This window comes from Mya arenaria, chromosome 11 (assembly GCF_026914265.1).
Source record: "Mya arenaria isolate MELC-2E11 chromosome 11, ASM2691426v1".
NCBI classification, from domain to species: Eukaryota; Metazoa; Mollusca; class Bivalvia; order Myida; family Myidae; genus Mya; species Mya arenaria.
The window spans coordinates 10681597-10825775 of NC_069132.1; the positions used below are offsets into that span (position 1 = coordinate 10681597).

At 35.7% G+C, this 144179-nt stretch overlaps 7 protein-coding genes across 9 annotated transcripts in view; 5 read left to right on the forward strand and 2 right to left on the reverse strand.

Moving 5' to 3' along the window:
• The first annotated feature begins 15892 nt into the window (after nt 1-15892).
• On the forward strand, nt 15893-29534 carry LOC128208312 (protein crumbs homolog 1-like). The gene is made up of 12 exons (XM_052911869.1): nt 15893-16028; nt 16326-16375; nt 17154-17267; nt 25156-25269; nt 25524-25608; nt 26306-26458; nt 26693-26741; nt 26966-27060; nt 27886-28032; nt 28269-28315; nt 28543-28556; nt 28907-29534. Exons 1-12 carry the CDS (start codon nt 16021-16023, stop codon nt 29168-29170), a joined length of 1140 nt encoding a protein of 379 aa, XP_052767829.1. The 5' UTR covers nt 15893-16020; the 3' UTR covers nt 29171-29534.
• Nucleotides 29535-37430: 7896 nt separating this feature from the next.
• Nucleotides 37431-59700, forward strand: LOC128208313 (uncharacterized). Its single transcript, XM_052911870.1, has 33 exons — nt 37431-37529; nt 37792-37953; nt 38069-38202; nt 38424-38597; nt 39506-39673; nt 40323-40369; nt 41371-41487; nt 43156-43200; nt 43824-43922; nt 44762-44781; nt 44909-45027; nt 45433-45615; nt 45994-46037; nt 46299-46324; nt 47307-47407; nt 47608-47739; nt 48134-48189; nt 48521-48631; nt 48852-48965; nt 49379-49416; nt 49541-49644; nt 49952-50110; nt 50467-50510; nt 51002-51027; nt 51388-51506; nt 51762-51939; nt 52459-52532; nt 53590-53745; nt 54784-54945; nt 57499-57636; nt 57801-57850; nt 58945-59016; nt 59555-59700. The coding sequence occupies exons 1-33, from the start codon at nt 37431-37433 to the stop codon at nt 59698-59700; spliced, it is 3417 nt and encodes a 1138-aa protein (XP_052767830.1).
• Nucleotides 59701-63222: 3522 nt separating this feature from the next.
• Nucleotides 63223-82146, forward strand: LOC128208314 (fibropellin-1-like). Its single transcript, XM_052911872.1, has 33 exons — nt 63223-63379; nt 64077-64190; nt 66129-66242; nt 66668-66781; nt 69848-69961; nt 70154-70267; nt 71353-71466; nt 71681-71794; nt 72107-72226; nt 72437-72550; nt 72743-72856; nt 73062-73175; nt 73306-73419; nt 74413-74532; nt 75106-75219; nt 75479-75592; nt 75722-75789; nt 76051-76154; nt 76633-76809; nt 77158-77189; nt 77454-77467; nt 77641-77780; nt 78335-78475; nt 78854-78918; nt 79053-79169; nt 79403-79490; nt 79791-79955; nt 80184-80247; nt 80343-80440; nt 80704-80850; nt 81086-81150; nt 81304-81317; nt 81667-82146. Exons 1-33 carry the CDS (start codon nt 63223-63225, stop codon nt 82048-82050), a joined length of 3762 nt encoding a protein of 1253 aa, XP_052767832.1. The 3' UTR covers nt 82051-82146.
• Nucleotides 82147-86100: 3954 nt separating this feature from the next.
• LOC128209245 (RNA exonuclease 1 homolog) lies at nt 86101-89979 on the forward strand. 2 transcript variants are annotated; one of them, XM_052913195.1, is made up of 7 exons: nt 86101-86221; nt 86391-86522; nt 86789-86878; nt 87048-87115; nt 87422-87538; nt 87893-88034; nt 88249-89979. In XM_052913195.1, exons 1-6 carry the CDS (start codon nt 86215-86217, stop codon nt 88010-88012), a joined length of 534 nt encoding a protein of 177 aa, XP_052769155.1. In that variant the 5' UTR covers nt 86101-86214; the 3' UTR covers nt 88013-88034; nt 88249-89979. The 2 variants fall into 2 exon arrangements, with proteins under 2 accessions (XP_052769155.1, XP_052769154.1); XM_052913194.1 differs by having other exon boundaries at nt 87893-88008; nt 88251-89976.
• Nucleotides 89980-99172: 9193 nt separating this feature from the next.
• LOC128208187 (serrate RNA effector molecule homolog) lies at nt 99173-116478 on the reverse strand. Of its 2 annotated transcripts, none has more exons than XM_052911621.1 (22): nt 116420-116478; nt 112503-112628; nt 111513-111677; nt 111013-111147; nt 110606-110779; nt 109544-109713; nt 109164-109275; nt 108800-108854; nt 108392-108493; nt 108042-108183; nt 107334-107414; nt 106239-106411; nt 105638-105778; nt 104772-104966; nt 104297-104384; nt 103855-103931; nt 103388-103541; nt 102786-102895; nt 101805-101957; nt 101329-101533; nt 100466-100598; nt 99173-99700 (listed from the first exon to the last, which is right to left on the reverse strand). In XM_052911621.1, exons 2-22 carry the CDS (start codon nt 112616-112618, stop codon nt 99625-99627), a joined length of 2757 nt encoding a protein of 918 aa, XP_052767581.1. In that variant the 5' UTR covers nt 112619-112628; nt 116420-116478; the 3' UTR covers nt 99173-99624. The 2 variants fall into 2 exon arrangements, with proteins under 2 accessions (XP_052767581.1, XP_052767580.1); XM_052911620.1 differs by having other exon boundaries at nt 101314-101533.
• A 42-nt stretch (nt 116479-116520) lies between these two features.
• Nucleotides 116521-132077, forward strand: LOC128208188 (DNA replication complex GINS protein PSF1-like). Its single transcript, XM_052911622.1, has 7 exons — nt 116521-116672; nt 123494-123558; nt 123803-123898; nt 129193-129283; nt 129607-129723; nt 130185-130259; nt 131231-132077. Exons 1-7 carry the CDS (start codon nt 116598-116600, stop codon nt 131297-131299), a joined length of 588 nt encoding a protein of 195 aa, XP_052767582.1. The 5' UTR covers nt 116521-116597; the 3' UTR covers nt 131300-132077.
• Nucleotides 132078-135863: 3786 nt separating this feature from the next.
• LOC128209471 (adenylosuccinate synthetase-like) overlaps nt 135864-144179 on the reverse strand; it is a 19142-nt gene continuing 10826 nt past the window's right edge. Inside the window, exons 6-13 of the mRNA XM_052913514.1 lie at nt 143942-144003; nt 143695-143776; nt 142633-142756; nt 142057-142211; nt 141769-141893; nt 139775-139875; nt 138378-138527; nt 135864-138044 (exon numbers count right to left, since the gene is read on the reverse strand). Coding sequence (XP_052769474.1) covers nt 137992-138044; nt 138378-138527; nt 139775-139875; nt 141769-141893; nt 142057-142211; nt 142633-142756; nt 143695-143776; nt 143942-144003 — 852 coding nt within the window. The 3' untranslated portion in view covers nt 135864-137991. The remainder of the gene's footprint in view (nt 138045-138377; nt 138528-139774; nt 139876-141768; nt 141894-142056; nt 142212-142632; nt 142757-143694; nt 143777-143941; nt 144004-144179) is intronic.

The following is a 144179-nucleotide window of genomic DNA, read 5'->3' on the forward strand; positions in this document are numbered from 1 at the left end:
AGCCGTCCGAAAAAGACAACTTATCTACACACAGGTCAAGCTTACTAATTTGAAACACAATTGATGGTTTTGACTTACTTATAATCAACGCAGAAATTATATAACGATTTTTGTTAAACATGCAAAGCAAGATAACTACAGGTAACTTTTGTAACAAGTCATTGTGAAATTTAAAAATATCCTAATAAAAAACAATTGTTAGCATTTTGTCTTCATCTAAAGACCTCATCCCAGTCATATATTCAACCATAAATATTTCGAACAATCCTATCAGTAATGCAACATATTCTGAAATGCCAATCATGCCTGAATTCGATATGTCACACCAAGATGTCAGTGATTCATCACAGGTTTATAAACCGAAAAGGCAACTTGAGCTTATAATGATGCAACTAAACGAACAGTATGGTATATATTCATCATATGTTGTTGTTCATGCTTAATGTATATAAGGTGTGAATATTCTTTATACCTGACAAGTATTGCATATATAATTTAAACAATGTGTTCGTGTCCGATATGGATAGACTAATCAGAAGCAAGGGCACAAACGGACGCAAAAGCATGAGTTTTTCTGTCGGACAATTATCATTTTTTATTTATATATAAAACAAAATCGACAAATTGTCACCAGTGTTAAATTCTATATTCCTTATAGTCAGTTATGATAACAAACTGAGCTGATAGCTATATAGTTTTGCTTAATTTGTTTCTTCTTGAAACCTAGCTTGAAACTATTTTGTACATTTCAAAAATTAGAGCGCGTGACGTTGACATCATGCTATTGTCTTAAACAGGTTTTATTATAATTAATGTATTATGCATTTTATAGTATATTAAAAAAAAAACAGTTTGCCAACGTAACGCTTTCAGTTTTCCACCGTGTAGATGTTCATAAAATAAGTGGAGATTTGTTGATGAATTACCTGCACGGTTAAATCAACAGAAAACAGTGTGAGCAGAAACCTGAGTTTTTTTTTCTTTTACTTGTCCAGTTCCTTGTTTGAAATTAATGTTTAAGACATTTGTGCTAAACATCTTAAAGGGTGCAAGGAGCATGGTGTTTGTGTCGACGGAAGTTGTCGTTGTGGAATCGGGTACACAGGAGGGCAGTGCGAAATAGGTACACATTGAAGACATGTCCTCTTAATGTATAAAAATGGAGTAAATATCTTTGTAGTTAGCATAAAACGCATTGCAACGAAATATTTGATATTTACAGTTATTATTAGCAAATAATGTTTGGTTTCTCTTACACTTAAGGTTTTATTACTTTTGTTTTACTTATGTGATTTGCATTTTTTCAGGTACCTTGACTTTAGTAGTTTAAAGTACAAATTTGAACTATATACTAATTATATCAATCTTATTTTAAGGTGTTGGCGACATATCTACAACTGTGGTATGTAACATATTAATAAGAGCTTTAAAGTTGTCTTTTGAACCTTTGTGAAAAAATACAATGTAATGTATACTATCTCAATAATTGACAAAGGCACATTTAGTATAAGTCGAAGTATATACATATAAATGAACAGATATCGTATTGATTTTTACTGCCCTAGATTTTAAAGTCATTACAGCAAGGTGTTTCATTTGTTCAACCAACTGTGAATTCCGGAAGCAAATACGTGTGTATCATTGATGATGAGGACCGCCTTAAAAACTGTACTGTAACTTTATACATGGCATCTAAAAACGGGTATGTTTACAATCGGTTAACAATTAAAATTGATATACTAATAACTACTAAATATTGAAACATAGGTATGATTATTTAGTTTAAAGTATATTGAACAAGTGAACGTTTTTCAATCTTTAAAAGCATACGTCTTTATTTCGAAGTATTCAAGATATTACATTTCAGTTTAATTTTAGTTTTAAAGAGTAAATTGCTCAAATGTGCTGGGCGGATCAATGTCGACACAATCGCCCGATCGTGACTTTTATAAGAAATATTTGCTTACAGCCTTGCACCGACGTTGAGTATTCTGGCTTCCGACAGTCTCTTGGAAACATCAGCTGGTCCAGTAGAAGAGCAGAACGTCGTTACAGGCATTTCCAAGCTTTTTACCAGTGAAGTGCTTGTCGAAGGAAAAGTTTCTGAAAAATCCGGACAATATGTTTGCTTTGTTATTGCGGACAGGTAAACTTAAAACCTATGATTTATTGAAATGTATCGATCTACTGAACTAAATCTATTGGTCAACGTTTTTTGTTATACCATTTAATTTAAAATAAAGAAAACGCCGAAAAATAAAATAAATATTTAGCTAAAGAAATTAAAAACAAACAACCTATAATTAGATGAATTTAGAATTCAAGGTTTCGAACCATTAAATGATAGTGGCTTTTACTCCGCAAAAAACAAGTTGATTTAGAAAAACGTTTAAAAACTATGTTTACAAATAAAATAAACACCAAATACCGCTTTCAGTGATTCGCAGTATTCTATTACGCATCATGTTGAACTTTCGTTTTAAAGATGAGGTCTATTTAGGCCGCAAAGCACACCTTCATGCACTTTTTGCATTTGCTTTCATTTCAAACAGCCAAGTTTATGTTCGCGTTTCTTTTGGCGATGTACAGAAAATGGCAGAGGATTCTAGCATAATGTTCTGTATAAAACCAAAATGACCATCTTAATTCTTTAGTGGGCGCACTAATTTGACTGACTAGGTCCGCCTACTATGAAGGCACGTGATATTTCGGCGTGAAAATTACATTGCCTAGTCGTAATAGCTTAATTAAATCAATGTTTGAGTATCATGCGTTGGCAACTTTTCACGTCTTTAATATTTCATAATCGCAAATAAAACAAATTGTTGGTGGTAATAAAATGGTAAAAAAGTACCGACAGATTCACCTAGCCTTTTCGTTAAAAACTAGCATGTTGTAGGTACTTGGATTTTATCATTGCCTTGATACTGTTGATTAGTACAGTTACTGGAATGACAACGTTAATTTTGTCATTAAAGTGATGTATGTTTTTTTTAATACGCTATTCTGAAATAATTCCGAATGTGAATGAATATAAACACAAATGTCATTGGTTCACAAACATATGCTTACATCAAATCTTTGTGGAGTTGAATTAGTTTTCTTGAAGTCGCCGTAGATTGTCTAATCGGTGCAAAATGACAATTATAGCCCGTGAATCTGATTGGGGACCACCTCTAGCTAAGTTTATTTGCAAACAGTTGTGTAATAATTTCGAACATGTTTGACCTGGTTTGGATTGTCAAAAGAGTGTTATTTTTCTAGGATAAACGACACCACAACAAGTGAAATGTGTATTGAAATGGAGTTTGTGACACAAGGAGGTATTATACGTTTTTGAAATCGACTTACATTTTGTATTGCTCTCTTTTATACCTATTTATATATAATAATGAATTAACATATCTAGAATGATTAATTTTCCTCAACATAGTCATAACAACAATATATTTGTCCGTTTGCAGTCCTAAACTTTATATGAAGTTTAAATAAACTAGACAATAACTATTTTGAACTTTAGATAAGATGGTAATAAACCTTACATCTAAATATCAAAGATATGTTCAGTTCGTAATTGTAGTTAGGTACGGGTTGTGTCTAATTATGTTTCATTATAAACTCGTTTGTATAGTATAATACTTGCATTACAAGTTCTGAGATGAATACACGAATTCATTGATCATATTGATTTAACTTAATCATATGATATGTAACATACTGAGGTTCTGAATAATTTTGCTTCTTTTTAACCACAATATTCATTTCTATCGTTACAGGTTCATCACCAGTTGTAAGTACTCACGTTAACACAATTACAAATTCTACAATCATAACTAAAACATATTTATTATTTTCGTTTTAAATATGGAAACCGCTATTTCGATACATTTCAGTCTTGCAACAATTCTTTGTCAAGGTATGTTTTGTTTTTCAGACCCCTGCGTTCATTGCACCAACACTACTTGAGGACACTCGATTTATATGTTATACCAATACACCGTGCAGATTGTTTCTGTATACATCCTCAATTGATAGTGGATGGTAAGTCCCTTCATATCACAATAATTCCAAACTATATGCTAGCTTACTTGCTAGCGATATACAAATGTACAATGTATTCTGAGTGTTGAATGTTTCAGTAACAACAGTTTTTTAAGTTTTATAGTTGGTTCAAATATTTAATAATGAAATAAAAACTTTGGCAAATTTGTTATATATAGCATTTCATTGAACAAAACTATATTAGGTATGTTGCTGATTGGAAGGTCATTGTGGTTTGTTTTAGTAACAGCAGTTAATGTTTTATAGTTAGTACAAATATTTAATAATGAAATAAAGACTTTGGCAAATTTGTCATATATAGCTTTTTATTGAACTAAACTAGATTAAGTATATTGCTAGTTGGTAGATCATTGTGGTTTTCATTTTATTATTACCTAAACGTGTATAATATTTCTTTGAACTTCCAGTGAACAGGTAATATCCGCCACTAAAGACGTCACCGTGTTCGAAACCCACCTACATGCCGGAACAAGCGTTTGCTTAACTGAAATCGCGTATGAACCAACACACGCCGCGGACAATAAGATATGCTTCCTTGCAACACAAAAGTGAGTGGTTAATGGTTATTCAATTATGTGTTATTACGATGGATGCTGAAAAATGAGGACGTGTGAACATATGGAAGTATCATATTAAAAAGAAAATATTTTGTGTTTCTGTTGCAATATTATCTTTATAAAAATACATGTACATTCTACAGGACAACAAGTGACAAGAGATGTTTTAACGTAAGCGTATTTGAAACCGGAAAAGGTATATAAAGAAATATTTTTGTATTTGTTTTTTAACATTAAGGTGTGTATTTTCAATAAAAGCAATGTAAATAAAAAAAAATCAGAAAACATTGGTTTTATTATATCATAACACATGATCTATAATATATTTATATAAGGATAGTGACTGACGTTTAAAAATATTTTTATGAAGAACAGTCCGTTGCCAAAAAATATTTACGTCGACTTCAAGTGCATACAAATTATGTTGATTTATGAATGTCAATAATTATTTGGGCACAGATCCCTGTGGAAGGAGTGGCAGCATCGTGCATGGAAGTTGCCAAAACAAGGGCATGTGTTTTATGGTGGACAGAAATACGGACAAGTGTATATGCCAGCAGGGAAACACCGGGGTCAAATGTGGAAAGGGTTAGTTAGCAAATTGTTGACGTGTCAATGACCAATTTCAAATTGCTTTCATCAATCTTGAATTAATATATATGAAAGAATAACTACAATTCGATAGCCTCACTTCGTATGACAGTCTTGTGCTACTAATTTCTTTTATCATGAACTTACACATTGTTATTAGGTCAGTGCACAGCAGAGCTAAACAATTGCAAAAATGGCGGTTACTGCCTCCTTTCTGGCCAGCGCACAAACTGTATTTGCAGAGCTGGATACGTAGGGGATGAGTGTGAGCTGGGTGAGTATATAATACAACTTGAGAGCTGGATACGTAGGGGATGAGTGTGAGCTGGGTGAGTATATAATACAACTTGAGCCTCGTTTCTACATTCCAATATCTTACAGTGTTATAAGAAAGAAGTTGATAACAAAACACACTTGACAAAACTCAAAAGTGTGACAAGTTTAATTTTGAAAAAAATCAGGAATGTATAAACATCATCCAATAAAAGTTTCAGGAGAGGTACATTATAGACGTATACATATCTTATGAAATAAAAAAATATTGCAAAACAATGTTTGCAAAAGAAATAAATACAATCGTAATAATAACTTAAAAGAAAAAATGCAAACAATAATGAACCATGAATCATTTTGTGAATTTTACTTTTTTAACTTAGTATGCGTGGTTTAACCCTTTCCGTAGACAGAAGTTTGGCAAATGTGTTTTTATGAACGCCCATTAGCGACATAAAATTATTTATGCGACTGAAACAATCTAATATCGATCAAAATGTTACTTACTTGTTAAACAGGAACACTTTTGCATTGCGAGCATTAACGTTTCCAATGAAATTTGTACAAATTTGAAAATGTTATTTGAAATGTTTCATATACGTTTACTCGTTTTTTTCTGGATAATATTAATGAATGTTTGAAATAGTGTAAAACTAATTTAAACCCAGCTATACAGGTTTTATGCAGTACATAGCGCCACCACTTTGGAACGGGTAAACATTATGTTCACGGTACTTAAGTGGAATATCATGCATACAAAACATTGTCAGGTAGTAGGTCGGTTATTACACTTTATAATATTTTAATATTGCAAAGAAAATTAAACCATGTGAAAATTTAAAATGTGCATTTAATGGGTTTGGCTATTTAACGCACTGATGTCATTAAATGTCCGCCCATGTAAACAAAGTTGTTCATTAGTCGCTTGCAACTGACTGTACGTGTATTCCTCAATGAGAGTATTTTCGTAGACTTGGACCAGGATATCTTTCAGGCCTTATACTGCCAAATAAATAAATCTCATATGGAAACACAAAAAGAGTGTTATCTTTGTGTGTAGCCAAATTTCAGCCTTTGTCTATCTCATTTTTTTCAACCATATCTCATTGGTATTAACATTATGTCACAAGTTTTTATCTCATTTTTCAGAGGCTGTGTCTGTTTTGCAAGACTCATCAATTAGTGGAGTGAGTGGCAGTCACATTCTTTCTATTGTTTTATTGTAGATAAATAAATTTCTTTTAACAAATAGGAAAGCGCAGTTTTACCAATATTCATACGAAAATCTACAGAAACAAGAACAGTAGTTTAAACATAAACAACTTTTAATGACACAGGGTGAATGGCAAAGACATATAACACAAACACAATCAATCACAACCCCGAAACACTGATCAACAGCACAAAGTTCCACTCCAGACACTTCAGTTAACTACATAACAACGGGTATACTCAAAGTCTTTAGGGTAAGAATTGATTATTTTACAAAAGCTATCGCAATAGAAGATAATTAAGCACCTTTGTTGTTTACGTTATTTTATTCAAATTTCTGCTGACTACGATGAGAATTAAGCTCTTGTATGAGACAAGATTATGCTAATAAATAATATGATACCGATATATTAATATCCTACTTTATGAATATCTTTTCTTGTAGCGTATTTTGGGTTGCGATCGTTTTACCTTTATACAGGCATTGTAAATTAGTTGACTCTTTTGCGTGTCAGTGTTGTTAACATTATTATGATTGATAAATGTCCGGCTACCGGCACTCAAAGATATTTCATCAGTCAGAATTAAACCACATGATCCGGAAATCTGAAACGTATGGAAGACAACAAATTAAATGTGGATGGAATAAGTACAAAATTGAATTTTGTCAGCTTCTTGTTATTAAGTTATTTAATTGTTTAAATTCAGGCGAAGTTCGACATTTTTGCAAAGCCGGTGTTCGTTAACTGCAACAAGAACAGAGAGTGTGGGTTGTATGCATCCTTAATCGGAAAATATGACCACGAAATGCAAGTCTTCATTTTTAAATGTGTCTGTCTTTGATCACTAAACACTGATAATACTGGAAAATGAATACAATGCATCAATCCGAGGAATCTTTAGGACTATTTTTAGTCTTAAGAGAAATTTGTTTTTGATCAACCATGACTGTCGTCAAATGACCTTATAGTTTATCAACATTTAAATAGAGCTGTCATAAATAATATGTTTATGAAAATTTGTTAGAAATATGTCGATTTCTCTATCACTTGTATTTCGTTTTATTTCAGTCCTATTGTTGAACTTGGTTTTGTCAGTCAGCAGCTGGAAATAACATCCATAGAAACAAAGCCGTTGATGAATGTAAAAGGGGGCTACCAAACAACTATGACCTTTGTACCCCACGAAGTTGGCAAATATCATGTTTGTCTGCAAACATTTAACAAATTAAGGTATTAAGACGAATCTCTTATTCTATTTTGCCAGGTTGTTTGATAACTGCTTCCGATCTTAACGAGTTAGTTCATTCAATGCTATGTTGGTTGTATTAATACTTTTCATTTTTGTTGTAAGAAATCTTACACACATACGTTATATTATAAACGTGCTTGAGGGGCATGGCGCTCTTATTCGGATGTAAGATGTCTCTTCTGGAGTTGTCATTTCTGTTGCGTTTATCCTACTTCCATGTTTCTAACAACGTTGTTTTCCTTTTGTTTTCTTTTAGAATTAACAAGGATGAGGTCTGCTTTACTGTCACAGTAACCAATGGTAAACCTCCACTTAGAATATTTATCATTCCACATTCAAGAGTAGAAAAAAACTTGAGTATTAAACTAAAAAGTCTTCAATAACTTATTCATGCATGCATTTTAATTGCCATAGCATCACTGTTTATATTTCAGGCGTTGATTTGGTATACAGTTGGCAAGTACGTAAACTAATTTCAATTATTAATAATACAAACTTACGTTTTCTGATCAATGTTGAATTTTGAAAAAAAACAAAAAAAAAACAATAAGAGTAAACATTAACGACATTGCTAAGTAATTTAAATAGAAATGTGTATTATCTCATCATGCAGTTTTCTTAAGTGCCCAAGGCATAAGTGAAGTGATTTCATTAACAACATGTCCTTTGTTCGTAGTAAGTAAGGTGACTTTCTTGAAATCCACAGGACCTTCCGTACTTTATACAACCAAGTCTTCAACAAAAGACGGATGTGAAATGCAAAGCGGATGATGTTTGTCACGTGACATACACAATCACTCCTGGGGCTGAACATGCAAATGAATGGTAGTATTTAGGAAGTGATTTTAACTCATGATAATATATTTTATTATACCTCACTTGTCTACAATGGTAAGATCCCATTAACAGAAAAATAGATATTTTGACTATCAGAAACATTTTCAACCTTTTTGACACGTGACCAAGTGAAAATTCACTCTCAGGTCATGTGACTGCAGTGATATTTTGTATGTCATACAAGGGCAAATAACTGCTTCAATATTTTAGCTAAATCATGACGTGAATGCATCCCTTATACACATACAGCAGTGACGTCACTAATCAATGTGTACACAAAAACATCAGACGACAGGAACTGTCAGTTTTTGGAAGGAATTTTAGAATAATTAACGGTGGAATTTTGTTCGAGATATAATTATTTAATTATGTTATTTTTGTTTACCTTGTAAAACCTGTTCAATTAAATGAATTACAAACATTTTAAAACATTTTATGTACATAATTTGGTTCAGCTTACGCCTCGGGTGACATTCTGTTTCGAGGGTTGACAATATCAATGTCAAACATGCTGCCATATGATAAATATATTATATCATTCTTGAGGGTGGCGGATTAAAAAGTCAAGTTTCTTTTTATTGAATGGCACAAAGAAGTCATTATATTTTGTAAACTGGAATATGTAAATAAATATGATGCCTCTCGTATTTCGGCAAACACATGCGAATGGCAAGTTTGTAAATAAAACATCTACCTTCTACATTTTACCTGGCCAGCATTGGTTAACGTTTTAATTATGTTTATTTCCAGCATAAAAGTTGGCATAGTTGATAAAAACTCATCTGGTTTTGAGAACATACATGCGTTTTCAACGTGTGAACATTGTGTTGATGGAAAGACAACGAACCAACACTGTACACTTGATGTTGCCTTTAAACCGAGTTCCGACGACAACAACCGTAAAATATGTGTGGAATTATCATTAGCAAAGTAACTAAATCATCAATGTATATACTATGTTTTTCGACCTAAGTCGTCAAAATGTTATGTACGGAGCACTCGTGATGTCATAAACAAGTGTAACTATGGTGATAACCTATTTTTCACTGATTTTATACCGAAATAATCAAACAAAGTTGTACACTAACAGGATTATATTTGTAAAGAGAAGTGCTTATACTCGTGTATAATGTACAACACCATTCATGTTTTATTTACCTTGTCGATGTAAGTCAAATTAATTTGAAATCTTCTACAGGGGTGGGAAATCTGGCGAAGAACGATGTTTCACCATTAATGCTTCAAACGTTGAAACTTCAAGTAAGGAATTAAAGTCCTACATTTGTGTTACTATGTGTTGAACGAATCTACTTCAAACGTAAATTTCAAAAATGTGTTTAAGCGAAATTTATCTTCCCTGCCGAGTAATACGAAGACGACGAGATTTATGATATGCCTCATTTTCATTTTATGTTTTCCTCTATATTTATCAGTTTGTTGTTAGATAAGTCCACCGTACCTCGGTTTCACCTACCAAAGAAACAGCCCGTGTGGCAAAGAACTAACGAAATCGATTACATACTCTCTTTTCCAGCAAAAGTCGGTTGTCAAGGACTCGAATGTTACAATGGTGCTTTCTGCGATGGTCACAAGCCTTTAAATCCAGAATGTTATTGTAGAGCAGGATTTTCTGGACATAACTGCTCACAAGGTGACAAAAATATATAGCATCTCGGGAGTAGTAGATATTAGTAATGTGTCGCTTTAATGTATTTCAGAACGCTGATTTAAGAAATAAAGATATATTTCTGATTTCCGAGTTTATAATTGTTTTTCAATTTGTTAATGTCCTGTTATATCTTAAACTATGTGTATTAGGCATCACAATATTGCAGTATGATTGACTTTTTCTACTTTAATTGTAGCTAACCAGTCCTGTGTGGAGGTTAGTATCCCATCTTACGTAACATTAAAATCCAGTCGCGCTTACACTTGATGATAACCTTACTGACTTCCATACTATTAGTACATTTACAAAATGCATTTGATAGCTATTGCAATGAACTTTTATAATAAAAGTGATTTGATTTGTTTATAAATATTTCAGAGTTTTCCGAAAAGTTCAGTGCAGGGGGTCATATACTGTCAAAAAGGAGAACAGTGCTTGTATCCGTTCCATTTTTGTGCAAAAGACGGGTGTGTGAATCATTCATGTCATTATGTAAAATAAATGAAGCCTTATCAAATATGATGGAATTATCATTTTCAAGTTTGATTGCGTTCATAGGAGCGAGTGTATTCCTTTTAACATTGTAACATACGATAATCAGACAAATGTCTTAAGTAAATATTACATAAGAAGACAATATGACGACTAAAGTTTTATAGCACTGGGCAAGATGTGACGTGTTTTAAAATCATCATGGTACTTTTAAGGTAGCTGACGCTTCGTTTTCTGATAATCATGTTTCACATGATGCCCAAAACCGATATTTTAAAAACAAATACTATAAAACCACTGTTTATTCCAGTTACTATAAATTAACCGTTGTATACATATAGATTTTTTTATTTATACTTGTAATACTTTGGAACTTCTGTGATGGCGATATTTGCTGTTTTCGTATTACAAATTGCCATAAAAGGACAGAATATTTTTTTTTGCTGTTTTTTTAATTATGAAATGTTTTACTCGTTCAGGCAACACAAAAAGCTCATGGTCGGAAATAAGGATCCTTGCCTGTTCGTCAGTCAACCTACATATATCAACAATAATGCCGGCTCTGATTGTCTCTGCTCATTCGGATCTGTTAAACTGTCCCCTTCTGTGCAAGCAAATTCTACTATGCAATTTTGTTTGCAAATTATTGATTCGGAAGGGTAATGTATTATTTTAACCCTTTTTATCCATGATCTAAGTCATATTTATCTTAAATTCGAATCTGAGCACATTATTTATAGAATAATTGTATTCGTATTTTGTCAATACAACATGAATAGTATTTACTTATTGAATTCTAGATGTATTGTTTGTATATCAGGACATGCGTATATTAATACATAAACACATATATCATAACGATTAAAATTCCAAAGCCTTGATATGGTTATGATTCAAACTAGTATGTCTAAACGGAATGTGTAAGTATTTAAAATAGTATTTATTTTAAATATTGTAGGGTAGTAAAGGATGAGATCTGTCCAAACGTCACCTTGTCAGGTATGTGTTCACGTTTTGCTGCAATCAAATTTTTACATCAAGAAACGGAATAATATATTTATTTGCATACCGGACTGACGTATTTATTCAAATTTAATCTAACATGTCCATTTGAGAAGAGTTACTTGGACATGTATACGGGGTACAGTTTTCCTGAATATTGGCTTTTTAAACCAATGTTGGCATTGCGGAAGTTCCTTAACGCCTTCCATGAAAAAAAATATATTTGCGTTCATTATTATTTTGTATCCTAGAGAATATATGTTATGTATTTGTTTCAGAAATTCCTCGGGAAAGCGTTATAGAAACGGTAATCTGCAGATAACTATAACTTACTTTATTATATACTATTGAAACAAAATGCATATAATTATTTTAAAAAACATGTTATCTTAATCTTTCGTTCGTTAGAAAAGCTCGTAACGTTTCTATAATCTTTTCGATAAACATATATAGTATGTACCCGGTACAGTAACAAAACTATACTATTATTGTCTTATATTGTAATTCAAAAATCATGCTTCAAATAAATAAGCCTATATTGTTAAACTTACCTGTTCTTAGGAAAAGCCATTCTTCCGGTCACCAATTTTAAAAGACGTCGATTGTGTAAAAGGAGCTGATTGTCACTTCGACATTCGGTACACAGATGGGGCTAGGTTTCAAACATCATTACCGTGGTATGTAACTTAAATAGTGTTTCTGTGTGTTACAATTGAACATAGTTATATTATGTTCTTATTGAAGTAGGTCTCATATCGGTCGGAAGACAAAAGGACGCTTGATCAAAGATAACTTAAATTTGCACATTGTTTCTCAAAGATGCAAAGTTGCGGATGCACCATAGTATTCTTGAAATGTGCTTTCAAAATAAAAAATTCTAAACATAAGATATTTAGAATATGAAGAAAAACCTTAATGCATTAATTTGCAAAATTGCATAACTCACCTTTCGTGAAATATACTTCGCTTAACTGCTAATATTTAAGCTTTATTACACGGTTGTAGTCCAACACTAAGTATTTCAAAATACATGGAAAACGTTCACATCTTTCCTGCCGACCATCACGTCTGGGAGTGTGTAAGCGATGTGTCCTATAAAGTTCCATCAACTGCAAATGTTGGTGACAAACAGAAGCTCTGCTTGCGACTGTCGCTACCGCGGTATGACTTATTTTTTACACTTACGCTTTCATGTAAAAATAAACGTTTATCATATCATGTCAAATTCTGACCATTATTCCGTCGCTTCAGTTTGTTTCAGTATAATTACCTAAGGTACATCATTCGTATGTATATGTTGCTGTGTTATTTATGAGCCCATTATTTAAATGGATAAATAATGGTTAATGCATTATAACGGTACAAATTTTACCACATTTCAAACTTTGCTTTACAGGGTACATGGAGAGGAGCATTGTATTACCATCAACATCAAAAACTCTCCCCCATCTTCGCCAGGTATTCATTATATTTTGCTTTCCACGAGTCATACTGATTAGAGTATAAAGATTGCTAAATATATATCTTATTTACTAATTATAATGTGTTTATATAACATATGTCTCACAATGTTGTATTCCTGAGGTTTTATGCGATTTCAGCTATTTCAGTCGTTGGGCCGTGCCAAAATTCAACCTGCAGCCATGGAGCACTTTGTATAGCAAACACAGCTGTCGATACAAATAAGTGCATTTGCCAAGACGGATTTAATGGAAGTGATTGTCGTGAAAGTAAGTAATACAGCAATACCAACTACACAAAACATAATTTCCCAATTCGTAGAGAAAGTGAAATAACTGCATGTCGGTCTATATGTCTATCAGTAGTATATTACTGTGTTAGCACAGTTCGACAATTACTTAAAAGGTTGTCATTCATCAGTTCATCCCTTAAATTCATTATAGTAGCAACACTTCCATATACATACATCCTACTGTTTATCGTTCGTACCGGGTACATTAAGCGTCGTCATTTCATTTCAGTTCCCTGTTCGTGATTCCTCTTAATTTAGCTTTGATTTCCTTCAGATTTCCCAAGCAGTGGTTTTCTTCCTGGTGTCGAGAATATAAACGCATCTTTAGTTATCAACGGACCGAGGTTTCATTATTCTCGAGGTGTATTAAATAAAACTGCCTGCTTGGCAAACGAGAAGTGTACTTTTGTTATACCTTATTTCGGGAACCAAAATCAACGGTAAGTAGATACCTCCACAATAATGAGTTCGCGAGTATTGTTCCCGTTTTTTATATTAAACACAAGCATAATTTGAGCATATATTGGCAAATAATAATACACCGTAGTTGGACATACTTTATTATATTGATGTTAATAAATGAAAAATACATATATGTCTTAATACCCTTGGCGAATTTCAGTTTTACGATTTTACGAAATCAACTTCTAGAATTGGCGATATCATAAGAAATTGAAACCGTGAAATCGTAAAATAATTTAGTTGAAAAGCCACAACTGGTCTTATGCATCATACACAAATGTGAATGCCAACCCTTGAATATAAAACGTTTAAGTATATGTTTATCTTATTAGACCGGTGAAAAGATACTGCAACACGTCATTAACAGAACAACCTGGAACACATGTGATCACCAATGTGGCGGAAACACCTGACCTGAAGTTGTTGTACTCAACATTCGTGGGATCATCTGGAACAGACGTATGTTGTTACCAGACAACCGTGGACGGATCTGAACACGGGTACGCCCGTTAAGAGTCCTGTATCTATATTGGTTTTGACATTTAACTTTAATTGTAAACCTTTCATGTGTAGTTGGAAATGATCATCTTTGTGTTTATATGCGCAAGGTACAAATATGTCCTAAACATATAAGTAAATAAGTATTATGTGTGTTTTGTTATAGCATGATATTTCTCTTTTGCAGCATGAATGTAGACGAGTTTTGTTTCGAAGTTGACATATCACTAATCACAGGAGGTACGTATATTTATGTGTTCGAATTGCAAGTACTATTTTGTTACAAACAGTTAATGTATGTAAATGGTTTGTTTTGTTATTGTTTAGCTTGTTATTAATCGCATTTATATTTTTCTCTTCAGGCAATATTCCAGTAAATGCTAGTAGTCAGGTTTGTTCGTCTTAAAATAAGTTGTTTTAAACCAATAAATTAACAGTCATCAGGACAGTAAACGAGATAGATTTTTTGTTCCAACGTGCAATAGACACAGTTTATAGTGATTCGTATAACAGTTATATCATGTGCTTATAATAAATATGACATTTGTTTCATGGCTTATGTAAAGAATATATAATCATTTTGTTTATTATGTGACAGTTTGGAAAAGGGACATAACTGATGTTAACAAAACTAGTAGCCCAATTCCTTTTGCATGACCATTCAAATATGAAGTGTTACACTGCACTATGTTTTGTTTCTCTTTTGTTGGTTCTTTATCATATGTTGTGTAAATGTGTCGTTATAAAATAATGAAGATTAAATTATAACATTGTTTTATACGGAAATACTTAGAAATGGTTTAATGTATATCCCTTTATTGGTATTACGAAACTTCAGAAGTGAACCGAGTTTTAGAATGTGTATACATCATTTTAGGTCACTCGATTTATATCACCAGCAAAGAATTCACTATACATTTGCAAGGAGAACAGCGACTGCTATATAACTGTTATTACGGAAAAAACTCAGTTATGGTAACTTGAATGCTTATTAAACTCATGTTCAATAAGTTTACATCACATCAAATATATATATTCTAAACATTTTTAGATTATGTTCTTCTCAATCATAATAAAAGTCTGATCAGCAGCTGGAACCATTCACTTTCTTTTAGTGATATCTTTTTTTAAATAATCGGATTCAGCATTTATAAAAATCGCACAACTGGTTATACTCCTCGCTTGAGAATAACTAAACACAAACATGTTTATTTCCCCATATAAACAGCGACCAAGTGATACATTGCTGCAATAAAGGAGACGACATTCACATCTTCGTCACGAACGAGCTGAACGACGTCTGCGTGACTGAACTCGTTGTACACACGTTGAATGAGGGACAAGAACAAACCATTTGCGCAATGGCTGGGTAATTAGCAATAAGGCATTCCTTTAAGTAGTTTGTTTTCATTAATCTGCCATACACGTTTTGAGGTTAGTCAATGGTTGGTCTCCAACTATCTTAAACACTATATTAATGAGATTAAATTTAATATAAGGGCAATACACTACAAAAGTATGTTGTGCTAAGGCATTTTGTTGTTACAAAGCATTTTTAAATGGTCTTTCGTTTTAACATGGATATTCTTGTTGATTGAGTGTTTATCTGTCTTGAACACTCGTAAACATCTTAAAGAAACAGACAGTTTTTTTCTCCTTTTTTCAGAATAAGCGGTCCTGAAATCACCTTTACAGTTCTTGCATTAACACCTGACGGTAATTCAAAATCATTTGATTTTTAATACGGAGTCTGAGAAGCTGTTATTTGTTACATACAGAAAACACCGTAACTATATGTTCAATCCGTTTTATTTCTGGACTATCTGCTCCATATGTATATTTCAAGGAAAGGTCCTGGTGCCGACGCATCTTAAGTCATTATTTACTTTAAAAGTCGATTTATTGAAAACAAAAAAGTCAAACTTAGAGAAATGTATAGACTTTTTGAACATTCACGTGTGTTTTTTTCAATATAGTGAATGCAAATATTGTATTTTATTTTTAAAAGTTATGAAGTGTGTCTATCATATGACTAATAAGATTCTGAAATAAGGAAAGTGAACTAAGTTGACTCGTAAATTGCCCTTTCAATAAATGATCATAAAGCGATAAGCTTATATAGTTTTGTGTTTACGCTCATGTGTCTACCAATGTCATCGCACAAAGATATAATAACATTAATCAGTCGCTCACGAAAACAATCAAACCTTCATTAATTAATTGATAGAATTTATTAAGAGAGGAGTTTCGCACATGCGCGCTGGCCACTTTACAAGCGCTTTCACTAACATTTGGTTAGTCTTTATTTAAGTTTTCTTTCGTAAACAATAATAAATAATAATAGTTATAATAATAATAATAATAATAATAATAATAATAATAATAATAATAATAATAATAAAGGTCATCGTTTGTTCGTATGTATCCACTATAAGTAACATAAAATAACCTAAAGGAACGAGCCAAATTTCTACCTAAAAAGAAAACATTTCAGGATTTGGTCCGTGTCAAAAGCGGCATTGTGAAAACGGAGGAACATGTGTGTCGGAAAACGGGAATGCATTTTGCTATTGTGCCCCCGGATACACAGGGGAGACGTGTGAAACAGGTATGTAACACTCTGTCCTTTAAGTAATCAGCACCCCCAGTGCTCCACAATATACAGGGATGATTGTGAAATAGGTATTTTAAACTTTAACCGTGAGGTAATCAGCACCTCAAGTGCTTCAAAATGTACATGGGTGAATATGAACAAGGTATGTTACAATATGTCCGTAAAGTTTCCTGCACTTCAATTGCTTCACAATGTACACGGGAGAATATGAACTAGGTATGTTACACTATGTCCGTAAGGTTATCAACACTCCTAGTGTTTCACAATATACACGGGAAAATATGAACTAGGTATGTTGCATAATGTCCGTAAGGTTTCCAGCACTTCAAATGCTTCACAATGTACACTGGAGAATATGAACTAGGTATGTTACATTATGTCCGTAAGGTTTCCAGCACTTCAAGTGCTTCACAATGTACACTGGAGAATATGAACTATGTATGTTACATTATGTCCGTAAGGTTTCCAGCACTTCAAGTGCTTCACAATGTACACGGGAGAATATGAACTATGTATGCTACATTATGTCCGTAAGGTTTCCAGCACTTCAAGTGCTTCACAATGTACACGGGAGAATATGAACTAGGTATGTTACATTATGTCCGTAAGGTTTCCAGCACTTCAAGTGCTTCACAATGTACACGGGAGAATGTGAACTATGTATGTTACATTATGTCCGTAAGGTTTCCAGCACTTCAAGTGCTTCACAATGTACACGGGAGAATATGAACTAGGTATGTTACATTATGTCCGTAAGGTTTCCAGCACTTCAAGTGTTTCACAATGTACACGGGAGAAAATGAACTATATATGTTACATTATGTCCGTAAGGTTTCCAGCACTTCAAGTGCTTCACAAAGTACACGGGAGAATGTGAACTAGGTATGTTACACTATGTCCGTAAGGTTTCCAGCACTTCAAGTGTTTCACAATGTACACGGGAGAATGTGAACTATGTATGTTATATTATGTCCGTAAGGTTTCCAGCACTTCAAGTGCTTCACAATGTACACGGGAGAATATGAACTAGGTGTGTTACATTATGTCCGTAAAGTTTCCAGCACTTCAAGTGTTTCACAATGTACACGGGAGAATATGAACTAGGTATGTTACATTATGTCCGTAAGGTTTCCAGCACCTCAAGTGCTTCACAATGTACACGGGAGAATATGAACTAGGTATGTTACACTATGTCCGTAAGGTTTCCAGCACTTCAAGTGTTTCACAATGTGCAATGGAGAATATGAACTAGGTATGTTACACTATGTCCGTAAGGTTTCCAGCACTTCAAGTGATTCACAATGTGCACGGGAGAATATGAACTAGATATGTTACACTATGTCCGTAAGGTTATCAACACTCCTATTGTTTCACAATGTACACGAGAGAATATGAACTAGGTATGTTACATTATGTCCGTGAGGTTATCTGCACCACAAGTGTTTCATAATGTACAGGGGAGAATATGAACTAGGTATGTTACACTATGTCCGTAAGGTTATCAACACTCCTAGTGTTTCACAATATACACGGGAGAATATGAACAAGGTATGTTACATTATGTCCGTAAGGTTATCAACACTCGTAGTGTTCCACAATGTACACGGGAGAATGTGAACTAGGTATTTTACACTATGTCCGTAAGGATTTCAGCACTCCTAGTGTTACACAATGTACACGAGAGAATGTGAAATAGGTATGTTATTCTATGTCCGTAAGGTTTCCAGCACACCTAGTGGTCCACAATGTACAGGGGAGAATGTGAAATAGGTATGATACACTATGTCAGTAAGGTTTCTAGCAGACCTACTGCTCAACAATGTACACGGGAAAATAAAATCTAGGTATGCTACACTATGTCCGTAAGGTTTACAGCACACCTAGTGCTCCACAATGTACACGGGAGAATATAAACTAGGTATGTTACATTATGTCCGTAAGGTTTCCAGCACTTCAAGTGCTTCACAATGTACACGGGAGAATATGAACAAGGTATGTTACACTATGTCCGTAAGGTTATTAACACTCTTAGTGTTTCACAATGTACACGGGAGAATATGAACTAGGTATGTTACACTATGTCCGTAAGGTTTCCAGCACTTCAAGTGCTTCACAATGTACACGGGAGAATATGAACTAGGTATGTTACATTATGTCCGTAGGGTTTTCAGCACAGCTAGTGCTCCACAATGTACATGGGAGAATGTGAACTAGGTATGTTACACTATGTCCGTAAGGTTTCCAGCACTTCAAGTGCTTCACAATGTACACGGGAGAATATGAACTATGTATGTTACATTATGTCCGTAAGGTTTCCAGCATTTCAAGTGCTTCACAATATACACGGGAGAATGTGAACTAGGTATGTTACACTATGTCCGTACAGTTTCTAGCACTTTAAGTGCTTCACAATGTGCACGGGAGAATGTGAACTAGGTATGTTACATTATGTCCGTAAGATTTCCAGCACTTCAAGTGTTTCACAATGTACACGGGAGAATATGAACTAGGTATGTTACATTATGTCCGTAAGGTTTCCAGCACTTCAAGTGCTTCACAATGTACACGGGAGAATATGAACTAGGTATGTTACATTATGTCCGTAAGGTCTCCAGCACTTCAAGTGCTTCACAATATACAGGGGAGAATGTGAACTAGGTATGTTACATTATGTCCGTAAGGTTTCCAGCACTTCAAGTGCTTCACAATGTAGACGGGAGAATGTGAACTAGGTATGTTACATTATGTCCGTAAGGTTTCCAGAACATCAAGTGCTTCACAATGTACACGGGAGAATGTGAACTAGGTATGTTACATTATGTCCGTAAGGTTTCCAGCACTTCAAGTGTTTCACAATGTAAACGGGAGAATATGAACTAGGTATGTTACATTATGTCCGTAAGGTTTCCAGCACTTCAAGTGCTTCACAATGTACAAGGGAGAATATGAACTAGGTATGTTACACTATGTCCGTAAGGTTATCAACACTCCTAGTGTTTCACAATGTACACGGGAGAATATGAACTAGGTATGTTACATTATGTCCTTAAGGTTATCAACACTCGTAGTGTTCCACAATGTACACGGGAGAATGTGAACAAGGTATGTTACACTATGTCCTTAGGGTTTTCAGCACTCCTAGTGTTTCACAATGTACACAGGAAAATGTGAACTAGGTATGTTACACTATGTCCGTAAGGTTGCCAGCACTTCAAGTGTTTCACAATGTGCACGGGAGAATGTGAACTAGGTATGTTACACTATGTCCGTAAGGTTTCCAGCACACCTAGTGTTCCACAATGTAGACGGGAGAATGTGAACTAGGTATGTTACACTATGTCCGTAAGGTTATCAACACTCGTAGTGTTCCACAATGTACACGGGAAAATGTGAACTAAGTATGTTACACTATGTCCGTAAGGTTTCCAGCACACCTAGTGCTCCACAATGTACACGGGAAAATATAAAATAGGTATGTTACACTATGTCCGTAAGGTTATCAACACACCTAGTTTTCATAATGTACAATGGTGAATAGGAACTAGGTATGTTACATTATGTCCGTGAGGTTATCTGCACCACAAGTGTTTTATAATGTACAGGGGAGAATATGAACTAGGTATGTTACACTATTTCCGTATGGTTTTCAGCACTTCAAGTGCTCCACAATGTACAGGGGTGAATGTGAAATAGGTATGTTACACTATGTCCGTAAGGTTTTCAGCACTTCAAGTGCATTACAATGTACAGGGATGAATGTGAAATAGGAATGTTACACTATGTCCGTAAGGATTCCAGCACTTCAAGTGCTCCACAATGTACAGGGGTGAATGTGAAATAGGTATGTTACACTATGTCCGTAAGGTTTTCAGCACTTCAAGTGCATTACAATGTACAGGGGTGAATGTGAAATAGGAATGTTACACTATGTCCGTAAGGTTTCCACACTTCAAGTGCTCCACAATGTACAGGGGTGAATGTGAAATAGGTATGTTACACTATGTCCGTAAGGTTTCCAGCACTTCTAGTGTTTCACAATGTACACGGGAGAATATGAAATAGGTATGTTACACTATGTCCGTAAGGTTTCCAGCAATTCAAGTGTTTCACAAAGTACAGGGGTGAATGTGAACTAGGTATGTTACACTATGTCCGTAAGGTTTTCAGCACTTCTAGTGTTACACAATGTACACGGGAGAATGTGAAATAGGTATGTTACACTATGTCCGTAAGGTTTCAAGCACACCTAGTGCTCCACAATGTACAGGGGAGAATGTAAAATAGGTATGATACACTATGTCCGTAAGGTTTCTAGCACACCTACTGCTCCACAATGTACACGGGAAGATAAAATCTAGGTATGCTACACTAGGTCCGTAAGGTTTTTAGCACACCTAGTGCTCCACAATGTACACGGGAGAATATAAACTAGGTATGTTACATTATGTCCGTAAGGTTTCCAGCACTTCAAATGTTTCACAATGTACATGGGAGAATATGAACTAGGTATGTTACACTATGTCCGTAAGGTTTTCAGCACTTCAAGTGCTTCACAATATACAGGGGAGAATGTGAACTAGGTATGTTACATTATGTCCGTAAGGTTTCCAGCACTTCAAGTGCTTCACAATGTAGACGGGATAATGTGAACTAGGTATGTTACATTATGTCCGTAAGGTTTCCAGAACATCAAGTGCTTCACAATGTACACGGGAGAATGTGAACTAGGTATGTTACATTATGTCCGTAAGGTTTCCAGCACTTCAAGTGTTTCACAATGTAAACGGGAGAATATGAACTAGGTATGTTACATTATGTCCGTAAGGTTTCCAGCACTTCAAGTGCTTCACAATGTACAAGGGAGAATATGAACTAGGTATGTTACACTATGTCCGTAAGGTTATCAACACTCCTAGTGTTTCACAATGTACACGGGAGAATATGAACTAGGTATGTTACATTATGTCCTTAAGGTTATCAACACTCGTAGTGTTCCACAATGTACACGGGAGAATGTGAACAAGGTATGTTACACTATGTCCGTAGGGTTTTCAGCACTCCTAGTGTTTCACAATGTACACAGGAAAATGTGAACTAGGTATGTTACACTATGTCCGTAAGGTTGCCAGCACTTCAAGTGTTTCACAATGTGCACGGGAGAATGTGAACTAGGTATGTTACACTATGTCCGTAAGGTTTCCAGCACACCTAGTGCTCCACAATGTAGACGGGAGAATGTGAACTAGGTATGTTACACTATGTCCGTAAGGTTATCAACACTCGTAGTGTTCCACAATGTACACGGGAAAATGTGAACTAAGTATGTTACACTATGTCCGTAAGGTTTCCAGCACACCTAGTGCTCCACAATGTACACGGGAAAATATAAAATAGGTATGTTACACTATGTCCGTAAGGTTATCAACACACCTAGTTTTCATAATGTACATGGGTGAATAGGAACTAGGTATGTTACATTATGTCCGTGAGGTTATCTGCACCACAAGTGTTTTATAATGTACAGGGGAGAATATGAACTAGGTATGTTACACTATTTCCGTATGGTTTTCAGCACTTCAAGTGCTCCACAATGTACAGGGGTGAATGTGAAATAGGAATGTTACACTATGTCCGTAAGGTTTTCAGCACTTCAAGTGCATTACAATGTACAGGGATGAATGTGAAATAGGAATGTTACACTATGTCCGTAAGGATTCCAGCACTTCAAGTGCTCCACAATGTACAGGGGTGAATGTGAAATAGGTATGTTACACTATGTCCGTAAGGTTTTCAGCACTTCAAGTGCATTACAATGTACAGGGGTGAATGTGAAATAGGAATGTTACACTATGTCCGTAAGGTTTCCAGCACTTCAAGTGCTCCACAATGTACAGGGGTGAATGTGAAATAGGTATGTTACACTATGTCCGTAAGGTTTCCAGCAATTCAAGTGTTTCACAATGTACACGGGAGAATATGAAATAGGTATGTTACACTATGTCCGTAAGGTTTCCAGCAATTCAAGTGTTTCACAATGTACAGGGGTGAATGTGAACTAGGTATGTTACACTATGTCCGTAAGGTTTTCAGCACTCCTAGTGTTACACAATGTACACGGGAGAATGTGAAATAGGTATGTTACACTATGTCCGTAAGGTTTCAAGCACACCTAGTGCTCCACAATGTACAGGGGAGAATGTGAAATAGGTATGATACACTATGTCCGTAAGATTTCTAGCACACCTACTGCTCCACAATGTACACGGGAAGATAAAATCTAGGTATGCTACACTAGGTCCGTAAGGTTTTTAGCACACCTAGTGCTCCACAATGTACACGGGAGAATATAAACTAGGTATGTTACATTATGTCCGTAAGGTTTCCAGCACTTCAAATGTTTCACAATGTACATGGGAGAATGTGAACTAGGTATGTTACACTATGTCCGTAAGGTTTTCAGCACTTCAAGTGCTTCACAATGTACACGGGAGAATGTGAAATAGGAATGTTACACTATGTGCGTAAGGTTTTCAGTACTTTAAGTGCTTCATAATGTACACGGGAGAATCTGAAATAGGAATGTTACACTATGTGCGTAAGGTTTTCAGTACTTTAAGTGCTTCATAATGTACAGGGGAGAATGTGAACTAGGTATGTTACATTATGTCCGTGAGGTTTTCAGCACTTCAAGTGCTTCATAATGTACAGGGCAGAATGTGAAATAGGTATGTTACACTATGTCCGTAAGGTTTTCAGTACTTCAAGTGCTCTACAACGTACAGGGGTGAATGTGAAATAGGTATGTTACACTATGTCCGTAAGGTTTTCAGTACTTCAAGTGCTCTACAATGTACAGGTGTGAATGTGAAATAGGTATGTAACACTATGTCCGTAAGGTTTTCAGCACTTCAAGTGCTTCACTGTGTATAGGGCAGAATGTGAAATAGGAATGTTTCACTATGTCCGTAAGGTTTTCAGTACTTCAAGTGCTCTACAATGTACAGGGGTGAATGTGAAATAGGTATGTTACACTATGTCCGTGAGGTTATCAGGACTTCAAGTGCTTCACTGTGTATAGGGGAGAATGTGAAATAGGTATGTAACACTATGTCCGTTAAGTAACCTCAGCACCTCCAGTCGTCCACAATATTCAGGAGTGAATGTGAAATAAGTTAGTTTCACTATGTCCGTGAGGTAATCAGCACGTCTAGTGCTCTACAATATACAGTGGAGAAATGTAAAATAGATATGTTACACTATGTCCGTGAAGTACCAGTTCTTTACAAAATACAGGGGTGAATATGAAGTAGGAATATAATAATTCCGTTTATAGTTAGTATCAACATAATGATAAGAAATTTCACTTTTTGAGGTATTATATTTCTTTGACATTGCTATTTCAGCATTACGCACTCATGAATTAAATGCAAACTGCCCTAACAATAAGTTCAAATGTAGGTTACCTATCAACTACAATCAGCCATGCTAATGTTATTTAAGTTATAAATAATGATTTAAGATTATTATTAAGTTTCAACCTAAAACGCACGAGCTCCGGAATGCGCTTGTCAACCCCTGTAGCCTTAATGCATGGACATATTTGACATGATAAGCTATGGCTTTCCTATCGGATTTCCGTGCTTATTGTTATCTTGCTTTGTAAATAAATACGGAAATATGCACACATATTAATTTATCCTTGCTGACAAAAGATTACTGGCTTTCGATTGTTGGTGTAATCCTTCTTTCTTATACTTGCTTTATCATGCCTTGTCAGATTACTCTTAAATATATTGTATTGATTGTCTTATCAATATCTTGACAATATCGACAGTATGGATAATATAAACGTTTGATGTGCTTACTGACTGGTCTCCTGCAGATATCGACGAGTGTGCCTCAAATCCTTGTTTCCACAATGGGACGTGCGTTGATCATGTCAACGGGTACACGTGTGTCTGTACAGAGGATTACGGAGGGATTTATTGTCAAATAGGTGATTATCAAGTGCATATCATTTAAGGATTCGATTTGCTTTGTTGAAATTGAAACAAGCATTTACTGTTCATTTTAAATGACAATATGTTGAAAATTATGAGTTGTAAATAAGAAATTTTATGTTTTTGTTTTTATATTTTTACTGTATTTTGATCGGGGACAACTATTTCAAGTAAAATAAAAAATAAATACAGTTATTCCTTTATTTTGAAAATGAAAACCATCCTATGTGTGACCATTTTTGTTTTTTAGATGGAGTTTGTGCCATAGGGTCTGCTCCAGTAAAACTCGTCTGTAACTCGTTACCATGCTCCTTTGAGTATACCGTACTTGGCAGGTATAGTGAACAGTGATATTGTAGGTGTTTGTTCAGTCTTTTGGGTATACCGTACTTGGCGGATATAGTATAAAGTGGCATAGTAGCTAATTTATGCCCCTTTGAGTATAACGTACTTGGCAGTTATGTGACTAGTATATAGTGTATGGTCCTTTGAAAATACCGTACTTTGCAGGTATAGTCAACAATGCCATAACTTGTATTGCAATTTGAATATACCGTTCTTGGCATGTTTAGTCAACAAGTACATAATATATCTAGTAAGTTCCTTTGAAAATACTGTATTTAACACATCGAGTAAAGGTTGACCAAGAAACAATTGAATGATTTTATAGTATACCGTTCTTGGCATATATAGTAGCAGTAACCTAGCAGTTATTGTATGTTTTATTTAGTTTACCGTACTTTTCATGTATAGTAAATAGTTACATAGTATTTATTATATGCGGTTATATTACTTTTCAAATAAACAAATTGACTTGTTTTCAGTAGATAGTTATGTTGTGCATTGTGTGTAAAATACGCCAAACATGTCTATGTCTCAATATACCAATTGTCATTAGAAAGCATATTTCATCGTCATTATTGGCAATGAAGTAAACACAATGGTGTAGAAAACACAGTGTAGTCTGTTTGTGTCTTAATAATAAAGGACTTTAGAAAAAACAAGAAGTGTATAAACATTCCTGTGTTCTAGTTTGATGGTCCCTGATGTATCAGAGGTTCCCGAGACAGTCACAACACAAATCACAGCCCATATATTTAATGAAGTGCAGAGATACTTTGTATCAATAAAGCTGACAGAAGCCCTTGACTTTTGCCATACAACGTATGTTAACGGAAAACATGGGTAAGTACATTCCTCATTACACATGAATGCATTCTGTTCGGAAGATGGACTTTTTGCCTGTTCCATCTAGTTATAATACTTTGCATAGGATAAGGTAAATGTTTCCTACTTTACACATCGAGTCCTGAGAGCGAGACGGTTTTAAGTGACATTTATTTAATGTACCTTAATATTCTTTATAAAGTTTCCTTTACAATGTACAGTTAATGTTTACACACAACTATATTTTAACAGGAACTGTTCAAGAACACAATGTACATCCATTAATTATCGAGATAAACTGGTAAGTAATAAATAATATCACTGTTTGTCCGTGACCTTAAAAGATTCGCGAGCTAGAACTTTGATACCGTGTCAAGTTTTGTCTTCTAGCGAATTTGCAAAAATGTAAAATAGATGCTTGTGTAGTTTTCTTTCAAACCCGCCCGATATTTATAGTCTTTTAAAAGTATTAATGATTGGTATTATAGGGAAAAATAATGGTTCAAGAATGTTTTATCATTTCAGAAAAGAACAGATGCTTTTTATAATTGTTCATCTACATCACTTGGCGACCGAATTCCCCATGTTATGAAAATTGAAAAGGGACTAAATGACACATGGTAACGAGTTGCTGTGAATAATAACCTGCAAAAAATAACATGATAAATGGCTGATTGGGAGAACTTTGTTAAAGTTAACAACGTTGGTACTGCTCTTGAATGAATTCTCTTTTGATCTGATGTATTTCTAACAATTTGACACAACAGTTTCAGTTCTTTTTTATTTATAGTATCAAATGTGGGCGAATCATAAAAAAGTTCACGTTTAACAGTTAACAACGATGTCGTCAATCTCTATGTTAACTTTAACAAAGTTTTGAATAATCGTCCTAATGTATGATTGTTCATTATACCAATTACCATGTAGGAGAGCTGTACAGGGCTTCCGCATTTATACACTTAAATATAAATCAGGCGTATTTGATTCATTTTTAAAATATCGAAACTCAATTCTAAATGTAAATGTCGAAATACAACTGCAAATGATGTTTAAGCGTTGCAACAACTTTAACTTACGCTACATATGCTATGTTCATGAAAATATATTGCAATAAGCAATGCATATGCTACCATATTTTTTCCTTGTATTAGTATTCAACGTGTATTCGCAGTGCATGAAAGGGTGTTGTGTAGGTGGTACCAATAAAACAAACGACAAATTGTAAAACCAGATTTTGGTATTTGTCAGACACGACTAATGTGACATCTCATTTAAAGGGTTAAACAAACATAAATAACACTTTCTTGACAACGATTGTCGTTTAAACAGTCTACAAAACTGTATCTTTAGATATCATTGTAACAGGACTTGAATAACTAATACAGATTACCTTTCGGTTGAATTGTATAAATGATATGGCTTCTATGATGATTTATGTTTTTCAGCCCAAGTCTTTCGGTATACAAGGAGACAACAATGTTTGATTATGAAATCATGGAGAACGAGAAGGTGGAAGATGGAGTTTGCTTTGCTACAGTTTCCGGGTTCGAAAATGTCACAAATGGGACAGTTTGTCTCAGGGACGATTACGGGTAACTCTCTCTAATTACATATGATAAAGCACTATACAAATCTATGCGATGCCCAAATATAAGGACACAAATACATCGTTTTAATTTGTTTTAACATGTACTATAATTCATTGTTGGAATAGTGTCATTGGATCTACTTTATAATCGAAACAGCGGTGATTGTACTATCCACGTGCAGTTTTTGATGAAAGATGATGCAATATCATACACTTATATTTTTATAACTTATATTGTAGGGTGGTAAGATGCATGTCTTGCTTAACTGGCTGTAATCATAAGAAAGGTAATATAACTTGATGCAATAAAGTCTTACAATACTCTCAAAATAGTCTAAATCATGTACAATAACTGTTGTTGTGTTTTTGCATAATTTGTTATGGATTTCAATCATGCTGTTGTACATGTGTCGTTTGTAACGCTTACACTAAATCATAAACATACACTTGTTGTTATTCTTTCTGCAGCATATGTTATGATTGTCATTAACTATGTATCTATTGTTGATTTCAGCAAGTGAACAGGCTGTAAGTATGAAATGAATGACATCAACATAAAGAATATTTTTCACTTTTTGAATGAAATAAAAATAAATGTTTATATCATAAATGGCATCGCAATCATAGCATGACGTCATAATTAATATACACTAATTTTACCCTAATAATCACGCATTCCTAATTACTAGCTGAAAAAATAAAATGAAACAAAAAAAGAGATTTAGAAATACTGAAATACTTATTTCCACTTGATCCACATGATATAATGATTTGAACCTAGCTTTCAAAACATATAATTTTTCACGAGAGAAAAGATAAATATTCGAAAAAGTAACAACCGTTCGATACAACGTATAACCGTATGGTCTCCTCTTCAGCGCTCTATAGTGTCTGCTGGATACGCCAACTGCTACTGTTTCACGGATAGCGGCGAGAAGATCCACATCATCAAGAAGCGGCCGGTACCCAAGAGTGGTTCCCTTGCAAAGGCTGCGGGGTATGGTGCCACCAGTCTTGTTGGCACCTCGGGCATCGGAACAGCTATCTTCTTTGTTCTAAAGTTCAAGAGCAAACTGTTTTCGAAAAATAAAAAGGTGGATATTACAAGTGACCAAAATCAGGTTGCTTCGGCGGAAAAATGAAGAAAAGGTTTTCGATACCATGTGACCTATTGATAAACATCGACACTTTCATGATAGAGGGTTATGGTGGTCATTTCTGCTGTTCTTTTCATTAGCTACTGCAGGTTTCTTTTATTTTAAATATCCCTTTTTAACTGCGTGTTATTTTTATTGTTATATTGTATTACTTTGCACTACTATATAAATTGTACGTTAAATGGCTGCTGTGTTGAAAATCAGCTTTGCCTGTTGCGGTACATGCATGTGATGTTGTGACGGACGTGAATAAAGCTCATTTGTTTATTATCCAAGATATACCGTAGTTCAGAAAAATATGTTGTGGGTTTTTGTTAACTATTTATCATTTATTGTGTTGCCATTTTTTATCCAAGAAATAAAGAATATATATTTTTTGTTGATATTCTATTCCGTTTTACCGGTATTTAGTAAAGTCAAAAAAAATAAAAAAAATAGCCGCTATAACATATTACGGTTATTATCTACTGGTGTGATAAGGATATCATAATCCATTTCTTACCTAAAAATTGCAAAATATTTCAATACAGCCGTCTGGGTTTGATTTTACAGCTGCGAGATGAATTTTGGGTTCATTGTTTACAATACGGATTTGACTCCGTACTTTGAGAGTAACAATGGCGTGTCTGCAAAACGTTCTCAATAAAGTTCAGGAATTGAGGCTAGTACATCAAGGGATTTTATGTAATGTATTCCTTTTCATTGTCAACACTCTACATTGCCTATTCACGTCTTATGAATTTAACATCCCGAAATATGTACAAATTATGTAAAGCGACACTCTAGCTACTCTGGATTTTACCGTGTTTATTAATACTGTATCGGACATGTTGTGCAGGCGATTTTCTAAGAAAATGACGTCATCATTTACAACGTAATGACATTAAATTCATTTCAGTATATACCGAGAATATCGCAAGTTCGATATGGAAGTTGATTATGGAATCGATTTATTTCTATGATCTTTGGAACAATACTTTTCGTACATACCCTCATCGATCGTAACTAATTTTCAAACACAAACAACAGCAATAACGTGGAAAAACACACACTTTAGTTACGGCAGACAATAAGACGACATCAATATATATGCAAAAAGCTACAGAAACATGCTCAGTAGCAAAAAGTTTAAACATAAACCCGGTTTAGTGGCAATGGGCAAACGCCGAAGACATAGAACACAAAATCACAAACAAGAAACATAGAACAGCACAAAACTATAGAAATGGCACAGTGCATAAATACTATGTATATATATAAATAAATAATCGGTATGTTTATCAAGAATTGTTAGGTACCGCCTTGGAACGGTCAGTAAAATGTAAATTTACTGGGGGTTTAAACCAGTTTATGTGCACAAACCTCACTCTTATCCCAACAATTCTTAATAAAGATAAAACGCAAAAGGTAAATCTTATCAAAGTATGCATTAACTTGAGCAAACTTATCAATAAAACAAATAATAATACAAAACGAAAAGGTAAACCCCAAGTACTTCAATGATTAGAGATCCCAACTCTATCTGCAGACGGAGGGAAAAAATTCAGAGCACCTAATGCAAATACTTTTCAAAGATACGATGCAGTCATCAAATCGAAACGACTCCTGTTTCTTGTCATTAAGCATTAAACATCACAGTTGTAGAAGATACTTTGATTGTATATCTTTCAAAGTGTAATGTATCTAAATGAAATGAGTGCCATTCGTGTAACCGACCGATATGTCTGGAGACTATTGAGTGCTGCACAAATAGCAAGGCATAGGCTTTTAGATTTGTCTATTTGTCAATGTGAGAAAACGCCGCGATATCGAAAACCCTAAAAAGCTTGTTACAATATATCGTATGTATGGATTTAAAGTTTTAGTTTAATCTTTGAATTTTAAATTATACAAGAAACAAGGTGTTAGTAAATTAACACAAAATGGTGAGTCCCCTACTATTATAATGAAATTATAAAAAAGTCTAACAAATTAGAACTGACTAATATGGTCATTTGGCACCTCGACGGCTTTTCTTCATCCCGAGGGGTTACATCACATCTTATTTAGGGTTATACATTTGGTCCCTTCCGCAACACTGCTTGTTCTTGCGGCAGGTATGCACATTCTGACTGAACTCTCTATCCTAGCGGGAGTTGTAAGTATGGTCTCGGCGACTATGAAAAGTCAGTGACTGTCAGATTTAAAGGGTAGCCATGAACGGCGAGAGAAAAGAGAGAATCGTTCATTCCCGTCCATTGTAAAGAGCACTTTACAAAAATATTATACTGAGAGTTGAAGAAGGAAGTCCAATCATTGATGAGTAAGCATTTATTGAACAGAGTCTATTTAACTATATCAGATCGTTTCCTGATCATTTGTTTCTAATCAGTTGGCAAACAGCCAAGAGGAAAATAAATGTATATTTGTTTCTAAGGCCTAAGGGCGATATTCATAAAACATCGTAAGTCATTTCCTAACTTAAGTCACTTTCCTTATTTTAGTATCTCTTTAGTCAGATGAAATAAATAATAAATGATTTACAAAATACAGTATTTGCATTGACCTAATAGAAAAAAACTTATTTTATTGTTAAAAACACTAAAACATTTCTTTTAAATTGACATTGAAAATTTTAAGAAATTGACTTAAGAAGGAAATAACTTAAGAAGTTTAATGAATACGGCCACAGAACTTTTTAACATAAAGGTGAATGGACACGAAAGATATATTGGAAATTGGAACAAAACATCGTTGCACTTCAACTCTAGATCCCCTTTACGTAATCTAAATTACCAGTTTATACATCCAATCCGTTACATAAAAATGTATCCCATAAACGGATAGACGAGGGGAGCAATTTCACGGACATGAAATGAGACCCAGGAATACAAATGAGCCAAATGTTTCGTAGTGAACTGATGAAAGGACGACGACGGTGGAAGTGATATCCAAAAACAAAGGTTTGAATTTCGTAAATACAGCATACGAAACAGAAGGCATGAACATGAAAGGCCAGATAAACTTGTAATGGAACCAAGAAAACGGGTTCAACATGGTATCGGTCTCAACGATGGGGTAGGCGCAAGGTGTGTTAAAAAGGTTGCAACTAAGGCGAAGGCCTAGAAGGAGTTCATGCGTGCTTAAGAGTATCGGTTTGTACCTCTTGATCAAATTGTTCAGGGTTAAGTTAAGGGACATGCAACAAAGGGCAATGTAAACAATGGTCATGATTGTTGCAGTTACACATATGACGTTTCCTTGATGTACGAGAACGCCAACTTAAGAGCAATTCATTGATTCTTTGGTGAGGGGTTGAGATTGAAAGTAAAGCAGGCCATACGAGTTGACGTAAATATTGCTGTTCGACTCGCTTATGAACTTTTAGTGTACGAAGCAAACTGTAAAAGGAAATATATAGGCTACAGCGAATGAAAATAATATGGACTGGAAAGAGTCCTTGACCCAAGTGACTGCATATCTTTTATGGTATATCTAAACTGAACAAAGGGTTGAAATCTCCAACATTATTTACTTTATGTACCTGTTATATCGTACAATTGCAAACATTTTATGGTATGTATATATAGTATTGGTGACCTGTAAAGCGATACTGACCAATGACGCTTGTCAGCAAAACTATATATTGACTAAAACGGAAGTATCTAATTGTTATATAACACACTAGCATATTATACAAAAGAAATACTTTAACTATTGATGTGATTTAACACCACACATAATTGTAGTATTTAAAATTGTATCACACTGCAGCCTAACAATTCCAAAGACACTGAAAGACATTTTGTGCATTGCACCATTGCATCTTAAATAATACAACAACAATAATAACAAGAAACAACAACAACGACAACGACGACGACAACAACACCAGCAAGGAAAATATATAATGTATATCATAAAGGGCATGTCAATCAGATATATTGCATTCATGACTAGCTTAGTTTTGAGCTATAAGATTTCGCATTACATTGATCATTATGATAATGGTCAACATTTTTAAAAGACTAACAGAGGTAGTCACATATTCAACGCCGTTAGCTTGTTGCTATTCCATCGTGTCCGATGGGCTTGGTTCTAATTTAGATTTTGAGTTTTAATTTTGAGTTTTTGCAAGTGAATTATACATTAATTCGCTAACCTTTATTTATGAATTAAATTGATGAAATTTAGTTATTGCACACATGATTTTTCCATCGTAACATGTTGGGCCACAAAGGCACGGATTAAGAATTAAAAAATAGGAGGATCATTAACTTGTTTCAGAAATGAATACGATTTTTTGACTGAAAGCACGTTGTCATGTTTTATTTTTTCAACGAGATCGTATTCAAACAATTATAATTGAGGATAGTATTTGCTTACGAATAACGACTGTTAGATTGTTTGTGAATTGTAGTCGGAATGATGTAGGATAAAACCAAAAATCTTCATAATCCATTAAATAAAAAATGATCGTAAAAGTCAGAAACATTCATGGCGAAGCATTTAATCGTCTAAATGAATTAGGCCTTAGTTGGTAGTAAATACTGATAGATAGATAGAAAACGGGGATACAAATCAATTCGTCTTCTGTCAAGATGTAGCAAAATCAGTGCTGTGATAGCTGGTCCACATTAAAATCTCGCTTATTAAAATCTTAACATTCAAATTCGACTTGAACGTGCAAATTGATACTTTAATCTCCTCATGCGACTTTACTGACCGACAAAGGCAGTTTAAAAAATCCGACTGTAATTTGATGTTAACATCCAACTGACCCCAACATCGATTATTGACATACCGTCTTTGCTAATGACTTCAACTGCATGATATATGGTTTTATCTTCTTTCCAATAATTCTGACAAAAACTTGTATCATGACGTAAATGTAGGAATCCTTTATAAAATATATCAGTTGAAACGGAATTGCAACAGTCAAAGGTATAACATGAATATAATGTAACACTTAGATTATCAAAATGCAAATTGAAAGGACGGTTTGTACACTTGTGTTGCTTTGTTTCACTTTACGGATTGCGTACTCTACCCCAGAATTCTTCGGCGGATATGTGACATATAGTTTAGTAGATAGCGGTAACGATGTACTCGTAAGTTACGAAATACTTTACAACTATTTTTAAGCTCAGTTATACTCACCTGAACAATGAATTCATAAACGCCAATGCCTAAAACATCGTATACCAGACCATTTAGTAGCGTTTTGACAGGTATAAAATGTGTTCGATATCTGTAGAGATCAAGTGCGGTCATAGTTTTAAATGATATGAAACACAGTTTATAAATAATTAGGGATGCAAACGAATTTTCGAATATTCAAATATTCGATCGAATGTTTGATATTCGAATGTCAAAATCGGTATTCGAATATCCGAGGTTTTGTTTAATAAAAAAAACTTTTGCCTACACCTGTGTTGTATATATTCGCTTGTCTTTTTCACAAAAATTGATTCCTTACGCCAGAGGCGTGAACGTGATGACACTTTTCAAGCGTCACATGTTAATAAGGGACATATCATCGGGGACTATAAACAGTACCCGTAACTTTACGAAACCTGGCAAATAGACAAGTGACATCAAACAAGTTTGAATATTAATGAACATGCCAATTAAGGATATATGGAATCAGCTACCAGAGTGGTGTTATGGCTGCCGATTAAGCCGTCTAATATAGCTCAACTCGCCGTATAATATGAATGACATGTGCTGGTTATAAGCTCTTAACTGTTTTCCATGTTTCAATATAACGTTCGTGTTTTGAAATGTAACTGTATAGAAGAACATTTTAGGACATTGCTGTACAATAGACTCATTTAGGGTTATTTTCATTTTATTATTGAACTAATTCCCGACTAGGTTTGGTTTTTCCATACTTATATTAAGAACAGATTAGGCCCAGAACGAGGCTGCTCGTCCTACATAACGACCATCCTTTGGTGCATCACGACATTCAACCGGAAATTTACGATCATGGCCTTGTTTACAAATACAAATACTGCTAAGTTGAAATTGATTTGGGTTTTTGTTTGTTCAAAATATTTTGCTTTTTGTTGGATTTATTTTCTGTAAATAGGGTATTTCAGTAGGAAAAATCAGCGTCCGTCTGGTTACCGGCTATGACATACGCCCTGACTATATATGTAGCGAATAATAAAAGTAGTTTACTACATTTCCTATTCATTTTGGTATTCGAATATTCGATCGAAAGAATTACCGAATATTCGAATATTTGCCATTCGTTTGCATCCCTATAAATAATGTAAACCGTTAGTATTTCAGTTACACTCTCTGCAAGAACGTTTAGATTGAAATACTAATTATAAATGAAGTTTAATCATACTGTCTAGTATAAGATTCATTGTCTCACTTTTACATAAATGACTTAATGCTGACAAGCTCTTATTCTTAATGACCAATTGCAGGCACACATTGAGCTGACAACAGGCTGGGTGCTTGGTACGGGGCCTTGTGGTCCAGGATGTAACAATTCGGATATCGGATCAAATACAAGTCTATCAAGGGCTACAATTACTACAAGAGAAGGACCAACGTTTTTTGGGGAAATAACTTCTGATTATTCGAATAATGACTCTAAGCCAATCGTAAGAGATTTATCAAATCTTGTTCAGAGCTCATATCATGAACATGTTATCGCAGTGAGTATGGGTGGACAATGGGAGCAAGAGTCTGCAAAATTGATCTTTCCGCTGTTAAAAAATAAGACATCGGAAGACTTCAAGTAAGTATTGTCATATCAATATATTTGTTTGTGTTTATCTTATACAAAAGGTACCATGGGCATTATAAGTTTAAGCTTTTTGTTAAAAAGAATGAGCAGCAATGCATAATGTGTTGTAGCTTCGACGGCGGATATTGGCGTGACCTCTCATTCCAAGGTTCTAAACGCCGATGGCATCTTCAAACAAGGATACAGTCCCATATTCGAGATGACACAAATTCACGAAACCACTGCCCAAGATTGATGGCGAAACCTTCATATAGGTAATTTTGTAATAATAAAATGTATTACCTAATCATCGTTCTGATAAGGAACAAAGTAATACCCCATAAATTAACAACATAAGCAATTCAGCATGTAATTAATAATGTAGGGTGAAATTTTAGTGAAAAAGTATCTTTTTTTTAAATCGATTATATATATAGAATAACAATTAGCATCAAAACGAATTATTTTGTAATGATAATTGTTTGACCACGACCCTTTGGCTAACACATTAACACGTGCCATCACTCAACAAATACGCGTTCGTTTCTAAAACTCATTTTGTCTAAATAACGATTCGTTTTTTACTCACCCATAATGAATGTTACATTTAAAACTAATACATGGAAGTTACCGAACGTATGTATAAGATATTTAAAAAAAACTCAAATGAAACCACACTATTGAAACTCGAACTCAGCCGATCAGGCTTGATGGCAATGCTCTACAAGCGTGTTGACAATGGAAAGGTTTGTGGCTTTATTTGTCAGTCCTAAAAAAACATTTTACAATTATTTATTTTTACGTCAATGTAAGGCGATTTCTAATACCCGAGGGACAAGACAGCTATTTAATCATATTTCTAGGCACTTGGGCAGGTTGTGTGAATATGAATTGTAACTTAAACTAAACCTCAATAAGTATGTTGTTTTTAATATAAGTATTCTTAATATGTTTTAAGGGAGCCGAATGGCCTCTCAAATTCCACTATGTATACCTACGGCACCCTGTACGAACGGCCATAACTTTGTCAAGTCTTTATCAATTTCAAACATTGTGTGCTTAACTTGGAGAGTAACTGGCACTCTTTAAGAAGAAATACACCTTTACCGATGGGTAATGTCATTGTAAAGCTGAATTAGACATGGTATTAGAACCAGCATCCTGACGCAAAATGTGCTATGTAACTAAGACTGCAATCTAGCTTTATGTTTATTAACATTGGCATTGCATTTTTATTTATCTCTATTGTTTTCGTAATCTCTCACTGTTTAACTGTATATTCCGGTGTCAGATTGTGTTTATTTATTTAGGATTATTTTTATATATAATTTTTAGAAACGCTTGCGCAGTTGTACCTTATTAAAATATATCCAATTATAAGTGGTACATTATAAGGTATAGCTCCTAACTGTTTTATTACAAGATTGACAACATAATAAACTTCATTACTTCGTTTTTTTCCTCCTCTTTCCTTTAAGAATAAAACTTGATACCACTACAAAGATAGATATTCCATATATGGATAAGGATGGCGACTTTGTACGATGCTTTCAAACCATAAACATTGCGGCCGGCGAATTCCATAACATAGCTGTCCCGGGTATAAGCGTTCTTGAGGTAAGCTTTTAAAATCAAATTGTGTATTTGTCAATTAACTGTCTTGGAAACTATGAATGTGCTGAAGGTATTGATTTTTGTTAGAGATAAAGATATATACATAAATAATCCTCCTCGATTATGTTTCTTCACTTTGCAGAATTTAGTTAAAGTCAATATCCGAAAATCTTAATAAATAAATACATGGAGTGACATTTGGGACTTTCAGCCTATATTCGTTTTGTGAAAGTACTATTTCAGATAATAAAACGTCTATTGTCAGGATTGCTCCGTTGAAATAGCAGCCCTCAGCAAGTATGGCTACAAGAACGAAGACTGGATAGCTGTTCTGGTAACTGTAAGAGACTTCCCACGAACTGATGTATTATTTGGCAACGGCGTCTACCAGACAGCTTTGTTTGCGTTTAGTGAAACGTCTTTGCAGGTAAAATTGTAACAATGTACATGAACAAGCATAAAATTAAGGTGATCAAAACATGTTTGCTGGAATATTGTGTCATATTGTGTTATAGTGTAATAAACATTTTTTTCTTTTCTAGTTCGCCGTAAACGTAAAGGACGTTTTAGATGTTCCTGAGTTCATTTATCCAACTCCTCCAGCAAAACAAGAATTTTATCTTTACATTGGAGTTTCCTGGAAAATCACGGTGTTTGCAAAGACTTCCGAAAATACGTATGTACACACAACACAAATATAGGACTTAAAACAAGACACTAGCATTTGTAACGAAATAAATAGCACGTATGTAACATTAAATTTAAATAAGTAAATCATCAAACTTAAAAAAACAACTAGAGATGACTTGTAGTGTTCATATAGTTGCAGAGGCAATGCGATTTGATCGTTAAACAAATACTATTTTCCTAGATATAAAAGCGTTTGAATATTTTCAGAACAATAGACTCGTTTGCGGTTATGGGGATCGACAAGGAGACGTATGAAATTTCGCCAGTTAAAAACGACCCCGATGGCCGAGAAAACGTTAAATTTGCTGAGTTAAAGTGGGCCCCAAGTGACTCTGATATTGGACCTCATTTGGCGTGCATCACAGCAACCGACCTTACCGGGTATGAAACATAATCAGCTTCATGGCACGCCAAAATAAAATCCGTGTAGACAGAAAACAATTAATTAAAATGACAGTGCCTGATGTTATTGATTAGTTGGCGTAATTTCATTTCATCGAATATTATTCGTAAAGGTAATACTCTAAACATCACCTATAACGGGTATAGCTAGATAGGCATTAAACGAAACGTTTTACAATTCAGGGTCGATTCTGAAGAACGTCGATGTTTCGTTTTGAATGTTAAAGGTGTGTATATGTTGAACGTACTTTTCAAATTAAAGATTCATACGTTATATGATATTGACTCCTATGGCACTCTTTATATAGTACAGCATTTTTCTTTTCAATGTATAACATTACAATAATACCACAGCATTGCCTACTTTGTAAACCGTGAATAACCCAATTGTATCGTAAACTTGTACGACCTTAGTTTATATATTCTTATAGACAATTAGCATGTGAAAAATGGTCTATTTTTAATTGTGAATGATTAAATATTTTTGTTTACTTCAGAAGAAAGATTTAATCAATCTACACCCAGTTCAGTAAGTTAGCATTGTAATTGATTAAACAAACTCTGCATTCTTTGTAGTAATAATGTATTTATGTAACAATTTTGTGTACGTTTAAATGCATTTTAGTGATATTTGTTAATGTTAATATACTCATAGAACAAGCCCTATTTCGTCCATGTGCCCTCGACATCGGAGTTTGTGAAATGCCCAACGGACACGACATGCGTCATACCCATATACGTCAAGTCCAGCAGGTTTGAAACGCATAAGATAATAGATGATAAAAAGACATAATTATAGTTTAATGTTCGTTTCACCTTTTAGTTAAATGGTTTATGTTTTTATTCAGCGAATCATTTGTTGTACATATAAACTCTTTTCGTTTTAGCATTGTCAGTCAGATACACGTTCGGGATGCTTATGTCCGTACGGCGAGCATTGGATTAGTGTCCAAAGTCACCGTTAACGGAGAAGTATTTTATAAAGCTGACCTGTCATTCCAGCATCCGAAAAACGACGAAGTTCAGATCTGTTTACAGGCGGAAGACGTAAACAAGTATGATTTCTCGAAAATGTAGTTATCTTGTTTGACATTTATATTATAGGCAAAACAACATACATCTGTAGTAAAGTCGATAAAGTCGTTAAATGATGGTATGATATGTCTTAGTCCGCTGATTACATTTCTCTGATTAGCATAGGCATGTACTTGGTGCACACTATACCTTTATGCATTTTTTGTTAATTTTGATAAATTGTCTTACTTGACTCATTTGACTTGATTGATCCAAACCAAAACAAAAATGATAAAGGTACAGATAAAAAAAGTATTAACGATATTTTGTGTCTTCGTAGCAATTGTTTAATAAATAACATCAATAAAAGGTTTATATTGTTTAATCTGTATCTAAATCGTTTAAGAAAATGTTTTTATTATTAACCACAAAGTAGTTAAACATTAAAATGCATTAAATTAAACGTTTGTTTTACCTCAACCTATATTGTGCGCCTTTAAAGCAGACAAATCTTGCTAAGGGAACATCAAAATATATTCAATAGATATATTCCAATGGCATTTTGTAGGTACGTGTGTTTTGGGCATATGTACGCATTTTCATTGCATAGTTCCAACCGTTTTACAAGTTCATGATTATTTTGATACTTATTTTCATTGGTTATTATATTAACTCATTTTACATTTTCAGCCTTTTAAGTGACGAGTTGTGTTTTACTACCAAGATTATACCCCCAGGTATTGCCGTCTGACGCAAAATATATTTCAAAATAATTTCCTTATTTCAAATACAATGCAAAACATTTTGTCTTGATTGTGTTACTCTGTAGTGGAATATAGCTGAATTATTTCTTTTTGCGTTAAAACACATTCGATCACTTGTTTTTTGTTGTTGTTTTTTTATATAAATCTTATTTACTCTGTTAATGGTATAATATGTGTTATCATGCGTGTATTTCTTGATATTGTAAAAATGTATCAATGTTTCGGTAGATCCTTGTTTGGAGACACCATGTTTATATTCCGGGATATGCAAATCTGACAAGGAAGCTGGTACCTTTAAATGTGAATGTGTGGACGGATATGAGGGCATCAATTGTCAATTAGGTAAACTTCTGTTACAACATTTACGTCCGTATGAGACATATTTCAGATCCCTTAACGTTCAATTAAGACCATGAAATTTCACTTATGATTCTGTGATTTTCTTTCTTTGGAAACGAAATTAAACACACATTTAGTTCGAAAATAATAATAAATTTAAGTATTAGTAGAATTGTGTATATGAGGCAACACATTTTAAGTTCTTTTTGTTTCCAACATTCCTTAGCACCTGACCTGTGCAATCCCAATCCGTGTGCGAATCATGGGTCTTGTTTCTCAACCACGAAACCTTACCTCTGTTTTTGCTCGGACGACCAGAGCTCCAATAATGACTTCACTGGAAAGAGCTGTGAAACTCGTATGGGAAAGAAGAAATACTGTTTAGAATAGAAATTATCTGCAATTTAAGACAAATAATAAGTTTTTATTTTACTGCTTATATTTAATTGGTATATAATCACCACTCTACAGTTAGCACTTAAATTGTTTCAAGGCGGCTACCGCAATATTTTCACTAGCTTTGTGTTTATAATAATGTAAGAAACATTGTTTCATAAAAAGATATTATAATTGGTGTTTAGCCTCATTGGATGTTTATAACGTTCCCATTGCATTGTTATAATTTGCTGTTTCAGGCATTGATAATTGCCCAATGGACAAACCGTGCAATGACCATGGTCTTTGCATAGACGGGGTGCGAACATACACCTGCAAGTGCTTTAGTCGATATTACGGAGACTTTTGCGAACATGGTAAATACCTTCATATAACTCAGCTAGCAGATAAAGAACTGAATTAATAACGCGTCGTTAACATAGAAATAGTCTCTTGAAAGCTGAGATTAATTTTATCAGAATATATCACAGTGTGCTTTAGGAAAACCTACTTCCCTTTTATGTAGCTTGGAAGCTATAATTCTAGTCATGAGAAAGGACCTTGTCCAAACCATCCCGATAAATTGACTGACGACTTCCATAAAAATGTTTTGAGTGAACTGAAAAACTGTTAATAAGCATCGATATACATCTAGAATTCATGACAGTTCTGTACTTGATGCATGTATTACATATTTATGTATTTATATCAAAATTGATCAAGTCCAGTTTAATTTAATTAAGCTTTTTCTGTTCAAATAACCGGGAATATCGAAACTAACCCATTATCAGTGTGTGTATACCAGGTGATAAATTGCGTCATAAATGCTACGTCGAAAGGGAATATTTGCTTCGGATAAAGACTTTAAACAAAGATAACTTAACTATTTCGTCACCATTTTAAATAAAATTTAGCGCAGTCTATGTCGCTTACGGAGCCCCGCCTTCGGTCTTATACCAGAGTTTGATTGAGAGTTTAATTTATTAAAACACTTCGACAAACCTTTTCACAATACGGCCTTCTGATGGAGCACTGTCAAAACATCATTTTGAAAACAGGTTTGTCAAAGTGTTTGATGAAACTTATCACCTTATCAAACTTCGGCGATAAAACGAAGAAGGGGCTCTTTAAGCGGCATAGACTGCCTTTTGTTTATTTAAAATGGTGTACAAAAGAAAAGTTATTTTAAGTTTTCATTTTAAGCAAAATGTTGCCTTTCGACGTAGCATATATGACTTAATTTATCGCGTGGTATACACACCCTGATAATGGTGTAGGTTTTAAACATAAAATTTTATCTTTAGCCACAGTAAGATTTTTTGTATACATTTGATTTAAAAAATGTGCTGGATATAAACCAGGTGATTATTGGATTGTGTGGTTAATATTTAGATTGATTTGATTGATTTGCATCTTTAATTGGCCTGTCACCTATTTATCATAAAATATATTGGTATTGCCATAAAATCATTTCGATATTTGTAAATGTAGATATATCAAGCACAAAAATCAGTTATATGCTCCTCATATTATGGAGAAAATGAACTCTAGAAACTGATAATGAATTCGTTGATAACTGCTGCTCATTTTAGCGCATTGTCTCTTATCGCCCCGATAGCCTTATGGTAGAGTGTTCGCTTTTGGTGCAAAAGGTACCGGGTTTGAACCCTAGCTGAGTCAAAACGAAAGACGTTAAAATATGATACGAGTAGCTTTCATGCCAAGTGCTCGATATTAAAAGGGCAGTACTGGGAAGATGGTGTACTCAGTACTACTAAAACCAAGGAATATATTATTCTGTGTATTGGTGGTTTACACCGAGAACGTTTGAGAACCAAGAGCTGTCTTCGGTATTGCATCCGGATATCTTGTATTTCACTTTCTGTCTTCAAGACTTCATGTTTGACGTCGCATTTGACATTTAACCAAATTAATGTCGAAATGTCGTCACGGTGCAGTCAAACCATAATACAGCCAATAGGCGCTGGCAGACTTTGATGAACTCAAATTAACAAACACACGCTTTATCTCTTTTCTATTTATAGACAATTGTCCAACCAACCCGCAAGGGGATCGAGACTGCACAAACGGTAAGATTGTCAGAATAAAACAGAACAGAAGTTTATTTCGATTCATGCAACAAAGCAGCTCGTCAAACAAATATATACAAGAAAACAACAAAGCCTTGAGTAAACAAAATGTTCATTAATATTGTAACTCGTGGAATTTCGCTTAGCGGACATTATGTTAAAATACAGTGTTCCAAACATATTAATTATGAGCCGTATTCATAAAGAATCTTAACGTTTAAGTTAGAGAAAAAATTCCTTTTTTTCTAAGATGAATTTTGAGAAAACTGAAAAACACCAATTTTAAATCTTAAAAAAGGAAAGTTTCGCTGGGCTTTATAACTATGGCCCTTGAAGCAGAATGTCCACAATGTTTGGTTTCTTTGTTTTGCTATTATATTACACACTACATGTACAGAATCAATTCCATTTGGATTAACAATCTTGGAAATAAAAATAATTCAGCTAGGATTCTTTTTATAATTTTGCCTTAATGTATAACTGCCGTAATGTGTTCATCTTAAATGACAATTCTGGTTTTATATGGAATTTATTAGATTGAAATAAAAAGCATTTTTTAAATTATGTTATTTTATTGAGATGGATGAGAACATTTACTGAAGTGGTATTTTGTATTTCTGCAGCTGCACCCGCTTGTAGCCCAACTTGTGGTTCACATGGAATCTGCGTTAATTCCCACTGTCAATGCAGCCTAGGATTTGCAGGACCAAATTGTACCTCACGTGAGTATTCTGCTAAATGCTAAATACGCTTTCTTTGTTTGATTAATATCACAAGAGTTCAACGTCTGAACATCACAATAGGAGTTGTAAGTCACACGTAAATGAAAACACAGTTAGTATAAGACCAGTAAAGACTAAACGGAAACCTGTACAAATACAGATAAAGTGAAAAAATAAGGAAACTTTCCATTTTCACTGGTTTAAAATGGGCCCATATGGGAGGTATTTTGTATTATCTAAAAGCTAGGACAATACAAAATAATTACAATTATGAATACTAGGACATATACTTATGTCAAGGATTTTTTTTTTACTGTAAGTACAGGTAAATAACTATTTATTTTACCAACGTTTCAATTTGAAAAACCTTAATGTTTAGTTAACTATGTGTTAAATCCCGTGTTTGCATTTTTGTGATGAAATATTATGGGTAGCAGGATTCAAACTCGGTTCCCATGGGTCTGTAGTCAAATACGTTTTTGTTTGTCCCACTGGGGACATATACTGAAACAGGTTTCATAGTAAATTGTTTCCTATTTGACGTAGTATTTGTCAATATTTCATCTAGTTCTTGGTTGTAGATGAGTGAAACATACTTCAGAACATTTAGACTATCAGTCGGCAGTTATCAGCTTGTTTGGGAAAATGTTTAAAAGCCTTATTTGATTTTCTGTTCAACATAATAAATTCTAATAAAGTGAGCTAGCCTTAAAACCTAAAAAAACAGTGGATTTTATTGTATATTTTGTGCAAAAATGGCATAATGGCTTAAGCAGTTTATAACGGAATACCATATGAATTATAAAAAGTGTCATTAATGAACTATGTTATATTTGCAGGATCTGGAGTGCTTTCCAATGTAAGTAGCTACTTTAATAGTGTGTATGACCTTTGGATTTGGTTAAAAAAAACTGATATGTTTGCAAAGTAAAAGTCGCCTTACCATGAATCTTGAATGATGATTTTACCAAGACCACTTTTTTCAGGCTGCTAATATAAAGTTTATTGACCCAACCCTTAAGAATGGAGGTAAGCTCGTTTGCTATTTGCATATGAAGGAAATTCAAAATTGCGAATTACAGGTGTTCATCCAAACAAAGACCGGGTATGTTTTGATTTGATTTTCTTTCACACAGTCTACACTTACCTTAAATATTTGCACAGTTTTGGTTGCATAAATACTATATAAACAACAGTACGTGGCTAGCTTTTTACAAGTTGATCATCGAGGTGTAATTGTTGCAGTTGCACTGGTTTAACGATGTAGTTGATTTCATAACAGTCTCCATTACAGCGAGACAACTGTTAGCATACTATTGAGGTGTATTGTGTGTTTCCGACCTCACTTTCAAAATGTATATTTTACCGCGACAGGTTTAAGCACTTACTGGCGACCGTAAATGCGTGTCCTTCGGGGATCAATACAACTTTGTGCTTCTTTAACCTATGTTTTTTTGTGCCCTGTAAGATATATAAGGCAGAATAATTCAGCATCGGTGTTCTATTGTAGACAACAACCAACGCTCACAGTATCTAGTTCACCTGCACTGAGCAATTCTACATTTTCTCCAGTAAACACAACGTTGACAATTGAAGGACTGGATCATGTGTTTGCAAGTTTAATATCGGTGAAAGGGACATTGAATATGAATGAAAGATCTGAACAGTATATCTGCGTAGATGCTAACATCGGGTAAAATCAATACTTACAAATTGTTTATAGTGCGTGTATCTTTATTATTTGTTTTGCTCAGAAATTTTAACCTCATTTTTTCTTAATTCTTCTGTCAACTCATTCCTTGACTTTTGTCAAATTTGTTCCGTTTTGATCATGTAGAGATACAATTTATTAAGTTCTGTCATGGCGTTACGTATTAAATATAGTGACAATTAACACTAAGCCCCTATACAGCATTAAACGCAACAGTTGTAATGGTCGTTTACCTTTCTGAACTACTGGGAAATGAGTTTTGAATAACAGTTTATCACTTACAATATACAGATTTGATTAAAAAGGCAGAATATATTGTTTGAGAGATTTATACCTTCTTATGGTTTAATTGATTGACAGAAACGATTCAGACAGTGTTTGCATGGAGCTGGATTTTTTATCAGGTTAGTTGAGTTTGGTGAAATATGTACACACATATGTAAAGATAGTTCACGAGCTCTAGTGACGTACGTTTGTAAAATTAATTTATACAGACATCGAAATATATTTTAATACCGCTATAAGTTTGGCATATTTTGTCAATTACAGTAAGCGTTATAAAATTACATGCAGCTACATCTGCTGGAATGGATTAACGTCTGTAATACAAGTTTGGACTTATAACTATTTTAATAATTAACTCCAAACTATTCATTTCATTTCAGAACCTGGTACCTCAAAAGCAGCTGTTGTAAGTATTTCCTTTTCAAATTTCAATTCAGCTGATGTTTAAGGAATTGTAAGCATTGATTGCTTGTATACTGACTTATTTTCTTAGTGAGTTTTTACAAAGTCTTCGGAAGCTGTACCAAGGCTACTCCAAATTATACTTGTAACGATATTTTGATATGTGCTTGCTGTGTCGGTCGTCTTGGATTAATGAGACTCTCTCGTTGTGTCTTTGTTCGGCCTTCAACGCTGTGCCTTGGTCTTGATTAAATCTTGGTTAAATTAACGCGAGTCAAATGAAGCACAACAGACACGCAGCGAAGCAATCTCTGCCATCAGACACCAGATTAATTAAATCACAATTAACATTTAAAACCGTTGTCGATAAGTGCTGATTAAACATCATTCCTCGATTCAACAAACAAACATGTTCACTGTTAAATAGGGGTAATGTTATCTTAAAAGAACATCACATCTATATTTGACATAAATATTATTCTTCTGAATTGTCTTTACGTCAAATACTTAAAAAACAAAAACAATAAGAAACAAATTATACAATATACATGAACAAAACAATTCGAAGTGATTGTAGAAGGCAAAGAATACCTCAATTTAAAGATATCATTTCCAATAAGAAACAGTTTACCTGACCTTTTAAACACTTTGTGTTTTGGTATTGTATAAACATTTTGGATTTTGGCAACTCTTTTTAATTGTTTTTATGTTGCTGTTGTACAAAAACAAGGTAGTTTAAATATCAATGTAGTGTATTCATTGTGCGGTGAAATTTAAAGATTAAAATAAAGATTTGTACGTGGAATCATAAACAAAGAAATGGTATTCACAATCTAAACTGTTTGTACATGTCCTTTTTAATAACCTTTTAAACAGATGCATGGGTGAGTATAAAATACTATATAAATAAAGATACGGTAGCCTATTCGAACAGTGGACATAAAGTGATGGTGAGTTTAACTAAACTCTACCTGATTACTTTCAAGGTACGATTTATCAACCCCACACCACAAGCCCACAGTGTGTTTCGCTGTATGCCAAATACGATGTGCAACTTTCTTCTGTACACAACGTTTGACATTCCATGGTTTGCAGTTTTTATTCTACTTACTTTTCATAACATATATTCCGATTTCATTCGGCATTTTATAATAATAACTTACTATATAAGACATATTAAGGAGATTGTGTGAATATGGAATTTCTTTTGCTTATTCATTTTTATATTTGAATCTAATGATTATGCCATTTACAAAGTGTCTGTATTTTCATTTACCTATTCATAAGCAACCAAGTGAGCTCTGTTATGTCCGAGGTGACAGTACAAAGTCCTCAGCCATACGGACAAAGTGCTTGTGTTAGTGAGGTTGGATTTGAGTTTGCAACAGAGGGGCAACACGACATTTGCTTCATGTCAGCGTAAGTATTACCTTTTGTTTCATCCGGACTACACGCTTTTGTACCTCAAAACATTCAAACATCATAATTCAGAAGATATGATCCCAATACAAATTAAACTGCTTCTATCGTGAAAGTTCTCTTTTGGCTCTGTTTAATCAATCGCATTTCTCCAACTATATGATTCAATTTGCAGGGTTTGATATTTTCCAGATAGGCATGTGTCAAACATTTACAAGATATCACACTCGATGTCCAGCCTTCTTATGACAGCAATATCCTACATCTAAAGTTTTCAAGACATATGGATGAAACAAATACTTTCAAACTATAGTACAAAGAAAATTGCTATCTGTTCAAATCGCCATTTTGTTAAAAAAAAACATATGCAATCTGACATACTTTTCTATTGCAGTAATTCCGACTATCAAGAAATATGTTTCACCGTCGATGTGTATAGAGATGCCGCAGGTATAATTTGTGCTGTATGTTAAAGTTGAATTGTATAAGTATTGAACATAATTTAACATTCAGTTATTTTGTTTGTCTCGAATGTTTTGATTCACAGATTATTCCACTTTTTCTGTTTACATTCAGTGACCTGTCTCAAACTAACATGTGTATTTCAAAACGTTAATACGTGTAGGTGTTATAAAATGTGATTACAAGCGTATAAACACGTAGAGAACGCAAATACTAGTATCAAAATTACCAATACTGATGTTCATTTTAATAGTGACTTTTGTGTTGTCGCTTTGTAAAATTAGTTTTGTTATTATGTTGCTTATTTGTGCAAATTCAGATCCTTGCAAAAGTACACCGTGTAAGAACAACGGACATTGTTTTCGCAATACGTCCGATACGTTTGTGTGCCGGTGCATGGATGGATATACGGGACACCAGTGTGAGAAAGGTAACACTACATGTATATGTATATGTGTGTTTGTTTTGCATTTTATTGTATTCTTGATTTTGGTGTTGATGTTGCTGTTTTAAACCGAATTGCCATTCACTAATGCAAAAGGTCATCTGAATCTATTATACTATTATTGTTACATATTTACGCTGCATCAATAGACAGCATATCGTGTAAGTTATCAGATCTTATTTCATGTTTTTCTTCTTTTTTATAGGGCCCTGTAGGACCAGTGACAACCATTGCCAAAATGATGGCGCTTGTTTTATTGACGCAAACACAGCTACATGTGTTTGCAAGGCAGGGTTTTCAGGACTTGACTGCAGAACAAGTAAGACATTTTATTCTTAAAAAAACAACAATATATTTTCAATTATTTTGTCATTTACGCATCATTTTCCAACAAGGAAGCATTTATTGTTTGTTTACTCGATTCCATCAGTAAGATAATTGTGCTAAAGGGGAAAAGGCACATGAAGTTTACATTGAAACATGTTTCATTGTTGCTCGTGTTTGAAGTGTGCTTTCGTTATTTTCCAAATAAATAATCATTGGAGCTAAAATATTTGATGCACCATCTATGAACAATATTCAACCATGAAAGTGAAAACTGCAAATAAGTTTTAAAGTTTTGAGGCACAGTTCCTGCTACGGCAGCTGTTTTTTGTGGAGAAATATTTGCATAAAGACATTTGCTTCGGGCAATTGTTACGGAATATATATCTCATTTTGGTTTTGTTGCAGACGACATTCAAAGCAACCCTATGGCGTTTATAACAGGGGTAATATGCATATGATTCAATTTGCTACACTGTTACTATCTTGTATTTTATGGAATTTAATGGAATTATAACTAAATTGTTTTCTTACTATAAATTACAATTTAATTTATGTTTATAATTTAAGGCAAATTTTATACCTTCCACAATGCCTACCGATGTGAACTGTAACAGGAATAGGAAGTGTGGATTTTCGGTCAACTTTGCCGGTATTTTCCAAAAAAATGAAAGGTTCGAATGAATTTCGTTTTTTATATTATAAATATATTATTATAGACATTAATATATATATTAATATTGTTGTTAAAGCCAGCAAGCCTATGCAGTGTCGTGTACTATATGACGCGTACGTTAAGCCGTTTTAGTGTATGTACATTTTCATTATAAACGTACTATAAAGATGGAATAAAAGTACTCAAAAGTTATCAATATATATATATGTGTATGTATGTGTGTGTGTGTGTGTGTGTGTGTGCGCGCGCGTGCGCGTTCGCGTGCGTGTGTGTGACATTCTAAGCATTTGTTCTTTATGTTGTAGACCTTTAGTTGTACAAGGCTACGTAAGCGCTCCTTTAGAAGATACAGAAATTAAGATTACGCAGTTACCCGCCTCTGGCAGCTTTTTGTCCTCCGTCTCTTTTCTTCCCGTTGAGATTGGAAATTTTGTTATGTGTCTCCAAACGCTCAATAAACAAAGGTATGTAATCAATATGATGATACATTACAACAAATGGATAAGGCTAATGGTGCAATGGAAATTACGGAGTTAAGATCCATCATTTATCTACAGTCTTGTTACAAACATTGATAGACACTGAAGTTCACATGCCAACAGACAGGAATAACGCTTATAAACATTACAATATCGCTGCCAATAATTGTTTCAGTTACCGCCTTGGAACGACAATAGCCAACGTGGACGAACATATTATAATTATCATCATTTAATTATAAGTCTGCAAGTAAAATTCATTTCACTTTATAAGAACAATCGTTTATATTAACATGTTAAGTTTTCTGGTAAATGTCCTGAATGCATTTGTTTCATTTAAGAATAAACAAGGACGAGGTATGCATCAAGATCCACGTCATCGATGGTACGTTAAGGCATTGTTTTCAAGCACTCTATAAGACATCCAATATTTATTCAATTTTACACCATATTTTAATTTTGCCAAATTGTTTGGATTCTGATATTTCCTTTTCACGCCAAACAATCATCAGAGCTTTAACAATTTGTTTTGCGTTGAATATGGTCAAACTCATAGATTGTGGAGCAGTGAGATTTGGTCTATTACATTTCCTTTTTTAAAGATTATACGCGCAAGTCGGAACTTTTACACAGTATAGATTATGTTTTGTTTTTACTTCTCAACAAATATCAAAAATCGAATCGTAATCAACTTGCACAAGTTGGTAGATCTTCATGTTGAAAAAATAGCATCTGGATAATCGTTCAGTAGGTTGAACGGTTTCGGTTATATATTTGAAATTCCTAGTATCAACACAATACAAGAGGTTATTTATCCAATGATTACTGGACGTGTTACCACTAATACGAGTTAAATATACGCTTTTATGTTTAAAGGTGTATCGTACGTTTACGGCGACTCGGTATGTATTCGTCTTTGTTAAGTCGTTATATAACATTTTGTTCTATTGTTCTGCTGAACCAAAAACACTTCAGAACGGGTTCACTATTTGTCTTAAATGTCTATGGGGTATGAAATTGATATACATTGTTCAATGTTGTTTTTTTTCATTTTGCGTAATATTTATACAGCATTCTTAGCCTTAACATATAGCATATTGAATATATTCTGCCATCTTGTGGAAACTTTATCTTCCCAATAAAGTAAGAACTTTTATCTTAAGATTAATAAAGCTATCTGGAGCACAATTAAATATCTGCGTCACGTTATCCTCTGTACTGTATCTTTGACGTGCATTAAAATGAATAATATTTCATATTAGACTAAGCCACACTTCATCTTTCCGAGCCTTCAACCGGACTCCAAGATGGAGTGCAAGGAAGGAACCTCCTGTCATGTCATTTATACTGTAACGCCTGGAGTCGGACACGAGCTTTCATGGTAACTTGGCCACATAATACATGATATGAATATACAAGTTATCTTATTAACAAATATTCAATGTTCAACCGGAAGCCAAGGTTAATATAATGGCATTCTCAAACCTAGACGTTCATAAACGACATTGTTTTAATTGCATATAACTGCTGGTTATATATTTCCGTAATATTGACTTTTGAAACAGTGATTATCAAAAACGTATTGGTCAATTTAAAGAAATCATACATTAATAACAATTACTGTTAATTATTCCAGTGTCGACGTCAAGGTTGAGAAAACAGATATTGAACATATCCATGTATTCTCTGACTGCGACCCGTGCACAGAAGGGTCGTCCACCAACGGAAACTGTACGGTTGATCTGGCGTTCAGACCAGACTCAGGGGACACAGGGAATAAGCTGATTTGTCTGGCAACTGCCAGGACCGTGTTCGTATACTTATAATTATGACCGTTACTCTTTGATTCCTACTTAATACTAGAAACCAGTGTGTTGGAAATTTCAGCTCGTGTTGCTGAGCATCAGTTGATTTACATCATAGTCGACAACTACCTTACAACGATATGCATATATTGTTTTGCAAAACCAACACTAGATATCGATAAATCTATGTTTAAATTTTGCCGATAATTAGCATTAATACATTCTATACAAATATATATATATATATATATATATATATATATATATATATATATATATATATATATATATATATATATATATATTCACTTTTTAATTATCTTTTCATTTGTTTCTAATAGGGGACAGATACACGGCGAAGATAGGTGTTTTAATGTGTCTGTACTTGCAACTACTGATAAATCAGGTAAATGATATTGCCAAAAGATTACACATTACATATTGTATACATTATGTATCGTTATTTGAAACGTTTTTGTTAAACGTAAAGAATGAATTTTGTAAACCATTTCTATTTGCGTATATTAGCAACAACTGGCGGTTGCAATGCGTTTCCTTGTCAACATGGAGCATTTTGTGACGGTCATGATCCAAATGATCCCGTATGTTACTGCAAGAAAGGGTTTTCCGGAACCAAATGTGATCTAGGTACGTTTATTCAACCTAAAATTGACGGTTATGCCTTGCGAAATCACACAAGTATCTTTACACAAAAATGATTTAAATGTAATTACTTTTATTTCAATGAGGCTTATAGGTCCGAGAATTTCTTTGGCGAATGTAGTGAATTGCCACTCCTAATGCACCCTAAGCAGATTACTGAATAATTTGAACTATGTGACTTTGTCTCTCAGCAATTTGGACCAATGGTATGTTACATTTCATGACTAATGTTGTATTCGGAACCCTTCCTCTCATTTTTTGAACATATAACCACCTAATTAATTTCATTAAATGCTTCAAACGATTGATTTATTCCTTCTTTAGGCGCTCCGCCAGCATCAACTGGAGGTGGCATACAATCGGTTCGTATTCGTATAATATACCGTTGTCGAACCTATGTTACACTTTAAATCATGTGAGAAGTAAAATTTAACAATGCTGCTTACCTTTGTTCAGATTCACTTTCCATTGATAATGGCAAAGAATATATGCATGATACCGAAATTGTGTATGCAAGGTAACTGTGTATGAAAATTTGTGACTATATTGACTTTTGATACTGACCATACTGAGTAATAACTTTAATTCAAAACGCCACAGACGTTCAGTGGAGACATTGACGCAGTTCCATCCGGTATTCAGTGCAAACAAGGAGAACTCTGCCTTTTCCCTTTCAATATTTGCAGCTTGTCATCGTAAGTGATCTTAAAAGGGAATACTCTAAATGCTTCGAAATATACAAGTATGGCGAATACGTTGTAACTAATTAGTTTGTGTCCTCTATAGTTAATAACGGGCGCATCATATATCATCCACATAAATTTACCGCCTTAATTCACAAAAGATATTGAGCTTGTTAGGGCGAGATAAAAAAAAGAGATAACATCTCTTTCTGAGATAAATTGATTACTGTGCACTAACATAACAGTCATGAAAATATGAAAGGTATATGGTATGTTGGCTTAATTTTGTTTGTTATGTTGTAATTATCTTTAGGTCGACTGTTGAGGTTGATGTTGGCTTCGTGACTCCGAATCTGATTGTTGGAGATATACAGATGAGTGGCACCTCTGACTGTAAGACTGGTACCGCGAAACTAATTGCAACAGAAACTGGTGAACATAGATTTTGCATTCAATCCAGCAAACAAGGGTACGTTACACTTTTCGCTTTAAATGTATCCTTTAGATACACCTCCTCATTACCATAAAGATTTCATCATTATGTGCCACATCTGTGTTTCATTTCAGACATGTGGAAGATGAGATATGCCCAACAGTCCAGATTTCAGGTATTATTAAAAGCTGTTTTATGTTACCAATTTTAAAAGAATCAATTTAGATATAGCCAAATATTGCTTCACATTTCGAAATCGGTACAACGAAAATGCATTTAAAACATATGCAAGTCTGTGTGTTTGTTTTACAGACGGTGAATCCGCAGCTCCAGTTGACCCGGTAAGACATTAAACAGCATATATAGATACTTGTTATCCTATACTTGGAAATATCCCAATATTGTGCCATCCTACAGGTGTGAATATCATTATATTGTGTTTTCCAAGACATGAGAGTATCACAAAATTGAGGCATCCCAGAACGGTAAATGTCAAAGTATTGTGTCTTCCTAGATGTGTAAATAATGTTTCGCTTTCCAGACCTGTGAATATTGTAATACTGAGTCTATCATACTATCGTGGTTTTTTGAACCAATATTTTGCAAAACAGTATATGTTTTAAAAACATGTAATTTTAGTCATATTCATATGTAATTACTTGAGTTGGCCAGTGCGACCAAATACATTTCAAATGAATTTTTAAAATCAAGCCTTTATAGTTTTGTACAATGTGCTTAACTAGCTGTCCATGATATATGTGTTTAGTACAAAATGAGATTCAAGAGACCTTTTATACTTAAACAGCTGAAGCCATACTTCCTACCACCAACATACGAAACAGGCGTGATAATTTCTTGCAATAGGAATAACCCTTGCTATATCACTGCTCACTTTACTGATGGCGCAAAGTTAAATCTTTTGAATACATGGTAATACCATTCTTTTATATGACTATAAATGTGATTTCTGGTACAGTTTTTTTTAAATGTGTTGATCTGATTTAATTTTTTTACTAAGTTTTATTTTTTCAACCGGTTTGTCTTATGAACTGTACTACTTTTGCCATCATTCAGCCCGAGCATCATAGACAGCAGCCCTGAGCTGGTGGAAGGGGTTCACGTGTTTGAGCCAGAACAGGTCACTGGAGAATGTACCAGCGATATAACTTACATTGCACCATCCAGTATGTCGACTGGAGACTCTTTTAAACTGTGTCTCACGGTGGCCATCCCAGGGTATAAAGATAGTGGATCACCTTGTTTAATGCATTGTTTTTGGTTTTCAACATGAAACGATAAAACCGTATATTATGTTTTGTAATATTTAATTTGATTTTATTAATTTGTGATAAACGATTTATTCTCTCTGTGTTTAGTAAGCGAGGAGAAGAACGATGCTTCACAATAACAGTAGAAAACAATGTCGTTGATAAAGGTATAGTATGCAAGAGTTTGTCATTTTCAATTAATTTGCTGTAACTTGTGACTGTGTATCATTTATAAGGTGCCTATTCCTGTATACCATTCGACAAAATTGTGAAGTTATTAAACTTGTTTATTTTTTTGCAGTATCGGGTCCTTGCAAAAATATTACCTGTCACGGAGGCTCCAAATGTGTTTCTGACCTAGATTCCAACAACGGTCAGTGCGTTTGTGCAAAAGGCTTTAGTGGAGCAGATTGTTTACAAGGTATAAACGTCTGAATCGAACATTATTTTTCGAATCGCTTGTAGTTTGTATGTTTCTCTACTCATAAACGGTAAGCACGCCTCTTGCTATCTGATTATCTTTTAAAACACAATTATAATTTACAGTTACTAATACTTCAAAAGATCTACCGGGTGTTATAAATCATCCTGCTTCTACACCAGACGCGCCTCATTTTGATGGATCTAGCGCCCTTCCTAAAACAACCAATTGTCAGGTTGGAAACCCATGCAAAATTTCTGTGCCCTACATTGGATTTGCTAATAAACCGTAAGCTAATGTATCTATTCACGTTCTATGACGGTATGTTTTAGGATTCATGGTATAATACTTTAAAAGAAATATGAGATGCCATACATACAGACACACATATCGGTGATTATAACTTTACAATCATATGCCAACTAATTTACAATTTGAACTTGATTTTTTCCCCATTTTATTTCGATAGTATAATTACAAATAGCGAACTGAGCGATCCATGTCCATGCACTACATCTTAATAACGTGTATTTTTATTATATCCTTTTATATTAAATGATATTCAATTCAAATGTATTTTGTTATTCTTAATGTTTCAAAACAAGACCCGTGCCAGGAAAGTGTGACCTGATAATTCTCGGTAACAGCGCCAGATCTCTAGGCACAAGCAGCTTAAACCATCCTTCCGAACACATGCTAATGACAACCGTGAACGCTTCTTCTGCGGGATCACATCGCTGTTGTTTTCAAACTACAACAAACGGAACTAAAGAAGGGTAGGCAGCTTGATAGGTTTACCTCAACAGAATGCATCCCTGTTTAGTTGGTGTTGTTTGTTGTATGACCAGGCACAACTTTTCAGAATATATTATATGTACATTGGTACACGAATAAAACAAAGTCATATGTCGATTTTCACGAAATGTTTAATCGTCAATGAGTCTACAATAAGATATCGGTGCTTACTCGATAAAATGTATTGCGATCTTACAATGAAACAAACAAAACTTATCTCTATAATTATTGAGTGCATGCAAGTTTTTGTTTAAAAAAGTTCATGATTTAAGCATGTGTGCATCGGGACATAGTATTTAAAATGTGGTATGTGTTTGAGTCACTCAGTTTACTATTTCGCAAGCGCAAATCAACATTCAGAATAGTGGTCAAGCACGACGAAGTGATACAACCCAACAGATCAACTTAAAATGTCTTAACCTATTAACTTCGAACCTATTCCAGGGTAAACGTTGACGAAATTTGCTTCCATGTGGATATTCAGCCACCAGGTACAGTACTTATATAAATGCTCAAGGTTGACTTAATGTCTCACTTTATATATGAACATAGCACATTATAAATACGATATGAGTAAAGAAGAATTGCCATATTAAGGAAGCTTTCTTGCAAATATAGAGACTATGATTTGTTCACGTTTCAGATACGTTGACAACGTTACCTACACCGGTAAACTCTGTAAGTTACATCAAATATATTACATATGAATAACAATTCATACATTGTAAGTAGAAGAGTGACTTATCTTGACCCCGTCAGATTTACAATATTCATATGATAAAAATGTTCAGATGTATGGTGATAGCAAATTTCAGATATTAAGTGTTGATAGATTAAACATTTTACACGTTATAAAACTTGGCATATCTTCATAAAAGGGTAATTTATATCCTCCTTCAACTTTGTTTAGGATTGTCAGCTTTGTTAGCAGACACATTCAATCTTTTCTTCTGCTATGCCTTTGTCCAACTCTAGTTTTGTTTGCAGAGTCATTCAACGTTTTCTCCTTCAATGCCTTTGACCAACTCTAGTTTTCTGTGTCAAACGGACTCGTCCTGTCATTTTAGTGTTTCAACGGAAAGCAACAATGGAAAATGGTATGTTATAGCGAATAATTCAAAGCAATATTACCTTTTAACTCTAATTTTGTTCGCTAGTTATGCCTGTAATATCATGCTCCACCAGTATGTATTCAGTTTATACGTGCTTTGATATATTTTTGATTCTAAGCCAATTCAAGAAGTTTAATTTTTGCAAGGACAAAAATATTTTACTAAGTGTTTAAACTTTCTCTTGCCATTGCAGCGACCAGGTGCGACAGTGTGGCAATGGATTGCCTGGCTCACATGTGTTCACAACAAACTTAGTGGACAACGCATGTGTAACGGACATCAGCTACCATACGTCTACCTCAACCGTCATGCCGCTGTGTGTTACAGCCGGGTACGTGTTGGTTTTTAACATTCATTTTGTGAACGTTGTCTATGATTCCATTTTCAGCCGGACATGTTGTACAATCCTTTCAGATTCAGTGTATGACATCGTGTTATATCTTTTAGCTCAGACGTTAAACGTTTTGGTTACACTTGATTTGCTTTATTTTGTAGGGCAAAGGGAGAACAAAGAACATTTCTGATAGAAACAAAGATAACTAACGGTAAATAAAAATGATATCCTAGTTTTTTTGTGCACAGTTAAGGCAATAAAGTAATCCTATCCAAAAAGGTCCTATTTGTATAAGTGTTCATGCTTGCAAATCGTTTTTACTTAATATTCATATTGCATTACACGGTACATATTTGAGTTGTTCGCCTTAATTGAATTTAGACCTGATTTTACATATACGTATTTAGAATACGGCAAGTGTCAAAAACTTCATTGTATGAACGGTGGAACGTGTTTGTCAGACGAGACGGCCGCACGATGTCAGTGTCCGCCTGGGAGAACGGGACAGAACTGTTCCATAGGTAACCGCATTCGTATCTTAAATGTTAGCCTATTAAGATAAATGTGTAAAAAAAGACGACTGACAAACGCAGAAATTTATATAAGGAGTACGAGGTGTGGTTATGTGAAATAATATGAAAAGTGACGATAGGTTTAAACTATACAAATGTAGTTATTCAGTGTATCGAAAACAATCGAAAGCAAGCACTCCATCACAATGAATATATTCTTAAAGCAAATTAATAACAATACTCAATAATAAATAATACTCAAAATAACGAACTGAGATGAGCGGTCTTCTAGCAATCTTTTCTAAAAAATTCCCTTCATTAATTTATAAATGCAGCACTTGAGCTAGTGAATCGAAGTTTCAATCTTTCCAAGAGTTCCAAATTTTGTTTTTAGTGGTTGCTTGCACTTCAAAAATAAGGACTAGATAGACTTGAATTATATTAAGTTATTGCCATGGCAGTCACCACACCCATGATGGCCCGTATCGTTAATAATGACCATGTTTTTTTTCTAATATTTCCGTTGAAACTCCCCTCCCTTCTGTATTATAAACGTGTCCAGCAATGACAGTGCGGTAAGTACTTGTGTTGACATGGGAATAAAGCAAGTGTTACACGAGTGTTAACTGTAATACTGATAACCTTTGAAGGTTATATTCGTATTGTCTTCGAAGGTGCGCATGTTTACTACCTTTACATCGCACCGCTTGCCCCAAGACAACGATACTCGACCCTTGTCATTTAATCACACGAGTTGTGGCTGTGGCTTGACTTAATATTCATGTGCTTACAGAGGTTAATGAGTGTGAGAGCAACCCTTGCAAAAACGGGGGCTCGTGCACGGACCTGGAATCCTCCTTCGCTTGTAACTGCGCTCCAGGATACACCGGAACAAATTGTCAATTAGGTCAGGGCTATAGTTATTTATATCAACATTTGGTGTCATTGTAGTGGGTATGTAAGCTAAAACCAACACATAAACAATAGTTTTTTTGACATTTTAATATTCCTTTTGGTGAAATACCAAGTCATTTTCACTGCTATTATTTTCACTGCAGTTGAAATATCACATTTTCACTACTAGTTTAGATTTTTGTTCCGCTATTTCTTAATAACATATTGTACTGGGTTGAATATTGCTAAAATAACTTCATGAGGTTTTATCACACGATTTTCAAATTGAAGCGGATCAAATTAAGCATCTAGGAAACAGTAGTATTGTTCACTTGTATTCCGAGAAATCTTTTTTGTTCGCTCATTCGAGTTCCAATTAACGACCTAGTGTACCGTGCCGGGGCTAGCTTGTTTTCAGCTTTATGTTGCAGTTTTCCTCTTGGCTACTAAGCCGTTTGATTGGAAACAAATCATTATAAAGTACACACAACCGATGTTCTTACTTACAGATGTGGACGAGTGTTTCCAGGTGGGTGGCGGAAGTCCTTGTCAGCACGGGGGCCAGTGTGTTAATGACAACAGCATGTACATATGTAACTGTTCGAACACCGGGTACACGGGCAAAAACTGTCAAAATGGTAAGGTGCAACAGTAAAAAGGAACTACATTTCACAGATACATTGAATTGCATGGTCCTACCACAGTGTACTCTAAGTTTAAAATAATATTATTTTATTAATATTCGAAATATAAATGGGTCAGTTGTAATGTTCCTTTAAAATGTATGAAGTGAGGTGTCCGAAAAGTTGGAGAAGAAGGCAATTTAAAGAATGGGTGCTTCCGTGCATAAGTATCTTCCATGGAAGAGAGTGTAAGATAGGTGTATCCCAACAAGAGCGTAGGATGTTTTGCAAAATATTGTAAAAATGTATTTCAATTTACTGAACATACGGGTACTTTTCTATCTTTGCCCTTCGGCATGATATGAATTTCAAGCAGGGCAAAATTATAAGTATCTTCCATGGCCGAGAGTGTAAGATAGGTTCATTCCGACCCGAGCGTAGGGTGTTTTGCGGAAACGAGGTTTACCGAGTTTCCGCAAAACACCCTGCGCGAGGGTCGGGATGAACCTTTCTTACACGAGCGGCTGGCTATGGTAAATGCTTTTTCTCCCACCTCATTTAAACAAAATTAAGTAAAAATGTATTTTTTGCCGGAACTCTTTTGTGCTTTAGTTACTGAAAATAATTGCGTACGGATATGCAATAATTAGTGGTTGTCATGGATATTCGCGCAGTGATTCAGAGTATGTAAATGGTCTGATCGGTCTTTAAATAGTTCTAAGAAGAGTGAAGCATTATTTCTTGAAAGGTGCGTGAAAACTGTTTTCTGGTGATATTTGAAGGAGAAATAATTAACTCGCGTACTAAATATTGCCACCAGACAAGGTTTCCATGATGCTACAGACGACAGTCTTCAACAAGGGAGGTAATTACAATGTGGTGACCATTAAAAGAAGTTCCATACGGGCATTTTATCTTCTCCCGTGGGCAAGATAAGAATTTCTAGCATGGTTAAATTAATTGATCTACTTATCTGAGGTGGGAGACATTTGGATCTTCTTTTCTTTGGTGGGAGAAAATTACTTACCAAATCATTTTTGAAATGAAAACGTGTCTGTAATGGTATTTTTGTTCACAGACATTGACGAATGTTTGTCGACGCCATGTTTAAACGGTGGTAGATGTAGCAATGGCGCGAACAAGTACACGTGCACATGTGTAATCGGCTGGACAGGCAATAACTGTGAAATAAGTAAATGAATTATTACCCAAATTAACGATATTGTATTACTTGTTTCGGAGCATACAAAATTGTGTCGGTATTAGAGTTTCTTAAAACGAATTAAACAAGAAGCCTTCACTTGGCAATTGATTTGATTGAACATTATGCAACGCAAAATATGAACATCCATTGACTTTTTAGCAAACAAAAAAACGTGAACACGAAATCTAAATTGAATTCAATTTTTTAACCATTTATAATGTTCATGTTTATCCAGACGTGGATGATTGCGTGAATCATGCGTGTGAGAACGGCGCCACCTGCGTGGATGGTGTGAACATGTACCTTTGTTCCTGTCCGCTTGGATACACGGGTGTACATTGTCTAGATGGTGGAATATTTTTTATTTATTTTTATTTTTTTAAATTATTTCATATTAACGATTAATTTAACAAGATATAAAAATATAAAAGCGTTTAAAGGATGTAGGTGCCACAACGGTGCTAATGCCTCTTTAGGATTATATTTATAAGCAATAAAAATCGAGTCCAAAACCTATTTTGAGTGCCCCCTTACTGTAACCGCTTAGTGCATGTCATCACCTAAGAATATGTTATGCAAATTGATGAAATTTTAATGCAATTAGCCAGTTTTATAACATTAAGTTATAAACCTTTATACACTAAGACATATAAATTGCTTTTATTTCGCAAGTGTATGCTAGTGTAGTGTTAATTAAATAAATCTAGATTTTACTATTATGAGTAGGTAAAGCAAGCCACTTAGAAAAAACATTTCCATTGTACTGCGCAAATGATATCGAGAATAATCTATTTCCCTCGGTTCGTCACCGTTATTTCATTCGCACTATTTTAAACCGCATAGCATCATACGTATCATTTTGTAACCCAGGCGCAATTATTCCTTTAACAAGTCGTGTCAAAAAGGAGATGTGGCGATACCTGATTTCGATCTGTAGGCCTAAACTATAACTTGAAGTATCTTAGTTTCATATAGTATTTTCAAAAACATGTTAAGTAGCTGTCCTCAAACTTGTATCAACAGTTGACCCGCACGCTATTGACGATTGTACTTCCGGTCCTTGTCGGAATGGCGGACGATGTTTAGACGGAGACCACGCGTACACCTGCGTGTGTGTTCCGGGGTACACGGGGCCTGAATGTCAAGAAGGTTTGATGGAATCCCTACATTATGTGGAAAAACACACGACTGTCATTGTCTAATTTTTCCGAACTCTATACGATTTGTAAACATGCAAATCATTCGTATCGAAATTTGATAACGGGGCTTATGAGAAGAGCAATCAGATTTATTTGCAATTTTAGTTCTATACCAACTCTCAGTGAATTCCTTGTAATAATTATTATGGCTTTCATAAAAAAGATTTAATTGATATGTCTCGTAGGCGTTGACGAGTGTGCCGTCCAGCCCTGCCTTCACGGCGGCTCGTGTGTTGACGGCATCAACACGTACACGTGCAAATGTCTGCCCGGGTACACAGGGGTCAACTGTGAAACTGGTATGTGACCAAGATTTAGTACTTCAAATGTTATTTATTCAGCGTTTCTTTTCACAGTAATTAAAGCAATGAAGTTCAAAACTGCTTATGCAGTCAACCTTAAATAAAAAAAAATAATACTTTGATAGAGTTTCGTAATAGGAGAATATGCATGTGACTGTTTAATTTTAAACTTCTTTTTATTACAACGATCGTGAAACAAAGGTATTTCAACATTATATTAATCACTCTCGTTGGCACGATGTTATGAGAGAATGTGGTCTTGTGTTTTGGGGAAAGCCGGAGTATCAGGAGGATACCCACTTGACCGGCTTAGTGACCACAAACCAAACTCACATGCGCCCAGGCCGGGAGTCGAGCCCGTGTCGCCTAGGTGTGAAGCGAGTGCGCCAACAACTCCTCTAACCGGACAACATGATTACTGCACTTATAGTTTCTTTAGCAACCTAACCTTAGAGAATTAAATTTGTTTGACATTGTGCTAGATGTGTTCTCTCCTTTTATAAAGATATTGATGACTGCTCCAACTCACCTTGCAAGAATGGGGGTAGCTGCACTGATGCATTGAACGACTTCTCCTGCAGCTGTGTTGCTGGGTTCACAGATAAAACATGCTCTACAAGTACGAACTGACATGTATTATATTGTTCTTTGTAATTTTATTTCATTGTGAAGAATGACGAAGCAGTTGGTGTAATTAAAAACATATGCATAAAGAAAACTGTTCTGTATATCTGTGTTAGAGACCCAACGGGGATTTGTGTAATTTATTTTACTGTGTCATATGGTATAAAGTAACCTTTACACAGTGTTTTTGCATACATCTGATATTTCCCGATGGGGAGATAAAAAATGCAACTCCAAACACTTCACATCAAGATACATGTATCTGTTCTAGACATCGACGACTGTGCGGCGAACCCTTGTGTGCATGGCACGTGCCAAGACGGGCTGAATAAGTTCACGTGCACCTGTGTCCAGGGCTACGACGGACCCACATGTGATCACAGTACGTCACCGAGTCTTTCATGGCTAGATACACTAACTATTTGCGATTTATTACGCAATGCATCACTTTACGGCTTTCTTCGGCATGGTGTGCTATGTAAGGCTGCATAGAGCCCCTAACGGCGATTAAAGAACCGTGTAGAGCTCCTATTCCATAGAGCTTCCGATGAACTGAACGAGTCAATATGCCTGGTCGTCCCCCATTTACCTCCCTTGTTATAAGATGTCATACATCGGCACACCATGAAAAGCGCAGAGATTTGTTTATTTGCTTTTGTTCTTGAGCTTTACTTTCGATATCAGTACTATAAAAAGTTCATTAAAACGCGTGTTGACCTCTTTGTATTGTTATGATATTGTTATAAGTTGTTTTAACAAACACTTTAACAAACACGGTAAGTTTTCTTTCTTTTTTCTTTCCAGTTAAAAATCCTCTTTGCTTAACATGTCGATTACAGTATTGTCCAAGAGATCATTGTCGCGATTAACAAGGTTTTTTTCTTCGAAATAAAGACGCTCTAGGTCTAGAGCTCACGATGCGTTGCGTGTTCTATGTGGTCCTACACAGTGCTCACAGATATATATATATATATTAATATAAAATAGTAAAAATACCGTTTTAATACTAACAAAAAAAATCGAAAAACATAGTGGAAATAGAGTTTATATTTAAGGAGCAATAACCTAATTTTTTTCAGATGTGAATGACTGCAATCCGTCGCTCTGTAGTAATGGTGGCACGTGTATCGACCTCGTGAACGCGCACATGTGCGTGTGCGCCGCAGGTTTCACCGGCTTAAACTGTGCAATCAGTGAGTACATTCGTGAAGGATACGAAGTAAACATGAATATATTTAATCGATCGTATAAGTGTTTTGTTTAATGAATATTGTTTTGATTTATCTACTATTAATATTAGCCTGTAAATAATAAAATGCACGTATGTTTCTTTTACATACAATTTCTGACAGCAATTTGAGATAGATTAGGAACGTTAATACTGCGAGAATCAGAGAAGTTTCATACTGCTTCTACTTTGATATATTCGGTCAAAAAACATGCTATAACGTATTAAAATATCGGTATTCAAAAACAAAACCGATTAGTCAGGTGTGTTTAAAGTTTTTTGAAAATGTAATTTTTTGCCTACCCTATTATGTCGGTGAAATAGTATTCTTTTATCAATCACAGCGTCAAAAACTTGCTTGATATGGGTAAGGGCCTGGCGTCAAAAGACACAAATATTGATCATCTTTTTGCCACCTTGACCCGCAAAATGTCAAGTTCGACATCAGCCATTTTCTTGACATCCGTGTGAGTTATGCAATGTTTGTTCAGTGGTAACGCGTTGCAAGCAACAGGAACAACTCAATCGACAGAGAAGTGTCAAACCGCTTTTACATTATATATTTGTAAAACAGTCATGCTACAACGCGTGTAAATATCGGTATTACAAAACGAAGCAAATCTGGGTCAATGGTGTTTAACGTTTTTGACAAAATGTAAATCCTTAAAAAACACATATCTTAATCATCGTTAAGTTAATCTTCCAATTCAATCTTTTCTTGACAACCGTGTCAGCTATACATTTTTTGTTCTGTTGAAATGTGTTGCATCAAGATCCGCCCAAGAACTTGAAGTATTAGTGCCTCTAACACAATGAACCATTTCCAGACTGGACACAGGCGCTCTTCGTCGTTTCAATCAGACTAAAAGTCATCTGATCTAAAGTATATAGACCATGAATATGAACACGCCTTTTGCATTTACATGGCTATTACCAACGGATTTTGTTCATAATACGTAATGAAAAAGAGCATGTATAGAGGTTAGATTATTTGATACTGCGCAAAAACGAACTCGGTGAGGTACCCTTTCTTGATATCAGGCGGTTTGTAATAAAACATTGAATACATGTATTTAAAAAAATCAAAAATTAAACGAGCAGTTATTTTTTCAAGAATTAAAGAAAGGTGCACTTTTTTCAGCGAAACACGACGCCGTTTTTCCTGCGAAAAATGACGTTAAAGACGAATTTTAAATAAATAACGTAAAACAAGAGAACGAAAAATATATGTGCGTGAACGTTTTCCCAAAACGCACTTGAGGTTTAAATTTCTTAGCGGTAAACGAAGAATTGGTAAAACTGTCGGTTATTGTAGTTGGAACGCAACATATGGGAGACGTCTCAAAATTGACGTCAGTGGTATATTTTGAGGAGTCATAGTTTCAAAACTGTTCCGAATATTGAAAATGTAAAAACAGTCCCTAATTGGGCATATGCTATTCTATTCGTTTACCAATTTTCAAACAGTAACTCAGTAAAAATCATAGTCGCGTTCCACCTTAATAACTGACCCTGATGAACGTTGCGGTCATACATCGACGTCATGAATGCAAATCATGGTGTCGCGTCATTCTAAACACTGTTAACATTGTGTAATTGTTATCAAATCATAAATATCATAGTTCGAATCACAAGTACTTTAACCTCGAGTGGTGAATGCGAAAAGTTTCTGTGACATTAAATAAAGAAGGAGATAGAACCTTTTCGCTTTCACCCCTCGACCTGGACATTCAAAAAGCTGGTTTGTTACCTTTTTACTTCACCTTTACGTGTTTAACAGGAATAAAAAAAGTATTCAACTTAAACTTACAATAATCATTTGAATTTGGTAGCAGTATCACTGGCTTATTTTATATGGTATAATATAAGTTATATCAGTTTCATATTTTATCATACATTGCAGATATTAACGAGTGCCTATCCAATCCCTGTCTAAATGGGGCTACATGTACTGATGGTATCAATAGTTACACGTGCGCATGTGCAGCAGGATACACGGGCCAGAAATGCCATCTGGGTATGATTATCATTAAAATATTCAAATATGCCATCCATTTAAACGCAGCTAAACATGTACATGTCCCATGCTACAATGTTATCAGCGTTATGATGAAGTTTGATCGGTAGGCTCGAAATCTACTCAGGCGAAGTCTGTGTCCACTTCCCGTTTTGTTATGTTTTATTTTTTCCATAGTGATAAATGCTCATATGTTTGCAATGTTAATGGCCAAAGGCAATATGCCGATTTGCCAACAAATTTTGCTAACCTTGTGTTTTTTTCATATATATGCATCATATGTATAATACCTTATTTGTTTTTATATGTCAAAAACAATCAGACATACATACCTGTTTCGTTTGTATAATGGCAATTCCTCTTGACTTAAATATCATCTGTAAATAAAGTAGTGATAAATAATACAGCAAATTTTCCTTATCCAGTCGACAGTGATGATTGTCAGGCGAACACTTGCGAGAATGGCGGTACTTGTCTGGGTACCCCGGGCGCCCATGTGTGTAAATGTGGCAACGCCTGGGCAGGACCGGCATGTACAGGTAGGCATATATTCTCGGACTTAGTCTGTTCTTAAAACTAACTTTCTTTTCAGTTAAATAATTTTTCACGCATACTATGGTTGATTTATATTGCCATCTCGTCCTGGGATAGGTTGGGCTAACTGATGGCCGCTAATACATGCATCATATATGTGGCGTTGCAGGTTCTTACTCAATTAAAACATATGGTCCACTCTTGCTAGGCTGTCCAAGATGTACCCGGATACGTTTGACTCTTTGGGTATAATCACTTACGAGGGAAAATTTGCCTTTGCCGAACTTTTCCACGCGTTTATATGGACATTGTGGAAAATATATGTAGTCTGAATGGAATGTCAATAGTTAAAGCATAACTTTTGGATGGAACTTTAATGCTTAACTTATGATATTTGTTTAATTGTTGTGCACGCTATGCGACAGTTTGTTGTAGTAGTTTCGGTAAACTAATATTTAATGTATGTTGCTCCAAATAAAAATTAAACAATAGCAATTGTAATTCGGTATGTATTATAATTTCATGCTTATATTGTTTTATTGGTGTGTCGAATGCACTGAAAATCCCTACAAAGCCCTGTAGTAATGTGAAATAGACAATAGGTTGATCTTACTTATGACCATGTTGCGTTGTTGGTTTAGTTCTTACAACATGCAGAATGAGTTAGATTCATAAGATCTCAAATGGAGTTTCATGTTCAAGCATCAAGTGCAAAACACGCAAATACGTTCAAATGCGAACAGCGTATATATGTTTATGACAAGAAGTACCCACTTGGGTAAATTTACACCCAATTAACTCTTGACGTGGGTTTTTGCCCCGAAGGTAAATCTTGCCATATCGCGGGGCTATATTTGATGTGGAATATTTTAATATTAGTTGCAGGAACAAATTTGGAGCAAATCTGCAACTCAACTCCCTGCCAGAACGGCGCCACGTGCATTCATGGCGTCAACTCGTACACGTGTCATTGTAAGACGGGTTACTCGGGAGCAAACTGCGAGCACGGTAAGGACAAGATACGGCATTTTCTACTTTTGGTATGGCAGTATATTTACTTATGTTTCTCCATTTGTAACAAAGTTTTAAAAGGTGAACTAATCATGCAGCCAACTAAAACCCTCTTAAAATCAATTTGTCAAATCCGGCATTGGAAACATCCCTTAATCACCTCTTATTTCAGAATTTTCGTTGTTGTTTTTGCTAATGATGTTACTGTAGTTTTCACTCCATTATTAAATCAATACCTGAAGAGAATTTGTCCGATTGAATTCGTCCATTACTCACTTGAACTGCAAACGTGTAGCAGTGAAGCCGTCAATTCTATCACAACTACTATTTCGTCTTATCATTGCGTCGTCTCTTGTAGACCAATGTCACTCCAATCCTTGCTTGCATGGGGGGACGTGCAAATTGCTCGGCAGTTTGAAGTGTGATTGTCCTTCGGGCTTTACAGGCAATTACTGTGAAACTGGCAAGTATCGGACCTTTTCTTGGTCTTAATGTTAATATATGACGAGTATTACTTTTTTGCTTTTAAAAACTTTAAAAGTCACCGCAAACATTCACATAACACATACTGTTTCCCGGCCACATGAGGCAAGGGACCATGACTGGGTACGGTGATATTACTGCGTCAATCTAACAAATTGTCATTATTTATATTTTGTTTTAGAAATAAACGAGTGCGCATCCGGTCCCTGCCAAAATGGCGGAGTATGCAAGGACGGAGTCAACACGTATACATGCACTTGTCAGCCCGGATTTGCCGGAAATAACTGTGAAATCGGTATACTTTATAGTTTGATCACCATATAATGAACATAATGTCCTTTACCATTCTTAACGAAACAATATATAGTAAAAGGGATTTGATTTACAGGTCTTCGAAACTAAAACTTTTCCCACCGAAATGTCCCACACAAATGTGTGATATTATTTCAGATTTGTTAAATATTCATCTGTGAGCCTATTTTGTAAGCCTGTTTTGTATACCCGAAGTCTGTATATTGCTGAAGAAAATGCCTAACACTATTTTTGCTGCTCATCAAGTACAGTCCAAAGACAGAGTCTTTTTCAGAACACTAGAAAAGTTCATCCTTTGAGCCATTCGGAACTACTCGGCTATTTCCATCGAAAACAACCTCGGATGTATATGGACGGTTCATTATGTCAGAAATCTATACAGTTTAACTACGCTGCAAGCAGATCGCGTAGTTATTTCAATTCAGCAGTTAAACTTTATGACTTTGCTCTTGGGAATCTTAATTATGTATGCAAGTAAACATCTCACTGGCAATCAATTTAAACTTTAACAAATTAAAAGTAATAAAAATTACACGTTAAAACACTACTTATAGTTAATACTGCTATTATTTTTTTTTTCAAACTACTTCTACTGATTGAACCGGCATACATCCAAGGTCGTTTTCGATGAAAATTGACCGAGGAGTTCCGAATGCCTTTGGACACTAGCAAACTACGTTTTGGATCTTCAAATCATTCGGAAAATGATAAAGTTGCGATATTTACGGAAGAACATCACTATATTAAACACAATAATCGTGTCCATAACACTCGAGGGTCGTATCCAGGAATTGACGTTTGATGGGGCGTAACCTAGGGGCACAACATCTTGACATTCGCCATTCCCTCGGAACCGAAATTTAAACGATTAAAAATATTGGCAGGGGCTTTTTGGGGTACTCGCCCAAAATCTTTTTAACAATTTTCTAGTCCGAAATAGTTTATTTTTTATTTTATTTTATTAATTATTTTCTCCGATATTGACATAAAAAGTAAATTTGGACTATTAAAGGGCGAGCTGGGGTCCGCTAGTGCTCTCAACGGCTAGCACAAGGAGCACACCACAACTCAAAAAAGGGCCGTTACCGATGCTGGAAAAAATCCTTGCCCAATTATTTGCATGTCCCTTTTTAAATGAAAAACGTAAACAATGTTACAGTGCACTGTTTTCTTTTACGTAAAATGTGAACATGAAGCGTCATGCAATAAAACATGATCAAACTGAAGATTTCACATTGTGGCTTATGTACTGATGTATGTTAAAGATGTAGACGATTGCGCATCCTCGCCCTGCGATAAAGGCGCCACGTGTAAGGACGGGTTTAACGCGTATACGTGTCAGTGTGCGCCAGGCTACCATGGCGACAAGTGCCGCGCAGGTAAGACTGCATGATTCTAAATCGTCCTCATAGCACTGAACAATTTAATGGCATATCTTTAGCCTACTAGGTTTTTGTCCCGCTTTAGCACTTCCTAAAATATATATGTAATGTACTTTTCTAATTAAGATCTTAGCTTTTGTTGTAATCTTTCCTTAAAATTGTAACAATGTAATTCACGTTTTGTCTCAGAAATCAACGAATGTCTTTCGTCGCCATGTGTAAACGGAGGCACGTGTTATGATGACGTCAACAAGTACACGTGCACCTGCCCTCCCGGATATGCCGGGACACGCTGTGAAATCGGTATGATAATATATGCCTGTTTTATAGTTTAATCAGTTTCCGTATGAAAAAGAGTGAATCAAATTCATAGAACAACCATTTTGATAAATAAGTCACACGGCAAAAAACGCACGTTTCTTGTTTGGGATATCAAGGCGTCAACTGTTAGTGCTGAAAGACTCAATATAGCGAAGAAAGGGAATATACAGAAACTGTTTTAGTGACAAAAGGTTAAGCTCTACACTCACTCTGAATAAAATGACAACTGTTAGTTGAGGACAAAATCAGTTCTGCCTTTGTCAACGTGATTGTCATTATTTCCGTTGTCTAAATAATTATTCACCATTACAACAAAAACAAGAGGCAACAAAACTCACCGAATTTCGACCGTTTGTTCTCATGTAACTGTATCTGTTCTAAGGTATATCTTAAAAGGCTTTCATAACACTTGCGGTTTACCACATTGTTACGACAACCAGATGTTAAAGTGAAAGATAAACTAGAAACAAAATTAAACAACAACACATTTTATTTACTAACAGTTAAACATAAGAAATTTCAAATAATTTGAATAACTGGAATAACAAGTAATAATATCCAAAGGTTCACAAAATATCTCCACTGTTCCTGGAATGTTTAATGTTCATGTCAACCAAATTAAATGCACATGAAATATTGAACACATATATGAACTCTTTTAAAATCCAACAACTCTTTCAGAATAATTTCAGGATAAATAACAGGATAGTTTAATTAAATCCAAGATTTTAGAAATGTTTTAGCACTGGTAAAACTTTTATAGAAACTTTAATTTTACCCAAAGACCACTAATCCAATACACGTTTGCCCCATAAGAATGTTCCTGAACATACCACAAACATTCTCAAGAACTTGATCTCAATTTATATAAGAATTTTGTTTATTTAAAAAAAAAGAATGTATCAAACAAACTAGAACATTCTGAACAAATTCTGATGAAAACATTCTGAATTAATCTAATTTACAATAAAACTATGGTATTTAATAGACAGCAGAGTACTAAATTTAAAACAGATAAGCACAATATAGTAAATTATAAGTTATATGCCGTTGTTCTTCTTACGCAGACGTTAATGAGTGCGTTTCCCTACCCTGCGTTCACGGAAGTACCTGTCACGACCTGGTTAACGGCTTCCTGTGTGTCTGTCCAACAGGATTTACCGGACATACCTGCCAAAAAAGTATTCCTTTCTGCTATGCATAACATTTAACGACTTCTTAGCTCCATATTAAGGTCGTAAAACAGCAAGGTTGTATTTAATGTTAATCTAACTTTAGCAAAAGTATGACCAATAAAGAAAATTTTCAATAAACACATGCTAACGTGTGGTCTAATTTGATTTTTTTTTAAAGTGTGGGTATTGTGATTATGATATTTATGATGTCCACACACAGATATTGACGATTGTGTGCCGAGCGCTTGTGAGAACGGCGGCACATGCTTGGACGGAATGAACACGTTCTCGTGTCTGTGCGCGAATGGCTGGAGAGGGAAGCGATGCCAAAACAGTGCGTGACCAAGTTTACCCAGTAACAGATTAACGTTAAGAAGAGAATGGAAGATTATAATGTATCTTTGATTAACAGTATGACATGTGTATAAAATAACTATTTGATATATGTTTTATTTTATAGCAGTATCATTACTGAATAAATTACATCGCAACGTTACGTAGTCTAAATAAAAGAAATCGCAGCATTTTTAGGAATTGTACTTTTTATTAGTACTTTTGATAGGAGTGAACTATTACACTGTGACAGCAATCAACTACTGTTTCAGTTAGTATACTAAAGATATATTTTGCCGTATATTGTTTAAAGGAACACAGACGAGTCCATGTGCGTCTTTGTCATGCAGAAATGGAGGACAATGTGTCACTAGCGACACAGCAGCTCACTGTGTGTGCGCGGATGGCTATACAGGAGCTTCTTGTGAAGCAGGTATCCCTGGATAAATGTATTCAATAAAAACTGCTGTGAACAAGGCATTAACAAAATGTGTTTTTCAAACAATCAATTTGGGGTTGTATTAAAATAAGATAAATAAATAGTATTCAACTCGATAGTTTTTATTTATTTTCTTCTGTTCTATGTTTTGTTATAGTTTCGGGTAGTTTGTCTTAAGACATCGTTGAAATGTTCTGTATTTAGATATCGATACGTGCCAGCCCGACCCCTGTCAAAACGGAGCTACATGTACAACGGTCGGACACGATTACACGTGCGCCTGTATGCCAGGCTATCAAGGCAAAAACTGCGAGATAGGTATGATAAAATTATGTTTGCATTTACCTGAATCATATGCTCTTCAAACTAAGTAAAACGCACCTGCATATGTGTACGGGATAGTAACTTGCTTCCCAGGTTTGCCATAACTCATTTATTAAATGGCAGTATTGTACCATTGACGTTCCGGTAGTTATATTTCTCTTTGCTGATATAATCGCTTGCATACAGACGTGAACGAGTGCTCGACGTCGCCTTGTAAGAACGGCGGCACGTGTGTGGACGACATTAACAAGTTCACGTGCACCTGCCCCCCAGGCTACACTGGACCCTTGTGCCAGATAGGTGTGTATAAAAATGCGAGTTTCCATGTTGGGATTGTTTTTCCCTAATTGTTCTCGTATATTTGTATTCACGATTTAGTACTGACCAAGCCTATTCAAATTACTTAAATTATTCTGCGCTTGTACGTATAAGCGAAGAAAATTTTAAAAAGCGCCACCGCCATTTTGAACTTCATTGTAACTTCTTTCTATCAAATCTGTTATAGACATAGACGAGTGTGAAAGCATGCCTTGCCGGCACGAGGGTAAATGCACGGATTCCGTAAACAAGTACACATGCACCTGCAAGCAGGGGACCGCGGGACCCAACTGTGAACACGGTGCGCATGTCGGAATCAATTAATAAACTCGGTTTGACCAGATTTCATTCAAAAGCTCATGTGTGTTAAAATCGTGCATATGTATACTTATTTTTCTCATACGTATCAGCATGATGATCTTTTATTCCAGAGTTTAACGTGTGTGCTAGCAATCCGTGTAGGACCGGTGCCACATGCGTTCCTTATCAAAACACCTTCAAGTGCCTCTGTCCCAGCGGCTGGGTGGGAGACCGCTGCCTCTACCGTAATCACAACATTGTAGCATTATTCTGCCATTAAATCTTTGTCCGTTTATTCCCTTTTTCGTGTCCGCCCCGAGGCTACTAAAAAGGACATATTTTGATTGAATTGGTAAAAATGTTTTCCAGCGATGGCGATGTTGGAATTTCAAGAATGGCAAAAAAGTGAATCACATTAGACGGACGTGCGGAGCGAGGGTTCAATACACAAACCTCCAGGGTCAATATCACACACAATATCGAGTCTAGATTTAATCCATTTTTGTCCACTCCATAACTCTTCATCCGGCAGAAATATTGCAAAATAACATGGCATGAAATGGTCAAGGTGACGTTCAGAGCTAATATTCTAGCCCTGAAGGTTAAGGTTACACTTATGACTTATAGGTCATAAATCATGTTTTATGTGTCGAAAATAAAAAGGATTTTTCTCCGCTCAATAACTCGTCAACCAATGAAAGGATGTTGCAATTACTTGGCGTAAATGTTTAGCGCATCGAGCGAAAGTGAATAAGGAATGATCCAGACACCTCATTCATAGTCACATGTTTATTCATACAACTGAGTTTATGTTTACCACAAACTTATTTTCCTTCACACTCTGTCCTATCTTAACAAAGCCCTTAAAGTTATCGTTTCAAATTTGCATTTCCCTTCAAAATAAATTATGTTCTCCGTTACTTCGCAAATGGTACGAGTTGTCTCTACATTAAGCTTAAGTGTTGATTTTCCAAACGCCGCCAAATCCTTGTTACGTATATGACTGTTATTATCAATTTGAAAAAAAAAATGAAATAATGGTTTTATGAGTTACTGTAAGCAACTTGTACCTTTAAAGTTCGACGAATTTATGTTTGATGGGTGCATGTATTATTATTATTATTATTATTATTATTATTATTATTATTATTATTATTATTATTATTATTATTATTATTATTATTGTCAACATACATTGGCCTGACTTTATTTGCAAGGTAATGTGTTTGTTCATACAGAGGCGGAAACGAACGAGTGTAGCTCGAATCCCTGTCAGAACGGTGCAAGTTGTCATGACGACGTTAACGACTATCTATGCATCTGCACTTCCGGCTGGACAGGAAAAGACTGCCACGTTGGTCAGTATGACAAACAATGCAAATAAGCAACCAGCATTGAGATAAAGTAAAACATTCACGGGTTGTATGTGTGGTGCAGGTTCATTGTTATACTAACATTCATTCATCGATCCTTGAAATGTTTATATATCTTTGCAATTAAAATATGGACGATACCTATTAAAATAATAGTGTAACGTTCCACTGTAGGCGGACATGCGTTCATAGTGCAACGTTCCACTGTAGGCGGAAGTGCGTTCATAGTGTTACGTTCCCCTGTATGCGGAAGTGTGTTCATAGTGTAACGTTTCCCTGTAGGCGGAAGTGCGTTTATAGTGTAACGTTCCGCTTTAGGCGGAAGTGCGTCCATAGTACGTTGTTGAACTTGTTGCAAATTGGCATAGCCAGTTGTATATGTCCAGTGGACCCCTTCAGCGTCGAGCATGATTTTCTCTGAAGGGATCTGTTGGACTTGTTGGCCTCGCACGTTTTTAAAGTATTGGTTATATTTCACACTTATCATATTTCAATAAATCAAAGATAAGTTATTGTTCATACATTAAGTAAGCAAGATTTTCTGGTTCGAAATTTCAGCAAAGGACGAGTGCACACCAAACCCATGTTTGCACAGCGCCACGTGCACAGATCATCACAATAATTACACGTGCACATGCCCTCCGGGATATACAGGCAGAAACTGTCAGAAAGGTGGGTGCCTTTTTGTCAAACGGTTTGGTTTAAAATTGGTGTGTTTATCACAATTGTACTGTATTTTAATGAAACATTATTATAAAATTTCATAGTTACTTGAAAAGTCTATTCGTTTTCCGAAAAATACACTGTTTTACAGAATATTAAATTGGACAGTTACATGCACTTGTGCGATATTAATTGTTAAAGACTCAGTTTGTATATGACGAGCATCTCTCTGATCAATATAAAGGTATCGGCTTATGTGTTATTATAGACATAGATGACTGCAGCTCAAACCCTTGCAAGAACGGGGGCAGCTGTCTGGACCTGGTGGACAATTTCCAGTGTCTCTGCACGCCTCAATACACAGGATACACGTGTCAACTACGTAGGTGTTTATTCCTACACTATAGATAAGAATTTATATCAATCTACCAAGCGTTCTTTTTGGTTTCATAATATAGTGATCACATGTATTGTTAAAAATGTTTTGACTGAACTATATTTCCTTTTTCAGCGCGACAGGACCTCATCCAATTGCGATTGGACCCCACCCATCAACAGATAAAAACACTAACCGATAGTGTAAGTTTATTACATAAGCCCGTGCCTAATGGATACAAGCAATTTGTAATTATATATGGGCATGAAAATTAAATGTATTGATCTGAAATTTGCAAGAAGTATACCGGATATGTTAAATGTATTGTATACGAAGTTTCTTAGTTCTATGTGCAATGATATTTGAATTATGAAAAAAATCAACGTAATTCTGGATCAACCCTCTTATGTCAAGGAATATACGTTTGCATTGACTTTGCTGTTGAACAATGCACTTTTTTAAAGAATCCTCCAACGTTCCTGGACAACGGTCTCCCGGAAGTGGTACGTTGCCAAGTGAATACCACGTGTCAAGTAGCCCTAGAGGTGAAAGGCAAGTCCGGACTCCCGTAAGTTGAATAATGATGCATGGAACGGTGCAATAAAAACATATCAATTAACAAGTATGATTTGTAGGAATTTCCAAAATTCTGTCAACTAAGGTAGAAACTTTATGTAGCAGACTCGTATCCCCTATGTTTGTTTAATACTGAATGTCTGTTGACACACACTAATCATGAAAACGGACATATGTCATAAAACATAAACAGCACCAACAAAAACATCAACAGCGACAAAACAATAGTACTATAGATAATATTCATCATCTTTAGCAGCAGCACCGGCAGCAGTAGCAGCTTTAGAAGAGCCTTTAAACTTATCCTCCTCCTCCTCTTCTTCTTCATCATCATCATTATCATCATCATCAGCAGCAGCAGTAACAGTAGCAAAAGCAGCAGCAGTTGCAGCAGTAGCAGTAGCAGCAGCAGCAGAAGTAGAAGCAGCAGCTGCAAAACTTATAGTTGGCCTACTTTTACTATTTGACAGTCCTTCAGTCAAGCCGGGCCGACAATCCCCTGGTTTAAGGGTTCAGGGTATCGATATCGGGGAGAGGAACCCGCCTGTCTGTAACTGTAGCATGTGCGTCTACATCACCAGCATCCACTACCAGCCGACCGCCATTGGCACGTTCAACTGCTGTGTTCAGACACTGGACTACAGCGGGTAAGATTCCTAGCTCTCACTGACCGTGCTATGGTGGTTTCCCTAACATTTACCAATGCCGATACCTCGATGGGTTTAATGTTTGTTTCTTCTAGCTATATGTCCCTCGTTTGGTGTTTGATTGACCTTCATCCTTGTGATCTTAGGCATTATTTTGGTTAAAGATTAGGCTTCTTTGGATTGTGACTGTAGTTTTCAGTATATTATTGACACTATTTTTATATTAAACCTTGTCTAAAGGGGAGTAGTGATATGCGTATTTTGTCGTGTACACACTTAGTTTAAAACTGATTATCTACATTTACTGATGAGTGTTATAATTACATTTTAATGTGGTATTTATTTCAGAGTAAACGCAGACGAACTATGCTTTCAAATTGGTACGTATATTTGTATTATCATAGACGTCAAAGGATACTACCGATAAATTAACATGACGCGAATGGAAGCCGAGCTCCAACTTATCACTTGTCGGTGCTTGTGAACGTGATTTATTGTTTATTTAATGGCGAAGTAGTATGGGTTAATTGAACGGCTGGATGACAATAGGCGTCGTGTGCATAACATAGTTTGTTATTTTGGTAAGTCTGTTGTAATGGTACTATTTTACTGGGGATGACACAATAATATTTTTGTCATTTCAGAATCTTTCCCAGCGGTGAGTATTTGATTTCCATAAATGTGCAATATTTTATAACATAAATATTTAATTATGGCTTCATAGCCTTACTACAATATTTATTTCGCAAGTATGTACACTTTACAGTTTTTAAAAAAAATAATTTCTGGTACAATCATTTAAAATGATAACGAGTCCACTTCGATTTCCAGGTGCCCGGGAACCCACCTGGAATGCCGGGCACTTCCGGTGGCCACTTTCTGTCGCCGCCCCACAACTCCACCATGTCGTGTGCCGCCAGTCGTCCGTGTTCCTTCATCATTGAGACTCACAAACAGTCGGGACAGGCTTGGTAATGTTAACATCGACACACACACATTGTACACCATTTTAATAAAAGTGCTGAAAGCAGTGGGTTGTTTACGGCGTTGAAATACAAGTGAGAATGCACTAGAATTTCATGTTAACCATCCATTTTAAAACTGAAATCCGGATGTTCGCTAAGAATTAAAGAAAATCGAATGTCTAGATAGAAATGTCATACTATTTTATATTCAGTTACTAATGTTTAATAATACAGGACAAACGATGAAATTAAGTAAACAGATGAATAAGTTTCATTTTCCACAAACTTTGATTAAAGATCATACCTCTCTGCAGTTATCTGTTCTTACTACTTTACTCTGGCGTATGTGATTCCGCGTTAGCGGCCAGGACGCGGGCGTATGTAATAGATCAAACAATATATAAGACATTTGTTTTACGTATGCGGACATTGGAGGCGGACAGCGTGCGTATTGAATATCGGTCTTTATGGACATGCATTTCGATTTCAGTCAATAACTTTTTTAAATCATTTTTTCTTAAAATGAACAAAATAATTTGACCATGTTGTTTTGCATTTAGCGCGGACCTACACGATACTGGAGACGGAGGTAGAGTGCAGGTGATCAAGATGGCGCCGGACGGTCAGGTGGGCACGTGCAAGTACGAGGTTGCGTTCACACCCCCGAGCTCTCAGACCGGACAACACACCATTTGCGTGCAGTAAGTTGTGTACAGTAATGTTTTACTTCGTTTTAATATATGTGGCGTTTTTCTGCTTACTTTAATATAACAATTAGCATAGGTTATTTGGGACAATTTTCTCTCCCCAAGGTATCTGCATAACCCGTATATTCGACTAAGAAAGTGGCTTTTTATCTTTAACTACAGCAAGCATGCTCCTGGCCTCATGCCTCGGATTCGTCTCCCTTCTTCGCAGGTCCTGGTTCCCGGTTATCTCCCTTGGACTAATCTACAAGCTGGATCCCAGTACCGAACGATACCACATATATAACCGTGGGTAAAACGCTGTTCTGGCGAACCAAACATTCCCCTACCTTCATGTATTGACACATGCTCATCACTATTCTGTCATTACAGATCAGAAACCAATCCAGACGACACGCTATGTACTAAGGTCAACGTCAAGTCGTCTTCTGAAATAGGTACAGAAGCTGGTGTTTATATATTGAGGATTTTAGTAAAAGTTGCAATTAAATGGTTAACATCTTAGTTATAAATATTTTAAAATGTACATACTCGTTTTTCACAATTTGGTTTGTTTATAATTGGCTCATAGAAACGTCCATGAGCCAGTGCAGCGCCGTTCACTGTGAGCACGGGTTCTGCGACTCCTCAAATTCGCCCGCCACGTGCAGATGTCGACCCGGTTACCATGGAACATTGTGCAAGATAGGTACGTATTATTACTCGTTTTGTAACTCTGGTCACGTATATACGGATATTGCATTCATATTAAAACATATATCACCATAATCATTGTAGTTGTTTATTCCTACAATTAACACTACGGACAATCAGATATCACACATATGTGACTAAGCCTCTTATTTATCACTTCACTGCAAATACTAACATATTCAAGAAAATCTCATAAACAGAATATAAATGTATCAACTCCTTTTTCAGCAAGCAACTGTTCCATAGGATCCATACCGAAGTCTGTCAAGTGTACAAAGGGGGAAGAGTGTAGCGTCCGCTTTATTATAACCGGCAGGTACTGCATAGGACATTTCCATTTCTATACACATGTTATCGTAGAAGTTGTCCGTCATAAGTTTAAAGGGTACCCTCATCAGTTATTTTATGAAATATGTTCTAGAAATTTCTTTCAGGGGCATTTACATAACAAATTATTGGTATTTATGTAAATTATATGATTTAACATGTGTTCACCCTGAATGTTTGGACAATGATCCTGGTGCCATTAAGTCCATAGTTGGTTTGGCAGACTGGTGGGTTTGTTCCTGTAGATTTTATTAGTTGATAAATTTCAAGAATTTTACAATGTTTTCAGCGTTGACGTTCCGGCGGTGACGCCAATTGGGGACGTGTTGACGGTGAAAGTGACGCCTGACAACAATGACGTCTTTACGTACTACACGACGGTGCACGTACTGAGACCCGCCAATACGCCACGTGTCTGTCTGAACATCACTGTGGCCGACAGGAACAGACTTGGGTAAATCACAGAGTTACATTTAAAACACTTGAATACACTTGTTGCTTAACGTCTTTGTATACACAATATAATTTCAGATTTTAATTACAATGTGTGGTCATCATTTATTATAATCTGAAAAACAAAAAAGTAATATTAATGATACAATTTCAATTCTAAGTACCAGTTATCTGGTCAATAGTAAGTTATACAAGGCGATTTAATAATACTGTAAAATATGTATTGCAGAAAGTGTGCCACATCTACTTGTATACAAATATCATACAGTCAAGTATCCACTTCTGCACCGAATGTAAGTATCCTATTCAACAACAGCAATCCATTAAGTTTTTAAGGCATCAACAAAACATATTCTTATAGTTAACCAAATAATGTCTACTATAACAGAGCTTCCCTTCCGCCCCGCCGGTGTTTGACTGTAAAGCCGGGACTGACGAGTGCCCACCGGTGCTTCTCACAAGCCAGCCTGACCCGGATGGATCATGGTAGAATCATTCAGATATATAACTTTTTAAATACCCGGTATATGTCTGATTTTAGAAAAAAAAACAACAACACGAAACACTGTTTTTGTCTTCACTTGTGTTTCAACCTATATTTAAAGGCATTATGATGCACTCTTTTAATATGTAAAAAAATCAAATTGACTCTTATAATCGTGTGTTCATTTAATTTACTTAATATGTACCTTGCAAAAGAAATAAAGCGCAATAATGGTATATATGTCTCCCCGAATATCCTGCTCCAGCCCTCTGCTGTCCGTTCACCCTGAGTCCACTGTGGAGAACGTGCACCTGTCTGATAGCCAGGCGGTGGACGGCCGCTGCCTCACTACCGCCGTCTTCAGACCCGGAAGTGGCGGCGGACACGAGCAATTGTGTGTCACCACCGGGAGGTATTGTTGTAACTTCTGTTTCTAACTATTTTCTAGCTTAATGTCGCTAGAATCTATCAAAGTCCAATTGTACGGTTTTTTTTATATTTCATACAAAGCCATGGTAGTTCAGTTGAAGTTTTAAAGATTTACTAATCACTAGTACTTTCAAGTTGACCATTAAGTCAATTTATTATATGCCATAATGCATATCTAAAATGTGTTACGGTGGTACATGTATAATGTTTTATTCCAGCGATGTAGCTTGTCTAGCAACAGACGGCGGGAACGAGCCATGTACTTCCGGACAACCCACAAAAGGTGATGTAACTTAACATGCTCAGTTCATAAAAAATATTATTGAAATTTTGAAACGGAAAATGGATATTTATTTGTAATTTACCTTAATTTGCTTAGACAAGATGCGCTAAATGTGATCTCGTACTTATCTTGATTTTATTCTTTCTTTTTCAGTGCGGGAAAAGGCAGTAAGTATAAAGACAACTTCGTAAGACGAGAAGTAATGAGAAAGTTGAAGAGTTGCGTCCCATTTCATTTACGGGAATATTAATAGCAGTAACGCACTTGGATAGTGTAAAAGGCTATGTGTCTCATGTTTAGTTCATAGTTTAAATCAATTTATCTTAACTCTTTTTTTAAAAATGGATAACGAATAAGTAAATGTATATAGATTACGGTTTGACCCAGTATTGTTACCTCGTTCGAGGGGAGTCTAACAAATATCCCGGCTGGGCGTCGAACCGAGCATTTGGATGAGAGGCGGCCACTTATGCCAGTAAAACTAATTTAACGTATACACGTTGTTGTTCATTCTAGCGGAAGCGAGTTAAGGAAGGCTACGTTAGTTGCAAGTGTCTGGTAGACGACAAGGAAGTTGATATAATACAGAAGAAGCCCGTCCCCCAGCCTCGCCACATGGTCAAGGCGGCGAGTTTCGGTGCTGGTGGAATGGCGGGAACCATGGTCGTCGGCGTCATTATGTATCTTATCATTTCGCGATTCCGAAAGCCACCGGATGCTGATGATCTGGTGGGCATGCCTTCTGTCCGGCAGGTGTCGGTACGCCCTGGCTCATCCAAACCTCCTCTGTCCCCGTCCCCGAAGTTTGCCCGCGCGTCGTCCCCGCCTCATCGGATACACCCACTCCTGAGGAGACAACAGGATAACCTTCGGCCGATGCCAAAAAGCATGGACTTCTGAGGATCAATGTAGAACAATGAACTATATAGTGATTTTGAACCTTTACAAATAATATATATATGTATATATCTGAATAAAGCATACTATTGCACATCATCAAGTGTTCTCAATATGGTACCCGACCAGACCAGTACATCAATACCGGCTGGTTCCTTTGGGGATATTAAGTTGGTTGGAGTGACCCAGCAGAGGAGCATTTCATTCAAGGTTGGCCCCGTTCCAATGAAAATCATAAGGCTTAAGATCGTTTGAAGGCATATCTCCGTAATTGGCGTATATTGTTTTTCAGTAAAAAAATATCGTAATGCCATTTAACCTATCAATATCGTATATTGATTCTGCTAGTAACCGATCACTCATAAGCAGCGTAAGGTGTTTCATCTTAAACACCGGCTAAAAAAAGCCGGAAGTTGAATTCACACAAAAATACATGTATTTTATCACAATTACGAAATAACGAAATGATTCTCTCACTGAGACGCAAGACTCCAGACGATTCTTCAGCAAGGTTAAAACATGTCATTGTGTATTTGAGGTGATTCAGTATTACAACTATTTGAAGTATTTCGTGTAAAAATATTTCTAATTTTACGGTGGGTGTATATATACATATACCCTATCATGTTACCTAATTCTTTTCCGTAATCTGACTCAATATCTTCATTGTCACGAGTCCAAAAATACCACATGTATTTATAAAGCATTTTTAGAAAATTATATATATTATATGGCAATCTTTCACCTAGATAATAGTAATGATTTAATTATTGGGAGTCGTTCAAATGCCTTTTATCGTAACATTTATTTACGTTATCCTTTAGTTAATAAATATAAAAGATCGAGACGTTCATAAACATTATATCTGCTGATATATGCTTCAAACAAACAACTTAAAGGAACTCTCTCATACTTGTTTCCTATATTTAAAAAAACATACAGTCAGTTTATTAAATGCCAAATAGTCACAAAACAGCATGTCGCTTTTCGGCAAATTAAAGCATTTTCCAGGAACCATATACTGATAACAAATCAAAATTCAGACATGACAATAGAAGGTCACATATAGCTCCTCGCATATTACACAAAATAAAAATATGCTTACATAATATGTGCGAAAAAAATGAATATTTTCAATCATTTTTTTTCTGTTCGTGTTTAATGTGATTACACTGCATATTACAATGGTTAGTCGTCATTAGAAATTCACATAAGAGCTTTTTATTCTTAAATATAATAATAATAAAAAAATGACAAAATACTTATAATTTTGCCTAGTTGCTTTGTAGTAACGCTGTAGAACATTCGCTGTTTCAGACTTTGATTTACGGGTTACAGTTAAAACAATACAGATTGTAAAGGACTGCAATGCATGTTTGAGAGTGTTTTTAAAATATTGTTATTCATCTATGAGAGAGCCTATTTTAAGACTGCAATACATCTGTGAGAGAAACACGTTAAATGACTGCAATACATCTGTAAGAGAGTCTTTATAAAAGATATCAAAAAATATGTGAGAAAGCCTATTTTATTTCTCAAATAGATGTCAGAGAGAACATTTAAAAATGCAAGGAATACGAGAGAGTTCCTCATAAAAACTGCCATGCAATTGTGAGAGGGTCTTTTAAAATAACTGCAAGGAATCTTTTAGAGAGTCCCTTTAAAAAACTGCACTAAATATATTTAAAAATCCATTAAAAGACTGCAATGATTATGTAATCATGCCCCCATCACACTAGGCCACGTTCCCACTACGTCCTCAAAAATCTGGCTGTACGCAGTCAGAACTTGGTCAACGTAGAAGTAACGCGGTAGACACCGATAGACGGTGGTATGGTCTTTATGGACGCTAAGGACATGAGCGGACTTTGAACATGTTAAAAAAACAGAGTGAGGACGTGGTAGAATCAGGACGTAGTAAGAACTTAATTAGAACGTATGAACGACGGAATGGACGTAGTGACGGCGTAACTAAAACCTAGTAGGAACTTGATTGGCGTAGTGCAAGCGTGGTACTGGATGGTAATTATTGAATGACGTTCTCATCGCGTTGCCTCTAGGTTGTCATTGCGTTCTTGCTACATCAATGGAGTTCACACCACAACCCCTCCACGCTTTTTCTGCGACTATGGTACGCTCGTGCCACGCTGTAGAAGACATCATTCGGTTGTTTATACGTTCTTTCGGTGCTTTACACGTCTTAGACATGTTTATATCAGGTTCTTACCACGTCCTGTAAAGTTCTGAACAGTGATCATGTATAAATACGAGATTCAACTCCCCTATAACTTTAATTTATACCAACACTAGATATGAATGGAAAATAGGCCAATTATAAATATAACACGGAAATTCTATCTCGATCACACTTATAAATAAATCCAAGTCACAAGAACGTAATGAGGACATGATAATAACTTGGTAAGCGCGTGGTGCGACCTTCCTTGTCGTAGTAATAACGTACAAAGAACGCATTGGACGTGGTGCGCGTGCATTAGGACCTATTTGGAACGTGTGAGACAAATTTAATGCCTGACAGGGACGCAGTAAGGACGTAGTATGAAATTGGGTAAATATTTTTTTAAGAATTTGACCGCGTCCTCGCTGCATTCGTCGACATTGCCAGGACGTAGTGCAGTTTTCGTCTAGTGTGATGGGGGTATAAGAGAGTCCATTAACAATACTTCTGGGAATCTGTGAGATTGTCTCCTTGTGCAACTGAAAGGAATCTATGAGAGAATTCCTATAAAAAGAATGTAAGAGATCTTTGCGAGAGCACCTTTTAATGACTAAAAGCTATCTGTTATCTGTGAGAGAGTCCCATTTCAAAAACATCAATGAATATGTGAATATCTTTAAAAATTAATGCAATGAATCTGTGAGAGTCGGAGAGTTGAATCTGCAATAAACCTCTTTAAAGTCTCTATAAATCTGACAAGAATCTGTCAGGGAGTACCTTTAAAACATTGCTATGAATCTGTGCGAGAGTCTCTTTAAACGACAGCAAGGAATCTATGAGGGAGCTACTTTAAACAATGACTTCAAGGACTTCAAAGAGTCCCTTAAAAACATTGCATTTAATCGAGAGCAAGAGTTTCTTTAATAGATTGCAATGAATATGTTAGAGAGTCCCTTTGGAAAACAGCAGAAACTCTTCGAGAAAGCTTCCTTAAACAACTTAAATGGATCTTTTACATTAAAAGACTGAACTTGTGAGAGTTCCTTTAAACGACTGAAAACAACCTGTGACTTTAAACGACTGCATCGACTCTGTGAGAAAGCCTCTTTAAAAGACTGAAACATTTCTGTGAGAGAGTCCAGTCCGCCTTTGAAAGATTGCTTTTTGGATAACAATAAAAACTAAAGAAATATTATTTTCGCCTTACGGAAATTAAACCCCAACGTAACTTCACTGTATTCAGTGGCGTTTAAGGAGTGCACGGGCTCAAGTGGGACTTCAGTCGTAGTATGCGGTACACAGAAACTCAACCGTGAGACAGTACTATTTCAGTAGTTCGTTCCAGATCAGTTGACGTTTGTCGAGCCAGTTCAAAACAATCAAACATATATCGTATATTGGTTTCAGTGGAAAGCATGTTCAGGTGTCATATGATTATTGTATTTAGTTTTTTAGAAAATACAATTGCAAAGGATTTAAACATAGTATAGACTATAGTTGTTGTTTTTTAAAAATGAAACAAAATCCATGTTTATTATATTCAATTTGAATAGAAACTGTATTCATAAAGGTGAACAATAAACAATATTGTGCAATCCCGTAATCTAAACCAATATTCGGACGAGACATTTATAGCTTCTGAAAGGAACTTCCATATGTACGCACTTTTTTATAAAATGAAACTTGTGATACCTGTCATATTACGTAAAGTTTGACCAATAATTATGATCGCTTATCAGTACTTAACGTTGATTGGATGTTAAAGGATATACTGGTATTGGTTTCCCAACATGATTAGATGTTACGAAAATCATTTTGGAAAAAAATGATTACCTCACTAATTTCCAGAATGAATAGAACGCGGTTCTAGAAGGGCTGTCCACAGTATAAAAGGGTAATCTTTTCTACTGTCCGTCAGAAAGTGGGAGTTGTCAACGGATCATAACATTCTCATTTAATTTTATTTCTTTAAATTTATCGAAATAAAGATGGCAGGTTAGTTGTGTGAATATGAAATAAATCAAAGTAAATAAAGTTTTAGATATTCTGAAGCTTTAATGATTTTCTTATTATCTTTAATTAGATCATCTAAACCGTAAAGACGATAAGGGAACATTGATAATTGTGATAAACTTGCGTAAATTGTTTAACGTTTGTCCCCCAGACATCTACAAGAAGTGCAGCCGCTTCGTTCTTGCGGAGTACGAGTTGCGGTCCCTCGACTGTCCTCGCCCCGACTCCAGTGGGTCTGAGGGTAGGGCGGAACTGTACGGCGATCAATATGGCTTTAAAAGAGGTGGGTGTTAACTGTAATCGGTGTAGATACGAGTGATTAGATCAATTGAACCATAAGTTAGTCCTAGTTTTGTCGCACCACTGACTTGTAGCTGGACGCCTAGATTCGGATAAAAGAAATATCCAACAAGCGTTGTTAGATTATGTAATATGATGAAGTGTTGTCAAGTTGGTTAACTAGTATGACCGCACTATGTTAGATGTTTATTAGAATACAATGTTTATAAGAATTGCAAATGAAATAAATATATAATAATATGATTTCAGGAGCATGTAAGCGCTGTGACAAAACCTTTGACATCACGTTCACAAAGAAAGAACCGTGCGACTTCCACGTGGAAAGATCAAGGAAAATACGTATGTTCATTCCCTCGGCCATAATGGATATATATCTGTAAATTAAGTACCTGTTTTATCATATTGAGCACCATATGTGAGAATCAAATGATAATCCGATATTCGATCAATTGAAAGTGTCAATGATGAACACATATAGTATGTAATAAGTGTATAAAATGTCCTTCAGGTGGAGTTCAAAAGCCTCATGGGTGTTGCGGAAGTCGTTTCGGTGGGACGGGATGTCGAACAGCCCCGGTTTGCTATATTTATTTAAGCAGAATATTTGAATGAACGTTAAAATGTAGATACATATGTACTACAACAGTGATAATCAAAATAACCTTGATGTTGCTGTTGCCCGAACAACTTTATAACATTACAAATGTGTCTATCTCGTTGGATTTGAAGTAAAAAAATCACTGCGCCAGATAGTTTTGAAAAAGGTAATAACGCTCGCATTGCGATAACCTATTTTATATTGCTAATCAGAATATCTTAAGTTTTTTAGATCACAATATAAAAAAATCGTACCGAATTATGATATTTTTCTCGTTTCGAAAGAGTCACGTGTACAAAGGGAATCTGTACCTGGACGTGGAGGGGTTCGTGAGAACTCAGCCGCTCTCTTCACCGCCGGCCGATGGCAACTACGGAGTGTACGCCGTCGATACAGAGGCGGTAGGTCTTCCTCTTAGCCAGCAGTGTATTTTCATTTGTGCTTAGTATGTATTCAATTCACTTCCCGTGTATTGTCAGTTGTGCCTAGTATGTACGTTCGTGAAATGTTTGTATAAGATAAACACATCTCATATGTAAACATATCTAAGTATCTTTACAATTTAAGTGACTTTGGGAATCATAGCGTTTTAAGTATCCAAATGATTCTCAAGCCGTTGAAAAATAAATATGGACGAAGATATAGTTCAAGAAATGGCATGGTGAGCCTCGGGAATTAAAAGTTACCACGAATACGGCGACCACCACATTATATGAAAATCTGATAGCCTTATAATTATGATCCCCATATTGCAGATCCATACTGTGAAGGGACTGGAGGTTTGTAAGGTCAGCGTGATCAACTCGACCCTCAAGACTGTCTATGATGAGTTCTGCCTCCCAACTGCCGAGATCATCGACTACAACACCATGTGAGCTTTGCCTTGACTCCGTTTAAAGATTAATATAATTCAATCATCTTGCCATTTTGTTCAGTTGGTGACGGTGACAAATATTTCAAACAACGGCAAGGTACCTTATGTTTGAGAAGTTTGACGGCTTGGTCTTCAATCGTAGACAGTATTTAATAAGAAATGAAGGTAACGATATAGTGGATATCACGTTTTACTCTATGTTTCAGTTGCAGACATGCAATGTTTGTTTTTTCCTGCAGATGGAGCGGTATCCGTGCCGAGGATCTTCAGAAGGTCACAAAGACGTGAGCGGAGATGCGCCAAGACCTGCTTGGCATCTTCAATCGTGAAACCATACTCGTGGGCCACGGGCTTGGCACAGACCTCAGGCTCCTCAAGGTTAAGAATATATATGATTAAGCTACTAGTTGAAACTTGCAATATAAGTGCACATTATATGTGTGTTTGTGTCGTTACAGATCATACACAAGGGTGTAGGTTCATTAATTTTGACCCTGCACAGTCTGATATCAGTTTCAGATCCTACACAAGGGTGTGGGTTCATTTATCTTGACCCCGCACAGTCTGATATCAGTTTCAGATCCTACACACGAGTGTGGGTTCATTAATTTGAACCCTTACAGTCTGTTATCAGTTTCAGATCCTACACAAGAGTGTGGGTTCATTAATTTGACCCCGCACAGTCTTTTATCAGTTTCAGATCCTACACAAGGGTGTTGGTTCATTAATTTGAACCCGTACAGTCTGTTATCAGTTTCAGATCCTACACAAGGGTGTGGGTTCATTAATTTTAACCCGTACAGTCTGTTATCAGTTTCAGATCCTACACAAGGGTGTGGAATCATTAATTTGAACCCGTACAGTCTGTTATCAGTTTCAGATCCTACACAAGGGTGTGGGTTCATTAATTTGAACCCGTACAGTCTGTTATCAGTTTCAGATCCTACACAAGAGTGTGGGTTCATTAATTTGAACCCGTACAGTCTGTTATCAGTTTCAGATCCTACACAAGGGTGTTGGTTCATTAATTTGAACCAGTACAGTCTGTTATCAGTTTCAGATCCTACACAAGGGTGTGGGTTCATTAATTTTAACCCCGCACAGTCTGTTATCAGTTTCAGATCCTACACAAGGGTGTGGGTTCATTAATTTTAACTCCGCACATTCTATCAGTTTCAGATCCTACACAAGGGTGTGGGTTCATTAATTTTGACCCCGCACAGTCTGTTATCAGTTTCAGATCATACACAAGGGTGTGGGTTCATTAATTATGAACCCACACAGTCTGCTATCCGTTTCAGATCCTACACAAGGGTGTGGGTTCATTAATTTTAACCCGCACAGTCTGCTATCAGTTTCAGATCCTACACAAGAGTGTGGGTTCATTAATTTTGACCCCGCACAGTCTGTTATCAGTTTCAGATCCTACACAAGGGTGTGGGTTCATTAATTTTAACCCCGCACAGTCTATCAGTTTCAGATCCTACACAAGGGTGTGGGTTCATTAATTTTGACCCCGCACAGTCTGTTATCAGTTTCAGATCATACACAAGGGTGTGGGTTCATTAATTTGAATCAGTACAGTCTGTTATCAGTTTTAGATCCTACACAAGGGTGTTGGTTCATTAATTTGAACCAGTACAGTCTGTTATCAGTTTCAGACCCTACACAAGGGTGTGGGTTCATTAATTTTAACCCCGCACAGTCTGTTATCAGTTTCAGATCCTACACAAGGGTGTGGGTTCATTAATTTTAACCCCGCACAGTCTATCAGTTTCAGATCCTACACAAGGGTGTGGGTTCATTAATTTTGACCCCGCACAGTCTGTTATCAGTTTCAGATCATACACAAGGGTTTGGGTTCATTAATTATGAACCCACACAGTCAGCTATCCGTTTCAGATCCTACACAAGGGTGTGGGTTCATTAATTTTAACCCGCACAGTCTGTTATCAGTTTCAGATCCTACACAAGAGTGTGGGTTCATTAATTTTGACCCCGCACAGTCTGTTATCAGGGCTTGAACCACTGAGGGCTGATTTTAGATAGATTCCTGGTATTGGGCTTGAACCACTGAGGGCTGTTTATTAGATAGATGGCTGGTATTGGGCTCAAACCACTGAGGGCTGGTTTATTAGATAGATGCCTGATATTGGGCTTCAACCACTGAGGGCTGGTTTATTAGATAGATTCCTGGTATTGGGCTTGAACCACTGAGGGCTGATTTCTTAGATAGATGGCTGGTATTGAGCTTGAACCACTGAGGGCTGGTTTATTAGATAGATGCCTGATATTGGGCTCAAACCACTGAGGGCTGATTTATTAGATAGATGGCTGGTATTGAGCTTGAACCACTGAGGGCTGATTTATTAGATAGATGCCTGGTATTGAGCTTGAACCACTGAGGGCTGGTTTATTAGATAGATGCCTGGTATTGGGCTCAAACCACAGAGGGCTGATTTATTAGATAGATGCCTGGTATTGAGCTTGAACCACTGAGGGCTGATTTATTAGATAAATGCCTGGTATTGGGCTCAAACCACTGAGGGCTGGTTTATTAGATAAATGCCTGGTATTGGGCTCAAACCACTGAGGGCTGGTTTATTAGATAAATGCCTGGTATTGGGCTCAAACCACTGAGGGCTGGTTTATTAGATAAATGCCTGGTATTGGGCTCAAACCACTGAGGGCTGGTTTATTAGATAGATGCCTGGTATTGGGCTTGAACCACTGAGGGCTGGTTTATTAGATAGATGCCTGGTATTGGGCTCAAACCACTGAGGGCTGGTTTATTAGATAGATGCCTGGTATTGGGCTTGAACCACTGAGGGCTGATTTATTAGATAGATGCCTGGTATTGAGCTTGAACCACTGAGGGCTGATTTATTAGATAGATGCCTGATATTGAGCTTGAACCACTGAGGGCTGGTTTATTAGATAAATGCCTGGTATTGGGCTCAAACCTCTGAGGGCTGATTTATTAGATAGATGCCTGGTATTGAGCTTGAACCACTGAGGGCTGATTTATAAGATAGATGCCTGGTATTGGGCTCAAACCACTGAGGGCTGGTTTATTAGATAGATTCCTGGTATTGGGCTTGAACCACTGAGGGCTGGTTTATTAGATAGATGCCTGATATTGGGCTCAAACCACTGAGGGCTGGTTTATTAGATAAAAGCCTGGTATTGGGCTCAAACCACTGAGGGCTGGTTTATTAGATAGATGCCTGATATTGGGCTCAAACCACTGAGGGCTGGTTTATTAGATAGATGCCTGATATTGGGCTCAAACCACTGAGGGCTGGTTTATTAGATAGATTCCTGGTATTGGGCTCAAACCACTGAGAGCTGGTTTATTAGATAAAAGCCTGGTATTGTGCTTGAACCACTGAGAGCTGGTTTATTAGATAGATGCCTGGTATTGGGCTCAAACCACTGAGTGCTGGTTTATTAGATAAATGCCTGGTATTGAGCTTGAACCACTGAGAGCTGGTTTATAAGATAGATGCCTGGTATTGGGCTCAAACCACTGAGGGCTGGTTTATTAGATAGATGCCTGATATTGGGCTTGAACCACTGAGGGCTGGTTTATTAGATAGATGCCTGATATTGGGCTCAAACCACTGAGGGCTGGTTTATTAGATAGATTCCTGGTATTGGGCTTGAACCACTGAGGGCTGATTTATTAGATAGATTCCTGGTATTGGGCTTGAACCACTGAGGGCTGATTTATTAGATAGATGGCTGGTATTGGGCTCAAACCACTGAGGGCTGGTTTATTAGATAGATGCCTGATATTGGGCTTCAACCACTGAGGGCTGGTTTATTAGATAGATTCCTGGTATTGGGCTTGAACCACTGAGGGCTGATTTATAAGATAGATTCCTGGTATTGGGCTTGAACCACTGAGAGCTGGTTTATTAGATAGATTCCTGGTATTGGGCTTGAACCACTGAGGGCTGGTTTATTAGATAGATTCCTGGTATTGGGCTTGAACCACTGAGGGCTGATTTATTAGATAGATGGCTGGTATTGGGCTCAAACCACTGAGGGCTGGTTTATTAGATAGATGCCTGATATTGGGCTTCAACCACTGAGGGCTGGTTGATTAGATAGATGCCTGGTATTGAGCTTGAACCACTGAGGGCTGGTTTATTAGATAGATGCCTGGTATTGGGCTCAAACCACTGAGGGCTGGTTTATTAGATAGATGCCTGGTATTGGGCTTGAACCACTGAGAGATGGTTTATTAGATAGATGCCTGATATTGGACTCAAACCACTGAGGGCTGGTTTATTAGATAGATGCCTGGTATTGGGCTCAAACCTCTGAGGGCTGGTTTATTAGATAGATGCCTGGTATTGGGCTTGAACCACTGAGAGATGGTTTATTAGATAGATGCCTGATATTGGACTCAAACCACTGAGGGCTGGTTTATTAGATAGATGCCTGGTATTGGGCTCAAACCTCTGAGGGCTGGTTTATTAGATAGATGCCTGATATTGAGCTTGAACCACTGAGAGCTGGTTTATTAGATAGATGCCTGATATTGGACTCAAACCACTGAGAGATGGTTTATTAGATAGATGCCTGATATTGAGCTTGAACCACTGAGAGCTGGTTTATTAGATAGATGCCTGATATTGGACTCAAACCACTGAGAGATGGTTTATTAGATAGATGCCTGATATTGGGCTCAAACCACTGAGAGCACATATATAAGGTAGATTCTCTACCTACTGAACTTGTCAACGTTGTTGCAAACTATAATCCTTGCCATTTAATATAAACAAGAACAATCATACACTGCCATATCCCCCGCTAAATCAAGACCAGTATCAACTTTGCCTTACAACAAATGATAACAGTGAAAATTGATGAAGAAAAATAACAAAAATATGGTTCCTGTGCACTGCACTTCACTTCAATGAGATATATCTGTATATGATATTTGAAGTCAAGAATTATGAAGTTATGCTCCAGACAAAAAATATGTATGAAAACTACAAAGGGCAATAACTAAAAAAGATGCACCAGAGTTATGGTTCCTGTGCACTGCACTCCTCCTCAATTAGCCCTATCTGTATATGAAGTCAATACTTTAAATACTTTTTGAGTTATGTTTACAAACCAAAAATATGTATGACAAGAGAAGTCGTAAGACTAAGCCGCTTTGACTTAGAAGTGAATACAATAACGATGTAATATTACCAAATTTGGCCTCTTTATGTCAAACCTAACTAAAACAAGAGATGTTTGTCAAACATTATGCCCCCCCCCCCCTGAGCGCCATGTTGTCAGGATTATATGGACAATTAAATGAAATATGCATGGACCGAAATGACAGCTGATTTGTCGCTAACATTGTATGCCATTGAGACAGTTTTAAGATTATGACCATTCAAAGTTTGAGGATAGAGTGTGTTATGACCATGACCTTTGACTCTATGACCTCAAAATCCATAGTAGTCATCAGCTGGTCACAAAAAATCTAAATGTTAAGTTTGAGGGCCATGGGTGCAGGCATTGACAAGTTATCACACAGACAAGCATTTTTCGTTCAAGGTCACTGTAATCTTGACCTTTGATCCAATGACCCCTCAAGGGTTCATCTACAGGTCAGACACAACTCTAAGTCAAGTTTGAGGGCCATGGGTGCAGGCATTGTCCAATTATCACTTGAAACATTTTCGCATTCAAGGTCACTGTAAACCTGACCTTTGACCCAATGACTCCTAAAATCAATAAGGGTCATCTCCTGGTTAGGCCCAACTTACATGTCAAGTTTGATGATCATAGGTTCAGGCATTGTTGAGATATCACTGGGAGAAGATTTGTTAACTTTTTTGCGTTAAAGGTTACTGTGACCTTGACCTTGGCCTGATGACCCCCAAAGTCAAGAGGGGTCATCTACTGGTCAGGCCCAACCTTCATGTCAAGTTTGATGACCATAGGTCCAGGAATTGTCGAGTTTGCTTTCAAGGTCACTGTGACCTTGACCTCTGACCCCTTAAATCAATAGGGGTCATCTACTGGTCAGGCCAACCTCCAAGTCAAGTTTGAGGGCCATGGGCGCAGGCATTGTTGAGTTATCACTCAGGCAACCTTTTATCGTTCAAAGTCACTGTTACCTTGACCTTTGGCCCAATGACCCCTAAAATCAATAGGGGCCTTCTACTGGTCAGGCCCAACCTCCAATTAAAGTTTGATGGCCGTGGGTGCAGGCATTGTCGAGTTATCACTCAGACAACCTTTTACCATTCAAGGTCACTGTGACCTTGACCTTTGGCCTGATGACCCCCCAAAACAATAGGGGTCATCTACTGGTCAGGCCCAACCTCCAAGTCAAGTTTGAGGGCCATAGGCGCAGGCATTGTCGAGTAATGACACGGACAACCTTTTACCATTCAAGGTCACTGTGACCTTGACCTTTGGCCGGATGACCCCCAAAAACAATAGGGTTCATCTACTGGTCAGGCCCAACCTCCAAGTCAATTATGAGGGCCATGGGTGCAGGCATTGTTGAGTTATCACTCGGACAACCTTTTACCATTCAATGTCACTATGACCTTGATCTTTGACCCGATGAGCCCCAAAAACAATAAGGGTCAGCTACTGGTCAGGCCCAACCTCCAATTCAAGAATGAGGGCCAAGGGTGCAGGCATTGTCGAGTTATCACTCGGACATCCTTTTACCATTCAAGGTCACTGTGACCTTGACCTTTGGCCCGATGACCCCCAAAAACAATAGGGGTCATCTAATGGTCAGGCCCAACTTCCATATCAAGTTTGATGACCATAGGTCTAGGCATTCGTGAGTTATCACTCGGACAAGCTTTAAAATTATTTTACCATTAAAGGTCACTGTGACCTTGACCTTTGACCCGATGAGCCCTAAAATCAATAGGGGTCATCTACTGGTCAGGCCCAACCTTCATGTCAAGTTTGATGACCATACGTCCAGGAATTGTTGAGTTATCACTCGGACAAGCTTTGGTCTACCGACGGACCGACCGACCGACCGACATGCCTGTGCAAAGCAATATACCCCTCTTCTTCGAAGGGGGGCATAATTATTCGATACATAAGGTGACCTTTATGCTGCTCTCCCACCAGCCCGCCCGAACAATGACGCAAGTCATTCAAATAACTTGATTTCCCATTATTGAAATGTGGTAAAGAATTATATTACAAATATGCCTTTCAAAAGGAATTTAAAAAAAAATAAATTCATGGGCCATAATTTTTGTATTAAGGGAGTTTTGTTTCTTGTTGTAAGATGGTCGTAAATAATTTTGAATTTTATTAAGTGCATTGAATGAAAGGTATAGAAGTTTTTTTTATTAAAATCCCAACTTGGCCTTAACTTTTACTCGCCTAAAACTTTAACCTAAGTCAATCAGGGGCCATAACTTGTATTAAGAATATGGAGTTATGTAACCTCATTGGGTGATGGTCCTGAACAATTGTGTGAAGTATTAAGTCAATTGAATGAAGGGTATAGAAGTTATTAATAAATATCCCAACCTGCCCTAAAACTTTAACCTAAGTTCCATAGTCAATAAGGGGCCATAAATTGTATAAAAGATAATATGGAGTTATCTAACCTCATTATGTGATGGCTCTGAACAACTGTTTGAGGAATTAAGTCAATTGAATAAATGGTATTGGAGTTTTAAGTGAAAATCCCAACTTGCCCTAAAACTTTAACCGGACGTCGACGCTGACGCTGGGGCAAGTAGTATAGCCCACCTATTCTTCGAATAGTCGAGCTAAAAATTAACAGAGGGCCATTAATAAAAAAATACTGCAGCCAGAGTTATGGTTCTTGTGCACTGCACTTCTTCTAAATATATATATTTGTATATAAAGTTTGAAGGCAATACCTTAAAGACTTCATGCAATGCTTAGGACAAAAAAATAAGTAAACAAAGGGCAATAACTTAAAGAGGGCAAAGGTGGCCCTATAGCGCTAACCTGATTGAACAAAGGGTTATTGATTTGACAACAACCCGCTCGAACAAACATGAAAAACATGTATTATTTAAAAAGTTACAAAGGGTCATAACTCTCAATATTTAAGTTGGATTTATATACCTTACATAAGGGCACACAGTTTAATACTGTGTATAAGTTCATGACGTTTGAAGTTTATATCTTCAATAAAAAGAAAAAAATGATAAAAGGGTCACCTAAGAAAATTCTTTGTGAAAATATTTTAAAATTAAGCCAATGCGATTTCCATTTAGACATCTAGTTAAAAATAGCCTTGCCCCTGGCAACCATGTTTTTCATCAACATGGGGTGAAGGCATTAGACAGAGGGTCAACCAAGGGACCCTACTGTGAAATTATTTATAAAATGGGCCATTAGTTTCTGAAAAGATTTTCAACGTTTTCCATATAGACATATAATGCTTACTAGCCCCAAACCTGGCAACCATGCCTTTTTATACAACAACATAGGGTAACGGAAATTTGACAGAGGGTCACCTAAGGATAACTTCTGTGAAATTATTATTTCGAAATTGGGCAAAGTTTCTGAAAGGATTTTCGAAGTCTTCAATATATATAGACAGTGTAAAGTAGCCATGCCCCTGGCAGCCATGTTTTTTTTAAGATCCACATGGCGTGAAGGAATTTGATAGAGAGTCCAGTAAGAAACATTTCTGTGTGATTATTTTTAAATCAGGGCAGCAGCCTCACATAGTGACAAGTGGCCTGTCCACTGATGGCAATGTGTTTGTACTAGGGATGCAAACGAACGGCAAAACTAATATTCGAATATTCGGTAATTCTTTCGATCGAATATTCGATTACCAAAATACATATTTTAGAAGATGTAGTTAACTGCTGTAACTATTCGCTCAAGTAATAGACGGGGCATTTTACCCTACTTTGTCGTAGCCTGTACGCCCGGTGGTTTCTGATTTTCCCCAAATGAGCCTTTGATTTTTTTTCATTATCAGGAAGATAAAAAGCAATTCATTATAAACAAACAAACAACAAATACGGAATAATTTTAATTCCGTAGCCTTTAGTAGTAAAATAGCGTTTTGCACCAAAGGAGAGCCTTTCCATTTCCATCCAGCTTCGTTCTGAGATTGACCTCTTAATTAACTAAATATAACTATGGAAAACCCAAACGGAACATCGAAAACAGTTTAATGCACATGCATGTCACAACATTATTGTAGCACATGCCATTTATATCATCACTGCGATTTAGGCTATGTTGCACAACTTAATTTGCAGCCAAGACAACGCATTGGTGTTAAAGCCGATTCCTAGCCATTTATTGTAACATTTATAGGGGAACTTTTATAGTACCCGACGATATGTCCCTAAATGGCATATGGCGCGTATTGAGTGTATTGTCATCACATTCACACCTCCGGCATAAGGGGTCTATCATTGTAAAAACAAAACAAGCGAACTTCATAAACAAAAACAGAGTTGTACGCAAAAGGATTCTTATTCTCTTTTTTGCACTATTTTTTCGAATATTCGAATACTGATTTTGACATTCGAATACCAAACGTTTGATCGAATATTTGTTTGCATCCCTAGTTTGTACGAATCAACATGGGGTATTTGATAAAGGGTAACCTCAGGAGCATTTCTGTGAAATCATGTTGGAATCTGGCCAGCAGTTTCTGAGTTTTAGCTTTTGGTTTACCAAGTTCTGCATGGAACCATTTTGTTGAAGAGGCTGGCAGAGGACCACCCAAGGAAAATTTCTGCAAAGTTTAGTTGAAATTGTCCCAGTAGTTTAGAAGTTGTTTGAAGGAATATGTTGACGACGACAGATTATCACAATACCTCACACTGAACACTTGGTTCTATGAGATCTATCTGTATATGAAGTTTGAAGACAAAACCTCAGACTGTTTCAGTTATGCTCCGGATACACATGCACACTATATCCCCTTCACTCTTTGGCAGGGGATAATCAAAAGAAGCATCACCTAATTTTTGCAACAACCAATATCAGCAAAATCTGCAAATTACCTTAAAAAGTCATGATTTGGTCTTTAAACTGTGGTGGCAAGACAAAAAATATACATTTTCTAGCAATTCAGAAGGTTTGCAGTTGGTTACATTAAACGTTAAGTTGCAATATCCGACCCATTTATAGCACAAGAAAAATCTAGGTTTCATTTAGTCAGGTAAACTTGAAGTATAGAATTACTGGCAAGTGTAGCATGTGGCTGATGTGTCATGTCTCTTCAATGCCGGTCAGATTATAAAACTACCAGAGCCGATTCCAGAGATATGGGTCCTAGGTCCTTCCAAAGGTGAATTTCTCCAGAAATAAGGAGTTTCGAATATTATATAAAACAAAATACTATTTACTCCAAATTATATGATACATTATAATGTCTGTTTATATAGAGTACCAAATTTCATATTAGTAATAACAGGATTCTAGTGACATATTACAGTCATTTTTTTAACATAACAGGTCAACAAGAACGTTTATATTGACGCAAAATTGGGGGAAAATATATATTTATATGGTCCGGAATGAGGTTGATTTTTGCCCCAATATAATGAATAGAAAGACAGTCCTGCCTACTTAAAATTTGCTTATAATTATGTGCACAGCATAACCCTTAACAGTGTAGTTATTTACTTTCCTGTTTTAGGATCATTATGTAATTTGAGAAAACGCCTTGAGGTATCTCTCGACCTAATAAGCTTTCATTTCATTGGGTCTTTGGAAATAATGTTTATTTTTATGCCTGGTTACTCCATATACTTTGTTTCATTTGAAAATTTATTGCTTTTTGAGAACTTATATTTATAACATAGATCAAGTTGTTACAGTTTGTAATTTTGTTCTTTATTTTCACTGGATTTAAATGTTAAAGAGCCTACAAACAATCTTTCAGAGTAAAAGCGGTAAGATTTTTCGGATAAAATTTTACATCGCAGAACAGTATGAAACTGCTGTCATATTTGGGATAGATTTTGTTTCTAAAGGCTCACTTCTAGAATATATTCAGCTACAGGTAGCACTGCCACTGTTTTGTTTTTTTCAACAAATGTATTTGGTACCACTGTTCTCTTTGTAAATGAATTTTCACATAATTCTTGAATGAACAGTGAGTGTTGTACACACAACTTTAACCAGAATCAAGTATAGATATAAGTTGACATCAAATTAAAAATTTATTTTACAAAATGTACAAGATGGAGCTGATGATATGAACACATATGGACATTTTCTCCTGTTAAAATCATAAATAAAACAAAAATCCTGTTCATTTGCATGAAATTACCAAACATCCCACATGCATGCATCTGTCTTCATACCAGAAACGAGCACTGGGTCATCACTATCACACCCAATATCCTTTCAATTATTTCATAAATATTTTCATATATAAGTACCAGTAACTTTCTTTCGTATTTGTTCAGTATTAACATATAAAATTGTGCATCTCATTCACAGAATTTCGTTACCATGATTGTTCTGAAATAATGGAACTAGAACATCAGAAGTGATTTTCATTTCCAAAGTCAGTGAGGTACTGTGACTGCTGTCAGTTATCCCTGACTAGGAATTGGTACACTGCACCCACTAGCTAGTATGAGAATGCCCATGTGTCTATGAAAGAAGATCATTGTCCTCGGGGGCATCTAGGTCACGGTACTCTATAATCCTCCTGGGGTCTCCTCCCCGGCTGAAAAACATTATGTAGTACAGGTTTGATTGGCATCTAAAAATGTATTTCATTCGTAAATAACATGTACATTGTCGGAGTATAATAACTGCTTTATCTTACTGGGAAGAGATATTTGGCAAACAGCCATGGTACTGATAGACGAGGTCCCAGTGCAATGCTTTTGTTTTGTCTGTCATAAACAGGATGTAACTATTTAACCTTCATATGTATTTCTTGATCATATCTTTCACTTGAACATCATAAACAGTTTTTACATCATGGCCAAGGTTAAAATATTTTGATTGCGGCCAAAGCTGCCGATGAGAAGGCTATCACAACAGCAGACTTTTTTTCTTTGGAAAAAAGATTTGACACAGAAGACAGATAACAAAATGAGTTTAAATTAGAGCATCAAGTATAATACAGATGACGAACATATATATGCATATGTCATACTTTTTTTAGTTCTCTAGCCCAATTTCTGTGAGGGTTATAATGTGATTGGAACATGTAAATGTTTATAATTACAATTACTCTAGTTATTTGTTCATTCTTCAGATAGGTGATCATAGCAAACAGTTACTTTAAGTATGCAAGCAACAGACTGGGGAAATATTATGACATAGCATACAGTTTGTTATTGCCAAACACCATTTACAATGACAATCTAAAAATGGCCATGGATTCCTAATTGTCTTTCCCTTTCCAGATATCAGCCTTTATAAAAATGGTGGACTTGAACATAATCTACCAGCACTATCAAGGTGTAACAAAGAGCCTTACTTATTTCCACGGTGCCTGTAGGGTCTGCTATAGGAGGATGGGCGCCTCTCTTCACGCTCTCGGCCGCCATAATTATCGCGCCGATCTGGTCGAACCCCATATGGACCCATATTTTGGTGGTAATATGGATTGCCTATGAATGTTGAAACATATATGCACTAAAAACATAGTCTAAACTCGTTATGTTGATCTACAATATTGCTATTTTCTAGTTATGTCAAACCTTTCCCCAGAATTTATTCCTATTTCTATGTATAAACATTGTAATGATATGTTATGTTTGTTATTAATGTCGGAAATAGCTCTACAAGCTTATGTTTCTTATTATTATTATATAAGAGTTTTAGCTAGAGGGTTATGGGAGGGTGATGCACCCGTGTGCCCTCCTGCCTTCTTAGAGTTAAATGCTTAAGATAATCAAATATTACTTGTTTTGATTAAAACTTTAAATATGATTATTAATTCAAACAAACTTTATATATTAAGTAGAAGAAACCTAATGTTACTTCAAATAAGCATAATTTCTAACATTTTCTATTCTATGAAATTCAGAATGCTGTAATTATTCACTTCACAATAAAATATGCCCTTTTGTCCATCAGCACCCTGCTTTCTTCAGCACCACGTCTTTTTTAAAACCAGGCTACAACTCTATACCCGGCCTTAAATTAAGATTCTAGTATCTTGTATATCTTGAATCATTACTTTAACACTCATACTTAAAATAGATGGAATTCATTCACAAAATATGTGATGTTTATACATGGAGCTAAATAATGTACACACAACACTTGAACAAGAAGACTAAAATCCTTGTTGAAGTGTTCCCACAATCATTTTTTACTCACTCTCTTTCCTCCTACCTCCATATCCACCTCTCATCATGCCTGGTCCACCGCCCCTGTGGGCGTTGTATCCCATCATTCCCTGTGGCGGGCCCCCATACCCTGCCCCAGGGTTGGGGAACTGCTGGGCCTGGGGGGTTGGGGGTCCAGAGGTTTTGTTGCCAGGGTGTTCTGGTAAAAACGGTCTCTTTGGATCCACTAAGTAGTTGTTGAAGAAAGATACCTGTAAAATTAATTGTAATTTAATACTGAAATACATTTACTTTGTGGTTCAAATTGGACAGCAGTATAGCTTACAAGTAATGTCATCAGGTTTATATCATACATGATGTGAATAAAGAGATCAGTACTATCCAGGGCTTCTAAAAACCTGCAATTTGCCGGTCTGGACCAATTTTGACCAAGCCAGACCGATTTCAGTTTCAAAAAGTGTAAAAAAATCAGTCTGAAATATTCAAATTCAAATTCAACATTCATATCAACAGCTAACTAACCTCTTGTTTCACCTCCTCTATTTTCTCAGCATGTTTGTTGAAGATGTGTTTGCGTACAAATTCAGGGCCCTTGAACTTCTTGTTGGATATTGGACACAGCCACTTATCCTTGGCCAGCTCTTGGGTGTTAGCAGTCACAAACTTCTCCACCTCTGTATTCTCAGTTAAGGAAGACATAGACAAAATTGCACACTAATTAAAAACTCCTCTACTTCAAATCACTGTAGTGTATCACAAACCAGAGCTGTCGTAGGACTATACTATAGGCTCAACTATATGCAGCTTTGTCTTAGAAATGAAAACAATAATGATGCCATGTGTGCCCATCAAAAGCAATAAAAAAGGCAAATGAAAAAGTAAACAAGAAACGCAGCAATGTGACAAAACCAGGTTTTCAATGAACGTCAGAAGAAATCCTTTGTTGTGAGATTATGTTTAAACTGCTTTTTTTCTATTATTAGTAAAGTAACCTTGACCATAGGGGCCCCAAACATAATCCCATGTTAGTCCTCCATAAACTCTTCCTACATACCAAGTTTGCTAACAATATGTCAACATTAACTAAGTTATTCAGTACTAACCATTTTTCTGTTTTAAGCAACAGTGACCATCTTGACCATGACTCTCGGGGCCCAAAACACAATCCATTCATTCATTTTCAAGTCCCACCCCCACCACATTCATAATAAGTGTTTGATCCTATACTGTCACAAATATTTAGCATACATGAAACTCTCTCCCAACAGTACAAAAAGCAGAATCGCAAAATAATTTCTTACACAACCAAAACAGTCTTAGCGATTATCAGCAAGAAACCTTTCCCACACACAAAAATCCATCTCCACCAACTGCATAGCAGTCAAGAACACAAATGGTGCAGTAATGATCAACAACGCTCCCCTCCCTTAAATAAAAATATCCCATGGCCACTCTGTCACAATTCAGTCATCTCATTCCTGTCCCTGTAGTCAGTAAAGGATATGCATCATGGTCCTTCTTGCCCATCTTCTTGGCCTTCTCCTCATCCAGTTTGTCCTGAAGCTCCACAAACGGCTTGATCTTACCCTCGAACGTCTTCAACCAATCGTCCACTGTATGCAGATAAACATGAGCATTGCATGGTTTGTAAAGGTCAGAATGGTGAGAAAGGCCTAGTGGTAAATTATATACCACTAGACGTCTGCCTCACCTCCTGATCCCATTACATTTTCTCATACAGTCTCAAACAGAAAAACTGGTTTCTAACCAGGAAGTGGACACCAGAGAGATTTATAGAGAGATTTATATCAGATTTCATCTGCACAATCAAGCTCAAATATATTAGTATCATCTAAACGTCAGATAATTTTGTAACAAAATCAATTGAATTTGTTAAAAATGAAGTCTGATTTTTTTTTTAAGAAATATTGACAAATATTCATTCTGACATTCCAAACTCGAAACTTTAAAATTTCTATAATCACCATCATACTTTAAGAAATTAGAGTATTTTTATAGAAAGATTCAAGTTTAATCTCCTATAAATACATCAGTATAATGAAGTAAGTGGCATGTCAAGACATTATCAGATTTCTGTAACTTACGGTCTTTCTTGGTAGTTTTGGGGGTGGCGTTTGCCCCCCTACAGTGCATGATGCCACATCTGTGAGGCATCTCATCCTCATTGGGATACTCGTTGGCACTGTAGTAGTCGATAGAATGGACGATTCGCAGGTACAGTATCATTGTGTCCAACACCTGCAAGAGTAGAAGATATACATCATCAATGGAAAGTTTTTAATTCTGCATTTTTTTACACTCAAAACATCTCAATTATTACAGAATGTACGAAACATCAAATACGAAATAGGAAGCTGACTGAGCAATGATGCACATTGGCCGTGTAATAAGCTGTAGAAGACATTTAAACATGACAGAGTAAGAGGCAGATAGGGATATTTCCATTTAAAACCTTTTTTATTACTCTCATTTTTTTTCGTGTGATTTGAATATAGTCTCCCGCTTGTTTTACATACAACTGCTGCTTTCTATGTATGTATACTAGGCTGACCTTGAGTAGTGTTTCATCCCTTTCTATCTGTATCTCCGGCTCTGCTGCCTCCTCCCCTTCCTCACCTTCCTCCAAACCTGCAAGAGGAATACATGCAATAAAGGATCAAGTTGAGGATGGTGTGATTTATCATTTTCTTCAAATGCTGTAATATATAATTCAAAACAAATACAAACACAGATCTCGAAAGTTACTTTCCAAATGGTTATCTACCCCTGACTGAGATGTTGAGTTGTGTACCAAATAGTTATCCCCCCTGACAGAGATCTCCAGATTTACTTGCCCAATAGTTTCCCCTCGACTTAGATGTTGAGAGTTGTGTACCAAGTAGTTATCCCTTCTTATAGGGATTTCTCGAGTTACTGGCCCAATAGTATCCCCCCCGACAGAGATGTGTACCCAATAGTTATCAACCCTGACAGAGATTTCCAGAGTTACATACCCAGTAGCTCCTCCTCCTCAAAGCTGCCCTCATCGACAAGGTAGTCGGTAATGTTCTTCAGTACTGGATTCTTTACCGTCATTGTAAACTGCAGATTACAAAAGAACCAATTGATGCATTTACATGTATACGTTCAAGTATGAAGTTCTAAAAGAATTCTTTTTTTTTTACTAACTGAACTAAATTGAGGAAGGGCATAAAATATACACAAGCCCTGCTCTGGGAAAAAAGCTTTCCGGCCTACTTAAGTTTAGGATTTTTTAACCAGTTTTTTTTTAATATTTTGGAGACCGAATGGCTTGTTCATCCAAAAGGCTTATTTATTTTCATACATCCTTAATTTTAAATAGGAAACTTATTTAATTCAGGATTCAGACTCAATCATCTAATTATATATACAACAATTTACATGTTAGAAATATGGTCTGTGTTTTTTGTACGATTGAACAGCTGTTTGACATGTAGTAGACAGTACCTCTTTTTCCTCATCCTTTTTCTCGGAATTTGGATCATCCCAGATCTTCCACTTGTCGTCAAAGTTCTGTATAATCTTGGCAGCCAGTTTGATGTCCTGTTTTACAGCCTTTTGGTGAGCAGTGATACCGTTGACTGGTCTTACACGCTGCTTTAACTCTCGGTTCAGGGTGGCTCCCAGGTCACAGTCACGCAACTATACACAGAGGAAACAATTTTAGTAAACAATACAAATATCCTTGTAATCAATTTACAAACAAATAAATATATATATATATTGACACTCATATCTTTTTAAATAGCAGTCATTTGCAAGAAAACTCAAAGACACATTTACAAACCAGTATCATTATATACAATGCAGTAATACTTTTAATAAGAAAACTAATACTGGTAATGGATTTCACTCTTGCTACTCATATCAAAGCTGCACTCTCACAGATTGAACGTTTTGACAACTTTTTTACTGTTTGTCTTGGAACGAGCCAATTTTTGTTAAAATCCATGAGAACCAGTTATATAAGAGTGCTGACAAAATATTAGATCGCAGAATTTTATATTTTGGTTCAAAAATTGATGTTTTATGCATTTTTCTTAAACCGTTAGTAACGCTTTAAGCCATAAAACCTTAATTTTCGAATGGAAATATGCAAATCTACGATCTGATTTTTTGTCAGTAATCTTATATCACTGGTTTGCAGATATTTACGAAAACAATAGCTCTTTCCAAGACAAAAAAAAAAAAGTTGTAAAAATGTTTTATCTGTGAGAGTGCAGCTTTAAGCATAAAATAAGATTTAAAAGTGAATACAAGTTATTTTTAAATAAATTAAATTCAACTTTATTGCTTCATTTGATGAGACTTACTCTAATATTATTGAGGTTCCAGCAGATCTCCTTGATGTTGACACTTTTGTCAAAGGTGACCCAGCCCCTGCGGAGAAACCTGCGCTCTGGTTGAGGATCCTGTAGGGCGACCCTGATGAATCCTGGGTAGCGCTTACACACCTGGTCAATTAGAACACTTTAACCATTAACAAGCAAGTTGATTATTAGGGGCATGTTTTGATCACTGATAAACATTAATTGTATGCAAAATCTGATTTTTTTGTAAATAAAAAGTGGGTTTTGGACAACGAAAAGAAAATGGACGAGGGTGGGTTTTGGACAATGAAAAGAAAATGGACGAGTGTCGGTTTTGGACAATAAAAAGAAAATGAACGAGTGTGGGTTTTGGACAATGAAAAGAAAATGAACCAGTGTGGGTTTTGGACAATGAAAAGAAAATGGACGAGTGTGGGTTTTGGACAATGAAAAGAAAATGAATGAGTGTGGGTTTTGGATAATAACTGACAATGAACGATTGTATGTATTCAAATAGGCAATCTTGAGCCAAATCTACTTTTCTATAACAAATTAACAAACATAAATCAAAATAGAACATTGTAAAGTAGCAGTTAAAACTTACAGCTTCGACCTCCTGTTTGGTGATGGATGGTGCCAGATTACGGAGGAAGATAGAGGAGGTCCGATGGAGAAGCCGTCTCTTCAACTCCTTTTCTTCCTTGCCGTCCCGGGATTTCCCACTCTGTGACCCATCGTCCTCCCCATCCTCTTTGGTGTCCTTATCTTTCTCTGCATCTGTCATGCATATTTACAAAGTTTAAGATGGCAATTTATTTCCATGAACCAGTATACTGCAAAAGGATGAGTTTACTTTCCTTTTTTTGTTATTTTGATATATTGTTTTAAAGAGATGTGATATTTTGTATTAAAATGTTGAGCAGTATATAACTTATATCATGTACTTATTTGGTTTTTTGAAATGACTAACATTTTGACTAAAACTCAAAAAGGATATAAGGGTTTAACAAAATGCAATTTGATTCACTATTCAAATAACGATAGACAAAAAAAAGGATTTTCACATATTTAAAATAATTACTTAAATTAAAGGGTGACAACTCTTGAATGACTCCACCAACATGGCTGGTTAACGAAATTGTCAATATATTACTTCCATACACATTCCTATATAATACAGCAATGACAGGCAATAGTTTCTTTCGTTATTGATTGGACAAGACCAATTTTAGATAATTTCTATAGTTAGGGTGATAACTCTCAAGTGACTCCAGCAATATGGCTGGTAACAAACTTTTCAAAAATATTATTCCCCGACACATTCTGACTAAAGATAGTGATGATTGGACAAAGGCTTCTAAAGTTATTGATGGACAAGACCAAACTTAATATTATATAAAGGGCGATAACTCGGGTGACTCGAGCAACATGGTTGGTTAATAAACTGGTCAGAGATATTGTGCCAATACACATTTTGATCAAATTTTCTGTTGATTGGAAAAGGGCTTCTTAAGTTAGTGATTAGACAACATAGTGGAAGCTGCCCGCCTGCCACAGGTGAAACTATAAATTATTTTTATCTATGAACTGACATGTAAACAGTTGGAATTTAATAGACCCTGATTTACAATGCCCTGTATAACTGGCATAGATTAACTGAAAAGTACAAAGTATTAAATTCACACATTATGTGACATACCGTCAGCCTTTTTCTCAGCTTTTTTCTTTGGTTTCTCATCATCTTCGTCATCATCAATAGCACCTGCCTCATTTTCCATACCTACAGAATAAATCGAAGTTCTGCAAGGGATGGTTGGCAAATTGACACTGTACTTTTTTAGTTTGCCTGGTGAGACAATTGAAATATTTCCATGGTATTGATAATCCTTTCAGAGCTGTGAAATGTTTTTTTATAATTTGATACTGATGAATAATTTTGAATAGTTTAAATAATTTGTGTACTTATACAAAATACTCAAAGTATCCCAGCAGATAGAAAACACCATTACTAAATTTCCATGAGATGGGTTTGTAACATCCACAATTAATTTAGGTACAAAACTTTCATGGAAAGAAGCGTCCTAGTTTTGTATAAGAATACATTCTACTTGTAAACTGCTGATTTGCATGTGCAAAACTTATTTCAAGCTCAAATTAAGCAGTGTATTGCCAGCATATCATTTCCAACCCAACCAGATGAGAGATGTTAAAAAGTAATTATGTGTTTTGTTTAAAAATACGCCAACAAACATATTTTAATCAGTCAATGTATTCTTAAATTGCAATTTGGAGGCAACATATTTCTTAAACATGATAACAGTTCTTCACAAAGAAAATATCACTGTATTCTAGTTTCTATGTGAATGGCAGATATTTCATGAGGACAAGTACAAAGAGTCTTCCATACCAGGTGGGGCAGGTTCTGGCTCACTGTCAGAGCTAGATCCGGAGCTACTCTCGGACTCGGAGCCGCTCTCGTAGTTGTACTCTTGCTTGTCACGGTGTCGCTTCTTCTTGCGAGGCTTCTTTTCCTCATCCTCTCCTTCCTCCTAGAAAACACATACAATGCTCATCCAAACACACCGGTTCCTAAAGTTCAATGGGGCAAGTCTAAAAATCCCGATTTCATTAGAATACTACATTGTTTCAAAGGCAATCAACACATGCAGGACAATACTCCTCTTATGGCCTAAATGAGTTAAATAAGGCATAGTTCTACTCCTAGACTTGATAAGTAGAATACTTTTAAGTACATACCTCTGAGTCTCCATTCTGTATCTCCTGTTGTTTTTTGGAGAACTCCTGGGCTTTCTTGGCGAGCTCCTTCTGTTCCTCACTGATTGTTATCTCCAGGGGCTTCTGAACAAGCACATTCATATATTTTGTAGCTTTCATTGGCATTTTTATGTAAACATCATAATAATGAAAGATACATGACGTTCACTATTGTTTTTTTTTGTGAATTTAACTTGATTAAGCTTAAAAAATACTTACAGGTTAAGAAAAAAACAACTATTTGTTTCTTATTCACACTGTTGCAGGTTTGACAATATGTTTTTAGTAAACAGGTATAAATTAATTTAGGCACTGTATTTACTATCAATCAAAACAATCCATTTGGAGCATACCATGGCATGTGTTCAATCTACATGAATTGTTACTTACCTCCTTATCACCTTCATCTGTCTTCTCATCTTTGTCTTTTTTCTTCTCTGGACTCCTACAGGCAATAATAAGAGAATTAAAAATAGGAAAATAATGAAATGAAATCATGCAATAATCTTCAGTAAGAAACTGACAGATAATCCCAAGAAATAATCATTAGTTGAAATTAACAAGATCTGTGTTTGATTAAGCCAGTGATTGTCATTTCTACAGCATGTAATAATATTAACATTTGTGCTTGTTTATCATCAAAAGCATAATTTTGATAACTGCTCTCCTGCCAAGTCAATTTAAAAAATAAACTATTAAAATAGTGCATTAAAATCACACTTAAAACACCAACTTAAACCCTGAAGGGTTTTACATTTTCTCCACAGTCTCCGAGTTGTTGCGTGATCGTGAGCTGTCCATGTCATAGTCCGGCTCTTCCAGAACCTTGAGGTCATCCTCCGCTCCGCCCTCCATTAAGATGACAGCTGAAATACACATATGCTCATTAAATATGAGGTGTTGTTTAAAACCTTGAAATAGTTGGACCTGTAAAATAATTTGTTTCAGCACTGTTATTTAATAAGGACTAAAATTGTTCATCTTGACTGAAATACAGAAATAATTATAATTTCAGCAAAATAATTCTGCATCAAAGCTGATATCAGTTAAGCCAAGTTAAAAAAAAGGTCACTGTAAATGCTGAGATTTTCCAAACATATAGAACAGTAAATCTCAGAATAAATATCCACTTACCTGCATCAAGCAGCTTAACAATGCCCTCATGTTGTTCTGTATCACATGTCACATTGTCCATGTATCCTTTCTTCATGAGCTCAAAGAAGACGTCACAGCGTCGCTTCAGAGCATGCTTCACTTCATCCTGCCTCTTCTCACATTCTTCAGGGTGGTACTTGGATTTGAACCTGCACACAAACACCAATAAGCGATGAATGCAAGATATTGGTGATTGTTTTTAATGCACTCAAATAATATCTTTCTTAATGCTCTCAATTAATTCTATTTATAAGCATCACTGAGAAAGTGTAAATACTAAATTAATATCTAGTGGACCAGACTGATAGGAAAAATGCTACCTTACTGTTTGTTCATGAAATAATTCTTCTTTAATGATTATAACAAGCAACTTTCCACTTTTGAAAACCTATATGCAACTTAACACAGATGATTCAGTGCTTAAACAGGTAATAAGAAATACAGAACTGAAAACCCCATTTACCTGCACCTACTCTCAAGATCTATCCTTCAATGTCCACATTATCGAGTATATTCATACTTTCATTTTCCTAATATGAGCCTAAACTTTCTAATGTATTACAACTGCATTGTGCGCAGTTCCCTAACAGAGAATCGCGAAATCAATCCTGTTCCTGTCAATATGTTCTGTGGGAGACAATATCTCCATATTTCCAGCGTGGATAGTTAATCTCTGTATAGGGGTGAAAACACTGATTATTACACAATATGTCCATTTTGGCTTCATTAAAAAATCATAAAAAATATAAAGGATGACATGCTTGACAAATAAGTAATTTAAAACAGTTGATAGAAGCCAAAATAAACAGATTTACAACATTTTTACACAATTAGATTTCTATTTAGTAACATGGACCCATATCTCTGATAGCTCTCTCAGATCTCATACACTTATAAAATCCATATCAAATTTAGAAATAAAGCTTAGGCCACATTCATTCATCAATATAATGCTTCCTGTGCATTTCCAATACAATTTAAATCACGGAAAAATTCAAGCTTATTTTGAAATGCACGAGACTAATCACTCCATAATCTTACCATTCCTCTTCCTTGTGTTGCAGAAAGAACTCATTGATTTGCTTGATGCGAAATTCCTCCTTGTACTCATTATACTTTTTTACAGCATCCTGATCACTGATAGTATCATCTTGCTGACTGAGGAACATCTTGAAGGACATCATAGGGGGCTGAGTTGGATAGTCTGGGTCAGGCCTGAACATCACAACACAAATATAGCATAAATACATGGAAATAAAAAATATGCTGACCTGAAATTTGCTATGTAAGAAAAGTTGAGTATATTGCTTTTAGGCTAACATGCAGTATTCTAAGAGTCAACATACAATACCTGTCTTAAAAGTTGGCATGTATCCCCAAACATTGACTAGTCTACATGAATAACATTTCTAAAGAATTACTGGTAGAAAGAAATGCTGTTCACATACATGGTTTGTCCCGGAACTCCAAATCCCTCCTGTGGTGGGCCCATGTTTGGTCCGGGTCCCCAGTTTGGGGGGTGGCCACGCCCGTGCATCATTCCCCCTCCCCCATAGTGGGGCATCTCGTGGGGCATATCATCCCTGACAATGCATAGAAATGCAATGTTATTTTTGGTTGAAATTTATGTAAGAAAATATAAAGATGAAGGTCACGTGGAAAGTGCTGATAAGGTATTTACCCAGTATTGCCAGTATACAAATGTCTGCTATAATTATTTAAGTTACATGCCTGCTACCAAAGTTTAAGTTTTGTGTCTTTACATCAAAATCATGACCTAGATATGGCTGGGACCAGTAGAAAGCCTGCAAAGTAAATACAAAGCGTGCAACAGTTTCTAGTGCTTTCATAAAATGACTGCCATAAGTCAGTGCTGTTAATTGTAACTTAAAATCAGTTTTTCTACTGACTGGCCTAAATAACCCTGACACTTAGCATCATCCCTTACCATTCTCTCCTAATGCGTTTATGTGGTGGGCTAAACTCCCTTCTAGGTGGACTACCATAGCGCTCTCTGCGGGTCCGGTCATAGTCTCTCCCATACAGATCTCTACGGCCAGCACTTGTGTCCCGGCCACCTCGCCAGCTGCGACTTTCATACCGATCTGTACTTCTGATTCAAATTAAATAACACAATTAGTATATATACTATTGTACTTACATAAGATGGAGAAACAAATGCATGCCTGATACACTGTGGCTTTTTATCTTAACCATTTCCAATCTCTGTCACTGGAAATGCAATGGTTTCAATAAACATACCTCATCCTCAATGAAGCAGCCTCTTATCAATATTAAATCACTCAGGTGCTGCTTTTTTTAAACCAATTTGGGCTGAAATTGGTCTGTATTCATACATATGTTCCCCTCAAGTTAAAATAAAGTTCCCAATTATCTCATTTTTTAGTACTATTTCATCAACAATTTGGTTACCCAAAATCTAATTGCATGAATGGTGTTTTTTTCTAAAAAAAAAATTTCACATTCCTTATCTTTTCATTTTCTATACACTTTCCAAATTGGTGAGAAAACCCCAACCAATACAGTCAGACATTCACAGAATCCTACATCTTCAGTTCCCACATGCATACAGACCAAAGCTGCAAATGCAATTAACTTTTACAGTACAATTGCATAATGATCAACTTAAACATTTTTAATTTTTTTTTTACAATAACAGTCTTTGCCTTTATTTTTTTTCAGCACTTGTCCTTTCGGGTAAGTAATTGAAGAAAACCACTTGCCCAAAAACAGTTTTACTTGCCCAAAATAATCAATTCATGCGTAAATGTACGAAAGCCAATATTTCAATATAATAATAATGTTCAATCAGGATTTGTGAATTGTTGAATTATGGTCATGTAAAAACATGTTTGATATATGTTTTATTGCTTCAATCTTGATAAATTCCACAAAAACATAAAAATATTTTACCAACCGTTCATTTTCCCAGTCTCTGCGTCTCTCATCTCGTCTGTGTTCATAGTCATTTCTCTCTCTGCGGAATTTATCCCGTACCTTTCGTCTTTCATACTCCTCATCACTATCCGCCATTCTCTATTTTCTGAAAACAAGTAGGTTTTGTAACAGTGTAAAAAGAATATTTGATCGCCACTGCTTGGTGGTAACTGTAGGCCCCTGATGACTCAAATGTGGGGTCAAGGGACCTAATTTGCCTAAGAACAGTGTTAAGTAATGCACCTTTCAACCTTGTACTGTAGATGTTATTATTTTCTACAGGAGACAGCCTAAAAGCTCAACCAGAAAACACATCTGGTTATGATCAAATGATCAAACGATTATTTTGACATTATCCTATTAAGGATGTTTGAAACAAAATCTGCCATTTTAAATTTGATCACATTCTTTTAACTAAAATGAAATAGTCAACGCATATTCTAATAAAATTTTATGACTATTTTGGAAATCAGCGGTTGAGTGTTTTAATCGTGTTGTTTATGAATATGATGGCAAAATTACCGACCATTGTAATACAGTCACATTGTAAGTTTCCGTAATCATCCTATTCTATGTTAACCAATCATATAGCTTGGTTGCCATAATGTGGTGGTGCAAAAAATAAAAAACAATTTCTGACTCAATGTGCATCTATTCATATGGACGAGATTAGGCTGTGTAATGAGACTGCAGAAGAAGACTGAAGATATACAACATTGATCTCAATAAACCACCGTGTGTAACAAGATACAAGAATCTTTATTTATTTAAAGTTGGGTAAATGATGACCGCTGCGCCCTTTTTTTTGACAGAGCAGGCACATGTCAGAGTTCCAGTAATCATAATTTGCCCCAAAGTGGGCCTTAAATTGCCAGGTGATTAGCGATGTAAAAACATGAGTGGCAAAGCTTCTCACTTGTCAGATTTTTTCTTCAGCCAATCAGCATTAATAATTCGCTGTCATAATTGAGACGTATTGTGCAATCTTCATGACAGTATTGTTTCTGCTAGTAGTTTTGTGCACCTGCCAACACCATGCTGCCCCTTTGACTGCCGAAACATGTGCCGTGTTGCCCTTTCATTTTTGCTTGTGCCTTTTTTTGTCATTTTGACAGCTAATTGTGTGTTTGTGTAATGAGCAGACGCCCTTTACATAATCGGTAATCCTCTAATCTGATAATTGGGTAAAGTAACAGCAAATTAGTGAAACAGCGTCAGTAGGCTGAGCTATTTAACTTTAGCCAATCGGAATGTACATCGAGAATTCATTCATTAAATGATGAAAGTTCGTAAAATGTGATAGAAAAAGCAAAGAAAAATTATGTCAAGCACTTTTAAACTTTTTTAAAATAATTGTTAATTTTATTGAAGAGAGCAGGCATGCCATTTTAAACTATGTTGCTTTGAAGCAGACGGTCATAGCAAATTTGTAAACATTTGCATGTTGCTGCTAAGACAATCAAATATATCATTTATTAAAAAATTGTTTTGATAGTTACTTGTAAAATGTCAATAATATAATTTTCTCCGTCTCACACAAAAATATTTTAATGCTACATATATAAATGTAGCATTTACTCATGATGTCTATGATCATGTCAGAAAATGGAAGATTCAGCAAAACCGGAGTATTATCTCCATGTTCTATTTTGAATTAGTGATTTTTACAGCAAGGGCAGTGTCATTTGGTTCTAAAATATCACCATATTAAACATTATTTAACCAAAGACAATTATATTTGTTTTGGTTCATTAATTCCATTATGACTATCTGTTTTAAGTGTTTAACTGTCTTTTTTCAGATGGTTTTTAGGGGACAAATGTGATATTGCACGAAAGGAGAATACAGACAATTACACTAATACTACCTCAAAAAAGACACATTTTATTTTTAATATTTAGACACACTTCAATTAACCAAAAATACAAATGTTTTTATAGCCTGGAAATGAACGAAAATGCATTTTTGTCTTGCAACGAGTAATTTTGCGCGTAAATATCTGCAAACCAGTGATGAAATACTGCTGACAAAAGATCAGATCACACCTTTTTTTGTTTCCGTCTCAAAATTGATGCTTTATGCTTTTCATCAAACCGTTAGTAACAGTTTAAGCCATTAAACATTAAATTTGGAATGGAAATATTAAAATCTGCAATCTGATCATTTGTCAGCAGTCTTTCATCACTGATTAGCAGATATTTATGCAAAATTTGCTAATTCCAAGACAAAAAATTAAAAAGTTGGAGAGTGCAGCTTTAAAGCAGGCTTAAAAGTATCTTTGTAGGTTAAAAAAGCAAGTGTTGAAATCACAGTGTGCGAAATTAACAGTAGCCCAATCACCCGTGGCGACGAAAAATTGACCCAGGCTACGAAAAAATCCTTTAAGGAAGCCCGACTGGCGATGAAATCATCGGGCTTGTTGGTTAAAAAAAATTGTCGGGTAAATGTTTACCTCGACACCGTTGACCGACTTCCGGATAATCTCTCATTGTTATGGATATTTTCTGTTGCAGTTATCTCCCTTGTTAAGCAATTATACGCTATATACTGCTTGAAAATAATTATTTTGACGGAAATCATATTTCGGACTGTCAATACTTTTTTTTTTGTTTTAGTGAGATATTAAAGTTTGGATGTTGTTTTTGTTGTGTGTTTTTTTAAAATAAACTTGGATTATTTAGTCACCAAAAATTATGAAATAGGTGTTTGTAAAACCCTGTCACTAATGCCACCAGCAGCACATGTTGACAGGACTTCCATCCTCCCCCTTCATCAACAATCCAACTGCCTTGACAGAACCAGTACGCCCCCCCCCCCCCCCATCGAACCACCACCAGCCCCCCTGCCCCCTGGCAACACAGGACCACACAACCACCATACTTGCATTTTATACAAAATATAATAAGATATTGTACAGTTGTCATATCATTCCTTGTTTTTAACCATATAAGGTACTCAAGATGCGTTTTTCTGTTTACCGGTGGGCTATGGAAATCTGGCTTGGGCTACAGAAATCTCAAAGTCTGTAGCCCCATTGGCTACCAGGTAAAAAAGGTTAATTTCGCACACTGAAATCAGAATTACACATGTGACTTTCTAGAAAATATTTGGTTCTATATTTCATTATGTAAAATGCTGTTGTTATTTGTGTTTATTATTAATGAGGTTTAATTGTTCCTGATTGTATGGAAAAACTGTAAATCTGTGAGAGTGCAGCTTTAAATTGGGTATGAAAATCACAAAAAAATCTAGATGGAGATCCCCCCCCCCCCCCCCGCCCTTGCCAAACCCACCCCCATTTGGGCTATGCAGCTCATGTGGCTTGCCCTTTTTAAAACTCCACCCTGCCCTTTTCAAATCCTGGCTGGAGCACTGCAGAAACATGTGCTCAATGAGTTATTTTCTGACATGGATACATACATACATACATAAGAACAAATCATAATAATGAAATGGGAATAAAAGCTGTTTTAAATCCAAGCAGACAATCACAAAAAGAAAGATCGCTTAGAGCACAGTATACATTTTTATATGGTCAGCCTTTTAGTACGGACCATCAGTATACAACTAGTTTTCCTGGCTGTATGGCCAATCCAGACTAGCACAGTTAAGCTAATTGTCATTAATAGTAAATAAAAAATATACATTTCGTATGTATCCAAAATTTAAATACAAGCGAAAAAATGTTTTTTGTTTTGTTTTAATTTTGTGTTTGAATCTTGCAATTGAGAGAAAACGCCATCAAAAAGACTAAGAAAGTAGACTGAAATTGACAAAGCCAGGTCTATAACTTGGTTCCTTATGATCAGGCTAAAATGGTTATTTGGTTGATTTAACCATTAATCGTATCATAATGAAAATAATTCCGCTAACGCTAGTTATGCACACACATAATACCTTTTTTTTTTGGACCGGATATAAATCTAACAGCGCCTACTAACGGAAGTTGATTTTTCTTGATGCATTCTTCCAATCTATTGGTCAAATTCTTCCAATTGAAATCGTTCTTACAAATATTGCGGGAATATCAACACAATTATATTGACAAGCTGGGGAAACATCTTGTTCAAACGTCATGTTAGCTGAAAAGGCCCTTGAAATGATACGTGAATTACATCGTTCATCAGATGGCACCTTACCACCCTTTAATGTAAGCTCTAATCGGTGAAATAACTGTAATGCTTAATATTATAATGTATTTTCGCGAATGGAATCGAGGCTACACACCACCATTTTTGCGGGTATTCTTTAGGTTACACGACAACATTACTCTCAAATTTAAGAATGCTAGTCTGCATTTAATATACTTATTATTAAATGAAGCAGTATACAATGGTACTAGCCAAAATAATACGCATAAATGAAACTTGTTTAACCTTTGTATGTATGAAGATATGTATGTATTTCTTTAGACCTTGCGGGATAACCCATGAAAGTGCAAGCACTTATTTCCAAGGGGTCCTTTGTTTTTGCTGAAGGGACAGCAGGCTGAAGAGACAGTGGTGGGATACAAGGAAATTGGGGTGCTATACCTTTGCTCTTTTTCGAAGAGACCCCTTGGTTCTTTCATATGCTCTGTGTAAAGCACCGATACACAGGGTTACAACTTTCCTGGGTAAAACCAGTACTGAGTACACCACTTTTCCATGCACTACCCTTTAAATGCCAAGCGCCAGGCCAGGGAGCTACTTGTATCAACTTTTAACGTCTTTTGGTATGACGCGGCGAGGGATCAAACCCACAACCTCCCGCTCCATAGGCGAATGCTTAATAATTGATTGTTGACAGATTATTTTTTTTATGAAATGGCAAATCCTTCACATATAAATTGATTTGTACCAAAAGTCGGTAGTTATTCCAATCGGGATTCCGGGTTAAAGCATATTGGGTCTATAAAATATCATAAAATCAAGAAATATTACCAGATAATGTTATTTTTTATTAGGCCAAAAAAAAAAATACCTGTGTTTCCGGTAACATGGCGAAAAATAATAGGGTCGGTCGGGATTATTTTTTTTTACACTTTCCATATCATGCAATTTTCTGTTGCATCAGATCAGTTATGTTATATCTATGCGTTTCCTTATTTACAAAAAGTCGGATAAAACAGTAGTGTTTTAGCTAAAGCGGAATGGAAGGGCGGCCCGCCCTGCCCTTTTTTTACCCTGCCCCGTTGCCCCTTTTTACACACCCTGTCATATTTTTCCTGCTCCCTTTCGCCCTTCTGACCATTCATATCCTTGTTTATCACAAAGTTAGGCCCTAAAAGTATTTCATTGGTCAATGTCGCTGTTGCTTAATCTGTCACAGATCAGTGCGTGCTAAGGGACACGACCGTTATCACCGCGGGTCTGATTAACGGTAATTCACGCTTATAATCAGGATGCTAATTGCTGTTCATTATGACACATTTTTCCTTGTCTGAGACATCGAAGTTGTACCTCTAAATGTCGATCTTGATGCTGATGTTGTTAATTTTCACACATTTCATAACTTGGTGTCATATGTCTTTTCTATAGAGTGGAAAATCATCACATTGACTTCTTCCACATTTTTTAGCAAATTGTAAATTATGTCAATCAGGGTGTATTTGGCAGCTGTTCCAGCATTCAAAACATCGCAATTAGCCATTTATAATCAGTAATCTCCTAATCCCATAATTGGTTGTATATCATCCAATTATCAAAACGTCCCCAGTAGGCAGAGACATTGGATGTCAACCAATCAGAATGTACATAGATAAATGATGAAAAAAGTTTGTTAATTTGCGATAGAAAAAGCGAAGAAATGATGAAAAACGTTGTCAAGCATTAGTAAAAAAATTATAATTACAGTGTAAAAAACAAGGCACACTAAAAAAAATTAGAACATTGTTTCTTTGAAGCAGACGGTCATTGCCATTGGCAATGTGGCGCTAAGAAAATCAAATACTTGACTCCATGACAAATATTTGATAGTTTTTGTGTTGAATGTTCATAATGAAAATTTGTTTTGTAATCTCCAAACTTTTTTATTTGCTGTATATAGCGTTTACTTACAGTATTTTCCTCATTTGTACGATGCTTAAAAGCAGAAGATTCGGCGAGACACCGCCATTTTGTCATAACATTTTTCGGAGTTTATTTCTCAATTTTCTGGTACTATTATTAAGTATTAGTGAGTTCTTCATTAAGGATAGAGATTTTAAAATGTCATTTTGTTTTAAAATACCAAAGACAAGTAAACAACAGCAAAGCTGAATGTGACATTCGTACCCTGCCTGATCGTACCAAAACAAGATTCGCCCCCTGCATTTAAATATTATTAACAGCTCTTATGTAAGGCCATTCTGATTGTTTCAAATGGTACTTTTTTTGTCAATGTTTTTATTTTAGACACTTTTTGGAGGTAAACTATACATTGCAAAAAGGAGACTCTAGACAAGTACACTTTTGATTGGCCAAAAAAGAACACTTTATGAACATTCCATCTAGTTTAAAAGCAATCAAAGTTAATGTGAATTTTAAGTTTTGTGGCATGACACAATATTTATATCGGGGTTTACAATAAGTATCTCTTCTCCTTAAAGTCTCCCCACTTCTCGTTAATTTGACTGGTGGGAGAAGTGACTTCTCCCCAAAAAATCAGCCTTATGAGAGCCCTGGTGACAACAACCCGAGATGGTAAAGAAAATGTCTGAAGTGAAAATGAACAAGGAAGAAGAATTAATGAATGAAGTATTCTGTAGGGATATTACTACAATGTGTGCATGGACATGCATGGTCTTTGAAAAGGTACATGGTTGTTCTACAACAATACAAAACTAATACTGTGCGCATTGTTTTCCCATTTGCGTAAGCACCTTGCCCCTATTTTGGCCCACCCTGCCCTTTTTTTGGCACACCCTGCCCTTTTTAATTCCTGGCTAAAACACTAAAACAGAATTGTTTACTGTCTGAAATAATTTCCTTACCTTCGACTACCGTATTTTCCCGCCAATTTTGCCCATGAAATCTGATGTTTTTTGTATACAATACTCGATTATAAGTCGTGATCGGTTTTTAGGAAAATCCAGCACTTTAATTTCAACAAATCTGTGATAATCTTCTAGCCAAACAGTCAATTATCAACTAAAATTTTGATTTGCTTGAGGAAAATTGCCGATTTTCTTGTCAACTGTGAGCTCCTTAAACTAGGCCTTCAAGTGGAGGTACCGGTAGGTTAATAAAAGAACAAGTAAACGCGGATATGGCGGGATTTATTTTTACGTATCTTATTTTCTTACATTACTATAATCAAAGTTTCATTCATATTTATAGTGAATTCAAACATTTCGGTCATTGTTTTAACATTCCCAGACGACGATTATTTGTTATTATTTTTCGATCGTATGGTATTTTCGTATCAGCCTAAGCGAAATCCAGGCAATCAAATGGGATCATACGGTATCCGACTGACCGAATTAGATACAAACTATAGGCATGCGCCTTTGATATTATCACCGCTGGTGCTCTGACGTCACAAATTGTATCGTTTGATCTGCAGCCAACACATTCCAATAAATGTAAAAGTGTTAATAACTTTCGCAGGTTTTTGTTTGGATTTCAGTTGATGGACTTAAATAAGGCGAAATAAATAACCATTTGATAGTTGCGGATAAATTAATATAACGATTCATGAAATGAGTATTGGAACCTGGCAGTTATGTAGCCTGCATCAATTCGCAAAGCCTAATCGGAAGAAGCCTGCATGATATACGCAAAGCCTAATCGTAAAAAAAGTAAGTTTTATTTTGGACATGGATATGGATATTAAAATAACACCGTGAACTATAATTCAAAATATTTTCATTATAAAGACAGCAAAACATGTCTCCGGGGATCAACAACGTGTTTGGACCGTAAACATGCGTTTGCCAATTTTAAGATATCGGACAGGGTTTGCCGCTCTCCGCCATTTGTTTTCCCATCTCGGTAATACATAATTAGGAATGAAAGTATATTCTCCGGGGACATTGAAAGACAAACAATGAAAATAATAACGATATATTTAAAGAAATATATATTTTTTAGGATAGAATTTAAAAAAGATTTTTTTTTTTACTTTCATGTCTAAAAAAAGATTAGGGTCTGCGAGGAAAAAATAGGGTCGGTCGGGTTACCGGAATCACAGGTTGTTTTTTTTGGCCTTAGTTCCGTACACAAAAAATAAATATCCAACGAATGACTTTGAGATTGATGGGTTTTCTTTCATTTCATTCTGTCAAAACATAACGAAATATACATGAAGGGCGCCTGTAGGACTGCAGTTCACAGTTTTACAACACGTCTAATACTTTAGACTAGATATTCATTTTGTTCCCTGAACATTCCCTTAGCATAGAGTCGCCAAAACAAAAATCGTCAAAGACTCTAAATCGGCTGTTTGTATGGACGAACCATAGTATGTAAATTAGTATATTAATCGGGGTTGCATTGTACCGTGGTACGCTTTTGAGAGTACAATCAATTCTGTTGTTTAAATGTATAAATTCTATTTCCTAGTTCAAACTGTTTCTTAAGGAAGTGTATAATTGCAGTGGTCTCAATAAGGGCCGGTGGCCGAGTTCTTTCTGCGGTGATAATGGCCGTATGACCCGGCTATTTTCAGTTTAACAGCTGTCTTTTAAATAAGTAAGATTTTATGATTTTGGTCTTAAAATGTCCCTTATCATAAATAAAATTGATACAAAGTCAATACGTTCAATTTCAACGTGAATATGTGATCAATTTGATTTTCGATCCTAATTAACATCGTGGTATTCAAAGCAATTGTCTTTGAATTGATTTGTGTCTTCAACACTTGGAGCGCTTTGTATCCAACACACATTTATTTGAAGTGCAATAAATATCAAAATGCAAAAAAAGACGATGGTAAACTAAAAAAACTTGATACTTTGTTTCTAGGAAGATATATAAATATTATTCCTTTTTTCAGAACGGCTTCTTAATTAAGGCTAGATGGGGCGCAGCTGCCCTTGTGCCCCCCAAACCCACCTTCTTCTTTCTATGATCACCTTTCAGTTTCTACTTGAAAAATATTGAGACCCCTCTTATTGCATAAATAATTAAGATTCCCAAGTGTAAAGTCATTAAGTTAAACTGCTAAATTGAAATTACTACGTGATCTACTTGCAGCATGGTTGAATGTAAAGATTTCTGACATTGTTAACCATCCATATACATCAAAGGTTGTTTTTGATGGAAAATGACAGAGTTGTTCCATTGAGCATTTTGATTTCGGGGATCATTTTGACATTTGTTATGTATCCCTGTTTCTAGTCTGCAAAGTACAAAAATCATTAAAAGACTAGAGGATGTTCTCTTAGATGGACTAAATGCGTCAGTTACAGAAACATGATTGAAAATGTAACAAATTTTGGAGCATATAGCGATGGCCTTATCTATGGTTACCACAAAAATTCATTTTGTTCCCCTTATTGCCACAAGTCAACCGAATAAAAATATATTCTTTGACTGTACATAACTTCACAAGAACACTGAATTGTTAAATAAACACACAAAAGTTGCACATAAAGAATTTTTAGCCAATACCTTTGGCTAATTAAACTATTAATATCAATCCCGGGTCTGGACCATGACAGTGTTTACATAGGGAAAGGTCTTATAGAGGGGAAGTTAAACTAATATGTCCAATTACTATTGAAAACGATTTGGTTGTGTTTGGTTTTTTATCCAGTCTGACTTGTTTTAGTTGTGACTTGTTCCTGATTCTATATTTCATTATGTGAAATGCTGTTGTTATTTGTGTTTATTATTTATGAGGTTTTATTGTTCCTGATTATATGTGTATTTGAAATGTGATTGTCGCTTGTGTTTTATTTTATGTGCTAATAAAATAAAGAAATTGGCTTTGTGTTGTTGTTTTTTCTCTATGATAAAGGCCCTGACCAAAGTGGGTTCAGCGAAGGTTTTAGCCACAGCAGTCTTGACTCTTTTTTTTTAAAGTTATCCTGGCAGTTATGGGTTTGAACCTCATAGATTGTCCTGTTAAATTAATCTCATACAGATGCAGACACGCCACATTTTGAATCCAAACATAAATGGTTATATTATCAGGAATATCCAATAATGATGTGACATGGTGACAGTGTTTGTAGGCATTATAACTCAGTCTGGGATCAATCGAATTAGTCAATGCAGGAACTGATCTAGTGTAGATAATAACTTAATTATTTATTAACTAATTGTGATAAAGATCCTGTGGTATATCTCCGAGGGTTATTCCCCTTTTACATTAAGAAATTGAATATTTATATCCTGTGCAGACAATGACTTCAATATTTATTACCCTAACTAAGAAACTTGGTGACTGTATTTGTAGTCATAATACCTCGGTCAGTTGCGATTGTGTAATGTCACATCGTCAGATATCTTTCCTTTTTTGGTGTCGCACCCTCCAAAACCTTCATTATCCAATTAAAACTATCAGAATCAACCAAGCAATGATATTTTTTCCCAATTTTGAGAAGGGCCCTTTTCCCAAAATTGATTGAAAAAAAACAGTTGATGCAAAAAAAAATAATGTTGGCCACTACTAAAACTGTTAAATTTATTTACATGGAACTTTATAAATACACCCAGTGGTCGGCTGAAACCCTGCCCATTAGAAATCCATAATGAATGCTTCTTTCACAAGAATAATTAATTCTCAATTTTGGGCATATTGTCTCTATAGACCAATATCACAACTTTAAGGACACTGGCCCCATTCCTTAAAAGGTGAAAAATCACTGACACCCATTATTATTATTACAATGCACTCGAAGTTACTTGAAGCTGACACTGGCTAAAAAAAATTGCAGGTTGTGCTCCTTCACGGTTGGAATATCGGAAACTGCAAAATGTTGGATGATTCTTGTTTCTCAGTACCAAGGCCTTGTCTTGACTGAACACTGTTAAAACGTCAACATGGTTATTCTCTGTATTTCAGGAAGATAAAGTCAGACAAGTTCTTGAAGAAATGAAAGCACTGTTTCAAGAAAACCAGAAAGATGTGTAAGTTTGTTTGTTTGTTTTTGTAACTAACTGCACAATTTGCTATACGCAAAGATCTGTATGGCTCAACGTGCAATGTCAGTTATACATGTGGGGTGCCAAATGTATATACAAGCTTAAGTCTAGGTTGGGTTTGAATCCATGACCCCTCACTTTACAGACAGACACTACTGTGTCGTTATAAAAGCTAGCCAAACAGTATAAGTGCTGCTATATATCCAGTACCCAGTCAGATGTATTTCAGGAGTGCCACTGTAGCGGGGGAAAGCGGCCTGTTTTCTGGCGTTCAGCTCAGGCATGCTGCCCTCGAGAGAAACAAGAGATGTATTCTGGCCTATCTGTAAGTAGCACAGCAGTTTGATGTTACTGTTGTTTATTTCAGCTAAATATTTCGAAAATGACCATAGTCAAAATTTGAAAATATCACTGGAGTTCTTTTTTTTTCCAAGTAGCTTAATATTAAACCCCTGCAATTTCATTTTTCATGGTGTCCCCTGAAAAGGGGACATATCGTCCCATTGGTGAAAAAAAGGTACCAAGCGACATTTTCATACTTTTGAGTAAATTGAGTTTAAAGGTTTGGCGGTTCCTAAAAAATCAGAAAACGATTCTGGGACTTTGAATCTTTTATCACTTACCAGTATCTCAAATGGTTTATTTAAATTGTTCCTTGAATTGCATATACAATGGATAATTAAGGTTAATTAGTTAATTTTGTATCATGGTACCTTCTTGCATATTAAGGTGATTAGGTAAAACAAATAATGTGCCATATGGCAATTAGTACCTTGTTGCATAAACATCAATTGGAATAATCAGATAAAACTGAATGCTATAAGGTGCCTTATGTCACATGGTACCTTATTGCCTGATGTTTTAGGCATAAATGTCAAACACAAAACATAAGAAATGTTCATTGATCTTTAATATTGCAACATTTGGTAAAATATGTCAAATATAAGTGATTATATTTATAGTATTATAGTATAGTAAATGTTCTAATAATTCATTTATGGTGCAAAAATTTGAACTATATTATAAAAAACAAGGCTATGTGCCATGATTATTAATTCCAGTTCAGTGTTAATGTACCAACGTTTATCATAATTATTACACATGTAAACAATTTTGCATTGCACACTGATTATATGTATACACAAGATAGTGTTCACTATTTTCCGCAGAGAAATTATACATGAAGCTTATACCGTAAATAGTTCTACTACAAACGGAAAGCATTTTCCAGTATGAAAAAATGAATCTGTTCATTTTGAAAAACTCATGTTTATTCAACATCAATATCTTTGTCGTCTGATGACTGGCACAGCATTTATGTTTGTTATGCTGACATTAAGTGAGAGGTGAAGAAACGATCTCCTTTGTGCAAAGGCCAACATTTCCGTCTTCCTTGTTATGGTTGGTATAGCTATCTCTAGAAATGAGTCCATTTCAAATGAATAGTTCACAAATACACTTTTGGGTGAGGATTTGCTTACCTAACTCAATTTAACATGTACCCATTTATGCGCATACCAGAGGTTGACACATTTAAGTTTGGACAGTATTTTTCACAAATTTATTGTAGTCTACCGCATGGTTGTATTTGATTGGAACCACAACATACAGGTTTGTCTTTCATGTAATCCATTGCGACGAACACACACAGACGTTCTTATGCTGTTTTTATAGTTGAGTGAACAGATTCACATACCATTTGAGATTGTCCTGACACAAGGAACTTGTGGCAAAGGGGTTTGAGTTGTGGTACTTGTATGTGTGAACAGAAAGGATGACGTTACATACTGATTTCTGTTTTGTTGATGTTCACAATCTCTTGCACATAACCTTTTTAACAAGCTTACATAGTGTTTTGATGAGACATGTAGCTACCTCATAGGAGCCTAGTTTGCACTGGCACTTGTTCCAAAGGTGACAAAATACTTGTTTATTTCGCAACGAATAAATGATCAAATGGTCACATAGTTTTATACAGTAGTTTAGCTAACTGACTTATGAAAAGAGAGTTTTAGCACTGCCTGTGAGTCCAACGTTTCAACGTAAACACCACTTCTTCCTGGTACATCATCAGTTATAAATTCATTTTATCTTTCTTTTGGGGCTCTGAAAAAGCAGTTTCCATCTCCACGGACGTTAGCTCGCTTAAGTTTATTGCTAACAAGAAAGTTATCCAGTCGTGATATGTGTGACTGTCCTACAATTGTTTGCATTACTTTATACTCATACGCTTTGCTCTTTCCAAGTGGCTCAAATTATTAATTTTATTGTCTGTTTGCATCTCTTATTTTGTAGAATGTTACACTGTTCATTTGTTTTTGATGGACATGTCTCTATGTTCTTTCCCGCTTCTTTTTTATTCGAGTCTTCATTTGCTAGATCTTGATATGTTTCGGGATTTTCTTCAATGAATTTCTTAGCTAAAACCTCTGTTTTCCATTGATTGTTTCCTAATACAGTCTCATTTTCTGTATCAGTGGAAGTAAATTCATCCTTGCTTGGTTTGTAAGTTTCATCAAGATCAATGTCATTGTAACCTTCTTTACTTGGATCTAATAATTCTAATCAGACAGGTTACCTCAGTCCTTCACACCTTTGTATGTCATCTTCAGAATTGGAACTCTGTATAGCAGGCCCGTCATTAATAGTTCTGTTTGATGCTGTAGTATCTCCACATATTGAATTCTGTGTAATACCACTTTAATCAGCTATTGGCGTTGCAAAGTAGATATCCTCATCTTACCATGTAATCTTACTGAAACATAGTTTTGTTATAACTACCTTACTAAATTTATAAAAGAAAAGTAGACTAGAAATTGTCTTGTGCAGATAAACACTTACGGTATTTGTAATCAATCATGATGATACTTAGTGACAGTATTTGTAGACATAATGTCAAAATGTTTGATTTTGGGATGATTACGCCCCTTTTACTTTAAAGGTTTATCTAATGCAATAACTTGTGTATTTTTTTTACGCAATCATGATGAAACAGTGTTTGTCTGCATAATACCTAGGTCCTGTTCGATAGCATGGTAAATGACCTCACTACAAAGTTTTACTTCTTTTACATAGAAATTTTTATATAATTTGATGGACTCTCCTCCAAAAAAGGACATATCGTCACCTTAGTGCAAAAACACAATATCTGCTTCTATTTCTATATGCAGTTATTGAGTTATTGCACTAAGGTTACAATATCCAAGCTTGCAGAATTCTAGTTAAATAACTATTAATGTATGCCTAGTATTATCTCATTCAGTGTTTTTTTTTGGAAATATATAAACCGCCTGTGCTTTGCAAATTGGAGAAAAAAAGACCAGGTTGGGAAAATACAAAATTAGAAGAAAAAAAAAATATAATGGCAAATATACATGTTTTCACTTTTTTATGCATACATTATGCGGTGAAAGAGTTAGTCCTGTCAAGATTTTGTTTATTTTTTAAGAAATTCAATGCTTTTTTATTCATCAACATAATTTGTATTTATCAACTTTGGAAAAATTTCTTTGGGAAAAATGGGCATTTCTTGCATGGGAAAACAGCTTTAGAAGGCTGTTCTTACAGTAAATTGCAACAAAAAATCACGGTCATTGGCCAAAATGGCCTGTGTACTAAAATGATTGTGTTTAGACTGTGTGCTAACAAGGAGTGTGTTTTGACTGTTTTTAGACTGTGTGCTAACAATGATAATGTAGAGGCTGTGTGCTAACAATAATTGTGTGTAGACTGTGTGCTAACAATGGTGGTGTTTAGGCTGTATGCTAACAATGATTGTGTTTAGACTGTGTGCTAACAATGATAATGTAGAGGCTGTGTGCTAACAATAATTGTGTTTAGATTGTGTGCTAACAATAATTGTGTGTAGACTGTGTGCTAACAATAATTGTGTTTAGATTGTGTGCTAACAATAATTGTGTGTAGACTGTGTGCTAACAATGGTGGTGTTTAGGCTGTATGCTAACAATGATTGTGTTTAGATTGTGTGCTAACAATAATTGTGTGTAGACTGTGTGCTAACAATGGTGGTGTTTAGACTGTATGCTAACAATGATTGTGTGTAGACTGTGTGCTAACAATGATTGTGTGTAGACTGTGTGCTAACAATGGTGGTGTTTAGACTGTATGCTAACAATAATTGTGTTTAGACTGTATGCTTACAATGATTGTGTGTAAACTGTGTGCTAACAATGATTGTGTGTAGACTGTGTGCTAACAATGATTGTGTGTAGACTGTGTGCTAACAATGATTGTGTGTAGACTCTGTGCTAACAATGATTGTGTGTAGACTCTGTGCTAACAATGATTGTGTGTAGACTGTGTGCCAACAATGGTGGTGTTTAGGCTGTATGCTAACAATGATTGTGTTTAGACTGTATGCTAACAATGAATGTGTTTAGACTGTATGCTAACAATGAATGTGTTTAGACTGTTTGCTAACAATGATTGTGTTTAGACTGTATGCTAACAATAATTGTGTGTAGACTGTGTGCTAACAATGGTGGTGTTTAGGTTGTATGCTAACAATGATTGTGTTTAGACTGTGTGCTAACAATGAATGTGTTTAGACTGTATGCTAACAATGATTGACTTTAGACTGTGTGCTAACAATGATTGACTTTAGACTGTGTGCTAACAATGAATGTGTTTAGACTGTATGCTAACAATGAATGTGTTCAGACTGTGTGCTAACAATAAATGTGTTTAGACTGTGTGCTAACAATGATTGTGTTTAGACTGTGTGCTAACAATGACTGTGTTCAGACTGTGTGCTAACAATGAATGTGTTTAGACTGTGTGCCAACAATGATTGTGTTTAGACTGTGTGCTAACAATGATTGTGTTTAGACTGTGTGCTAGCAATGATTATGTTTAGACTGTGTGCTAGCAATGAATGTGTTTAGACTGTATGCTAACAATGAATGTGTTCAGACTGTGTGCTAACAATGAATGTGTTTAGACTGTGTGCTAACAATGATTGTGTTTAGACTATGTGCTAACAATGACTGTGTTAATACTGTATGTTAACAATGATTATGTTTAGACTGTGTGTTTAGACTGTGTGCTAACAATGATTATGTTTAGACTGTGTGCTAACAATGACTGTGTTTAGACTGTATGTTAACAATGATTATGTTTAGACTGTGTGCTAACAATATTGTGTTTAGGCTGTGTGTTTAGACTGTGTGCTAACAATGAATGTGTTTAGACTGTGTGTTTAGACTGTGTGCTAACAATGATTATGTTTAGACTGTGTGCTAACAATGACTGTGTTTAGACTGTATGTTAACAATGACTGTGTTTAGACTGTGTGCTAACAGTGATTATGTTTAGACTGTGTGTTTAGACTGTGTGCTAACAATGATTGTGTTTAGACTGTATGTTAACAAAGATTAAGTTTAGACTGTATGTTAACAATGATTATGTTTAGACTGTGTGCTAACACTGATCGTGTTTAGACTGTGTGTTAACAAAGATTAAGTTTAGACTGTTTGCTAACAATGATTGTGTTTAGACTGTGTGATTGTCAGTAGACCTTGTGTTAGCAATGGGTAGACTGTGTGTTTACGGTGAGTATAGGTAGACCGTCATCTTTCATTGTTGCTGTGTGTTTTCCAGGTACAACAGGATCAAGAGGATCCGGGACATGCGGTGGGAGTTTGGCAGCGTGTTGCCACAGGAAATCAAATACAACCTCAGTGAACAGGAGGTACACTGCACACTTTCACTCATTCAGATAATATAGAATTACTGCTCGACTTCGAAAAGTGTAACAAGCTCTGATTTAGATAAGCCAAGTTATCATTAAACTAGTGACATGGTCCACAAAAGGTGGTTGAGGTATTGTTTATTCACTTCACATCATTATTGAATGACAAAATCATGGTAGTTGTTTAAGGCAGTAGCACTGTGCCACTACAGTGAAAGTGCATACATTATTTCATGTTTGATAATATTTAAAAGGTACAAACTTATGATCTTACACTATGACTGTTGGTTTACAAGTATTCCGTACCACAATCTCTGGTTCAGGTGCGGTGGTTTAGCCAGTATAACAAATGTCTGGCCAACTACATGCGGTCCATAGGTGGAGCAGGTGGTCTTGATCTCACACAGGACATGAAACCGCCAAAGACACTATATATCGAGGTAAAGTATCACATTTATAGTATAGAATCTATTGACTAATACTGCTGCCTTTGAAACAGTTTAAATGAAGGTTATTTTGAAAATGAAAAGCATGTTGTACTTAAACACATTCACAAAGTAAAAGTTTATAATCATATAAGACAGTAAACAATTTACCTGTGCGGTATACAATTTACCTTTGCAGTACACAATTTACCTTTTACAGTATACAATTTACCTTTGCAGTACACAATTTACCTTTTGCAGTATACAGTTTACCTTTGCAGTATACAAATTATCTTTGCAGTATACAATTAACCTTGCAGTATACAATTAACCTTTGCAGTATACAATTAACCTTTGCAGTATACAATTAACCTTGAAGTATACAATTTACCTTTGCTGCATACAATGTAGGACACATAATATTATAATGGATCCATGTTAAATAAGTTATTAAGTTGGTTCATTGACTGTTATAGGTAAGGTGCCTTGTTGACCATGGGGAATTTGAGACTCAGGATGGGAATGTTGTTGTACTGAAGAAAAACAGTCAGGTATGGACATAAAATCTGGTATATAGTACATTCCATGTTTTTAATATAGAAGAAATTGATCAAATCCAAGTCAGAACTACATCTGTTAATTTACTCTAGATATAATTATCTGGGAGTACATCTATAGGAGTTACACACAGACTCTGTGGAGTTGCATCCATCGCTTGTCCTGTACCTCCCTACCCTGAAATCTTAAAAAAAACGATCTAAAAAGTACTGTTATGTCATTATCACCCACCATAGTAATGTTGGTCAACATGGGATGTTTTACACCTGCTGTTTTTGTCACATTTCACTTTGTCTTACAAGAGTTATGGCCCTTGACTTAGTAAAATATGTTCTAAAAATCCAACTTTGCATGAAGCTCCAAAAGTATGGCACTTTAACTCCTGAAACTTCAAAGGAAGGTTGGTAAGCATAGGCTCTTTCATTTTTTGTAGTTTAACAAGTCTTATGACCCTTAAATAAGTAAAGAAAACGATATGTGTCATAAATGAACTCATGAAACTTCATAGGAATGTTGTCCAGCATGGGCTGGGCTGTGGTGCGCCTGTCATTTCTGTCACACTTCATCGGTCTTGAAAGAGTAATTGCTTTTGACTTAATGGAAAAAGGTGTTGTGCACCTGCCATTTCTTTCACATTTCACTCATTAATTCAACAACTCTACATGTAACCATTACTGCGTCCAGGCAGCATCTTGGGGGAATTCATCATGACTATGATAGCTCTTTATCAAATTCTATACACATCATATGTTACATCCATATACAAAAGTACTTTGTCCTTGTATATTATGCTCATTTGTGTTCTTAACATTCAAATTTAGATTGTATGTTGATTTGGATATCGTGAACAACTGTTGGTATAACTTGTTACCCGAGTAATCATTTCAGAAAATGACAAGAAAAGCCTTCAATCTGAGTGAAATTGATCTATTCTTTCCGTAAATTAGAAATGTCTTTATTTCAGCATTTCCTGTTGAGGTCTGAATGTGAACACTTGATACGACAGGGCATGCTGGAACATGTTGTACACTGAGTTGGCCGGCTACGGTGTATGCCTGTTCTGGAACATTATGGACTTTTGAGAGTCTTATTTTTAGTAGAATCAACCTGAAATGGGGTTGATGGTGTACTTTAAATTAAGGCACTATTTGATAGTTAATAAGTGCTTTGATATACATGTTTTAACAAAGAAAATTAAAAAAAAAAACTAATCGGCAAAGGCAGTAGATACATATATATACCTGAATGTACTAACATGTATAACACACATGTATTTCCATTGTTTAGGTTTGTTATGAAATATGTGTTCATGATTGTGTGACACCATAAAAAAGATTAAATTATTTTATTCATGTATCCATTTCATGCCATGCCGCAGTATAAACATAGTAAATACAACTTTTTTTAAAGCACCCGCAAAGTAACCAAAATAAATGGGTACAGTTTGGAATTTTCCCATTTGTTTGTCAAATGAAATAGACAGCACTCCTCTGTTCATTTGATCTCAGACACAGATATGAGAGAATGTCATCTATGAAAAAACACAAAGAAACCAAACATTAGATGGTATTATCTGTATTGGTCAGTAGGTACTATAATTGTACCCCATTGAAAAAAGTGCCTGACCTGTGGGTTCATGTCCATACCCTTGTTACAATATTATATGTCCATTGATTACATACAAACATTTGCAGCCCACATTGTGGTCTTGTTTCAGACTATTACATTGTAATATAAATAATGCATATTTATTTAGCTATGTTATTTATTATTAAATGCTTAGAATAATATTTGTAAATAAACGGTGTGTACTCGTAGAAATGTGTTCTTCTCGATCAGTTTCCCTTCTCATGACTTGCCCAAAACATTTGGCCAACTGAAATGTTATTGCTAAAAAGGGATGATATTTTTTATCAAGACCAAACCAGCTTCGAACCAAAATACCGTACTTTGTTCCAAAAGCTTCATACTTCACACACTTGATGAAGGTAATCGTACAATTAGGTTATTGAAATTTATGTCTCCCCCTCTCTGGGGGAGACATATTGTTTTTGCCCTGTCCGTCAGTCTGGTAGTCCGTCAGTCCGTCCGTACGTCACACTTCGTTTCCGATCGATAACTGGAAAACCGCATGACCTAGGATCACCAAACTTGGTAGGGAGGTTGGTCATGAGGTGTAGAAGATCCCTATTGTTTTTGGGGTCACTAGGTCAAAGGTCAAGGTCGCGGCGACCCCCAATGTAAAAAACATTTCCGCTCAATATCTTGACAATGGTTTGACCTAGGTTCACCAAACTTGGTAGGGAGGTTGGTCATGAGGTGTAGAAGATCCCTATTGTTTTTGGGGTCACTAGGTCAAAGGTCAAGGTCGCGGCGACCCCCAATGTAAAAAACATTTCCGCTCAATATCTTGAGAATGGTTTGACCTAGGTTCACCAAACTTGGTAGGGAGGTTGGTCGTGAGGTGTAGAGGATCCCTGTTGTTTTTGGGGTCACTAGGTCAAAGGTCAAGGTCGCGGCGACCCCCAATGTAAAAAACATTTCCGCTCAATATCTTGAGAATGGTTTGACCTAGGTTCACCAAACTTGGTAGGGAGGTTGGTCGTGAGGTGTAGAGGATCCCTATTGTTTTTGGGGTCACTAGGTCAAAGGTCAAGGTCGCGGCGACCCCCAATATAAAAAACATTTCTGCTCAAAATCTTGAGAACGGTTTGACCTAGGTTCACCAAACTTGGTAGGGAGGTTGGTCATGAGGTGTAGAAGATCCCTATTGTTTTTGGGGTCACTAGGTCAAAGGTCAAGGTCGCGGCGACCCCCAATGTAAAAAACATTTCCGCTCAATATCTTGAGAATGGTTTGACCTAGGTTCACCAAACTTGGTAGGGAGGTTGATCATGAGGTTTAGAAAACTCCTATATTTTGGGGGGTCACAAGGTCAAAGGTCAACGTCGCTGTGACCTCTAATGTAAAAAAATATTTCCGTGCAATATCAGGAGAATGCTTTGATCTAGGTTCACCAAACTTTGAAGTGAGGTTGGTCATGATGTCTAGTTGATTTTGCAATCAGTTGGTCAAAGGTCAAGGTCACTGACCTTGAGGTGAAGAACCGGTTTCTGCTCAATAACTCAAGAACGTTTACACCCAGGAACTTCATACTTGGTATGCCAGTTAGTCATGACTAGTTGATGGCCCCTATTGATTTTGGGATCCATCATTGATTATTTCTCACCTACGACCACACAATGGGGGAGACATGCGCTTTTTCGAAAAAGCAATCTCTAGTTGATTATGTATTTGTATTGAAATGTTGATTTATTTTGCTCAATAAAGTATGTTTAAATCTATTAGGTTTTGTAACTCCATGTTATGCTAAATACAACTTATGGCCCTTGATCCACTTAGAAAGTATTTTTATATGATGACATCATTTTCTGAATTACATCTTTATATAAATATTTGCCATGTTAAGTAAATGTTACGAGAGCAGTCACAAACTGCCGTATCCCCTGACGAATTAAGTATGGTATCAATTTTGCTTTTTGACAAAAGATACCAATAAACATTAACAAAGCGCAATAACTCACAAAATATTTCAGGGAGAATTACTGTTGATGTGCACTACACTTCTTCTCAATGGGATCTATATGTATATGTATATGAAGTTTGAAGTCAATACTTTAAAGACTTCTTTATTTCATGCTCAGGACAAAGATTATGTACAAAAATTAACAAAAACATTGCACCCAGAGTTATGGTCCACTACACTTCTCCTGAATGTCATTCATCTGTATATGAAGTTTTAAGTCAATACCTCAAAGACTTCATGTTATGCTCGGGACAAAAAATAAGTATGAACATTAACAAAGGGAATAACCAAAAAAGTACTGAATCCAGAGTTATGGTTCCTATGCACTGCACTTTTTCTCTGAGATCTATCAGTCTATGATGTTTGAAGTCAATACCTCAAAGACTTCAAGTTATGCTCAAGACAAATGCCAAGACCCCCCCCCCCCCCCCCCCACACACACACACACACACCTACCATTACTATATCCCCTTCGCCTATCAGTGGGGGAGAAAACTTTGAATACATGTACATTACTTTTTGCAGGGTTTAGCATACTTAGGAGTTTTGAAATGTTGGGTTATTCAACTATAAATATCCACCGATTTGCAGAATTGTCAGCGTTCTTGTGCATTTAAGTTATCCTTGAAACCGTTTCTAAACCTTTGCAACATTTCTATGTATATATGCAGCATAATTTCATGTAATTAGCAGTTTGTTAAACAACATGGTTTGTTTCATTGTGTCTCCTGTGATCCACTACGTGCTTGGACCGCAATAAACAGATATAACTTGACACATTTATTGAGGTATTTAAGAATGTGTTTCTACTAACAATCAAGACTGATTTTTAGTCATTTTCTGTTCCTGAAAGTGGTCCGATGTGGTCAAGATCAGTAAAATTGTCAGATTTTAACAGCCCTGTGGGGATGTCAATTTTCATATTCTGTTTGTTTCTTAGGTTTATAAATATCCCATTTTTTAAATTCTAATATGTACTAGTATTATTGTTGAACTTACTACATACAATCCTAATTGGATATCTGTAAGTATGATTGGCAATTAGCAACTGAGAGGATGGTCAATACACTTCTTTTGCGCTTCTTGATTATTATGCCTACAAAAACCTAGATGCATAATTTGCAAGTTGTGTGTCTGATGATCTCAGTAGACCAAGTTTTGCCCGCACAATAACTTTAGAACAATTTGACCAGGACCATGCATTTTACTGGTAAGGTTCCATTGACCAGAGGATGACCTTGTTTGGGGGTCAGGTCACAGCTTATATTTTGAATAAAAAAATGTTTGACCTAGAATTATTAATTTTGAATGGTATGTATTGGACCTAGATGAGCCAATTATAATTTTTGGTCAGTAAGTCAAAGGTAAACGATACAGTCCATGTTGTTTCAAAGTTGTCTATTCTTAATAAATTAATAACTATTTGACTTTGAACCATGGAATTTTAATGGAAGAGGACCCTTGTAGAGTGCAGAGTAAGTTACAGTATGACAAATGCTAAAACCACAGCCAACAAAATTTTGTCTGCAGACTAACTTGAAAATAAACTTGACAATTGTTTCAGCTAGGAACATTCAACTTCAGATATTGGTTGAATTTGATCAGAAGATGACCATTCAGGGTCAACAGGTCCGTACAATAACGGTTCAACCTAAGACCATGAAACTTCTGTCGTAGGCTGAACTTCACAAGGAGATATCTCATATTGGTTTTATGGTTCAGCAGGTCGGAGGAAATCGTATTGAAAATGATGGCTTCATTAATTGCATACTATTGAAAAATCTACTTCCTAAATAGAACGAGAAGCATTCATTCTGTTTCATATTCACACAACAAACAGCTGGTATGCTATATGGCTTGACAATGGATTGACTTTGATCTGTGTCAAGAAATATACATTACAGTTCACTGTCTACAGTATGAGATGGTAGTGCAATAGGATTCACACATCTTTGGACAATAGACTATCTTCAATGATCTTGAGGTTAACTACAATATCAGAACAACCATACAAGGACTATCACATTTTATTCCAGCCCAATACAGATATATGGAAAGTATCATGTAATGTGAAAAAAATCAGGATTTGCCAGCGGCTACATACAAAATACACTGTTGGAGGAAAAAATAGAATTAAACCGGTAATGAGGAGCACATGTAATGTTCATAAAACCAACACACTGCCAATAAAAATAGCATAAAGAATAAAACCATCAAATATAAAATGAAAAAAAAATCCAAGCATAAGCATCATGATCATAGGTTCTTTCTGACAAGTGTGTTGTATTTTTTATTTTTTTTTCAATATCACTGTCTGAACATCAACTTAGGGCCAAGAATGATAAAATGCTTTTTGTATGCTTTTTGATGATAACTGTTAATCAAACAAATATAATTTGGTGCACTTAATGGAGAAAATGTTAACATATCAGTACAAAATTATAATACATAAATTGGCATTCTTAATAAATGGCAGTTTTATAAAAGTCTGTACCCATTAATTTTACTTTTGTAAATAAAAGATTACATGAACTAACTCAAAGTTATAATTTATTTTTACATACTAGTATTTAATAAATTATAATTCAAGATTACTGTAAAATGTTTGCAGTAAATATAACTGAAAGTTCAAATTTCAGTCTTTCATGAACACAAGTGTGTTAATACTTTAATATAAGGAAAAAACACACAATTTCATACCCATTCAGAAAAATGCCCTCAATAATGTAAACAGTTAAAACTAAAATTAAAAGATTGCCACAGAGCTTGTATTTTTTTCCCAGTCAAATAGGAGGCAAAACTAGACATTTATTAAAACCAGACTCTTAAGCCTGGCTACATATTGTCCCTGGTAGTAGTCGTACCAAGACTGGCTAAATATGTGTGTATTGTCCCTGGTAACTTGTTTACTAAGTTTCATTTGAGTTATGGCAAAGGCTACAGCAATACCTAGACTTCTTTTCTTTGAAAAATAGACCAGCTAAAAATATACACCAAGAATCCACTTGAGCAAAGAGAAACTATCAAATACTTTCCTGTACGAGTATTATCAACAAGATGCAAGCACCGGCTTCAGTTTACAGATCCAATTGTTATAAAAAAAAATACAATAAAAATAGGTTTTCTATGTAAGCAGGGATATGAAACGTTTCTATGTAGGAGTATGCACATAATGTAACAAACAAAGGAATGTCAATCTGAGATTTTACCCGAAGAGATTAACAGTTTTGAAATTACAAACTTACTTGAAAGTAAAACAAATCCCCATGAGATTTTTTAAGCAAATGTGTGGACGGTGCAACAAAATAAACAATAGGTATGGGTGACAATGATGACTTCATATATGGGAATGATGTGGATAAAGAGATACTTCTGTACGTTTGAGAATGCAACAATGTTTAAATGACATAATTTACCTACTTTAAAACTAAAGCACCAAAAGGCACCCAGCTTGAGAAATTCATTAGTTACCCCCTATACCAGCTGTTAAAACTAAACATATTTATTAACAATTTCCAGTTAAAGAGTATTCCATTAAATATAGATGGTAAATCAATTTGTTTACATGCATGTGCTCTGTCTATAATGACGAGATAAACATGACAAATGTACAATAATTCATTGCTTGTTATAAACACAAAATAAATGATATATACAAATGATTCAAGTATCAACACAATATGTATTCCTTTAAAACTCACAGAAAAAAGCCAACTACAATTGCAAAATGTTTACATTTTGCACGGTTTGCATTTTTGAACACCAATTCTCATCACAAAAAAGTAGCGTACGGGTATTATTGAAATTAAAAATATACCTAAAAGTAAAACAAACATGCAATTGCATGCATCAAAACAGATTAAAATCAGCATATTTTCCAACAACTATTAAAATACATGTATGCTCTTGGTAGCAATACCTACATGAAGACAGACGTTACCCACAAAAACACAAAGATGTTACCCACATAAAAACAAAGACATTACCCACATACAAAGATGTAAGTATGCTGTTACCCACATATAGGCAAAGACATTTCCCAAATTATTCCATTAGATGTTTATTTTAATTCATTGTCCATCTTAAGAGTTACAACTTTACACAGCAATTTCTGGATTAAATGTTCAAGTTGTGTACATCTAGAAAAGCTCTATTATTGAAGCTCTGGCCTGTCCCACTCCAATCCAATTTACTGAAATGTAAAACATGTTTATACTATGACTGGTAACTGCAATGAAATTATGTATCGTTAAAATAATGGGAATGCTGAATGTCCTGATATCTTTTCACATGTCAATTCTTTATGATCTTAGTTCATTGACTAGAAAGTAGCTGAATAAGGAAGATAAATGATTTGCCTTACTTTCCCTTAATGTCCCCCGAATATTTATGATTTCACAGTATTACATACACTAAGTCAAGCAGTCTCCTCACAATGAAGCCATAGAAGACCTACAAACAGGTTAATCTAACTAAACATATTGTTTCATTTTTCTTCAACCTTCTTCATTACAATCCCACCCACCTGGTACTCCCATGAGCTCCTCGATTTTGCGGACGTAATCCTGGGCCTTTTGGGGAAGATCAGAAAACTGGCGTACATTCTCTGTGTTTGTGCACCAGCCTGGCATTGTCAGGTACTCCACCTCAACCTGTTTCAACTCCTCGTCTGTAGCTGTGAAACAATATCAACACAGTATTAATGTTATGAACGTACTGAATGAGGAAAATATTAAGAGTGGATAGTCACTGGAAGTACACTTTCGCACAAATGTCCGTGACTTGATAATGTTGATACCAACAAAGCTGTCTCAGTAAATGGAAATGGCCGACCCTGTTCCAAGGATTATGCAATAACTAATATGCCTACATTCAGGAAGAACTATCATAAACTATAATGATGTGCTGGCCCCATTGATGGTTGATGTCAAGTAGTGATGCAATAGCAGGAAGGGACATAGGCCTTGCACCCTACACATCGTCTTTATGTACCGAACATATTATGTGCAAAATCTTAAAATATCTCCCTGAATGACAATGTAACAGCCCATACACTGATACTCTTTATGCATATATGTAGCAAGCAATAATGAATAAACTCTTAAGTTTGACCTTGAACTAGGGTTGTTGGTCTTGAACTAGACACCACCTTCATGTACCAAACACATGTACTAAGTAATTATAATCCCTCTGTTCATAACAAAGTTACAGCCCTGACACAACCAACTGTACTGTATATGCATATATACAGCATTCCGAAATGATAAATCTGTAAGTGTGACCTTGACCTTTGAGGGAGGGTGTGGTCTTTCATGTGACATGTTGTCCTTAAAATCAGTATGATGTGGCAAATTAATTTTAAAGTCCCTCTGTCCATGACAAAGTTACAGCTCAGACACAGCCATCTATACTCTTTGTGCATATATGCAGCATTCCATAATAATTACTCATAAGTGTGACCTTGGACTTTGAGATAAGGTTGTTGCATATGACACATCCTCTTTATGTATTGAACACACTGAACATATGTGCCAATTTGTTTTAAAATTCTTCTGTTAACGACAAAGTTACAGCCCTGACATGACCAATTTTACTGTATATACCTTAACTTTTTAGAGAAGGACGCAAGTCTTGCACATAAGAATCACCTTTTTGTACATATTGAAGGAACACAAGTACAACCCTGACACGACCAACTATACTCTTTTAAATTTTTAATCCCTTCCTGCATGACAAAGTTACAGCGTGGACACAACTAGCTATACTCAATGAGCATATTGAATGTGATAAACATGTTTGGAACTGTTTACATTTTTACAAATTTACCCCGATAAATTTGCTTTCTATATAATTGTACATGATTTAAGACTTTAGTTTTAAAGATTTTATAATAACATCAAACTGCCTGATAATTATGTGTACCTGGGAAGCTGTCAGTAATCTGCTTGCCATTGATGTCATAGGCGATGCCAATCTTGATTTCCTCAAACACATCCAGAATATCCAGTTTTGTTATCGCAATGCTGCAAATGGTTAAATCCTGTTACATCACCAATGTACATTTTATACTTCCAGTATAAAAGCTTGAAACTTAAAGTAAGAAAAAGTATGAAAATCATCATGCATATATTTTCAAAAATATAAAGAAAGTCAGGTCACCAAGTATAAAAAAAATTGAACAATTCCAGGAATGCCAATTTTTGCTATTTCAAGGGCCATAACTCTTGAGACACAAGTCCAGAAATGCCAGTCTTTGCTAATTCAACGGCCATTACTCTGGTTTTACTAGTTGCAGTAAGAAATAGAACTCTAGGTGCACAACTTAATCACCACATTAACATTCCACTAAGGTATCATGACTGTAAGTAACTTTGTTCTCTAGATTTTAGCGACACAAGTACAGAAATGACAATTTTGGCTAATTCAAGGGCAATTACAGTCTTCCCGAAATGTGCCGGTCCGCCGGACATGTCCGGCAAATTTTGTATGGGTCCAGCAGATCTTCCGAAAATGATGATCCGGATGACCGACATTTTTGAGACGACTAAATAGCGAAAAGGTACCTGAAAGCGTAATGTCCGTAAAAACTTTCCCTGATTATTTGCCTTTGCGGTAGTTAGTCGATCCCATACTGTTATTGACTTCACATAACATCGCCAAAAGTCGACCATTTCCGATATGCAATCATGATGTTGATTGCTGGGGATTAACGAGTAAACTCGATTCATCAGTAACGGCATTTTATTACAACTGTTTCGATTGATTCTTGGTTTGCACTAAGGTGCAATCAAAATCGTCAGCACTCAATATACTTCGTCTGCAGTCAAAATGGCCGCTGTTGGTGGAATTACCGGAAGACCGAAAAACCAGAACACACCTTAATGGCAGTGATGTTTAAATATTTTTTGCGATACCAAGTGTTTTAATTTTTACTAAATGACATCACGGACCTATAAACCATGAATTGGCAACTCTTGTCTATGTTAATGCGATTAGCTCAAACTCACGCGTGCAGCGTGATTTCATTCCGAGATCTTGCCGTGTGGTCATTTTCGAGACGTCCAACATCAGCCGAATATATACATGTAGGAAAACATTAATTTAAATTTACTCAAATGCACGTTCTTTCATTTGAGTTGATAATAGTCCAATGGAATCTGATTAAAATCAGTTATTAATTTAATAAAACTAAATCTATAACGAACAAGGCATAACTGTGAGGTTGATTATAAGTATCACCGTTTGAAGACGTACTGGCTTTAAAAGGACGACTATTTGATTTCTAAATAATGATCGACATGTCAGTGTTAAAAAATACTTATCAGCAGAGCTGGCGGAAATAACCGAAGATCGCCGTTAATCACCGATCGGAGATTCGGCGGAATTTTCCGATATTTGCCGAGCGCGCGCTAAGGATTGTGGGTAAATTATTATTTCTTATCGTTTCACCGATATCAGGCAGTTACCTGGTTTGTAGAGTTTATATGTTTGTTTATTTTGTGAATCCGGCGGACAGGCAGAATTTTTACAATTTCGGGAAGACTGCAATAACTCTAGTTTTACTTAACTCTGGTTTTACTAAGTGCAGAGAAAAATAAAACCACAGGTGTACAACTTCATCACCCCTTGACATCCCCCTATGGTTGCCTGACTCTAGGTAATGCAGTTTTGAGTGACACAAGAACAGAAATGTCAATTTTTCCTAATTCAAGGGCCAAAACTCTGGTTTTGCTTAAAGCAGCGGGTGCACAAGTACATCAGGACAGACAAAGGCAAATCTAGATCCCACCCCTTTGTGTCGGGCATAAAAAACATGTAGGTTATTGAAAAGTCTTTTGACATAGTGTATTGCACTGCCATTACATATTCACAACATACATGAATGACAGAAATTTTAACTGACAGCTATATCTCACCCTGTGAAGCCATTAATCATCTGTGAGTAGCGCAGCATGACCATGTCAAGCCAGCCTACCCGCCGTGTTCGTCCCGTGGTTACGCCATATTCGTGCCCTCGGTTAACCAGAAGCTCACCCTGCTCCTGTATCACAAAACAAAACTTGTCATTTTTTCATTCTGGGAATGAATGTGTTTCTTCTTGTATACTAATAATAATTTGAATTGCATTTAAATTTACAAATTCTTTTCTTTCCTATCTCAAAGCCATTTTCTTCAAATGTTGTCAAGGAATGAAGGATACATACACAAAAGAGTTCTGTTGGAAATCCCCCAGACCCAACACGCGTAAGGTAAGCCTTTACAACGCCATATACGTTGCCAATCATGTGAGGTGGGAGGCCCAGACCCGTACATACCCCACCCACACTGCAGTTGGATGATGTAACATATGGATATAAACCTGCAACAAACATATACCTAGTCAATAAACCAGAAATATATTCTATAAATGTAAACATAGAAAAATACAAAATGTTTTAGGCCAACTAATAAACAACATTAAGCCATGGCTTTTCTGATTGGGAAAATTTGTCATTTTGACAAAAATTAGGAATTCCAATTTTGCCTATAGAAAAGAGTGTTATAAAGTGTGAATTAAAACCCAAATATTTTAAGAGTTCACAAACTTTTCCATACATAAAATGGTTTAGTCCAATTATTTTTTATCAAATACTAAAAAAAAAAAAAAAAAAAAAAAATCATTTTCATATTTGGGAAAAACTGGTAGTAGGATTTTTGTTATTGGTCCTAGGGAAAAATACATGTTGAAGCATTGGGAATGGTCCCAAATTGCTCAGAAAAAAACAACACTGAGCTCTTACCAAAGTCAATATCCAGTACATTTGACTGTGCACCCTCCACAAGGACAGTTTTCCCAGAGGTCACAGCTTTGTTGAGATACTGAATAGTATCTACCACAAATGGACGCAATTTCTCTGCAAGACTCTGAAATAGTAGAATTACATTTTTTTCTGACATCCTGTTTACATTATGCTGTGTGTTAACACATATCCATGGACTAATGAATGTTTATTTATTGAATGACACGTAATACAGGTAAGCGCAAGATAATTGTATGCTTGTAACGTCTTCTTGTTTTTGCCCCAGTTAAACAAGGGGCATACGGTAACTCAACATTTTTTACATTAAATAAAGCAAGAGATATGTACACTATGTACAAATTGTTACTGATATGTGTACAAAGTTTTATATATAATTACTTTGAACGTCAATGGTCAAAAAGAGGTTATTAAATATCAATGGCCTTAATTTGAATGATTAAAGGGTTATGGGACTTGCAGCACATGTTCATAGTGTTACTAGTAACATATGTACATCATTTCGAGTAAATATCATGAAATGATTATTAAGTTATGGCAAAACTGTATGACTTAAAAAATAAACAAATGGCATAACAAGACTAAATAAAGCCAGAGTGATGGACCTTGTTACATATGTGCATATTGCCACTTGTAACATGTGTACTAAGTTTTATGTGAACATATTGAACAGTTTTTAAGGTATGACCAAGATTAAGTTTTTACATGACTTTTTCAAAGGGCATAACTTCACAATGATGAAAGTCAGAGTGTTGTGCCTTGCTACACAAGTCATGTCCATATTGCCACTGGTAACATATGTACATATTTTTTAGTCTACATCTTTATTTTTAGTGATAACCAAATATAATGTTTGCACCATGAAACATCTGCTGAAACAGACAGCACATTAGGCTATGACACTAAATCAGGTTAACAAATAGTCAAATTGTTCAAAACAACGAAAATGTACATACCTAGTTGATTTTAAACCTAGAGCAGATACTAAGTACCTTTAACTTAGAAATAGTGTAATACTTTGTTTGTGGGGTTATAACTACATACCTTATACACATTCAGTTCTTTCTGGACATCAATTTCAAGACCATCATAGTGTTTTTTGTAATAATCCACCAAGTTCTGAAATCTTACAGAAAAGAGCAATGAATGATTTATTATATAAAATGTCAGAGGTTTTGTTGTACACATACATTACAACATTATGATACATCTCCACGTATTACTTTAATGTCACAAATAATTTTTCCAATTCTGACAATTTTTACTAAAACTTGTCAACTGTTTCACTTACCTATGCGAGAAGGCTTCAAAGTCTCCCATCAAATCCCCCATTCGCAGACCATTTCGGGTCGCCTACAAAATGTGGCAACCATTGTAAAAAAATATTCAGACCTTGATAAAAAGATTGTAGGAAATTCATATTCAGTTATAGTAATATACGGTAGGTGTAAATGATGTTAAAGTTCTAATCAGGTATAAAATTGTGACTTTATTAAAAATCTCACTACTATTTATAAGTAAATTACAAG

Excerpts from the sequence above, each read along its gene's own strand:
- LOC128208312 (XM_052911869.1), top strand. Across the intron at positions 25,609-26,305 it reads GAGTATACCGTACTTGGCAG|TTTGATGGTCCCTGATGTAT; the intron begins GTATAGTGAACA and ends CCTGTGTTCTAG. Across the intron at positions 28,033-28,268 it reads TGTCTCAGGGACGATTACGG|GGTGGTAAGATGCATGTCTT; the intron begins GTAACTCTCTCT and ends CTTATATTGTAG.
- LOC128208313 (XM_052911870.1), top strand. The coding sequence starts at position 37,431 with ATGGATAAGGATGGCGACTTTGTACGATGCTTTCAAACCATAAACATT. Across the intron at positions 48,190-48,520 it reads TGTGTATAGAGATGCCGCAG|ATCCTTGCAAAAGTACACCG; the intron begins GTATAATTTGTG and ends GTGCAAATTCAG. Across the intron at positions 51,028-51,387 it reads CGTACGTTTACGGCGACTCG|ACTAAGCCACACTTCATCTT; the intron begins GTATGTATTCGT and ends ATTTCATATTAG.
- LOC128208314 (XM_052911872.1), top strand. The coding sequence starts at position 63,223 with ATGCAACTCCAAACACTTCACATCAAGATACATGTATCTGTTCTAGAC. Across the intron at positions 78,919-79,052 it reads CAAGTCGTCTTCTGAAATAG|AAACGTCCATGAGCCAGTGC; the intron begins GTACAGAAGCTG and ends ATTGGCTCATAG. Across the intron at positions 79,956-80,183 it reads GCCGACAGGAACAGACTTGG|AAAGTGTGCCACATCTACTT; the intron begins GTAAATCACAGA and ends TATGTATTGCAG.
- LOC128209245 (XM_052913194.1), top strand. Across the intron at positions 86,523-86,788 it reads TCAATATGGCTTTAAAAGAG|GAGCATGTAAGCGCTGTGAC; the intron begins GTGGGTGTTAAC and ends ATATGATTTCAG. Across the intron at positions 87,116-87,421 it reads CGGGATGTCGAACAGCCCCG|AGTCACGTGTACAAAGGGAA; the intron begins GTTTGCTATATT and ends TCGTTTCGAAAG.
- LOC128208187 (XM_052911620.1), bottom strand. The coding sequence starts at position 112,618 with ATGGCGGATAGTGATGAGGAGTATGAAAGACGAAAGGTACGGGATAAA. Across the intron at positions 104,385-104,771 it reads AAAAGGATGAGGAAAAAGAG|TTTACAATGACGGTAAAGAA; the intron begins GTACTGTCTACT and ends TGTAATCTGCAG. Across the intron at positions 99,701-100,465 it reads TACAGGCACCGTGGAAATAA|CCGGGGAGGAGACCCCAGGA; the intron begins GTAAGGCTCTTT and ends AATGTTTTTCAG.
- LOC128208188 (XM_052911622.1), top strand. The coding sequence starts at position 116,598 with ATGTTAGCTGAAAAGGCCCTTGAAATGATACGTGAATTACATCGTTCA. Across the intron at positions 123,559-123,802 it reads CAAGAAAACCAGAAAGATGT|GAGTGCCACTGTAGCGGGGG; the intron begins GTAAGTTTGTTT and ends GATGTATTTCAG. Across the intron at positions 130,260-131,230 it reads TACTGAAGAAAAACAGTCAG|CATTTCCTGTTGAGGTCTGA; the intron begins GTATGGACATAA and ends TCTTTATTTCAG.